We start from the raw sequence: 127492 nt of genomic DNA, 5'->3' as shown, positions 1-127492 counted from the left end.
TTGTCACCTAAATCTATGTCGGACCTAAAAATGCATGTGACCCGGTTTTAACCTTTTGATAGTTTAATTCTTTTAAAGATGCTTAATAATCATTTTTAGCCTATAAATCTGTAATTATTTTTAAATATTTATGTATATTGCTATTTGACGATGCCAGTCACCTAAGTTGGCATTTAGAAGTGTTCCCAAGCAAAATATTTATTCTTCCTCCATATAGATATAATTTGACAGAAGAGAATCTAGTAAATATTTTAATTATATACGGTTCAATATTATTTTTTAGAGCTATAAAATTTAAAAAAATATTCTTTTCTTTATATAATTTTAATATGCTTGTATGTGAAAAAGTTTGAACCGGGGTTTAAAGACTCAAATCTAACCGATATTAATTTTTTTGAACCCTACCTTTATTTTTAGCTGACTAAACCTGATCCGTTATTCGTTATATGTTAGGAGAAAGTAAATACTTATTTTATAATGAAAACAAAGTATAATCAATTGAATTAGGATTATTATGTTCATGATTCATGAATATTTTATTTGAATATATAAAATCAATTCAAAAATCTTTATTTGAATATTATCCTTATAAAAATATAATTAAGAATAAACGAAAAATTTATTTTGGGTGTGCCAGTGATGAAATATAGTTTATTAGGTGATTATTTTATTATTGGAAAATCGGATCAGATAGGTTTTCAAATTATATAGGACCGATCGGATTTTTCTAGAAAATAACAATATTAGTGTCAATCGAATTTATTCCGATGCACATCCCTGGTATTTATAATATAATACATGAACTATAGATTATACCTCGTGTAGAAACTAAATAGCTAATTAAATTGATTGAAATATTAATATGTGATCGGCTTGGTATTACACCGGTGAATTATTTTTTCCATTTAGAATGATAATAGTTGAAGAATTTTTTAAATGAAAAATAGTAATTTTGCAATCTTTCAATTGTTATTATTATAATGTCTCCAAATTATTTCAAATTTTGAATTTGATAATAAACACCATAAACATATTTTGATTTTTGATTCTTTATTGATAATAATATATAATTAAATATATGCTAAAACAAATAAATAATAACTTGCTTTAGGGTAGCAATTTGATATAAATAATTTAAACCTAATCAATAAGTATTTTAAAATTTTTGAAAAATAAATATTCTGTAATATTTTCAAATTATTTAAAAAAATTTATTTTTAAATATAATTATTATTTATTTGTAAATTATTCATATTTAAGTAAAAAGGAACAATAATATAATTTTTTATATTATTTAAGTTGAATATAGACCAATGAATATGAGTTAAATTCGGGCCCGTAACCACGAAGAGAAAAAGGTTGAAATTCCCCCTTACGAAAATTTGCCTTTTCTCTTGAATATCATTTCAAGCTAATAAAAATTTACCCCGTAACACACCCCTCGCAACACTCTCCCCCATTTGAAAGAAAAATTAGTAAAAGTAAATAACTTTTCAAAATAACGACTATAATTCAAATTGTTCAGAAAAAACATTTTAATAAAAAATAAAATTGGAAACTTAAAATTATTTTTATAAAAATCTAATACAATCAATAGCATACAATAAGTAGACCTATAGATATTCAGTAAAATTATTGGGGAAAAACTCACCTACTAATGCTTCCTCCTCTCTTAAAAAATCGTGAATAGAGCAATCAACTAGATTCACAATAGATCACTGCAAGTAGTTTCCAAAGCTCGAAAGCCTAAACTTATTAAAAATAATCAGGCAAAACCGGCCTTTGGGTTAAAATAAAATAAAAAAATTAGCCGGGCTCAGGTCTAGCAGAAAGAATTTACAGGGCTCTACCTCACACAATCAATTATTTAAAATATTCATTCCGTTTTAACCTCCTAAACTGCACGATTTTATTTGTCTGGAAATTTTTTCAGGGATTTTTTTAGAGCAAAAAAATTCTGAAATTATTAATACAATAATATACTTTTAATAATAAAATTGGGGATTATCTATTCAACTTCCTCGAATTTGAATTGATTATGAAGTGTCATATTTATCTTTTCCTATTTATTGTTTCTAAATTAGATTTTTTTTTATATTAGAAATTTATTAGGGTCAATTTGAAATAATAAGATTTTATCAAGATCATCTCATTTGATCATAACTTGTTTTACAAGCGGGCCATATAATTTATTGATAGCTGCTTGTGCTAACTTATAAATAATTCTTGCATTTTTAAAAACATTCCATTCCAGAATTTTAGGATTGAAATTTTTTACCACATTATTCAAGATTATTCATATTATTAAATGAATTTAGATAGATTTAGGTCAAATCGTTTTCAAAAAAATACTTTAATATGAAATTGGATTCTTTTTTAAATAAAAATAGGATTTAACAGCAATTTTTATAAAATCCTCAAAAAGCAGATAATGATGGATGTCTGGTTGAAACACTTCGTTGAAGGTCTGACCATTCAATTTCCTGAGAATGCATAATTTTCTTTAAAACGTATACCCAGTTTGTGAAATCTGCCAGACAATTATTCCTATGATAGATGATGGAATTATACATAAACCAGAACAAGAATTATATATTTTAAAAAAGTTTATAAGAAAATCGGGTAGTTTATACCAAAATCGAATTGGCAACCCTGTATGTAAATAGTTTACATTTTTTTTAAATATAAAAATGTTAAATTGGTAAGAAATGAGATCAAACACTTTTATTGGAAAGTAAACAGGGGTAAATAATATTTCTAGCATTTCATGTATTACACCAGTACAGATGAAATTTTAATTTTTTTTACCATATTATCAACAACTCATGACAATGTCATAGTTAATTAATGCAGATATAGGCTCAAGGATTAACACAAAATATGTTAACACGGGTTCTTTTATCATAAAAAATATGTTTGGCTTAGGTACTGTGTGACATTATTACAGATCGTCTATAATATAGAACCTTCCATATCATTAAATATTTTGGAGAGATAAATAAAAAAAAGTGCATGAAAACTTTGATTACAAAATAAAAAAAAATTATAGCCCATTGCCTATAATACTTTAGGAGCTATCAATTATGTTAAGTGTGCCATTTTTATCATTTTATCTTATGCCCGGGGCAAAGTGGCTAAGCACCAGTGGTAAATAGGTTGAAATAAAATTGAGCACAACCTTATTATTTTACTGACAGAATATTAGCAATTTTGACATTATATTTATTGCGTTTTATTATGATCTAATTAATAGAATGAGGGAATGTAAAGAGATTATTAAAATTCGAAAATGAGTGTGCCCCATTTTAGGTATATCGTACTTAAAAGATTCTTGCGACTATTTTAAAATTTTAATTCCATATAACACAAACTATTTATTGATTGTTCAAAATTTTCTTTTTATATCGTATACGGAAATATTTGATTTTTACAACTTTAATTAGATGAACCATTTTATAACTTGCTATTGCTTAACTTATAGCTTAAACTAAAAACTCCCCTTAATTTTTATATTTTATAATATGTACAAAATTTTAAATCGGTAGGATATATATAATCGAAGATGATTTTAATCATTTATGTGTTAAAAACAAGTTCTTAATATTCAAATCAGGAACGTTTCCCAAAAATAAGCAAAAGGGGAGAAAGGGGGTTAATGATGCTTACTACCAAGGCAATACAAAATCGTGATTTTACAATTTTTATTTATTACATACTGCCAAATATCAAAATTTATCAAAATGTAATAAGTCCCTTATTATTTAACATATATTATTATGGAATCACGTGGTCGAGTTCGGCCTCCTATATATCGTGCCCCAAGGACGGAACCACCAAGTAAAATTAAGAAGAAGAAAACATGATCATTGCTGGGATTCGAACCCATAAGCATAGGATTGGTTAAGCAACTCTCATGCCGACAAGGCCACAGACGCTTTACAAAAATCACGCTTTTTCAAAAATATGTTATATATATATTTTTGGTAGTGCCTATCCAAATGAAAATTAAACAAAATAATTTGATAGGTATTATCTTAAGGTAGTAAGCAAGTATCATTAACCGAGAAAGGGGATATAATGAACTCGGAGTTAAAGCGAGACGTGGCTTTAGTTTCTAGAGTATTAAACTCTAAGGGATAATTTTTACACCAAAACTATGTAATTATATAATGCATATGCGGCTATAATTTTTATTTCTATCGGACAGCTTGAAGAATTTTTATAATGCATTATATGATTCATTCCTGCAAAAGTAACTTTTTAAACCTTTGCTATTTTTCAAAAATAAAGTTTAATATATATTTTTACCACCCAAAAATCATCTTATATAAAAGAAAAAATACAATTTTATAGAATATCAATTTACCCGAGCAGAACACAATTGATATTATAAATATTTCAAAATATGATCTTAGTCAAAGTTGCGGCATTGGAGCTATTTTTATGAGATTAGAACGTGCCTTTTTCCCCATTTTTTTTAAATTTTAACATGGAAAAAAAGGCCATGGAGAGAGCAAATAAAAGAAAAAAATCAAAAAATGTTATTAATAAGAAAAACAGTTGTTTAGTGTGCAAAAAAATTTATTACAAGCATCCTGGTTTCGATGTCATAAATGTAGTTATTGGACACATGGAAGATGTTGCAATTTTAATCTTTTTTTATTTGCAAAGATTGTGAATAATATTCTCATTTTTTTGTTTATAAATGTATGTATAAATCATTTAATATATTCTAATAAAAAAATATAAAACTTTTATGTGGAAAATTAAGCAGAGCTTATAATAGTCCCCAGCAAAGGCTCGCTCGTCCCTGGGTAGAGTTCACTCGTTCCCAAAAAAAAATTCCAGAAAAAATAAAATATTGAAAAAAGTATTAGATATGTACTTTTGAAATTTAAACCTACCATAAAACTAATAGAGCTGAACAAAATGAGATATTTTTTGTTAAAAATGATAAAGTACTTCTAATTTTATTAAGGTTCCTTTTAGGGTTCGCCATTCCCCTACACACCAAATTTAAGTTCTTTAGGGCTCAAGGATTAAAAGGTTTCGGGTTAACATTGTTACCCAACCCAATCCCATTAGTCCTGTCTCTCTCTCCTAATAGAAAAATTTTCAAAAAGATTGTATTTAAGGGTTTAAACGAATAAATAAATTTGATTGGTTATGAAATTGATATTTTAATGACTCTTTGAAAAAATGAGAACCCGTCTAATGACTGTAGATATTTGCTTTTATTTTCAAAAAAAATAGTTTTAAAATATGTGTAAATTATTTTGAACATAATTGCAAAAAAATTCTTTGATTTCTAGTGAAGAATTTAAATGGAGCGTTTTCGAGGTCGAAACCCTACACTTAGAAAATAAAAAAAAATTTAAACTTCTATATTTTAAAAAAACTTTGAATAAATATGCACACTTTTTTCAAATTTAAAACAAGATTTGTGAATTTATTAGATAACTTATAGTAACATTTATATATTTTCTTAATTGAAAAACAAATAACTTCTCCATATTTTATGATTATAAATCTGTGTGTTGAAACGAATTTTAAGATTTATATTTTTAATTATTCTTTTTCCCTATCAAATATATTGTCGGTCTAGAATTATAGTTATCCACTTGACATTTTCAAGATTTTTCGGTTAGGAGCTGATTTTAAGTTATATATAACAAAATATATATAAAAATAAAAACTAGATTCAAAAATATTAATTTTTCTCTGTCAATTGCACTATGTACATATGGTGTTATAAATTTTGTTTCATACGAACCCCTTATCCTATTATCATATTAATAATCACGTGTTATGAGCCTTTTTTAAAAAAGACTAAAAACCCATAAAGCAGCCGGAATCGATGGGATTTTTGCGGAACTTTGGAAGATAGATGCTGATTTAAGTGCTAGTCTACTGCTTCCCCTCTTTAATGAGATATGGAATACTGGCAATTTCCCAGAGGAATTGCACTGATCCCAGTTACCCTAAAAATGTTCACGTATATTATAGCCGTCAGGATTAAACCAATCATCGATAGAAACCTCTCAAACGCCATCACATCATATAGGAAGGGCAGGAACACGACGGAACTAACCATGGCGCTTAAGGTTATTCTGGAGAAAGCTAGAATGCATAAGTCCCCAATATTTGCCCTAATGATTGATCTAAGTCAAGCCTTTGACTCCATCATACAGCATAAGATCTGGCCCTTACTGGAGGACATAGGAATAGATAAACATCTGATTTCGCTTATAAAAATAATATACGATAATCATAACGTGATACCACAACATCTGAACTTAAAATCACAACCATTTAAGGCCAACAGAGGACTGAAACAAGGATGCATTTTATCACCTATGCTATTTAATGTAATAATGAACGATATTCTGAATAAATCCTTCAAACAAGAACATGCTCTACCCTCGATATCTGAATCAACAATATGATAATAACATACACAACTCTCTAAATTTTCTATGCTATGCAGATGATGTATGCATATTAGCTAACTCTGAGTACAAATTAAGAAACTTGCTGTCATTGTTTGTCAAAAATTGCTTTGGATGCGGACTGAAAGTCAACTACTCAAAGACAAAGTTAATTGTATCCAATATCCCTCTATATAACAGCGACCCCTTTAACTTTGAGGATAATGTGGTAGATACGGTCTTGGATTTTAAGTACCTAGGAACCAGAATAATGTCATTAGGCACCACCATTTTGGATACTAAGTCGAGGACCAACAAGTCCAGATCCCGATATCATCAGCTAACTAAATTATGGTCGTCCAACCAGATATCTACGAACCTAAAAATAAGACTCTTTAAATCCCTAATTCTACCCATCTTAACATACGGGTTGGAAACATGGCAGGACACTAAAAGCAACATCAACACATCCCAGACCTTCATAAACAAGTGCTTAAGAAGAATCACTAAAACTTACTATCCATACAACACCCCAAACACAACTCTCTGGAACAGGTGCGACATCCTACCTATCAAAAGACTCATTCCTTTGAGGAGATTAGAATTACTCGGCCACTGCTTAAGACATTCACGAGATAATATAATATTTTCGTCCATGGAGTGGACCCCGGATTACGAAAGGCGAAGAATCCCCAAATACTATTGGCTGGCAAAATGTCTGAAGGACATGGACTTGATCAATCTTACGTTTATAGATTTTCTTGCACTCAGCAAAAACAAGAAACATTTAAAGGAACATCTGCAATACATGCTTAAATATGGTTTAAACTAGAACAGGAATCGTGGACGTATCAGACTATTTCTCGCACTGCCTTATTTCCAATCTCTTATCCCCAGTCTAATGACAACTTATGTTTTGGCGCAATAGGAATTATGATTTTTGACGAAGTCAATGATAATCTTAAAACCATGAATATTAATAATGATAACGATCTCCAGGCTCAATATAATAATGATAATAGTGAATAACATGGATTCTATAGACATTGCGTTATCTTCCAAGGATATACTTACCAAACATTAAGAAACTTTTTTTTTCCCATCTCTTAAATCTAACCAGGTGTCAGGTACATTATTATTATTAATATTAGCTACAATTCTTAACACTATTTTGCCGGTAACGGAACTAATAGATCCCCTCTTTCTTACTCCTCTCTTCTTTACTATGCTAGCTGACTACATAGTGGTACCGTCCACTATAATAAAACGGGTATACATCATGTATAGGATCTATATACTAGTGAATATACATGGTGCACGCTACAACTCCTGGTGGGTGATGAAATTGCACTTCGTGCAATTTCTGGCGTGGTAATGAATGAATGAATATAACCCTAAACAAAATATTTTTATTATATTGAAAATTTTGCGGACGTTTTTTATTTTTCGTTTGAAATTGGAAATTTTTTTTGTCAGACCTTCCTTAAAAAATTATTGGATCCGTGCCAGATTTCTTAATATCTTTAGAAATTGTATTTATTTTGTGGTTTGAAATGGGCTCCGAACCAGAAGTGACGTGCTCTCTAAAATGTTTCCTAAAAACTCTTATTATAATTAATAAAATTAAAATAAACAAAAAGACCCAATTAATGGGGCTTTTTAAATACTATCTAATTCTTTCCCCGGGTCACCAAACGGGCTTAGAACGGCCATGATTAAATTCAATTTTAACACTATTTGACTAAAAAATTAATATAATCTTAAACACAATCCAATGCAAATGGGGGGGGGGGCAGGATGGTGCAACACCTCCAGGTCAATTTCTAATTCTTTTATGGCAAGAAGAAATTAATAATGATTTTAATAATGGCATATTTTATGTTTACTTAGAACAAAAAATTATGATATGGGCAATCCCCCCCCCCTCCACCCCACTCAAATACACCATGAAATTATAGATATTTATTGGCGATAATTGAAATTAATTTCAAAAAATAAAAATTATTGATACTTCAATTGAATGGTTCTGAAATTCATCCAGATAGTAGCAATATTATTAATTGCAAATATTGAACAATAATAAGATTATTGTAAAAAATATTTTATCTACTGGTTAAATTTAAAATTTATTACATCTATATATATCGGAATATAAAAGTATATAATTATTTAAGGTAGGAGTAAATTGTGTTTAACATTTGAACAAAGATTTATTAATGTAATTCACTTCCAATATCAAAATATAAATAAACTTTCAAGATATTTGATAAAAGCAATTACAACAAATTTTAATATATTAATATATACCATAGGCGCCGACTTCATGGAGGCAGCAGGGCTCGCGAGCCCAATAAAATATTCTACATAATAGATAATATTGTTCCATTATTAATATTTAAAACATAAAATTTTCTAAAAAATTTACAGCCCCCCATAAAAATTTTTATGTGTCGGGTGCCTCTTATATATTATGTTATTAATGTTTTTAAATGTAAGGCGTCGTATTCATTAACATCCAATTATATTAAATCTTTATTTGCAAAGGCCAATTCTATAATAATTCTGTTGAATAAACTTAGGTCACTTTATCTGATTTGGAAACCGGTTTGTCGACTTGCACTCCCGCCTTTGCAACAATCGACTTATTTGGTATGTCTTTCTTTCTTGTAGGTTCCTCCAAGTCGGAGCTAACAGGTAATCCCCTTACTAAATGCGAACTCATGGCTGACGCAAAACTCTCTTCAGATTCCGCTCCTTCAACGTTTAATAAGCTTTTAGTACCAGTCTGTGACAAAAATGAATATGGTAGTGCACTTTTCTTATCGAATTTAGGGGTCAAGGATGTCGCCTATAGAGGGTTAAGATAATCAAGCAATTTTTATTTATTTGCCATTTAATTATGCTTTAATAACAAAAAAAATTTTTGTTTTAAATTTAAAATTGACCAATTATACTTTATAAATATTTTATTTCAACCAACATTAAAATTATAACTTTCATCGGTTGTAATAGTGGTGATGCATTTATTAAGGATAAGGTCCGGTGGCGTGTGTCTGTATCTATATCATTTTCTATCAATCGCCCCTTCTCTTGATTCGTTCCAACTTCAATAACACGTGATCCAAATCCATTAGTTAACTTTTTACCTAGAAGGGTCATTTAAAATAATTTTAATACGTTCATGTTACTATAGTCATTTAAAAAAAATGAAAGCAGTATAACTATTAAGAAATACTTATAAAAAAAGTAAAAATTAAAATAAAATAAATTTTAATCTATTTCAAAGTAAAACAACAAAAGTCAAATAAAAAGTAGAAAACTAGTAATAAGTCGAGGGATATATTTTTCGATCTCCTTGATGGGTAATAATGTAGAGTTAACGTGCTGATTTCTATTCAATAGAGATCCAGGCAATGTCTCGGTTAAAGCGTTAAAACGGAATATATCGGATGAGGTAGTAGGACTATCAACGGGAAAGTCATTGTCATAATTTTTTTTAGCTCTTTTACCATTTCTTTTATTGATGGCTACCAAATCCTGGGAAGGAGAGCTGGTCATACCAAAAAAACGACTAAGTACTTCAGGTATGCCATAATATTTTGAAAATTCCTTACTTTTTACGTGTTCTATAAAAAAAATAGATAGGAAAAAGAAAATTTTAAATATAAATACCGTTGGACTTCTCAAAGAGTTTTCCTCTTTTATGTGGACTGATAAACAATGGCGAAGTTTTTAGCTTAAGAATATGTTGATTCGAAGGGGTAGCTTGAATGCTACTTAGAGATGGATTGTGGAAGAGCATGCGTCGGCTGTATTTTTTGCCCTTATATGGTGAACATAAGCAATATAACATTTATCATTTTCTAGAATAAATATGATATTAATGTTCAGGTAATGAATACCAACAGTAAAAATATACTGAACGCTGGTGCATTATTATTATCCGAAATATTTTTTGCCCATAAAATATATCTATCTATGTTTTTTGCAATCAAATAATAACGATATTAGTGTTTAAATTAACCGACAATACGCGTTTAATAATTTCGCATTGGCGAAAAATTAACCTGATCCTTGTCTTCCGCCAAAACATAAATATGAGCGAGTTTAGGTTTAAATTTAAATAACATTGGCTTTTATTTTGAATAAAAAAATTAAATTCAAATTAAGCAAATCCAAATTTTATCCTTTTTTTATTATAAAGCTGTATTTTTAGTTATCGCTATTTCCTGAGCGGTCCTGAAATACTAACTTGATTATAACTTCAAAAACAAGTATAGGTAATTATGGTAGTAAGAGTAACCAAAAAGATCATAATAAATGTAATTTTTATTTTACTTGCCAAAATAGACATTTTAAAAAAATCCCTTGAAAGGTATACATTTTCATGCCTGGGTTAAATTTTTTTAAGCCTAGACCCTGTCTTTAGAAATTATTCCAGGCCTAGCTTGATCTGGAGGGGGAATAATCTATTATCGAAATAATTTTAACTGTATTTTATGAAATTAAAGGAAATTCGAAAATAGAAAATATGAGAAGTAAATAAAGATTTAAATAATCCATTTTGTGATTTTCAACTAGTTAATTGCTTTTATTTTTAAAACTTCGGCATAACCAGGTTTTTACAATATGACCATTTTTGTATTATATTTTCATGGGAGAGTATATCTTATTTTAGATTTGTATTATATTTTATATTTAGGATATATATTATATTCAATATTCAATAAAATATAAAACCATAAGTCTTCTAAGAGGATTTTATTTTTACTTTCACAAACAAAATCCCACATAACAAATTAAGGTAAAATAGAGTATTAATAATTGGCGTATGCAAAAGCAAACAGTAAATCCAACTTACGATTAAATATATTAACCAAACCATAAAAAATAAAAGTAATTTTTTTAAGAATTTTAATTAAAAATGAGTTTATAAGTAATCATTTTCCTTCATCAATTATAATATATAATGGTTGATTTAAAAAATAAATGTTTCAAAACTTGATGACCTCGCGGGTGCAGTACATCTTCAACCAAGGAATACCATTTATTGGCTTCTTCTTTACTTGTGTAAACTGGATATTTTGATATGTTAACAACTGGCATATTTTTGTCTTGACTCTCATCAACCATACTTAATTGTTATTTTAAAGTTATATACATGAAATTAAAAATCAAAGTAAAAGTTCAAAGAACAGCATACTTTTTATTTTCATAAAATTAAAGTTACAATTAACCTTTTATATTATTACTAGCTGATAACCCGTCAAGAATGACGGGGTTGAGGGGTAATTAGTTAGTTTGTGTATATGGTGCTAATATGCTTTATATTAAAATTTAGGAAAAAAAGAGATAAAATTCTTGCAATTTAACCAGTGAGCATTAAGGGTATTAGAAATATCAAAATTTAAATATTTGATAGGAATTATATTGGGTAAAATTAAAAATAGAGATGCTTCAAAATTTTTGAATTTTAAATATGGGGTAGACATTGGTCTCAAAATTTTGTTTGCAGACAAAGCTAGGCCTGATCAAAAAACCAAGTCCCATGCAACTTTCGTAAAATTTTGCCATTTATTTCCATTGTAATTTAATAATAATGTCTTAAATTTAATTTTATATTTAGAATAAAATTTAAATTAATGATAGAAATTATATTGAATAAAATTTAAAATAGAGATGCTTGGAAATTTTTTAATTATAAATATGGAGTGGACATTGGCCTGAAATTTTTTTTTGCAACCATAGCCAAGTCTGATCAAAAAACCAAGTCCCATGTAACTTTCATAAAATTTTGCCATTTATTTTAATAACAATGTCTTAAATTTAATTTTATATTCCATTTATTTCTATTGTAATTTAATAACAATATCTTAAATTTAATTTTATATTTAGAATAAAATTTAATTGTGATAAAAATCATATTGGGTAAAATTTAAATTATGCTTGAAAATTTTTTAATTTTAAATATGGGGTAGACATTGGCCTGAAATTTTTTTTTGCAAACATAGCCAAGTCTGATCAAAAACCAAGTCCCATGTAACTTTCATAAAATTTTGCCATTTATTTCTTGTAATTTAATAACAATGTCTTAAATTTAATTTTATATTCCATTTATTTCTATTGTAATTTAATAACAATATCTTAAATTTAATTTTATATTTAAAATAAAATTTAAATTTGTGATAGAAATCATATTGGGTAAAATTTAAAATTATGCTTGAAAATTTTTTAATTTTAAATATGGACCAGACATCGGCCTGAATTTTATTTCCTAAAACCTGGCCAACCCATAATAATTTTGTAATTTTTTCCCAAGCCTGGAGATAGGTAAATCTCTGAAAACCATATTATTGGGAAAATTTTCTCAAGCCCGCCAAAGACCATAATAATTTGTTAGTTGAGAACTGAAATAAAATATATAAAAGTCATAATTCATTTAAAAATAAAATCAGAATATGAAAGTTGCATGTGGTTTTTTAATCAGGCCTAGCGATTTCTGCAAATAAAAATTTTCGGGCCAATGTCATGCCCATATTTAAAATTAAAAAATTTTCAAGCATTTCTATTTTACATTTTACCCAATATGATTTCTATACAAATCTAAATTTTATTCTAAATATAAAATTAAATTAAAGACATTTTTATTAAATTACAATAAAAATAAATGGCAAAATTTTATGAAAGTTGCATGGGACTTAGTTTTTTGATCAGGCCTGGCTATGTCTGCAAAAAAAATTTTCAGGCCAATGTATAACCCATTTAAAATTCAAAAATCTTAAAGCATCTCTATTTTAAATTTTATCCAATATGATTTCCATCACAAATTTAAATTTTAATATTTCTAATAGCTCACGGTATACATTGCAACAATTTTACCTCTTTTTCTCTTTAATTTTTATATTTATATAAAATTTATTAATAAAGTATATTTAGTATCATACACACAAACTAAATAATTACCCTTCAACCCCCTCAGCTAGTATGGTAATAAATGACAAAATTTTAAAAAACACTATATAGTCTCCTTAAATTTTAAATACATTTAGGAGGATACGAAATCGATCATGTTTTGATTATGGAGATTATATATATTAGATTATTTTAAAGAATTTTCAAAAAAGTATTCAATAATCGCTTAGGGATGATATTAAAGATCTGTAAATTACGGTATCATATTAATTCAGCTAAACTTTTATCGCGAAACACTTTTTCGCTGAACTTTTATTGTGAATGTTTATTATAGTGATTGGATTTTATAGCGAAACCTTTATTAGGAATCCACATTTGCAAATACTACACGAATCAAATATCATGAAATTTTTTCGTAGAGAAACACTTTACGGCTAACTTTATGAAGAGAATACATGAAAGCGAAATTTTTATTGCGAATCCGAAAATTTTATAGCGAAGTCATTATCGCGAAACCCAAATTGTGAAAATAATATAGCGCAAGCTATTTGGCAAATTTATTACTGCGAAGTTAATATCGCAAAAACAATAGCTTGATCTTCACTGCAACAGTGATGTCTGGAGCCAATAATTGTCTGATTAGTATTTGTTATTTATAATTCATCAATCTTTGCGTTACTAAACAAAACCGACTTATAATAAGCTATAAAAACTATAATGACACGCCTTAGACTGCATTTTAATCTGTGAATCGTGATTCAAAAATACATCTATGATATTTTATGTTTTCATATTCATTTATGCTAAATAATTTAATCATTTATGTTTCCATATTGGAATACCGGGAATCGAACTAGTATCAAATCAATTATTTTTGAAAATTTCTTCCAATATTGCCTAATTATTTAATTTTCGAAAGTGCAAATCTTATAAATATTTATAAAATGTAAATCTTATAATTATTTATATGATACATTTATTCAAACAAAAGAATAGCAAAAGGAATCAATTTTTGTGTCATCTAGCGATGAGATTCAAAGCAAGTAGGATAGTAGAGATAAAGATGAAGGTTGAATAATAGATAAACTTAGTGATAGTCAGTTATGATTTCAGGCAACCACTGAGCTTGAATTACATGGAGAAAAGGTTTATATTTATGAAATAGATAAAATCATCCATAACAAAAAACTTTATAATTGAAACACAAATGATTTATCCATAATATCCCTAATTCTCTCTTTTTCAGAAACAGAATATTTTGTAATTTTTTGATCATAACTTTGCAGTTATTTTTACGAGGTGGCCATGATCTTCAAATGTTTTGTCCAGAATTGGAGTGCTCAACTTGACATTTTAATATTTTTGAATCAGTTAAATATTGGCATAATTATTTATTCAGCTAAATTATTATTTCTATGAATAAAATAGGAATAAATAAAGAATGTGTTTATATGATATAATTTAGATTTACAGCAGTCTGTTTATTTTGCCTTTATTTAATAAATATAATCAAAATGTTGCATTTTGAACAAAAATAATTCATAAAGTTTTTAATTTGCTTCACCTGATTTTTACTTTGTCAGATATATATATATTCCTCTCAAAAAAATTTCCAGGCTATCATTTGATGGTAGTGTTATGAATTGCCCCTCAATAATTTTTTACTTATATGAATCTATAAGTTTTTATGATATTTGAATCTAAACTATAAAATAGTTCCTACAATTTTGCAAGTGGGGCACTCCAATTCTAGACCGACAATATATAATTTACATTTTAGGTTTATATAATTGAAATAAATATTTTGAAAAAAATTGCCCAAAGGGAACAATGATTTATTTGAGAAATAAAAAATTCAAATAAATGAGATTCACATTTATATATATAATAATTAAGAAACATTTATAAAAATTAACTCGGATAATTCAATGAAAAAATTCTGAGACAATATAAATTTTTTAACAAAATCATCTATGATTTTTTTTAAAACTTACAAAATCGGTAAAAATTCTGAGATAATATAAATTTTTTAACAAAATCATCTATGATTTTTTTTAAAACTTACAAAATCGGTAAAAATTCTTAAATTTCGATGTTTTAATCACAAGTAAAAAAAAAATTCTAAGCATTTTATAATGTTATTTCATAATCTTTGATAAAATTTATTTTTAAGAGTACAAAGCGTATTTTTAAATTTTATCAAAATTTATGTTAAAAGAAGGGGGGTGGGAGGTATTATTGGGGAGGTCACATTAAGCCAACTCTTGAATACTTAATAGACAATAAATGATGAAATGCCCTCGAATTAAGTACTTATATGGGTAAATTATTATTTAATTTCGCGATAATGACTTCACTTAAATATATTTGTAAAAGTTTCGCTATAATGAGTTCGCATTAAAAGTTTCGCTTAAATGTATTCGCCAAAGTGTTTGCGGTTTTAGGCTTCGCGATATATATGCGATGATGAGTTTGCGTTATTTTCGCTGTAAATGTTTATCGGAATTGTTATGCGATATGACCTTCGCCCTAAAATTCCTTCTCAATAAATGATATTCGCGATTATTAATTAACCTGATACTGTTACGTTTTAATTTTTATTTCAAAGTTCCATCGAAATTAATATTTATATATAAGTCGATGAACTTGAACATCCACTATTAATTATATCAATCGGGTATACTTTTTTATATTTATAATGGTAATTTAATTATGACAAAAATAGCTATTTCTTGGTTTTGTTTTGAGAGGATTAGTTCAATCTTGTAATGTTTCTAGATTTAATTTATATTGTTTTTGAGGGTAAAAAATGTTATTTTTATTTTGTTCTTATGTGGATTTAGTCTTAGAAATTTTCATTTTAATTTAAGTTCGATGCATGAGGCAAAATAATTGATTTTAGATCATGATCTTTTTTAAAGAAATTTACGTAGGATCCGATATTTGATTTCCTTTATGACCGATGAAATCTTCGATTTCTGCCAAGAGATATTCAAAACCCTATTTAAATAGATAAAAATATAGAATTATATATTCGTCATCGGAGTAACAAAATAAATTTTCAAAGCTTCATTATTATCATAAAAAAATAAAATTTATCCAAAAATAAATAAAATAGCAATTGTAAAAGATAATTTGATGAAATAATATGGATATAAGTTCATAACTTAATTAAATGGTGACTATCATTGAAATTTAACATTTTTTTAAAATATATGTAAAATCAAAGTATTTTTAAAAAGATGTGACACCAATGCCCACAAAAAGAGGACTAAAAGCCCTTCAATAAGATTTATGGGAAAATGACACTAAAAGTCCCCCTTAAGGAAAATCAACAAAAAGATTTACTCTTTCTAGCAATGTGTTTTTCATATTTTTGTCCTTGGTAGATTCCTTTTTGGCACGCAAAAAATCCACTAGATGACATATGGTGAGACCCTAAATATAAGAATAAAAAATTATCGTTTTAAATTATAACATATATCTATAAAGTATTTATTATTATTATTGTATAATAATTGGAAATTGCTTGTTTGAGTGCATTTATATCTCCATGGTATTGTTTTAACAATTCATTAGTTTCGTCTTTGTTCAGTTTTTTACAAATGTGTACAAGATTGTCCTCCCTCGAAGACGCTTTTTTCACTAAGTATGGTTGCAGATATTTGTATTGGAATAGCTCTATCCTGTAATTAAAACAAATAAAACATAGAATCATGATAATTTATATAAGCGGTTATATAAAAAAATTTTAATTTTATGCCAAAAAAATTTATATGAGTGATTGTTTGAAATTAAAATAAATATATTTTTTATGCTTATTAAATATTAAATAAAGAGAGCTCAAATTAGCCCCAGCAGAGTAGTCCTTTTGACTTGGGATATGGCTACTAGAATTATTGCCCCACGACGTTTCTCATTATGAAACTCTTTCCAAAAAAGTATAAAATATATTTTCTTAAAATTTGAAACTGTTGACCGTAAGTTAGAAGAATAAAATAAGCATGATTTAATTAAGTATACCTTATCTAATATTGAAGTTAGAAGTCGTCATGGGCTGGCCCAGTTCGAACAGACACTTAAAAATTTTTATCAATTTTTTTGACCCAGCCTTGCCTTAAATTATTTTTACCCGGCCCATATAATGTATTTTGTACAAGTTGTCCGGCTCAGTCCATAATAATTTTTTATAAAGTAAACCACTTATATTTGCCATGGCCCGGCCCATATTTGCTTTAACGCATGAATTACATAGTATAAGATATACACCCGGTGATTTTAGACAATCCTCTTTGTTTAAGATATGATGAGGGGGGGGGGAATGCTGAATTTTGATTAGGGTTAAATACTGTTATTATACTGTTTCTAAATAATTGGCCACATGATAATTAAAATAAATTTTATCAACATCTAAATTCTATTCATTCAAATATATAATGTTGAATTAGAAATCAATAAAATTTATGTTTAAATGCTAACTCTCACCATCATCCAAGTCCGATATGTCATTGCATTATTCGCAATAATAGATATACTAACAAATATTTTATTATTTCTTGCTTTTTAAATTAATTTTCGAGTTATTTCTATAATTTTATACATGTATTTTTACTTCAATTATTTTTCGATATACACCTTAGAAATCTGAATAGCCCGGTCCGGATATTTTTAAAAAAAAAATCGGATCGGGCTGTAGGGGCAGGCTTAAATTTTTAAATATAATATCATTCATTTTTGTGAAATAAATAAATATATTTTAAAATTTTGAAGGAAACAAGTGCCAATATTTTAACTAAATTAGTCGCTCCTCACTCATGCACTAGTTGCAACATCTTGGTTGACAGTAAATTTTCTAAGGGCAAGCACTCTTGCTTTCGAGCAATTAACTACCTAATTCACAAGACACTATTATCAGCTAACATTTCATCCACTTTAGAAAGAGTTGGACTAAATATTTCTGAGAATAAAGGACCATACGATGTCACTCTCATGCCTTGGTTGAAAGGGCAATCTTTGATACCATAAAGCTGCATAATTATCCAAACGCAACAAATATTGGCAATTAGAAAGCGTATATTTTTATTCTTAAAAATTAATAATAATCACAATAGATCCCAAAGAAAATTTATACCTTAGACCAAAAACTCGAGAGATGTAGATCTAATTTTATTTCCATCCTTGGATCTAGGCCAGACGATATTTAACTTATCATTTTTAAATTTCTCCCTTTTTTTATATTATAATTTATATTGTTTTTAAATATGTTCTTACATTCTTTTAGATATATTATTTTTTAAATATTTTATATTAGTATTCATAATAAAATAAAATTTTAACCGTAAAAAAAATAATTTAAAAAAAATTAAATTTTTCTATTATTTAATAAATTCGGGAGGGGGGGGGGGCAAATATATTTTTACCTACGGGCGGACTTTTTGGATAAATAAAAACAATTTATTTGGGATCAGGCCGGGCTGAACTAATATTTAAAAAATAATTGGGCAGGGCTGGGTTTGAAAAATTAGACCTGATGCAGATCACTAATAAACCTATCAAATATTTAAGACATAAATAATTTTCTGCATAGCAACCATAGCTTTCAATTTAACGATAAAGCTGAATAGCTAGTCTAAACTATATTAATGTCATTGGTTTTGATTTAAATTAATCATAATATATATTTTTTTTAAATATTTTTAAAATATTCAAACAAATAAAAAAGTAGAAAATAAGTTGAATTTCTTTATTATATTATAAAATATGAATAAGAAATTACAAATTATAAGTAATGTAATAAAAAATAAATCTTTACTATTTATTTTTTGAATATTCCAATCATTTATTAAAATAAGTTAATATTTTTAAAAACCGTTATTAACCGAGTTAAAAGGGTTTCAAAGAATCTAACTGTTTCATTCTTTCTTTGGAAAATTTTATTACAACTGTTTGGTTATGACAATATAACCGCTCAATACGGTTTTTTGTTCGGTTTATTGGATATGATGGTTAACATATTAAAATGTAAAATATATATAATAATGAAGAAATATATTTTATGAAAACTTTTCCCTTAAGCGATTCTTGCCTTGATTACCTAGGATATCTTCAACCCCGGCTAATAGGTGATCTATGCACTAAAATAATGTTTTTAAAAAATAATAAAATATACAATATGGAATTTTAATTATAAATTTTTGGGAAGAATAAATTGAATTTCAGTAATATTACTTACTCTGGCAAACAGTATTGTGCCCATGTTTTTATCTTTATCCTGGGCCTTTTTCACGCTTAAAAATTCTAACAATGGTCTTATTGTTAATCCCTTGTATAAATAAAATAAATAAAAAATTAATCATGTTATCACTTCACTAATATAGAGTTGGCGAAATCGGAATTAGTAAAAAGCATTTAGTATTAATAATAATGCGCAATTAGAAATCAATCCGGCCCATCCCGTATTAATTTTGTGTGCCAAATTACCATAAACTTGCACTATTCTATTATTCTATAAGTTTTATAAAAATTTATCGAGCAATATCCTGTAAAAATATTTCACAAAATCTTTTCGGCACCAAAAATATTATGCAGTTATTTGTCCCCTACCCAAAAATTTTAAGTACATATCAAGGACCTCTGACACAATTGCGTTATAGACATTTAGGGGGGTAAATTAAGGGGTATACCTTCATTTAACAACATACATAGTCAGTATCCATTTTTACAATAGATATAATTTTATATTTTAGTCATCAAGGGAATTCGTATCATTACTTTAGGGAAAATAGGGGGAGGGAGGGGGGATCAGAGGTCTGGATCTTTAATAACAATGTTTGAAAAGTTATATGAATAAATGTAATATAAATAAAATATAACCTTTATATTTAAAGATAGAAGTGTTTGAATTAAAAACGCCATCAAAAATGATAAAAGTTATATTTAAATAAACATTAATATAATAAATATTTAAAGATACTTTGCCAAATGGAATACTTGAAAGAATGAAGTGAAAATGACCACTGTCATTGTTGTGGTTACAAACATTCTTTTGTTATACTGCCCTACAACACTTTCACTTAAGAGAAGGGCTAAAGAAAATGAAATAGCGCCTCGTAATCCTCCATAGGTCAGTATAAAAATGTCGACTTTGTTCAATTTAACTAATCTGTATCTATTAATCAGGGGTATAAGAAGTAGTATACCTAGTCAATTCATTTTAAAATAAAATAACCCATTAATGAGACATATTAACAATTATTTGCATAATATTTTAACTAAATAAGTTTTATGGGATGTGAAATCTGCTGAATATATATATATACCTGACGTTTTATTTTATAAATGTAGTTATATTCTATATTCTTTTTATTACTATTTATGATGAACAATCTTATCTAATACTTAAATATTACTACATTGATAATAAAAATTGCCATGCTGTATAGGGATTTAAAATAAATTATTCCTATTGTGTCAACTCATATATTTATTATGTGGCATTACCAATATTTTCGATATACTCTAATGCCAATATATTGATATTTATATTTGAAAATAAAATAAAATAATAAATTCTTAACTAATCAGTCAATTAAAATGAGATACGAGGCAATAGTAGAGTTAGAATTTCTTAAATCAGTACAAGACAACAAAAAGAGTGTAATAAATTTGATTTAAAATTTTAGAAATCTGGATAAAATGTGTGATTTTGGCAAAAAAATAAATTTTACTACACAAAGGGCAATTTACTAATGTTGGTAATTAAGCTTTTGAGTTGTTAAAACGCCGCAAGTCGCGACCCCGACCCAAAGCTCGGGTCGTTTTATTCGACTCCGACTCAATGTTTGGGTCGTTTTTTTCGACTTCGACCCGAGTTCAAGCCGAAAAAAACGACTTCGACCCAAAATATGGGTCGTTTTTTTCGACTTCGACCCAAGTCCAAGCCGAAAAAAACGACCTCGACCCAAAATATGGGTCGTTTCTTACGACTCCGACTCAAAATTTGGGTGGTATTTTTCGACTCAAACTTGAAATTTGGGTCGTATTTTTCGACTCAAACTTGAAGTTTGGGTCATATTTTTCGACTCAAACTTGAAGTTTGGGTCGTATTTTTCGACTCAAACTTGAAGTTTAGATCGTATTTTTCGACTCCAACTCAAAGTTTGGGTCGTTTTTCTGACTCAGACTCAAACATCGGGTCGTTTTATTCAATCCGACCCAAAATATGGATCTTTTTTTTAAAGACGACTTAAAGTTAGGGTTGCTTTTTTTCACCCCTACCAATATCTAGATCATTTTTTTCGACCAAAAGTCAAATAACATTTAGTATATATTAATATTATAGGCGGGAAAGTTACTTAAAGCTTCTTTAAATTATAATGCGCTGATTAACTATTCATCATAGTTATATTTTAAAATTTTTAAGTGAAGGTGTAACATAGAAAAGTGCCATTTGTCATGATGGTTATTTTTGAACTTTTTTAAATGAAATAGATAAAAATATATATTGTAGACATGTTAAATCAAAATTTCAGTGATGATGTACCATAGATAAGTGGTAAATGTCATAATCGCTATTTTTGAACTTTTTTGAGTTTTATTAAAGCAAATTGCTAAAATTATATATTCTAAACATGTTAAATTAAAAATTCAGTGAGGATGTATCATAGATAGGTGACAATTGTCATAATCGCTATTTTTGAACTTTTTCAAATTTTTTTAAAGGAAATATCTAAAAATATATATTCTTAACATGTTAGATTAAAAATTCAGTGAGGATGTATCATAGATAGGTGACAATTGTCATAATCGCTATTTTTGAACTTTTTCAATTTTTTTTAAAGGAAATAGCTAAAAATATATATTCTAAACATGTTAAATTAAAAATTCAGAGAGGATGTTTCATAGATAGGTGACAATTGTCATAATCGCTATTTTTGAACTTTTTCAAATTTTTTTAAAGGAAATAGCTAAAAATATATATTCTAAACATGTTAAATTAAAAATTCAGTGAGGATGTATCATAGATAGGTGACAATTGTCATAATCGCTATTTTTAAACTTTTTCAAATTTTTTTAAAGGAAATATCTAAAAATATATATTCTAAACATGTTAAATTAAAAATTCAGTGAGGATGTATCATAGATAGGTGACAATTGTCATAATCGCTATTTTTGAACTTTTTCAAATTTTTTTAAAGGAAATAGCTAAAAATATATATTCTAAACATGTTAAATTAAAAATTCAGTGAGGATGTATCATAGATAGGTGACAATTGTCATAATCGCTATTTTTGAACTTTTTCAAATTTTTTAAAGGAAATAGCTAAAAATATGTATTCTAAACATGTTAAATTAAAAATTCAGTGAGGATGTATCATAGATAGATGACAATTGTCATAATCGCTATTTTTGAACTTTTTCAAATTTTTTTAAAGGAAATAGCTAAAAATATGTATTCTAAACATGTTAAATTAAAAATTCAGTGAGGATGTATCATAGATAGGTGGCAATTGTCATAATCGCTATTTTTGATTTTTCAAATTTTTTTAAAGGAAATATCTAAAAATATATATTCTAAACATGTTAAATTAAAAATTCAGTGAGGATGTAACTTAGATAGGTGACAATTGTCATAATCGCTATTTTTGAATTTTTTCAAATTTTTTTAAAGGAAATATCTAAAAATAAAAATAGCGATTATGACAATTGTCACCTAAATATGATACATCCTCACTGAATTTTTAATTTAACATGTTTAGAATATATATTTTTAGCTATTTGTATTAAAAAAATTAAAAAAAGTTCAAAAATAACGATTATGACAATTGTCACCTATCTATGATATATCCTCACTGAATTTTTAATTTAACATGTTTAGAATATATATTTTTAGATATTTCCTTTAAAAAAATTTGAAAAAGTTTAAAAATAGCGATTATGACAATTGTCACCTATCTATGATACATCCTCACTGAATTTTTAATTTAACATGTTTAGAATATATATTTTTAGCTATTTCCTTTAAAAAAATTTGAAAAAGTTCAAAAATAGCGATTATGACAATTGTCACCTATCTATGATACATCCTCACTGAATTTTTAATTTAACATGTTTAGAATATATATTTTTAGATATTTCCTTTATAAAAATTTGAAAAAGTTCAAAGATAGCGATTATGACAATTGTCACCTATCTATGATACATCCTCACTGAATTTTTAATTTAACATGTTTAGAATATATATTTTTAGCAATTTGCTTTAAAAAAACTCAAAAAAGTTCAAAAATAGCGATTATGACAATTACCACTTATCTATGGTACATCATCACTGAAATTTTGATTTAACATGTCTACAATATATATTTTTATCTATTTCATTTAAAAAAGTTCAAAAATAACCATCATGACAAATGGCACTTTTCTATGGTACATCTTCACTTAAAAATTTTAAAATATAACTATGATGAATATTATAATTTAAAGAAGCTTTAAGTAACTTTCCCGCCGATAATATTAATATATACTAAATGTTATTTGACTTTTGGTCGAAAAAAATGATCTAGATATTGGGTTAGGGGTGAAAAAAGCAACCCTAACTTTAAGTCGTCTTTAAAAAAAAAGATCCATATTTTGGGTCGGATTGAATAAAACGACCCGATGTTTGAGTCTGAGTCAGAAAAACGACCCAAACTTTGAGTTGGAGTCGAAAAATACGATCTAAACTTCAAGTTTGAGTCGAAAAATACGACCCAAATTTCAAGTTTGAGTTGAAAAATATGACCCAAACTTCAAGTTTGAGTCGAAAAATACGACCCAAATTTCAAGTTTAAGTCGAAAAATACAACCCAAATTTTGAGTCGGAGTCGTAAAAAACGACCCATATTTTGGGTCGAGGTCGTTTTTTTCGGCTTGGACTTGGGTCGGAGTCGAAAAAAACGACCCATATTTTGGGTCGAAGTCGTTTTTTTCGGCTTGAACTCGGGTCCAAGTCGTAAAAAACGACCAAAACTTTGAGTTAGAGTCGAAAAAAACGACCCAAAATTTGGGTGAGCTCTGTTCGCGCCGACTCGGCTAAGCCGATTAACAACACTACTTTTGATAAATAGTTATGTTATGGCAAAATATTTCTGATCAAAAACAGAATGCAGAATGAAAAAACTATAGTTGGACACCGATATAGGGACAGACAATCTAAGGAGGTGATGACGCTCCTGCAGGTTTTGGGAGAAAAGTAATTTATCATGCCAGTAGAAATATGTATCCTATTTCCGCTTTGAGCATATCTCACACGGAAGAATTATTTAAAGAGCAAAGGGATATATAATCTACGAGATCAAAAGGTTCAACGAAAGGAACTGCCAAGATTTTGCTAAAGGGGGTGCGTGATTTTTCAAGGTTAAAACTCGAACCCAAACCAGTATCCTTCGAGCCCTCTAGATTTTACTGAATTCGAACACAAACCCGAACCCTTTTTAAAAATTTAGGAATGTTATTCTCTCAATGATTATATTAAGAAATATAAAAATTCGTTTAATAAAATTTTAAAACACTAATGCAATATATAAAATTATTTTTTTAAATGTGTTGTATTATTCTAATTATAATTTTGATGATAAATTAATCTTACGGTGAATGCTAAATATAATTTAAAAAAAAGAAAAACTGATAAATTTATTATTTTAATTCTTGGAATCCTGAACTCGAATTTGGTTTGGGGATTTTTAATTGAACTCAAACTCAAACCCGAACCCTTTTTTTTAGAACGAGGAGGCATAATCTTGGGTTTTCCCATATATTTTATTGATGGTTTAGGCCCACATATTGTAGACCCTTGGCTATGTTAGATTTGTCATTTTTTAATATAAAAATGTTTATCTTCTAAAAAAATTTTATAGTCAATATTTTAAAAAATTATTAATTTTTACTTATTTTTCTTTCAAATTATAGTTTATAGTTATATTGTATAGTTTTGAGTATGAGGGGTTGGAGTTTATGTAGGGGTTAGGGTTAATTAAAATAATACTTAAGACATGCTAATTTCTGAAGGTAGGGAAATACCTCCTTGCCCTCTTCACTAACTAAGGGTTAACATAAGCAATATTAAGAATAAGACGGTTAGGCACGAGATGAACCATAATTTAACATTATCATAAAGTTACCACTAGCAACTCATTCTCTCTTTCTTTAAAAGAAGGATATGGAAAAGGCCGTTTTGTTAAATGATATCAAATTGCTTCTTTCGAGGGATATGTTATATATTTTTTTAGAAAATAGCAGTTACATGCAAATATATCATTTGCACAGCCAGGTTAGGATTTATTTTAAAAAATTATTTTCCCCCCTCCTCCCACCCCCGACCTGGATTTTAAAAAAAATTCCCCCGATTTATTTAAAAATCATGGGATTTGTAATCGACACTCTTGCCGACTAGGCCAAAGACGCTTTCCGAAAACCGCGATTTTTCAAATATATATTAAAAATAAATTTGGCAGGACCTATCCAAAAGAAAAATAAACATAATACAAATTTGTTAGGCACTACCTTAAGGTAATACCTATCATTAACCAATTCTGCCAGGGTATATCGATTTTTTATACGGTCAAGTTATTTAAAAATGTTTTTATATTCCGGAATTTTATAGATCGTTTTACAGCGAATATGAAATCCATATATATAACTTTTCAAATTATTTTATTTCCTCATTTGTCGTAAAATAAATGAGTTTGAATTACCACACTTTCGATTCGACTAGTCAATGGTAATTTCCCTCATTTCTTGTTCCTCTTGTAATTTAAAATATTTATATAAGTGTCAGTCATTTTGTGCTATCCCCCCGTCAAAATATGTAATTGCCTAAATTTGGGACAGAGAAAAGGAAGATATAACTATAAATTTTTCTAAGAATCGAAAAAATGGAAATGTGAAATATGATAAGTGAATAAATAGGGTATTTTAAAATAAAATTTTTAGGTCCAGCCGCCCGGGTACAATCAAAAAAATATTGTCGGCTTAGGGTTGAACTTCCAGGTCTCTGAAAAATAGTATTTATATATTAGAGATTTTGCTCAAGTTGCCCAACCAGTTAGCGATTCGGTTCATAATAATTTTTAAAAAATTTGCCCGGCATGTTAAAAATTTTCTACAGTTCCGGCTTGTTAAAATTTTACAAAAATTTCACCTGGAATGAATGAATGAATTTCTAATAAATGGTATAATTTAAGTTGTGTCCAAAATCATTTTAAAAAAATTCGAGAAGTTTTAAAACTTTCTTAAATTATAAAATTTTAAAGATATGGTATGTTAAATTTTTGAAATTTATAAAATTTTCTAGAATTATGTTTTAGACATCTTTTTATTTTCAGACGCATTTATTTATTTTGTGAATTTATTTTTAAAATTTAAAAAAATAATAAAAATAAATAAATTATATCCCTCGAAAGAAGCAATAACAAGGTGGGTTCATACATATATGTATGGACCTTAGCATAGGCAACTATAAACACTGAATTATTAATAGAATAATACAAACCGACACTTCTATTCACAAATAGAGAATATAATGCAGTGTCTACATGAAAAAATGAAGTAGGTAAAAGTCATGTGCATCCAAATATCTTTTGGAAAATGATTTCAAAAATGAAGAACAGGAAGTAAATTAAAATTTTCAAATTATAGAAATTATTTCGAGGGCCGTTCGCCAGTGTAATAATGCTTATTTAACTCCCATTTTTATTCTCTTTATTGAATTTAACAAAATCAGTATAGTTATATTAAATTTTTACAGAATTGGTAATTTTTTATTCTGAGTTTTAATCTATAATTCTATGTAGTAGATTTGTTTTATTTATTATAACAGTAAATCCATTGTGATTTTTGTTATCCATGGAAATTATTTAGTGAGATTAAATTCATAAAATACTATCTTTATTTATAAATCTATAAAACATATTGATATTATCCAAAACAGAGCATCCTGAATAAACGGAGAACCTAAGAGATTTATTTAAGCTTAAAATTTTTTTAAAATGTTGCTATTAATAACTCGATAGAAAATGTTAAATTAAACATTTATGCCTAAACACTCCCATCAGAGTTATTAAAAATTTTATCTTCATCGTACAGCCGGGCTTCAGCAATTAAACCATTAAAACTCAAGTCGTAATGGCAGAAAAATAATAAATAAAGTATAGATTGGGACAGAAATTTCTAAATATTTTTTATGCAGATTTTAATCAATGATAAAATAAAGGTAAAACCCATTTTATATTTAATTAAGAATAGATATTGAGAGATCCGACGATATAAAGCTATGGACATTGATAAATTTATTAAATAAATTCAACCCTAGTAGCCAGCAGTTTTTTTCTAATAAACCAACCTTACTATATAAAAAACCCATTCAACAATAGCTAATACAATAATTACCATAACTTTATTGACTAAATCAGAGACCTATCGATTGTTTTGAAAATTAGAAAGCACAAAGTTAATTTTTGTTTGATAGACTTTTTTATATTTTATTTCTTATGATATATACCATATAAATTTATTAAAATAATTATACTTTATAATAGATATAAATAATTTCATTTTGTTTATTATAAAATATTAAATTATAATGAGAATATTATTTAATTATAAACATTTACCTATAGCCCGGAATATCAAGCAGAAGAACAGCGTAAAAGAAGTAAAGGCAATGTTCCAAACGTGAACATCAACGACAGCAGACAAACCTAAGAACAAGAATATTATGCTCTCGCAAATACTGCTCAGAGTCTTCATAGTGTATTTCACCGTTATATTAGACTTTAAGCTTATGTTCGCTTCAACAAAGGGTCGCATTATTAAGCCACAAAATACAATTCTTTGAAAATAGAGAAATTATAATAATTTTTTTTACTAATTATTTAAAGTCGGGTTCATATTTAAGTTAATATAGCGTCCTAATTTTTCTAAGTATGAAAGAATGCTGTTAATGTGGATCTTGGAAGTAACCCTATAGTAGCAGCGCTAAATTTGTTGAATAGCAGGCAACAATGCTACTTTTTATAAAAAGTAGCTGTCAACATTTTTTTTTCGAGTAGACATGCAAAAATATTCTACTTATTTTAGCTTTTTAAAAATATTAATTAATATTTTAAATGATGAATAAATTTTTAATTTATTATTTATTTCATTAAATAAAATGCACATATTTTAAAAATTCAATTTATTCATACCTTTTATGCATTTATTTAATTAAAAATCTATATGATCATATCATATTCATAATAATCTTAAATACAGGGTTTCCGATTAAAAAAAGGAAAAGTTTCAATCATAAAAGGAAAAATTCGATCAATAAAGGAAAAGGGTCAATCATAAAAAGAATAGGTTCAATCAAAAAAGGAAAAGGTCCGATCAAAAAGGAAAAGTGTCAATCAAAAATGGAAAAGGTTCAATATAAGGGGGAGCTGATAAGTCCAAAAGACTTAGAGAAAAGTCCGATCAAAAAGGAAAAATGTCAAATAAAAAAGGAAATGGTTCAATCAAAAAAGATAAAGTGTCAAACAAAAAAAGAAAAGGTCCAATCAAAGAAATAAAAGTGTCAATCAATAAAGGAAAATTCCCAAAAGGAAAAGAAAAGTGTCAAACAAAAAAGGAAAATTCCTATTTAAAAAGGAAAATCGTTATTTTTTAAAAAATTTATAAATTCTTTTTCTTGTCAATTTTCTTAAATTTTTATTTTTCCTTCTTATTTTATTTCTAACTTTTTCCGATTTCTTTACTTTATTTTTCTTCTCATTTTTGATAATTCTTTTGTCTTTTTAAAAATAATTTATAAATTTTCCCTGTTATTTTTTTTTACTTCTCTACACCATTTTTTAACAATTCTTGTATTTTTTTCCATCATAGATAACAATATTTTGTCTTTTTATGATTTTTTCTCCTTATATTTTTATCTTTTACTATATTTCTAACCTTTTCAATCGCTAAGTCATTTTTAATCTTTATTTTTTTGATATTTTCACAATTTTTTTCTTCTCATTTTTGAAAATTCTTTTTAATTTTCAACCTAATTTTTATTACTCATTGGCAGACAATTTTTTTATTGGAAATTTTTACATACCAAAATATTTAATTAGAATTGCTGGAAAATTAAAAATAATTACAAAAAAGAATTATCAAAACTGAAAAGAAAAAAAAATTGAGAAAAGATAAAATAAAAATTAAAAATGACTTAAAGAGATTGAAAAAGTTAAAAATATATGTAAAAGATAAAAATATAAGGAGATCATAAAAAGTCAAAATATTATTATGTATGATGAAAAAAGGCTCCTAAGATCGGAGAGAAGGAAGTATGTATATTTGATAAGGCCAATGAGATTGAAGCCGATATGAAATGCAATAAACTATATGACGCATATAAGAAATTAAAGATCTTCTGCAATCTTCGAATTTTAAATGTCTCCCAAAACTTAAAGTAAATAATATTATAAATGCGACCCAAAGGAACAGATAATGTGGCTGGACTACTATTCTACTATGTTCAACTCCGAACCTCTGGTACCATCTATGAGGTGCGACCAAACTCTCTCCAATTCAAATTTTACAACATTGGAGATTAAGAAAGATATTCTAAAGTTAAGTTAAGAAATAACAAAGCTGCTGGATTAGAATCAGAGCCTAACATCTAAAAATCTATCCGAACTATATGTCAATCTTCCTACTAATAGTTTTTAATAAAATCTGGGTTTCTGGTATTACCCCAAAAGATTGGAATTAATCCTATATCTGTAATTTCCCGAAGATTCCATATCCATTTACTTTCGACGATTATAGAGCTATCGCACTGACTTCCATTGCATCAAAAGTCTTCATGGTACTTTTAAAAAACGAATACTAATATCTACAAGTCACCTACTATCCAACAATATGTGATGCGCTTCTAGACCTGGCAGGGATATCTTGTAGCCTATTTTAGATATAACCCTACAGAAAAATTTCAGATATAAACTACCTCTATTGTTCATCTTCGTAGATTTTAGGAAGGCATTTGATTGTATTAAACATGAAGTTCTCTGGAAAATCTTAACGGACAGTGGTGTGGACCTGAATATAGTAAAAATCCATAGTAACCATTAGGGCTTTCTATTGTCTACTTTTAAAGTGGAGAACGTTCAATCTCCTTCCTTTATGGTACGAAAAGGAGTTAAACAAAGGTGTGTCCTATCACCGATTTTATTCAATATAATCATGAATAAAATAATTGCAGATACGCTGGAACGTTTTTATTAAGTTTATTCTGTCATGATAACCTCAACTTGAAACACCGCATAATTTCCTAGGCTGACGATATAGAAATTATCCCTAAGAGATGGAAGAAGCCTCTTATATCCTAGATATACTCAAAGCATATAGTGGAGAAATGAGCTCATGATCAACTAGAATAAAACAGTCATTATGCCCTCTCCATGGGCAGAGATAAGTCCAATTCACACCATTGAAATGTTGGGGATTAGATTGATCAAGAAATTCAAAAACCTTGGGGTAAATTTGGATAATAAAGGTCATATAAAGAACGAGGTAGAAATGAGATTAAAGCATGCAAAATCAGTATCTTAAATTATGGATGACTAGTAAAATATCGGTTAAAAGTAGACTCATCCTTTTATATGGAAGTGATACGTGGGATGTTAACAAAACACAGATTAAAAAACTTCAGGTTTTTGTTAACAGATGTCTGAGACTTATTAATGGCTATACACATCCCAGAGTTATTTCAAATGTTAGTTTATGGAATTTATCCAAACATACTTCAGTAGCAGTGTAACTGAAAAAAAAGAGTACAGTTGTTCGCACATATTCTGTGCAGAAATCAACTTAGCCTATGAAGCCCTCAGCTGGCTCCCAATTTATAAAAACAAAAGTTACTGCAAATATAAAACGTACTGGTTTAACAAAACTCTAATGGATATTTTAAATATGAATATTAGCCTAACACAATTCTCCCTTCTAAACAATACCAAAGGCTCTAAAAATGAATTACTTGAATAAAAATTTAATTACCTTATAAACCATTAATCTCCCTTATAATAATAGCCCGTTCTTTTAATGTTTCCTTTGTATATCTAAACCTAACATTTTACACTCATCTAGATGATTATTCTATTTTATTTTGCTCAACGTAAGTCTTTGAAACCTTATTTAAAATATTATCATAATATTATGCTATTGTATTCATTTAAGCCGAGTCTATATTATCTATTTACACTTACTTCAGGTTTCTCTCAATACTAATTAAATAAAATTAATATAGCCAATATTACCCTTCCATAATCAAATCTTATTTAATCGGGCATGGGCTTTTTACCTCTCCTTTTATTTTTCATGGGCGTTTAAGTAGGGGCTTTGCCTCTTGCGTGCACAGATAACTGCGGCCTGCCCAAAAAACGTGGATGGTCCTCTTAATTATTGAATTATTTCCCATCTTTATCACAGTTAGATGGGCTTTTAATGAGAGAACCAAGCGTTGCTCTATTTTATTTATATATTATATCTCTGATATATATGACGTTTTAGGGCTAGTGCGCTTAATATCACGTATCACGTAATAAAAAGGAAAGAATTGTTTTTAAAAAAATGGTGTAGAGAAGTAAAGAAAATTAACAGGGAAAATTTATAAATTATTTTTTTAAAATAAAATTATCAAAAATGAGAAGTAAAATAAATTGAGAAAAGATAGTAAGAAAAATAAAGTAAATAAATCGCAAAAAGTTAAAAATAAAATAAGAAGGAATAATAGAAATAAATAAAAATATAAGAAAAATTTAAAAAATAGCGATTTTCCTTTTTTGAATGGGAATTTTCCTTTTTTGATCGAACCTTTTCCTTTCTTGATTGAACCTTTTCCTCTTTTGATCGGACATTTTCTTTTATGATTGAAAGTTTTCCTTTTTTGAATGGGAAACCCTGTAAGTTGTAAAATTTATATATTATGTTTAAAGCAAACTAAGAGGGGGATTTTATTTTAGAAATTAAATTCGTTTCATCATCATCAGATTCCACATTTAAAAAAGATAACCTGACAAAATGAGAATAACTCACATTATAAATTTTTAGTTGATGTTTCCGATGGTGATGATCATAAATAATAAATATATTTATTATATAACTAATTTTTTAAGATTATCAATATCAAACACCAATATTTAAGGAGCTCCTTCTTTACGCCTTTTTATAAAATATAATTTTATCCCATCCAGTTCCCCTACTGAGAGTCTAGTACAAATGTTTTTTTTGGAAAAAAGATGTTCTTTGTTAGATAAAAACTTTGACAATAAGCTAATACATAATTGACTAAGTAAAATTATATATAATTAGTTTTATATTATATTATGAAAATATTTTATTTTGTATAGAATGGATATTTATTTTAAATTTTAAAAGATTTTTTATGATTATTAAAAAAATATATAATTGGACAATATTTTATTTGTCAGCTCCTAAAAAAATATTTCATGATAATATTTTTTTTTGTTGAATGGGGGTAGTTAGCCACAGCGCGCTACATTTTTAAAGTAGAGTTAAAACAGCATTGATCATCTGAGGACAAGCGATATTTATTATTTGATAAATTTATTCACATCTTAATTGTTTTTTTAAATAATGTAAACGAAGGAAAGCCTACGCTAATATTCCTGAAAGAGTAAACATATCGGCTACGATATACGACAAGTAGGCTAACAAGAAAACGAAGAGGGGTTCTATAATTCGGATTTTGTGGGTGTATCTTTATGTTTTTTAGAGAATAAAATATTTAATATTACATTTAACTGAGACCTCTAACAGAGGCACTTCTACTACGGGGGGAGGGGGGGGGAATAGAAGGAAAAGTATGACGCAAGTTCGTCATTGAAATATAATAGGGATGAAAGAGGGTTGGAAGCATGTATTAATTTTGATTTCCTGTTTTTGCTAATTGTAATTTAGATTTTTCTTATTGCTAATTTTTATAATAGGAATTTTCTTTCTATTGCTAAAATAAATTTAGGGGGGGGGGGCAGGAGGAGATACAAAGTTATTATGAATATAAGGGAAGGGGGCAGTCATAACCTGGGGGAGGGGTGTAGAGGTATCAGACTTGAGATTTCAGAATTAAGGGGGACTAGGGCACATCAAATCTACAGTCTGAAATTTAATAATATAGCAGAAAATAATAATATATAATTTTTTTTGTCACATAGTTTCCTTTTTTAAACACATGGTGACTTTTTCCAAAATAAAGTGTTCTATCAGGCTAATTAATAATTAAAAAAACTATAAAATTGTTAAAACCCATAAATGTTTAAAAAGAACACACTAAATGACTAAAAACACTAAATATACTCATATTAGAGATCTGCAAATGTAGGCCCGGCCCGTACCCGGCTCAAACCAGGCCAGCCCAAACGGGCTTTGGGCCGGGTCGGGCCTAATATTTTTTAAGAAAATTCGGGCCGGGTCGGGTCTTAGAAATTTTTTAAAATATATCTAAATTTATCAATTTTATGTTGAATTTTTTATGTAAAATAAAAATATGTAATTTTATTTATAGAAAGTAGACGCCAAATAACATATATCGTTTATTTTGAATAATTATAAAAATTAATTTCTATATTTAAATCAATTCAGGCCGGGCCGGCAAAATTTTTTAAAAAATATTTCGGGTTCAGGCCGGGCCAGACAAAACTTTATAAAAAAATTTCAGGCCGGTTCGAGCTTGAAAAATTAGGCCCGATGCAGATCACTAACTCATATCGCAACGAAATACTTTTAAGTCAGTTTATTAAAATACTATATTAGAAAATTAACATTTTTTTATCAAGTTATATAAATATTCTTAGATACCATAGATAATCTATTAAATCAAAGCTTAGCTCCATTTCATCAGATGTGTGAGTTTTATATCACAAAGATTAACTATTAAATAGGGTTTCATGTCAATTCAGCTATACTTTTATCGCGAAACACATTTTCGCAAAAATTTTATCGCGAATTTCGTTTAACGTGAATGGATTCTATAGCGAAACTTTTATGGCGAATCCAAATTTGCGAATATTATTAAGACAATATTGTGAAACAAACATCGTTAATTTTTTATAGCGAAACCCTTATCGCGAATACATTGCGAAACTTTTATCACGATTCAATAATCGCGAAAATTTTATGCCGAAGTCATTATCTTGAAACCCAAATCGCGAATACAATATAGCGAAAACAATTTTGTGAAACATATATCGTGAAGATATTATGGCGAGGTCAAAAACATTTATTTTTATGATCATATTTAATTGAATAATATTTTTTTTAAATTTGTACAAGATTGATGACAGGGTTTTTAATTTTCTTTTATCCTTAATAAATTTATAGAATGATTAATGAACTTAGATTTGGTTTATAAAATTTTTTATTGGTGTAAACTTTTCTTGTCATCCTGTCCTATGTTTTTCCTTAATGTCTTATTAAGAAACGCGAGAACACAGGCTTTATTAATATATTGATCATTGAGTTCTTTAGTTAAGCCTTGATCCTTACACGCAAAATCGATATTCTAGGTTTGGCCAATATTTATTGTCTTATGAGTAGTTAATATTTATATATTTATCAATCAGTTTTGCCAGTCACTATCCAAAAACACAGTTATAAAGCTAAATAAAAAATATAACATTAATCATTAGTTTTTATCAATTTTTGAATGGCGGAAAATAAATTACATATGAGTGATAAGGGGTTTTTCCAATTTCAAAATATTTTTGATTTTATGATTTACGATTTTTATCTTTTCTGTTTACTGAGATATGAAATATTAATTTTAAAAAAATTGATAGGAATCTGAATCTAATATTAAGACGTAGCCAGCGAAAAGTTTGCTAAACTTCGGCAAGCATTAATTCTGAAGCTTAAGACAATATGTAAGTTACAATACAAATTTGGTTCAACATATTATTTTTTTCCTTTTAATTACTCAGAATTAAAACTAATTTAAATAATTTTCACTGAATTCCCAAAAGATGATTTTGCTAAGTAGGAATTTTTATTTTCTCAAAATTGAATTTCTTAGAAAATATAATATATCGCTCAGAAATTTTCACTATTTTTTTTATTTTTAAGTGCATAAGGATGAATTAGAATTTTAAAATTAATATTACTCTATATCTGCTGGTTTATGTCATTATTCATGAAGGGGTGGGTAAACATTTCCAAAAAATATCTAGGGGCATCAAGTGGAAGCCAATAAAATGATTTTGAGTAATTAAAATTCCATCACTCTATTTAGGCTCTCCTATCAAGGTTTGGAGAGATTTAAATTTATTTTACAAGAAATATCCGACAAGGACAGCAAATAAAACAGAATAACAATATTTTTTGAGTGCTATTATCCACCTAGGTTCTTTGATCTACCTCATTGATAAATGAAACAGAATAAAAATATTTTTTGAGTGCTATTATCCATCTAAGTTCTTTGATCTAGCTCATTGATAAGGGGGGGGGGGGGGGGTAGGGGCTGGAGCATGTAAAAACCTACTTTGAAATAAATTTATATAAGAGTGTTAAATGAAACGAATTTTAAAAAAATATTTAATTTTACAGTCAATTTGTTTCAAGACTAAGCCTTATTGGGGGGGGGGGGGTAAAATATTTATAACATATATTTCCACATGGGTATTAAATGAAGCTAATAAAAGGATAGGTTTACTAGTGATCTGCATTCGGGCTTATTTTAAGCCAGGCCCGGCCCGATTTTTTTAAAAATGTTTTGCCGGCCCAGCCCGAACCCGAAATTTTTTAAAGAAAATTTACCGGCCCGGCCCAAACTTATATTTAAATATAGAAATTAATTTTAGTAATTACTCAAAATAAAAGACTTAGGTTATATTGTGTCTAGTTCTATAAATAAAATAAAATATTTTTATTTTACATAAAAAATTCTATAAAACTGATAAATTTAAGTATATTTAAAAAAATTTCCAAGGCCCGGCCCGACCCGACCCGCACTGAAGCCCGTTCGGGCCGGGCCTACTTTTGCAGATCTCTAATGTTTACATTGTTATTCATATCTATGTTTTTAGGGTAAATCTGGGAAAGGAGGGAGGATGTTATGACATGTGTTTATGACTTAAGGAACTTTTGAGGGTATTAATATTCATTTCCTTTAAATAAATGCATCTCAATATATTCATTGTTTCGCGGTAATTTGCTCGCCATAATGACTTCGCGCAAATACACTCGCAGTAGAAAATTGGCAATAAAGTGTTCACGATAAAAATTTTGCTATATCGGGTTCGCCATAAAAGTTTCCCTTAATGTATTATTTCTAAAGTATTCGCAGAATTGGTTTCGCGATATTACTTTCGCTATAAAATTCCGTCACGATAATTGCCATGATATGATTAATTAGTATTTTTTTAATATTAATTGTCGTGAAGGATAAATTTGAGCCTGTCAGACTATGTAGGACAATTTAAGTAAATCAAATTTCACTTTTTATAGAATAATATTTATTTATCTATAATTTTATTGGATTAAAGTTTCATTTTAGTGTTTATAACTCTTAATCCTTATTGTTAAAAAAGGTAATAATATTAATCTTTTTGTATAGTTCGGTGTAGGGGCCTACTTACCTTACTGTCATATCCAATAATCTCCCCTACTGCGTTCAACCTATCCCGTTTCTTTGCCTTAGTATATGCAAGGCAGATTTGCTCATAGATGGCAGAAATATTTGGACATCTATTTGCTAAATCTCGAGGTTTACATAGTATTATTTTGGCTAAAATCTTAATCAAGCCGATTTTTAAAATTGACCAAAATCGGGCCGTTTAACAACACTACGTATGCTTGAAAAAAATACAAATGGATCAAAAAACATTAAACCTTTTTAGATAACAGGCAATATTTTTTTTAAATAAAATATGGCTTGATGTGCTCAGGTCTAGTGATAGTTAAACGTCCATCCCTTCTTTAATTTTTTAGGACGGGTCGCTTTCCAACCTTATCATTGAACCGGATACATCCATGTTTGTCTCAGTTCTAACTTTTCCCCCGTAAAATTTAATTAATAAAAAATATAATTTTTAAATTCATTACCTTATTTTTATTTATATATTCATATTAATTCTTAATGAAATATAAAAAATTACTTTTATTATAAAATTCGAAAAATAATACTGTACTTAGTAAGCCAACCTGTGAATATTCCGAACAGAATTCCAATCAATGTTCCACCTAAGGATACTACTCCAAACGATATCATGCCAAATATAATGTCCTTCGTGATTATGTTTTCCAAGCCAATTTCACTAAAAGACCCAAACAGATTATATAACACCTAATAATTGTAAATATATTTTATAAAAGTTATGTGATTTTGGATTAGCTGCAAAGCTTTTGATAAAGCCTATGTCTTTCGATCCAGGTATGATCGAATTGTTCATTAATATATAAGAATATTTTTAATATAAGTGCAATTTAGATTTTCATATATTGGCATTTAAACTAGTAAAAATAAGGAAAGAAAAATTAATATAATTTTATATAAGAATAAAATGATATATGGATCTTAAAGAAAGTCTGACAGGAGATTACAGATTGTATAATAATAAAATAGAGAGTGATTTTGGCATTGTAAAAATAGTTCAAAGGTTCAAATTATCAAAAAATTTTCAGTAACACCATAATGATAATTAGAAAGTGGGAATGTAGAATGACAAAATTTAGAAGAGTTATTGATGATTAATCTGATATGAGTAGGCGGCGTGTACGTAGCGGAGAGGGGGGGGATCCAGATGTCCTAAAATATTTTTCAAAAATATTACTAATTCCTACATCTTATCGCATAATATTCCAATTTACATTTATTTACAGCAGAAATATACGCTATTAATTTATTTTATGAATTAATATCTTTCAAATTTTCCTTGGCGTTATATTTATATACCATTTAAAATTTCCCACCAAATCATTTGAAACCTTTTCATTACAAAACTAAAGTAAAATATTTCAAAAAAATGACATCAATTGATTGAGACTATGTAAATAGCTGAAAGCATTATACTGAAACTTGACAAATTTCATAAATTATATGTCATTGTTGAGTCAAAAGCAGAACTCTATGAATTTAATATTTGTCTACCTCATATGGTGAGTTGGAGAATATAAAATAAATCTATTTATATCCCTCTTAGATACTTTTATAAGTCAAATGAATGAAAGATTCTAGATTAATCAGACATCACTTACAAATCTGCTAATATTATTACCGCAGAATCCTCCCGAATCTATTTCAAATCTTGATAGAGAAAAAATTAAATATTTGGCAGATTTATATTGTAAAGATTTAAAGTATCTCATGATGTCTTCTTTGCAAAATGCAAACTATGATATAAATGGTTAAACATGGGTGATAATTTCTAAAAAATTCTATAGATGCTTCGCAAAATTTACCAATGAAAGAACATTTTCTTCTTTAAAATCAAATATAACAAAGTAATATTGTTAAATGGCTCAATTTGAACTGATTTTGAAAAAAAGGTTAACTTAATATTTATGGTAGAATTTTGCCTAATTCTCCAGATTTGGCTAACAAATAGTCAAACCTTAGGTTTGCGTAATATTTTTCTGAATAAAATATTGAGTTAGCAGTTTATAAAAATCTGTTCAAATCGATTGTTTAACAACATTACTGAGAAGTACTACCTCTGAAAATCGATTGAATGGGTTTTAGTCCTTCTTAATATAGGGAGTTGACACCAAGCCTGAATGAAATCAAAATTAGCTTAGCCCCAAAGAAGATTGAATTTTACAATTTAAATTTATAATATCTTCTTAATATCTTTTTTCATTTTAAAATAAAAACACTATATTTTTATTCATGAATACTTTGCAAGTTAATACATTCAATAATTTCTTAAGAATATTTTGTGCATTATATTTCCAACATTTTTTTAAAATATAATTTAAATTTATCAAATTTTAAATGCTTAAAAAATTTATATCTTTTTTATACAGTTCGAGACGTTTAATATTATAATGATTCAAAGCCGCGATTATACATATTTAACATTTTATAATAATTTATATTTGAATTTGTGTGTATTAGAAATGTCAATATTTTATTGTCATCTTAATAAATTTATGAAACTTAAGATATTCTTAAATAATTTTTATAAAAAATTAATTACCCCCTCCCCCTCATATTGGATTCTTGCGTACGAGCCTGGTAATGAGATAAGTCATAGCTGCTGATTCGAATGAACATATAAATAAGAAGTGAGAATGATCCATGAGATGCCATATATGAAATAGATATGGTGATATAAATGGCAGAAGCAGAGATATAGAAGATTATTGCTAACTTAGCAATTAAAAATATTTTATAATAAAATAGATGCACACCTCGTGGATAGATTAGATATTGCAAAACAATACTAAATAATAATAATTATAGAAATTTTTTAATTATATCTTTTATTTTTGTCATTGTATTAAATATTCATCGATTTTTAATATTTTTTTCTTCTTTAGCTTTCACCTTTTTCCTTCAATACCTCTCTCCACTTTATGTTATTTATACTAGCACTTTTATCTCACTTATACTTCTTCATATTGGCTCTAACTTTATGGCCCCATTGAAGTTTTGGCCTTCCTCTTTTACGTTTGCCCATCACTTCCAACAACCTTATTTCCTATGTAGTTCATAGGTCTTCTCATTGTGTGTCCATACCACCTAAGTCTGTTTACCATTATCTTAGTCATAATGAGCACGACCTTGAAACTTCCTAGTATTCTTGTACTGCGCACTTTATCCTTTCTTGTTACCCCAGCAATCATTCTCAGCATTCTCATCTCCATAGTTTGTAGACTTCTCTCGTCTGATTCTTTGGTAGGCCATGTTTCCGAACTATATAGAATAGTTGATTGTACTATGGAACTGTAAATTTTTCCCTTCAATTTGTGTGGGATTCTTTTCTCAAAGAGCACTCCAGATAAAGATCTCCGGTTTAACCACCCTTGATTCATTTTACTCTTTATCTCTTTCTCTATTGTGCCGTTTGTTTGTATAGTGGAGCACAAATATTTGCAGCTTTCAATTGCCGCTATCTGCCATGCTTTTCTAGGATATTTATCCAACTCGCTAATCTTTCTTTCATTTCATCCTTGGATTCGGCAAGTATCACAATATCATCTGTAAATATCATATTCCACGGGACTGTTTGAGGTATAGACTGTGATAATACATCTATTACTGTATTTTTAATTTTTTTCCGGGTTAAATTTTATTTAATTATGAATAAAAATATAAAAAAAATTATTTACAAAATAATACATCCAAAAATGCATAGAGCATATTTAATAGCTTAAAAAATGTCAACTTTTCAAGATTCCCAAATTGAAGTGGCTAAAAGAAATTTTAAAAAGAAACATATCACTGATGAATAACTTATGCTACAATATATTATCAATAATTATTCAAATGCAAACCAATATAACATTTACTTTCACACAATGATTAGAATTTTATTAATAATTTTTTCTAAATATTAAATATTTATTTAAGCATATAACACCTACTATTCTATCTAGGAGGACACTAGTAGAATCTGTATTCAGCGATGCAATAAATATTCATACGTGATAGAAGAAATATTACTTTGTTAAAACTTTGAAAATGTATAAATTAAATATTTTTTTAGTATTAATGTTATTCCATAAATATTTTAATGGATAATATATTTTTGTAATATTTTATTAAATGCATTTACTTTAAGGTTTAATAAAATAAATTCAATACCAAAAAAATTTGCATCTAAAATGTATCAATTTTCTAAATAGGTATCAATTTGTGCCACGATGTACAGACCTTTTATTATTTGTATCGGTCGAGTTCGATTTTTAAATAGTTAATAAGTCTGCAAAAAATAGGCTTACTATGGCCACACCATCGTTTAACAATGATTCTCCAAAAACTATAATATGAAGAATTTCATTAACGTTGGCCTCCTCGAAGACGGATAAAATGGCTACTGGATCAACTGCGGATATCAAACTACTAAAAAGTAAACAGTGCATCAGTGGCACATCGACGCCAATCATACCTAAATATAAAAAAGATTAAGTAATTAATTTATGTATTAATTGAATATTCATGATTTCGTCAATATTTTGGTGAGCAATTTTTATAATAAATCTATTTCCCCTTGATTAATATTTAGAATGTTTATTTCAACAAAATTAGAATTTTTATAAAAAAACTATTAGTCTTGATAGTAGTATAGAGAACTCAGATATAAAAGATTTATAATTTACGAAACAACGTAGCCTAAAATCTTTTTTACCCCCTAATCTAGAACCTCATGGTCTTTTCCGATCTGATCAAAAACTTTCTGACGTGATTCCTAATTTCATGGAAGAGTGGTCAATTCCTGGTCTGGGACAATTCTTGTATCGACCCATTGTCAACCCTTCAATTATACCCTGAACATACTTGATAAAAGGGTACAACTGATAGTTCTGAAATATTCTGAAATTTCGTATTACCACATATCATTCTTGTAATTTTTTCCATGAAGACCATTTTTAGGAATGTGGCTTTATTATTTTTAAGCTAGGTTCTAAGATTGCCAATCTAACTGATCCACTTCGTGTAGGTGTAGGCTTCTTTTTAAGGTGAAGGCTAGTATCACTATTCACAAAGCTAATTACATCACTTCATGGGTAACTTCACCCCAAAAGATGATTATTTTTAATTAGGGATGTAAACCCGGATCCGAATACTGAATTCTCATATCTTTGCAGAACCTAAACCCGGACCCTTTTAAAAAGTGGATGGTTTAAGAGTTCAAGGTATCAAAAAAAATATAAAAAATTTTTCAAAATAATATTTAAAATTTTATTTTATTTTATCATAAAAAATAAATTAAAATTTTTTTTTTGTGAATTATTATTTTTTCTTCGAAATTTTCAAAATTTTTAGTTTTTATAATAATGATAACACCTTTGATGACTTTAAAAATTTACTTTAGATAGAAAAAAATAATAAAATTCTTATCAGATGAAACGGAGGAACCACGAATTCCTATATCATTTTTAATCGAAAAGTTTTCACAGGTTGAGAGAATAAATAAAGATGCAAATCTATATATATAGAATGGTGTACTAGCGGTACAAGTACTATAGTTTATAATGTATCATATAGATAGTATTTATTTTAGGTCAGCGTATAGAACGTGCATTTTCTTTTTTGAATTACATATTGTTAAATTTGCGTGGAAATTGCAAAGATGATATTTTAGAAGATGCTATGCTATAATTGTGCGGTTAAATAAAACATTAAAATATAAATTATAAATTATTATTTAAATTTTTTATCCCATTCAAAATGTGCTTCAGTTAATTTCAATGATGATGAAAAGTCTGCTCTCTCTATTATGTAGAGGTACTGTTTTAGTCTAAAAAAAATTTCTAAAACTATAATTGCTGAGTTGCAAAGAGAGTTCTAGGCTTACGATTTGGTTTATGTTTATTAAGGTACATTTTTGTGGGTCAAAACCTTTAGTTTTTTAATCTAAGGATTTTAAAAAAAAATTATATTTATTATATAAATTATAATTTGTATTGGAATATGAGATCCACAAGGATTCGGAATTTTTCTTTTCTGAATCATTTACTGAGTGCGATTTTTAAAATTAAGATATCTGATCGAACTTGTATTCCGCATATATAGAAAATACCATTTTTGTAAAATTTTCACAATTTTGTAAATATTGATTTATATCAATTTTTATTTAGCTTTTTTTCTACAAACTTAAAGATAAATAGAAGTGCATTCCAAAATATGTCTAAGTGTATGTACTCTACATTCGAATCGAATAGTAATGAATACAAATAGTAAATTACTTGTTTAGTTCGAATCAAATTAAAAATTAATAGATTCGAATGATACAAATAATACGAAATATTTGATAAAGCTTTATTTGATAAATCGAATAATTCAAATATTCGGCGAATTATTTATGATTTATTTATTCGCTAATTAGTTGTATTCAATCGAATTATTCGAATAATTTGATCAAATATTAATAATTTGAGCGAATATTCTATTATTTTATAGAATTAATCACTTAAATAATAAATATGTTTTTAATAAAATTTAATCATTTGTCATTTCACTTCTATTGATAGCCTATAAAACTAATGGTTGATATGATTAGCAAGGTATACGTAAAGTGCAGGCCATTTTTTGGAACTAATTTGCTATCATAAATTTCATATCTTATAAAGTTGAAACAATAAGAAAAACTTTTCTTTATAAAAATTGGTTTCGCATTTTAAACTAAATGAATATGCATTATAATTTCGTAAAATTAGAGATGCATATAAAAAATATTAAAAATTTTGTCTATATATTCTTTATGATATATTTTATAATATTTAAAAAAAACAAATAATTTGAATCAAATACACATAGTAAATTTTATTATTCGTACTAAACGAATAGTAAATTATTCAATTCGTTTAAATGAATCGAATATTAATAATGCATTATTCGTTTCATATTTGAATAGGCTAATATAGATAATAAAAAATAAATAAATGAAAAAAATGGTGTTATATTGACTCAATATTTCTTTATATTCTCCAACCCCTGAACCCAGAACTATAACCCGAACCCTAGACCTGAACACTTCTTAAAAATTTAATTCTGAACCATGACCCTCTTTTTTTGTGAAATGGTTTACATTTACATCCTTGTTTTTTAATACATTAATTTTGATCTATTAATTAGTTATTATATATATTATTTTTTTAAATAATATTTTAAAGGAATTTTTTGTTATAATTATATTTTTTTTAATTATAATTATATTTTTTTGATATTAAGATTTTTCTTATTATATTTTTTATTGATTTTTTATATTTTCGTCCCGATTGCCATGCATATAGATAGTAAATAATATTAATATAAATAGAAAATAATTAGATAGTAAAAACATATGAGGGCTAAACTTACTTAAATATTCTTATGACATTTAATATATTACTTAATTACCTGTTTTCGCGATACCCCACAGTGATAATCCTGTAGCAAATGTGTTCCAAATAGTTCCAACTATTGCCAAGAGTAATATAGTGCCTATATTTTCAAAAAAAGGTCGGAGGGACATAAAGTACCCAGCGTCTAATACAATAGGCGGAAGCAAAAAAAGGAAAAAGAGGCTTGTTGAAATTGTGTAATTGATGCCTTGGATTCTGGAAAAAAATAACACCAACCCCGAGAGAACGCCTAATAGCAAAAGCATACATGACTCAGGAAAGTAGTTAGAGGGCGTTGGTGATATATAGAAGCCTAAAAGAATTTTAAAATTTAAATTAATATATTTACTAGAAAGATTATGTAAAAAAGAGGGAAAATTTTATTTACAACAGTAAGTATTCATTATCCAAGGGTTCTGTTGGTTAATGATAAACGGCGTCAAGTCATATCGATTTGCTAAACGACCAAATTATTAAAATAAAATAAAATAAGACCCATTTAAATATATATTAACAAATGCAATCATGCTCTTGCCAGATCTGATATATAACATACCCCGTAATAGTGATGCAAAATCGCCATTTAAAACGGTTTTTTAAGGCTAACTTAATATTTTAGAGAGAAAAATATTTCTTACTCAAAATTTCGCTGATAGATGTCCAAACCTTTGTGCCATCTATAAGCAAAATCTTCAGACTTGCATAATATTTCTTTGGATAAAATGCTAAGTTAGTCGTTTTTAAAATTCAACTTTGAGCGATTTTGTATCACTACCCCGTAACACGCAACGATCTAGGTTAGCTTCAGCAAAGGAATGGGCCAGTTCAGCCTGGGAACAAACCCAGAAAGAAGCCAATATTTGAATCCTCATTTAACAACTAAGCAACACATGCAACTACTCGAATATTAAAAACATATGTGGCAGTGGCGATCCAAACAAAAAATGTAAGACACAAATTTGTTAAACTATACCTTTGGCACCGTCTAGCATAAAACCAGTTCAGTTTCGATTCATATATAACGTTTGAGTTTAAATTTTTGAATCAGTCCTACTGACGAAATCTAATTCAAACTGACCTCCTATTAATTGAATATTAAAATTCATTTTTTACTATAATATTATGATCATAAAGATGTTATTTTTTTAAAAAATCTCTTCATATAATGTTTAGAATTATGTCTTACTATAATAGAAGAAGTATTATTTAAAGGTATTTTTTAATGCAAAATAAAACATTTACCAATTTGTACATGACATTACAAAAACATTTGAAATAAAACGCAAAGCGAAAACTCTTCAATTGTTTAGACACTATAAAGTAGGGGAGAGACCAGGGCAAGTCGGCGCAATTTTTGACAAAATCATCATAGGTCCGAAAGTAATTGTATTTGAATTTACAAAATACCATGAGATAACTTGAACACCTCCTTTATACTTTTTTCTCATGATTGATTCTAGCAAAAATAAATCTTTGCGACAACCAATTATTTTATTTTCCATAGGATAATTAATATTATTATTCTATTATTTTCATGTACAATGTTTTATTGATCATATAAATATACCATTTAAAGTAATTTATATAAAAATGACAAAATACGAATTATTTGGATTATAAAAAATGTGTAAAATTTTTAATAATTTTTTTATTTAATTCTATTGCACTAACTAGAATTGATTTAAATAAATAATAGTAACCATAAATATTTATTTTATATTATTGTATAAATATATTTTAATATATCATATTTATAAGCATGATTTGATTGATCCGATAAGCCCTGATTCGACCAGCCCCTAGTTACTAATATAATTATTATGATCCAAAAATATATTTAAACATGATATATGATTATAAACTTTCTGAAATGCAAAAAGAGGGTTTTAAATTTAAAATAATGTCAATTTAATTATTTTCTTTCCATTTTAATACTACCTAATATTGTAGTGTAAAAACATTTTGATTTTTACCTAAAAAACACATTTTATCATAAAATAATTTAAATAGCTAAAAAATATAAAGTATTTTTCGCCCCAAATATATGTACATATTTTACATATTATACAATGCTATTACATAATTAAATTTGAATTTCTAAACATGTCTGCTAGATAAAAATCCGCTGAACTGGTAAGCCCCTTGCGCCAACTAGCTCTAGTCCCCCCAATGTTTAATGTATTATATATATATTGAAATAAAAAAATGATGATTGCCTCGATATAAATTTTTTATAAATTGTGCAAAATATGTATATAAAACAACTAAAGCTATTATTTGTTTCGTAATATTACCTAATCGGGCTAAACTGGCTAGGAGCATCCAAATAGATATCATAAATGCCTTTTCCACGTGCTTAAAATCAACTGTGGCTATTTGATATCTCAGTATTTTAGGGTTATAATGTTCAGTTTCGGTCTCACCACCATGATCAGCTGCTAATGTCTTAACGACGCTTTCGATCAGGATTATCAATAAAAAAGATACTGGTATATATTTAATGTGAGATGTGCTAAGCATTTTTTTTCAAATTTGTAGTAGTTATGTTTCCCCATATTGTGATATATCTAAAAATACAATTTTTAAGATATTATGTTTTTTGAAGTTTGTGAAGGATTTTGATATTATAAATATAAAGTCGAAGGTATGAAATTACAAATTTTAATTTTAGATAAATGACTTTTTCTTCAAAGTATAAAATTTTTAATTTATTATTAAGATTATAATACTTAAACATAATATAATAAATAAAAAAAATCTTGAATGTTTTATTTTGACAGATCTTACATTTGAAATCTAAAAACAAACTCGGACTAATTTGATAAATATTGCCAACCCTGCAATAACAACTCTTATAAAACGATTTATTGATTTTGCAATTTATTGCCAAACATGGTTCTGAACCACACCTAGATTTCCTAATCTGTGTTCTGGTCTATTTTTCTGAATCGGACCCAAAAAATTTAGCGGTATAACCCTGGAAGAGACCGAATTTTTCCCCTGAACCTGGGTCATTTTCATCAATTTATTGATTTTTAACAAAAAAAATATTAGGTTACATCCAAACTAGATTTATTTGTTTTTACTCCTAATGCATTAAGATACAGCTGTCTTAACATGATTCCCGTTTTTCAAATTTTTTTTACCATTAATGGAATAAAAGTTTTTTAACCTTATATTTACAAAATAATCTTTACATACCTCATTCTATTTGATCTTTGTAATTTCTATTTTTACAAGACCTGGGCCGAACCCAGCTAAACCCTCGACCTAAGATTGGCCTGTCTGGACTAGCCTAAATAGAAAATTGAGCTTGAACCCGTCAAAATATTAGTTGTCCACAACCAAACCCTTATAAATCCTTTATGAGATCCTAGGGTATTTTTAAATAATATTTTAAACTTCGTAAAAGCCAATATCTTAATGGCTAATTAAAAAATGTTAAATTAAATCGGTGAATTTCATACGTGATTAGAATTTCATAGATAACTCACTTTTCCATTTGGAATACATATCTCTTTTTAAAAAGTTAAGTTATAGTTTTATATGAATTTTTTTAAGCAATCATTATTTATTTTTATTGACAATTATTTCGAAAATAATGTTAATAGACCTTAGAAGAAGAAAAAAATATCTTGATTTTAAATTTACATAATTTTATAAAATATTTATAATTTGCTTGAGGCTAATACCAAATCATATTTTAAATTTGACATAAATCATTTAAACTTAGTATCAGATATTAAAAAATTTTTTGCCATAAAATAATTCAGTTCTCCTAATCTCATATGCTAATTTAATGGTTCCTAAAATATTTCGCTTAAATTTTTTTGTATAAATAAAATGTTTCTTAAAGATTTAATACTTAATAATTTAACAAAATATACTTAAAATTTGCCTCTAATAAGAATTTATGGGTAAAATTATTTTCTAAATAAGGAGTCATATTATGTACATGACTTCTATAATGGAACCAAGATTTTATACTCGAACAATTAATATTATAAATATTGATTGAGATGAGGAATAAATACTTGATAAAAAAATTATATTACACTTATAATGAAGGGTCAAAAAGATAAAAATTTATGCTAATAATGATAAATTTGGGGGAGGGAGAAAGATGTAATATTAAATCTAGTGTTTATTATTCACCAATAGAGGGAGCGATGTATAATTTTAATATTATTATAAAAAAGAGATGATCTTATTTGTGTTATGTAAGTTTACATACAATACTTCAAAGGATGAGATGGATGATGATATTTAAAAAATATCACTTGCTACTTCGCATTCGCTTAAAATCTAAGCTTTTTGAAAAAAAATTTTATACTAGACTTGATTTAGACTTTTAATATATTTTTTTTTTAAAATAAGATTTTAATTTCATAAATAAGTTTAAATAATTTATTTTAATTGGGTCAATGTCACTTTACACTAAATTTCAAACTTAATTAATTCAAAATAAGAATTTAGCGTTTAAAACTAACTATAGAGGAACAAGTATAAGTTATAAAATTTAAATAAATTATAGTGGGAAAAATTTTATATAACAACCACATAAGAAAAATTTTGCATTGTGGACAAATTCATTAAAATATCGGTTATGACATGATTAGAGCTATTTTATATCATTAAAAGGAACGTCAAAGGATTACTTATAAATATATTTGTTTTGTCGAATAATTGTAAATAATGATTTTAAAAATAATATAACCGAATATAATGTTTTAAATTTTGATTTAAAATTCGCAAAAAATATTTTTAAAGCTTAATTTTAATTCTAATAAACAGTGGCATATTTAAGGGACCTTTTAAAGATTAAATAGGATCCATTGAGAAAAAGTTTTCAAATGAGGCTCAGTTTTAAGTATCAAAAAAATCCTCTCACTCACATTAATTCTTATAAGTTCTACTTATTATAATTCATTCTCAACTCTTTAATAACCTTTTAACCTAAACCCTTGGATGATTCCCCTTTACAAAGCGTTTTCGCGAGAGAAATAAATTTCAAGGCAACCGCCTCCTTCCAATATTTATCATTCTCTGCCACCTAAAATGCTTACCACCTATATGGAAGGGAATCCACCCCCCCCCCCCGTTTATGGGACATTGTGTGTGTAATATAATTTCACAATTATTAGATAATATAATATGAAAGCGCAAAAAATGAAAAGATGCAATTGCTTATTAGAATATAATCTTTAATATTTTTTGTAAAAATTTCATTTGAAAATCCTCTATACGCTACTTTCAGATTAGATTTTCGTTTAGTAACAAGGTAAATACAATTTTAAAATATTAAAATTTTCATATATAACTTTTTTAGTCACATAGTAACCTTTTTCAAATAAATAGTAACTTAGTTCACAAACATATTGAAAAATGACACTATGAAATCGTCCCTATGTAAAATGTGACTAAGAAAGCAATATTAATTTTTTAAAAAAAATATAACAGTATTTAATACCAGTAGGAGTAAATTTATTAATATATTTTTTTGAACAGAAATTATATAAAAATTTATTAATAATAATTCTAATATCAAATTCAAAATATAAATAAACTGTCGATACAATTAAATAAATAATTTAGGAATTTTATCTATAAACTATACCACCATTTTTAATACACCAAATACCAAAATGTTTTTAAAATTTATAAAAGGTTCATATTTGATAAAATTTTCAGAAATATCAAATCGTTTATTTATAAAGTATCCTTCTGTAATCCTTCCGGGCTAGGTGCTCCCTTATTTGACTTGGGAGCCGGTTTAAAGTTAACTTGCGCAGCCGGTTCCACAATAATCGACTTATCTTGAATCCCTTTTTTCTTTACTGAAGTCTTCATCTCCTCGCCAAGACTAATTACTGAACCGCCTACTAAAGATCGAGGACTTAGGGCAGAGACAAATGAATCTTCTGATCCTTCTCCTGCGATGTTTAATAAGTTTTTAGCACCTTTGGCTAAGTGAATTTGTCTGTTACTTATGGGAGGAGAAGGGTCGTTATCCATTAAAGAAGTTAGGTGAGCAGGGGAGTGAGCGTATGAGTCGCTCATTTTTCTAGGAGGGTTTGGCATTTTCTGAGGGTTAGGGGATGGCGTTTTCCAAGGCAGAGCCTTTTCAGCTATAGTTAAGGACTCTTTGCGTTGCTCATCCTGGACAGGTCGATCATCAACTTCTTCGTTATCTTTCTTTATATCAAACAATTTATCTTCCGCTTCTTTGGGTGTCTCTTCCCTTATTTCAGCGAGTTGCGAAAGAATTGGAGAAGGTAGACCATCTTTCATGTCCATTTTAGGAGCTAAGGGCGCTGGCTATAAAGGATTTAAATTTTATGCCAAAAGGGGAATATAAAAAGAGTATAATTTTAATTTTAAATTGACTAATTAGAAGTTTTTATTTAATATTTCAATCAAAATTTATCTAATATATAACCTTAATCGGTTGCAAAACTTGTAGTGTTTTTACTGAGGGCGGAGTCTCGTGAGATGAGTCGGTATCTATATCATTTTTTATCAATCTTTCTTCCTCTTGATCTACCCCGTCATCCATATATGATCCAAATTTATTAGTAACCTTTTTATCTAAAGAAAGTTTAAGTTCGAAATGTAATAATTTATATTCATGTCATAAGGTTGTTTTTAAGTGAAACTCAAACTTTTTTAAGACCCACATTCATATTAAAATTTATTTTTATTATGTCTATTATAAAATAATTTTAAAAAATTTAAATATAAAATGTGTTTATATATATACTAGAAGCGGGCTTAGGAGTAGATTTCTCGACGCCATTCGCAGGTAATACAAAGTTTACGTGTTTATTGCTACCCGTAGGGGATGTAACGGGGGTAAATGCTTTGGTTGAAACATTATCAAAGGATATATCAGAGGATGTTGTAGGACTGTTGACAGATTGAACTTTGTTCCCACCATTTTCATCTCCGACGTTGTGCATAGGAGTATCCGAAAAAAATCGCAAGCCTTCCTCAGAATCTTTGCTGCCTCTTTTGTCATTCTTTTTATTAATGGATCCCAAATCACGGGAAGGAGAGCCCGTTATACTAAGGGAGAATCGTCTCAAAGCTCCACTTATACCAGATAATTTTGAATGTTCTTTGTATTTGATGCTTTCTATAAAATAGATATATTTTCATTAAATTTATTTTTAAAGAATTTAATTTATGTAAATAACCATCTTTCGATTTTTCAGTGATTTGTCTTCTTTTATGAATCTTATTGGATTCCAGCAAAGGCCGAGTGGTTTTAAGCTTAGAAGTATGTCGATACGAAGGGGTGATTTGCAGGTTAATGTGAGATGGATTGTCGAAGAGCATATGCCTGCTGTATTTTTTCACCTTATATTATAAACAATAGAGTAATGTATTTTCTCAAATAATATATTATATATTAGGGTTTTGCAGGGCCGGCCATCAGTTTGGTCCGCGGTAACATTATCAACAGAATATATATCCAACTCTTGATCCGAAAAAAATTATAATATTATATTTCCTTTCTATTTTTGTCAAAGTTATTGTTATTATTTAAATTTAATGCAAAAAATAAAATAGAGAATAAAAGTAATATTTTGATTAAGATTTCTCTGTAAGCTTTTAAAAAAATTCTAAACGCGGACCATAGCGAGCTATGGGCTTGGCCTAAATCTTAAAAAAAATTTGCCATCCGGCCGCAGGCGGACACGGGCCAAAAAATTTTTTGCATCTCTCTATTATATATTATTATATTTATAATATATCATGTTTTTGCTTCAAGTATTAAAATGAAAGCTAACAGTGAGCATTTTATTAAGCGGTGTGCATTATTAAATAATTGGTATAAAAAAGCAAAGTAAATAAAATGTTATTAATAACTTTTGGCATAATATGGATCCAAAGCAAATGATTAGAAGCAGCTCATAATAAAATATTAAACATAAGAAGACTTACGGAATTTTTCTAGAAGTGTTAATAAGTTGTTTTGAAAAAGAGAATAAGGCATTATCATTTTTTTTTCCATGAAATAAAAAATATATTATAATAATGATAAAATCGTGCTTAAGAAATTTTAAAATAATAATAAAATGGGTCAAAACTCTCTGTCTTGGCTGGTACATTATATCTTCCATCATATAATGCCATTTATCAGCTTCTTCTCTATTGGAGTAAACCGGATCTAAATGTGACGTATCAACAACTGGCATTTCACCAACGAGTTGACTATCAACAAGCATACTTTTAATTTTAAATTGTTATATTAATGTATACTTTGAAATATAATGTAAAAGTTCAAAGTTATGCTATATGTATCCTTATTTCCGTTAAAACAATTTGTAAACTCCGCATGCCTCTAAATTGAGTGATATAATCAAAATGTAAATAATGAATGCATTTAAAATAATATAATTTAAATTGGTGTATGACACCTCAACAAACAACTAAATTTTGCGAAGTTTATATACTTCAATATTATAATTTTATATATTGCAACAATTCTCATGGAATAGAAATAATTGAAGTAAATATGTTAATTGCTAAAACTAAAGTTTTATGACTTTTTAAGTTTTTAAAACTTAGGAAATAATATTTAAAATTTAGCCAATAATTTTGTGATATGTAAAATAGATTTCAAAAATGCCTCCAATAGTTGGCATCGATGCTCCTTTTTAAAATTTTCTACGAAAAATTCCCTAATCATGCCAAATTTCAATTGTCTTATGGGTTTCAAACATCGTTTTCAGTAGGGTAACGTAGTGGGGAAGGAAATTAATATTTTAATGTATTTATTAAGAGCAATCCCGATCATTTATGCTTAATGTAAAAATAAATTATAAAATAATTTACGATAAATCTTTTTTGAAAGCATGTATATCACCGCCAAATTTGTGTATGTATTCATTAGCATCTTTAAGATTTAGTTTGGTGCATACCTGAACCAGTTTATTTTCTCTGGAAGTTGGCATTTGTTTCATCAAGAATGGCTTGAGATATTTTGTTTCAAAGACTTCAAATCTAAGATATGCATATTTATTTTATTGTAGGTTCGATCTACCAAAAACGCCAATTTATATATAATATACAATACATTGTTTAAAAGATTATTTGATTCAGTTTAAAGGATTTATTTATTTTTTAATAAAAAATAAATTTTTTGATTGCTATAATAGAGTTTAGAACTGAACTATGGAAACCACGTCAAATTTAAGAATCAGAACCCAACCGGAACCAGAACTCTTTTTTTGTCCAGGTTTAAACCCAGATATAAATACTAAGGGATAAAACTTTTAAAAGGAGGAAATAATTTAATTTTATAAGATAATTAGTTAAATTTGAATCACTGTTTTAACTGTTTTGTTGGTAATTTCAGTTTTATTTTTTTTATTTGAGATAAAATATTATGATTTATAAAAATATTTATTTGAAATATGTATTAACTGGTCCCGAACTCGATTTCTGCCTTTATTGCCGATTAAGTCTTCGATTCCAACCAAGAGATGATCAAAGCACTATAAAAATAGATTTAAAAATAATAATAATTGCGCTATGATTATTCTATATTAAATAATGTATATATTAAAATTGAGAGATATGATCAAATATTTTAAACAAAAAAAGCATACTCTTTCTAGTAATATGTCTCCCATATTTTTATCTTTGGCAGATGCCTTTTTAACACGTAAGAACTCCACAAGAGGACGTATGGTGAGACCCTAAATAATAAAAAATATTTATGCACAAGCTTATAGATTTTAAAGTTTGGACACTGTAAAAATAAAATTTAAGCTGATATTAAATATAACTTAAATAATTTGATCCATAGGCTTTTTGAACTTAAAATATTTTAGCATATTACTATTTAATTTCATTTTTTACATTGGAAAATACCTGAAAAAAGGATGTAAAAATAACTATGGTGACCGTGGTCGTGACGAACATGCGCTTAGTGCTGAGTCCAATGGCTTCCTCTTCCAAAAGCATAGCTAAGGAAAATGAAATAGCCCCTCTCAGACCACCATAAATCAAAATAAAAATGTCAACTGTGTTCATTTTGACTAGTCGGCGCCTATTCAGCAAAGATATCATGATTAGTACTCCTTTATATATATTTTGTAACATTTGTTTATAATCGAATATTTTTTATGAATCATAATAAAAATATATAAAATTCAATTAAAAGAAAAGTTAAGTAAAAAGTCAAAAATGATTATAAAATTACAAAATAAGTTAAATTATGATTCGAGATTTTTACAAAACATTTTTTTTAACGATATTTTCGGAATATAAAAAATATATATAGGGAAAATATTATGTGGGTTCATAAATTTGCTTTAGATAGTTAGTTTTTAAAATATTCTAAAATGGATATCTAGAATTTCGTATATTTATTAGGATCTTGGCAATTTCTAATAGATAAATAATTGGTATAATAATCATCAAATATAAATGTATGCAGAAAAATGCCTTAAAATATTAAATGTATACGACCGGCATATCTCCGAGTTTTAGGCTAAAAACTCGCTGCCTTTTTTTGAATCGGGTGAAATGGCTAAAAATGGAGCTGCTACCTGTCTATTATGAATCACTATAAAAAAAATGTGTGCCGAAAATTTTTTTATTCAAAAATATAAATTATTGAAATTAATAATAATTTAAATATTGAATATAATAAACAAAAATAGTTTAAGAAATATTACATATAAAGCAGCAAGATATTTATTTATGAAAAATATATGCAATCTCTTCTGTGAGCTAATTTTCCAATGATTTCATCAGTATTTGGTGTCAAATCTTTATGTATATGTAGAAGGAATAATCCTTTTAATTTATTTTCTAAGGTATAACTTCCTATTTTATATTATTTTTAAAGAAGAAAGCCATTTATTTGTTCAAGTACTAATGGATATATAATAGTATAATAATTTTAATACATTAGGAATTAGTAAATTACTAAGATTTGCAAGGGTTGTTTGATAAATCAAGAACCTCTCACTCAGTGAATCAAAAAATTCAAATGGGTAGTGTTGTTAAAAACCTAGAGCCGATTTTAAATAAACCGATAATTAATATTAGTTAAATAAATTGCCTAAAAGATTTTGTCAAAAGTTGGAAGAAAGGCTTGGCCATTTTTTGACTAAATTGCCTGACTAATTTCTTTAACCCTAAATACTTTCTGCAATTTTTATGGTGTTAACTAAATCAATAACATTTTTTGAAAGAAACGAATGCAAAAAAATATCGAGTTAAATACAGCACTTTTTTTGAATAGAGTTTTAGCCATTCTCCCATTTCACTAAGAGAAATATTAGTAGGCTCCTCTAACCCCATAAAATCAGTGATTACTTAATTTCGAAGGCTTTTTTCAAGTATATATTTTAATCTGATTTTATAGCTATGTGGGGGAGGGGTTTGATTTACTTCGCTGACTATGTACCTGATTGAAATAGATTTTGTGCGAAAAATTTAATAAAAACAAATTTTTATTTATTCCTCTTCGTTTAGTAATGTTTGTCTTAATAAAGATAAGTATAACTCACAATCAATCAATACCATTAATATATTCTTATATATGTCCCCTGTTGAAGTGATTAAAATGCCACATAATGTCTCTTTGAATTATAAAAATATAAGTTAAAAAAATTTAAGGCCTAATATGCCTTGGGCTAGTGTTAGTATCATATTTTTAATTATACTTTAAAGAAAAACATCTTATTCTCCTGACATTTTCTCCTAGAATATTGACTATTTTATAAATGAGAAATTAAATGCGTGGTTCATTCTAAAATATATTATCATTTAAATTTAAACCTATAGCCCGGAACAAGAGGCAAAACAAGATGGAGAAAAGGGTAAACGCCGTATTCCACACATGGGTATCAACAACGGTTGACAGACCCAGGAAGAGAAATATTATGCTTTCGCACATACTGCTCAACATCTTCATCGTGTATTTAACAGTTGTCGTTGACTTCGGTGATATGTTGGCTTCCACATATTTCCTCATTATAAGCCCACAAAACACGATACTTTTTAAAAATGGATAATTAATTTTAAAAAATAAGTTTTTTATGATATAACCATTAATGATTAAAGAGACTAAAAATATAACGATTTAAATTCCTAGAGGTTTGTTTTATAGGCAGGTATATATAGAAAAATGCATACTCACGATTATATAACTAATTTAATTATATCATACGCCAAAATTCCGGATAATTTGAACATATCGGCGACCAAATAGGAAACATAAGCTAGCAAAAATATGAATAACGGTTCTATGACTGTTACCTTTTCAGTGTATCTAAAATTTGTAATTATCAAATATTTTATAGTAATTGTATATAATTATTAAGCTTTTATTGCTGTAATTATATAAAACATTAATAATGTCATTAAAGAACAATAGTGTAATCATAATTATATTAATTTTATCAAAAGGGATGGTTATGAATTTTGATTGAATATAGAATATTATGCTAAAAAATCTATTATTTCCATTTAATAAATTATACAATAAGTTTATATTACAGCTATGTACTGACCTGTCTTAGTTCAATACAATCAAGTTGAACGAATATTTTTTCTAAATTCTAACGGATCGAACATTAATTTAAAATTTTTGCAAAAGTTCGGTCAAGTCTGACTAACACAAAGATATATTATGTCGGTGTATATTTTGGTCTTAATAAAAAAAAGGGTTTTATATTTTTTTTAAAAATTAACCACTCTTATTTCCAATGTATATTATAATGCATACTTAGTAAGCCATGCGGTAAAAAATGCGAATATGCTTCCTATGATGGTTCCACCTAATGCCACCACAAAAAATGATAATATGCCTGCTACGATATCGCTGGAAATTATATTTTCGGCTTTGATTTTACTATAAGTCCCAAACATATTGTACAGAACCTGAACCATCAGTATGTAAATAGTTAACATTGCGTTATTATAGAAATAAAGGTTAAATGCTTAGCCTCATATATTTTAAGAATAATGTAGTCAATCCTACACTTAAAAAAATATATGAATTGAATCTCCTTAATATTAATTGGCTTTAAGGAGACATCAAAATAAATTTCAAAAGTGTATATTACAAATATCAATTACAAAAATTTATGTTAAAAAGTATTTGCCTCTTTATTAATCTTCTTATTATAGGTTATTTATTTCGAAAAATAATTAACGTTATTTTTACCACAGCCACTCCATCATTCAAAAGAGATTCTCCGAAGACTACAATGTGCAAAATTTCATTGACTTGAGCCTCTTCGAACACAGCTAAAATGGCTACGGGATCTACTGCCGATATCAAACTGCTAAATAGTAGGCAATGCAATAATGGCACATCGATCCCAAATAATCCTATTTTTTTAAAATTTGGTCATATAATATTAGCTAAATTCCTAAATTTGACTAGTGCATCTTGTATCTTAGTATTTTTACGGGTAAAAAAACTACCTATGATATTATCAAAGTTATGCAGTTCGATTTATCACATGGTAAATGAAATATAATAATAGAAAGTCTAAATCATTCTTCAAAAGCTTCATTTGAAAAGAAATTAATAAAATAATTTAATATCTGAAAATTTAAACGCATTTACCTGAACGTGAAATACCCCACAAAGCGAAACCCATCGAAAGAGTATTCCATAATGTTCCAACAACTGCCAACAATAGAATTGTGCCTATATTCTCAAAAAACGGTCTTCTAGGCATAAAATAGCCGGCTTCCAGAACTATAGGAGGTAGCAGGAACAAGAAGAACACTGAGGTTGATAACGTATATTCGATGTGTCCAACCTCGCTGAAAAACAGTATTATGCCGGTCAAAACCCCCAGGAAAATCAACATACACGATTCTGGAACATAGGAAGACGGTTTGGGTGAAAGATGAAACCCTTTTATATTGAGAAAAAATGTAAAAGTTAGATTTTTAAAAAGAAATCAATAAACTAATTCAAAGATTGTTCATCGTTTATTTACCTATTATATTATGTTATATTAATTTTTAATTAGTATTTAATGAATTGGTAAAAGTTATTTTCGAAGACAATATATAGTAGAAGTATGCAAAACCAGACCCGTTTAAAATTTTTGCACAAGTTGCCCGGCCCATTAAACATCTCCCCTCTCCACTGGCTAGGCCTATGAAAACGTGTCAAAAATTATTTCTTTTATTTAAAAAGTACGTGAAAAAATCTATGAATAAATATACAATTTATCAAAAGATGTTAGGCACATTTAATAAAATGAAAAACGGAATATTATATTTCCCTAATTTTATATATTGATGATAGTAATGTATAAATGCTCGTATAAATATATATTTTAGTTCAAAAAATAATATTTTTTCAATAAGTGCACCTGAAAATTTTAAATTTCTTTTAAAAATACCTTTAAAAATAACTATCATTTTGATAGCTAAAATAAAAATGAAAAGTCATTTTCAAATTGTTAGCTATAAAAAAAATTTTTGAGCCCCCTGAGATTGTAAAGGCTAATGACGCCACTGCAATTAAGCATTACATATTGGATTGACTTGCTTTCAAATGCGCATCGAAAGTTTGGAACACTTTATGCGTAAGACTTCTTATCAAATTTTTGAAAATATAACTCGATTCAAAATATAATGAGATTTAAACTATTTTATGCTAAATCTATGAAATAAAAAAGAACAAATAATAACCTGATCGTAAAATAATAAAATTTAAAAATATTATGAATCGGGGAAAAAGACACCTGTAATTAATTTTTTAATGGTGATTAAAATTCCGATATTATGATGCAGCATAAGGCGTGACGTTATAGTTTCCAATTTTCTTATAACTCCATTTCAGCTTAGTGGTTGGCAAAATTGATTGATGAATTATAATAAACAGGAAATGTTGGTAAGATACAGATATTCAGTGATTTTATCATTTTTTGTTCTGGCATGATGCCAATCACGGCAATTTTTTCTTATTTTGAAAAATGTTTTTTTCTTTAAACTATCTATGAAACTTGTTGAAGCACTAAAATGTAATCGTAATAATTATTGATATAGATATAAGAACTAATGCTTCCAGAAGCTGACTATTCATGGCTAAGGCGAGATATCGTTGTTTTTATTTCGCTCGATTTATTTTTTATAGTTGGTAAAATTGATTAAGGAATTAATAAGGATCAGACACTTAATAATAGCAAAAATCAGATATGTAGTGCTTCAAATTTTCTATTCTGACATAATGCCAATTAATCCTAATTCCACTGATAACTCTATCTTCTTTATACATATCAAACAGAATAAAATAATAGACTAAGTACTTAACATTGATAAAAGTTTCAGACGAAATAGTTTCAGTCGATTTCTAATAGTAAGGTAGGCCAATATTTTTTGCTAATGTATATTTCTTTTACAATGGTGACTATATTTAGAGCACTCATAAGGACTAACAGCAAATATTGGAATAAAATTAATGTTTTTAATTGATCGGCTAAATCAATGAAAAGAAGATATAATATTTTCAAATAAAAAATACCACGGAAAAATAAGATAAACAAATATACTCAAATCGAATTGTCAAAAAGAAAGAAAGGAAAGAAATGAGGTCACCCAAAAAAATCGGTGACCGATCTCTTGAATAAATTCTGGCTACGTTACCATCTCCTTGTATATATTTATACGCATTTTTCAAATTAATCAAAAGTTAATGCAAAGATTTACATAGATAGAACACGAGGTAAGATTACAATTGATATGTTAATAAGTTTGCCCGAAGATATCGATTTTTTTATTAACCTAAATTTTTTTAAAGGATTCAGACTTAGTCCTATCCGTGCAAGGTTCTAAAGGATAGATGCAATTTCTTAATGAATTCTAATTATATAGAATATATATTATATTAGGTACCCTTTAAAGCCTTCTCATGTGATCTACTTTGCAGGGCGTGTATGCTAATTTTTTAAAAAAAATTTTGTTCACCTTATATAGGTTAATTTTTTTTGAAGGTCTATTCGATCGAAGTAACTTTTTTTCTTTTTCTAGATAATAAAATGGCTTGACCAGAATAAAAAAATTTTTTAAATCAATGTCCAGCCTGATTTGATCTGAAGAAAGTGTCAATCTGATCTGTCGGTTGTAACAATTTCGTGACAAGGCTTTAGTTTTTCTTATAATAAATAGCTAGTTAAATCATAAATAAAATTAATAATAGGCATAAATTTTAATTTAAAAAAATCGCAAAATTTTTTCACCTGTAAAGTGATAGATATAATAGAAAAAAAATTTGCACACGGAAACAGTTTAATTTTAAATGTTTTACAGATAGATAGATGTAAGGGAAGAGGAGATGCAAAATTCTATATATGAAAAATTGCTCTTGTAATCTTGGATTAATAGGCATTCGGCACAAATAAAATGGAAATAATTGGCAATATTTATTGAAAATTTATGAGTTAAATTAATCAATATAATAATTTGTTAAATATTCATTCATTCTCACTTTAAAAAAAATATTAATCATAATCATCAATTAGCTTTTGCTTAATTTAAAAATCAGATCAAAATTTATACAAAGGATTTTAAATATTTTTTTATAATTATAATTCAATCGATAAAAAATATTGGTATTTTAATTTAAAACATTTATTAATCATGAGGGTGGACAATTAAATGGAATAATTTTATAAAGGAATAATTGATAATCAATTTTTTAAAAAATGTTATTAAGCTTAAAAATAAGAGGATTACCATATAAAATTCATATAGTAAATGGGTTATTATAATGAAATTTAGCATTCATTAAAATTATTGACAAAAGTGGATTTCCATCAAGCCAACGATAATATATTTTGGATTTGAATTATCCTGCATTAATTAATTTTTTATATAAAAACCACATAAGTTCGCATATAACTATGTAGTCGTATATTAACATTTCAATTTAAGTTTAAGCTGCGTCCAAAACAATAATATTATATGTCGTATTGGGATATAGAATTTATAGTGATTCTGAATTTCACAACTTAAAATGATTTACTGAAGGTTGAGTAAACATTTCCAGCACCCAAAAAGTATGCCCATGTGAATTTCAGACAATTTTAGTAATGAACTTTTGTGTTTTCTAATAGGGAAGACTGAGTCATTCAATCTGCAGAATATTTAAGTTAGAGGCGTTTACCTCCAATGATGTCGGAGTTATAATTGCAAATGTATTTAATTTTTAAAAAAAAACAGAATTAAAAATGAAAAATCTAAATTTTCGATATACTAAGTTTTTAACCTTCAGTACTTATGGATCCTAACTTTTATAAATTAAATAATAACCATCATAAAACAATTTACAAATGTATATTTAACATCATAAAAAAACAAAAGTTAACAATTTCTCAAGCACATTATACAAAATATCAATAAAATATATTTAAAAAATGTAAAAACCAAAAAAAAGAGCAAACAACTATAACAAAATAATATAGTATAAATATTATCATTTGCATTGATAAAATAATTATCAATATAAACCGATTTTATTGCCTTAATTAAAATTTAACCTATTTTTGTTGATTTAACATTGCATGATCCTTTTACAAACTAATGCAATTGCAATTTCGTCCCTTGCGGGATTTCCCCAGGATACTGAGACACTTTAAATGAATTTTCCTACTTTTATGGCTAAGCTAAAAATATAAAAACAAAAATATACCAAAAGAGAAGAGAAAATAAAGTTTTTTGTCTTCATTTTTTGTCTTCATGTACTATAACGGGCTTCTCATCCTATAAAAAATCTATGATAGTCACGTAAAAAAATACTAATTTTTACCAAATTTCAATCATCCATAAGTAAAATGATTCATTTATTTCAGGAATACCTCAGTTTTTCCTACATGAAAAATCGATAATAAAAATTAATATACATTAAGATTAGTTCAAACTTGCATGGCAAAATTATATGAAATTCACAGTTTGGTATATTCTATAGTCTGGACATCCTTTTTAGATCAAATTTTTCAAATTTAAAAATCGCCTAAATAATTTATTTTTATAATTTTCTAGTCAATTTTTCAAAAAATTGAGATCAATAATGCTAAAATTTTACAAAAAAATTAACTCAAGACCCTCAAACTTTTTTTTAAAAAAAAGGAGCTAGTTAAGTTCCAATGGTGTTAAACTTTATCAGGATGCTCGCCAAAATCCTATGATAATTTTGTAAAGTGAAAATGGTTTTGCATTACAATTTATGATTTGGAAAAAGGGCAAATGTAAATGGCTATATTCCAACACAATGGAAACCCATTTAGCCAATTCGTAATGAGAAAAAAAATCTTTAGAGGTTTTGAGCAATTTTTTGTCAAATTTTAACATTTTATATATTAATTTTCTAAAATCTGACTCAATCAAATTTTAAAAAATTGGAGGATATTAAGTTCCATGTACCCTTTTAATAAAATTTCATAAAAAAAACAAGTGATGTGTTCTAGAGTTGTAAAGAAACACAATGCTTTTTCAAGTCACCAGGTACATATTTTAGAACTATCAGTCAGAGTTTTCTATTTACAGTTATCATTGGCGTACGCAGCGGGGGGGGGGCAGGGGGACAAATGCCCCCCCCCCCAAAGCCAAAAAATGCAGATGCCGGATATATTTTTCAAAAATATTATTTGTTTATATTAATTTATATTTGTTAATATATTCGTATCTCATATTAAATATATATTTAATTATATTTATTAACACATTTATCTACTAAGTTATTTTATCAATTAAATTCGATTTTAAGTTTTCCGGCGTAATATTTACTTATTATTTTCAAATTTTTAGTGGCGTAATATTTGTCTACCATTTTCAAATTTCTAGTCAAATAATAATTATTTCTGAAACTTCTTGTCCAACAGGGAAAAATTAATTACAAGTTCAACGAGATAGAGTATCTGCCATCAAGCAGTAACAGCTTTTAAGGATACAATGCTTATTACAAATTTTATTTCTCATTAGAATGTATTATTTAATTATACAACTATTTTAAGTATTACTTTTCAAAACATGACATTCTTGATTAAGAAAATGAGAATAGCGGAGAGCATTTTATCATAACTCAAGGAAATTAGGGCTAATGTTGATGAAGAATTTCACATTTAATTGTTGAGTCAAAAGCAGAGCTATGCGTGTTTAATATTTGCCTCCCTCGACTTGTAGCAAGGCAAGCTCATCGTTAAAACATTAATATAGGATCAGTAGAAGAGTATATCTTAAATCAGATACATTAATAACCCAAATAAATGAATTTTTAATTCATCATGCAGCACTTACTAATCTGCAAATAACTTCCACAAAAGCCTTCCCAACCTTTTTCAGATGGTGATAGAAAAAAAAATATTTTTTTTATTATGTAAATGTTAAAGTAGCTTATGATGCCTTACTAGCTGAATAACTATGTTTATAAGATTAACTATGGTTAATATAGTCCCAAAAAATGTTATGGATGCTCTGCATTATTTTAAACACATTTTAGATTAAATTCCCAATGTATTAAAAGGGTTTATAAACTCTTCCCATTAGTAAACTACTGAGAGAACATTCTCTTTTTTAAGAAGAATAACAGAGGCCTGGAGAAGTACCATTTGCAGGGCACGGCCCGGATTTTTTTTAAAGATTTTTTACGGCCCGGCCTAGGTTTTTTTTAAAAAAATATCAGGCCCGGCCGGCTTTTTTAAAAAAAATATTTAGGCCCGACTCAGCTTTTTTTAAAAAAAATTTAAGCCCGGCCTGGATTTTTTTAAAATAAATTTAATTTATTTTTAATTTTTATAGCTGATAATAACGATTTCAAATATAGGCTGTTTTAAAAAATACAGTCCGGATTGGGGTTTTTTAAAAATAATTTAGGCCCGACTTGGGTGTCTTTTTTAAAAAATTTTAAGCCCGGCCCGGGTATATTTAAAAAATTTAAAATACTGTCCTGCCCGGGGGCCGGGCCTGGAAGTCTCTGAAAAACATACAAAGAAGTACAACATCTGAAAGTAGATTGAAAGGTTTGGATCTTTTGAATATTCATAGGCATTTGACGACAAGCAAGGATGAGATAATTGAAAAATTAGCTCAATCACAACGAAGATTGGATTTTACATTGTAAATTTATAACATACAAAATGCGATTATTCCTAAGAAACTTTTTGTGTAAAGGCTCAAAAAATTCAAATTTCTATTTTGGGTCATTTAAGTGATCTTTACATATAATTTTTTATAATTCACATTAATTTAAATTGTGTATTAGAAATAGTTATTAGTCCTAATAAATTTATGTGATATTTTTAAAAAACAATAATATTTCTTAAAAAAATTTATTATCCCCCCCCCCCAAACCAAATTCCTGCGTACGCGCCTGACAGTTATACCTAAAACGAATTATTCATTATTCGATTGGATATTATTCGATTCGATTCTATTTTACAAATACGAATAACAAATTTATTGTTAGAATATGGAAAATATATTATTCGTCGTTTATCCATTATTTCATCGAATTATTCGAAATTATTTGTTTAATTTGACTTTTTCATATTAACCAAAATTTATAGTATATATTCGACATTATTTGTAAATATTCAAAAATATTCGTAAATATTAAAACTTATTCATAAATATTTATAATTATTTGTGAGTATTTAACATGTTCCTTACAGAACATTTTATTTTTTTGCTTTATTTCTATATCTATAAATCACTTTTTAAATACTAATAATCTAATTTTTCCAGAGTTTAAAAAAATCTTTTGAACAAAAATTTTTGAAGATTTTTAAAAGAAGAAAGATTTTTGATTAAATTTACCTAAAATTCCAGATAGAAAACCTTTTATAAATAATCATGAACAATAAATTTTTCAAGATGAAATCACAAATTAAAAAAAATATATATTCAAAGATTCTTTAAGAAAAAATGATTTTTAAAGAATTTGATTTTTGAATCTAGACGAATCGAATCGATAATATTTTTATTATTCGTTAAGAAATAAATAAGAAATTGTTACTATTATTCGAATCGAAAATATGAATCGAATACGAATAGTTATTCAATTCGATTCATTTGTATTTTTGTAGGTATTCACAATATTAATAATTCTCATCCAAATCCTGCCTGTGTACAAGTATTTTTAATTTATATTTTTTTCAAAAATCGATTTAAATCAAAAAAATCAAATGATAAATAAAAAAAATATTTAATTTTATAAAAACTAATTATAATTGGGATTTATTGATAATGTTAGACATTCATGAATTCATTTTTTAAGTCAGTAGTTATTTTAGTAAATTCAATCGTATTATATGCTATTATCGATTAAGCTAGCTAGTTTTAAGTTATAAATTAGGGAAAACTTGATACTCTCTTTTTATTCCATCATTTCATCTTATAAAATAATGAGCACTCATAATTAGTGCAATCATTTTTTAGCCTATAAGTTGACTTTTTTTAGTAGTGATATCCCATTTTCTTTTCCTTTTTCATCTGAAATTCGCTTTTATATTAAAAAAAAAAATATCTTTTTCGAAAATTTAAAAAAAAAAATTCATTAAGTGGAAAAGCAGAAATCATTCTACTTATAATTTTAAAATTAATATAGATTATTAGGATTGAGGGTTATAAATTAAAAAAAAATAATTTGTAAGCCTTCTTATAACAATTCATTTTAACAAAACGGAAAAAAATGAATAGCTTATATTCTTTAAAACTCGGTTTATTGAGCTGTAATATTTTTACTGTTATGATGTCTTGCTTGAAAATGATAAATCAATATATGAAGCCATGGCACAAAATGTTCTGGCATAGGAGATTGTAAAATTGATGCTAAAATAAATAAATTATAACAGTCTGTCTATATTGCAAATCCCAAAGACGTAGCCAGGATTCTCTTAATAATTAGTGACTTCTCACCCATTGATTAAGGGTTTAAAGCTCAATTTTTGAAGGACTATGGGCGGATTAAATTTTTTAAAAATAAATTTGTGTTTTACAACTTTTTTAAAAATTTCAGTTATAGCAATTTTATAAAATCTTAAAATATTGTTTAAAATGACATAATATATTTATTTTGGGGGAATGGTGGAGGGGGGGGGGGGTAGTATTTTTCATTAGCTTAAAATGATATTTATGGATACTTGCAAGCTTACCTTTTACTAATCACCTTACTTGACAAAAAATAAAAAAATGAGATTTTTCTAGTCGTAATAAAATATTTCAAAAAAGGAAACTGTATACATCAGATATTTGGTTTTATGACGATAATAACGAAACAGCGGAAATTGAAGTGATTCTATATAAAAAAAAATTGTTTACTGGATAAAAAAAATTGTTGCATTATAATGTAAGAACTGCTGGCATCCGTGAATTTTAAAAATTTGGCATCCTTACAAAATTCAATAAAAACTAAATTATATAATTGCACTATAAAATTATAACATTATTCGTATTAGAAATCAAATCCTGGCCTAACGGATCCATAATGATTGTAATGACGTTTCAGGCCCGTATTAATTATTGTCCAGCCCATAAAAAATTTTGTTAGAGTTGTCCACCCTGACAGTACGAAAAATATTTGACAGCAATTAAGCGATCAGGCTTTAAAAATGGCTTATATTTCTAATTCTTATAGCTAAAACAGGAAAAAAAGCATTAAAGTGCTATGTTTAAATTTATAATTTTTTTAATTGTCATTTTATGATTTATATATAGAATGTGAAAGAAAGACCAATTTTGGCCAAAGAACATGTCTTTCTCAAGGAATTCAAGTTGGCAACATAAGTAATCGATTATACTTATCGTTTAATGGTAAGTGCTGGATAATCGCAAATAACTTATAAATATATTAATAAGCATAGATGTAATTAAATAACTTTGATAATAAACAAAAACAAACAAAGCAATTTATAAATTTCAAAGTTAAAAAAAGTCATTAAGGTCGTTTTTTTTAAATATTCAATTCGATTATATAATGTAGGCATAATAAAAAATTTAACAAATAACAAAATCTTTTTTGGTGCACTTAGAGGGCTGTTGTGAGCGGGGTTTTAGCCCGTTCACCCTTATTTGGGTGGGCAGTTTAAAACAATATAACTTTGGCTGGCAAGTGGGGGGGGGGGGGAGGGGGGAGTGAAAATTATTTTTATAACAATGAGCAATCGGGTGTGTGAATGAATTTAAAATATTTTAGGGTGAAATGAACAGAACGAGCTTTATTTTTAAAAATTATTTTTTTTATTAATATTGCATATTTTATAAGTTTATGTAAAAATATATTAAATTAAAAAAGAGGCAAACCAATCAGTCAAATAATTTTAAAATATTTGGCGGATGAGCGGGTTAAACAGACGTTTTAAATAAATGGCGGGCTGGTAATTTTTTTAAACTATAAACGGGAGACGAGCTGGTTAAAAAAATTTTAAATAGTGATCAGGTAGGCTTTTAGGTTAAAATACGCTCACTGCAGACCTCTAGGTGGACTCTCAAATTAATTTTAAACGACTTTTTCTTAACAATCAAAACAATTTTCCAGCTCTTATTATTTCAGACTTGCAAGAAAAATGTCATTTTTTTAAAAATCTTTGGGCGTGATAAAAGAAACGTTTCGCTCAAGGATTGCTAATAATGAATCCAGGCGTTCTGAGTATAATTTGTCTCTCCCCATGATAAAGTCAAAAGGTTAAATTATGATATAACTATTCAAAAAATTATGCCCTTTGGTATTTTTAATTTTCAGAGATTACATTTTTTTGGCCATTTGAGTTTATCGTTTGGGTAATATTTTTTAATTTTGTTTTTCAAATAAATTTTATGAAAAAAAATATTTTCTACGATAATTATTTTTTATAAAATGTTGAATTAACAAATTAAGGAATCAAATTAGGAATATATTTTACTGGTGCACTGCTATCCAATTTCGCCATTATTACATATCGTCGGCCAGTGTCTTAACCATGGGAGGTTTGGGGGGCTAGTGTTATAGTGTTCTATATCCATTTTTTTTAAATGGTTCAGGAATAACATTTAAAAAGTATATTTCTTGCATTTTAATTAAGAGATCACAATGTAAATACAAATAAAAGATTATCCTCAATTATATTTCCATTTTTATCGTGGATATATTTATATGGATGCTTAGTTAATCTGAGGTTAACTAAGCATTCTCTATTTTTTATTTAGATCGGATTTTACACGAAAATTAAGGCCAAGTTTTTAATACTTTTATAGCTAGATGTTATTAAGAGTACCTTTTTAGCCATGCCGCATGGGCGTCTATGAACACATTTTAAATTTTTTTAGCATTATAATATAAAATTATAATTTAAAAACAAACATTTTTTCTATTAATAAATTTAGTTTCGAACATCCAGCATCATCTTATTCAACCCATTTTCTTCGAAAAATCAGACGGTGGGAGCCTATTTCTAAAAAATATAACTTTTCCAAAGAAATTTATCCTACATTTATAATTTTACAACAAATTCTGACTTATTGCAACTCTTATTTATAACCATAAATTGAGAATAATTTACAAATATATATAGGTCCCTCCAACTATTCATGACACGTCAAACGCTTTTGTTTTCAATTTAAAGAGTTCGATATAATATGATGTCAAAAAGTTTGTTAAATATAAAAAATAATTAATATATTGCTGAGAAATGATAACTTGATATTTATTTTGTTGGGAAATTATTAAAAATCAAAATTGTTGAAATATTTGAAGCTGCATAACTCTCCTTTAGCTTTAATATTTCAAGGCAGTTTCCAAGTCGAGAGACTCAACTTCTTCATATTTATTTGATTTTGGCCTTCATTTCAAGTCTCTTTCATTATTTTCAGTTAGTCCGAATGATTAAATTGTAATTATTACAATCTATATGGAATTGTGGAAAACTTGACTACCTTTTAAGATGGAAAAAATTTCGACTCAAAATTTCAATAACATCTAACAAAATGATTAAAAGATTAATTGCAGGAAAAATAAAACAGAAATTTCTTGAGTTTGACATTAAAAGATAGGTAATGTGTATGTGTAGTATTGTAATTATATTTTACATAATTTCGAATTTAATTTATATTTACAGAACTAGGAAGGGATTTTTGGACCCCAAGCTTATTATTCTCTATCTGAAAAACAGGCTTCCTGGCAAGAAAACTCGGAGATTATGCGACGCATAATTGACGTAAGTTTCTATGAGGCGAGGGGACCAAAGGGCAGAATGAAATTTGATATTTTTTGTAAAATTAAACAAGCAGATAATTTTACAAAAGTAAAAATTCTTGAATTAAATTAACGGATAATTGGTAAATTTGATTTTTGTCCTCATTTAATCAAATCCGTTGAGCATCCTAGAATTTTACTTGAAAATTTTATACAAGAAGCAAACATGCCTTGAGTTCAGAGCAAGGGCTGATCAAAGAAAAAATATGGACCAGTAAATTCAAAAAATATTTAAATGTGAAATCTAACCGTAGTAGAAAATAGTTTATCTATCCCCGCTGGTAATATTATTTTAAGCAATGGCACGTAATTCTTATCATTCGAGCTATATATGCTTAATTTTTTTTATAGCTTGATAGAAAATTTAGGTACGCTCGATAATAAGGTACTTTGAAGTCCTTATCGTTACTATGACAATTTTTACAATTTTATTTTTATTAAAATTTTAGCAACATGCCAAATTTCTGATATTCTTTTATTATCGATTCTTTTTAAAGTGATCAAAAATTCTTTTGTTATTGATTCCTTTCAAAATGATCAAAAATTATTTTTCATAAATATTATTCTTGTTTAATAGGTCATGGGAAAGACAGAAGAATTCATTTTATAATGATAAATAAATTTTAGGCACAATAATTTTTAAAATAATTCTTTTGGCAGATTCAAAAAGTTTTCGAATCGATAGTGACAAAGTGTTGAAAGATGATATCTATTATAACAATAAATTTTTGTTAATTTTAGTCCGGAAAAAGCTATATAATTTAAGAAGTAAATAATGAAATAAACGTTAAGTTATATCTATACTTAATTTTTGACATTTCTAAATAGCTTCTTAATATGACAAGCTCCCAGTGACTGTGGATATGATAATTTTTATAGGATGTTTGGGTATAGTTTAAGACTAAATGATATATTAATTAGTGCAAGAGCATGAAAACTTTTATAACCGTTTAACTATATAAAGGAACCTGTCAATATTTTTATACCCTATGTTTTTATAGATTAGGTATATATTACACTTAGTTTTAAAGATTTAAAAAGTTAATTTAATAATAGAATTTGTATCATATAATTATAGATCGATCTTGGCAATTTGTAGTATAAAATTTATCAGTTAAACCATATAATACATATGAATATAAGCTCAACGCCTTTCATCAACCTACCAAAATTTAATACTTAATCTCCTTTTTTTTTACTTAAAAACGAATATATGAAGTAAAAATTTGATATAAATGTTTTAAAATTGTTTTTATTAACCTATTTTGGCGAAGCTGGCAAGAAGAACCCAAACGGAGAGCATAAATGGTTTTTCAACATGCCCGTACTCAACAGCCGCAACCCGATAGCGAACTTCTTCCTTTGCTGATGCCGGGTCATGATGAGAGGAATCAATGGTGACTATCGAATTATGAGAATTTACTAAACTCGAAGACTTTTGCCTTTTTTCAAAAAAGCCCGAAGTAGGTTTACTGGTTAAAGCGAGTATTAAAAGTATCAATATTATCGATATTTGGTTATTTATCACCATTTTTAAAAAAATATTTGCAAGAAAAAAGAATACGGAAAGTATAAAAAAGAAATTTGTTAGCTTTGAAGAAGGTAGAAATTTTAATCAAATCTGCATATTATATCAAAATATTAGTTCGTTGTTCATGGTTTAGAAGATTTCTTTATAATTTCCATTATTTGCATCCATATATTTTTCTCTTCGCGTTCTTTAAATATTATAATTTCAAACAAAGATAAACCATTAGAGTTTTTTGGGACAAAGAGCAATTTTGTTTTCATATGTAATTATATATAGTGAAAGAGGGGAGGGCGGATGTTAGTATTTTTTATCGATAATGCCCTTAGAATACATTTTATATACGATGCTGGAGAAGTTCTATTGATTTCATGATATTGGGCGGAAACGGATAAACCCTTGACAATGATAGTCTATTATGTTCTTTTTAAAATAATGATATGATATAAATCAATTATATACAAAAAAATAATATATAAATAAAATAATTTTCAAATTTATTTTAACAAATTCAAAGTATCAAATTTTTTAAAAATATTATTGATCAGTTTTTGGTTCTATTTTCTGCCATATAAAAAATATTTATTATATAATATAATATAGATATGAATTAGTTTATACCAAATCGATTAATATACTTTTTTTTTAAATGGCATCAATTTATATTTAGTATATATTACTCTTTTTAAACTGAGAGACAATTATGAGGTTTTTTTTAAAATGAAGACGAAATTTTACGATTGAAAGTAAATTGAAAAGAAAATTTTACGATTGAAAGTAAATTGCTTTATTTTTGTTAACAGTTAATAAAAAGTAATTTTATTGCCCTTTAATATTCTTCATTTTTAAGCTTAAAATCTTGTTTGGCTAACTTTCATGTACTTAATGTCAAATAATAATAATATTTCCAATCATTTCAGTCTTTCTCTTAATAAGTAAGCAGCATAAATAATAAAAAGTTTTGAATGGAAAAATATGCACAGCCTCGGGGTTATAAGCCTTTTTATACATATTAATAATTATGTTATAACACAATTTTTGTAAATAAAATTTTATTTAGAAGTTTTATGAGATTGTTAATATTGGTAATTGTCAATTTTTTAGTCACTAGTCTAATAAATTTACGAAATTATAATGTTCAATAATAAAAATCCCCTCTCCCCCCCCCCTAAAGTAAATTTCTGACTATTTAATAACAAAAATAACTCCTTCTATACTATATAACATTAGGTGTTAAATAGTTTATTAATATTACAACTTTTACAATACCATAAAAATAGGGAATATGAGGGTTCAATATGGGAAAAAATGGTTTAAAATAAGCTAGAAATTAATGGATTAAAAAGATTGAGATTATGCATCTAAAAACAGCACAAATTTAGGCAATGACTAGTTTTTGGTTTCTGCCTACGAGTTAATAATGATTGGTTTCAAAATGACCGTAGTTATATTAAATATTCAAGACCTACCAATTTTTTGGGGAGTTGCAGGAGGGGGGGGGGTTATTATTCTCAAAATTTTTTCTATCGGGTTTTTTCCCACCTTTATGTTTTTCGGTGTTAATTTTCCTAAGCTTTTTCTCCCTGGATTTCTGGAAGCTTTTTTCTCCGGGAAGGTTTTATTACAGGAGCTATTTTTCCAGGATTTTCTCTATTAAATCTTTTCCAGATTTCAATTTTTATGGGTCTTTTCCCCTGGGTTTCTTTCTGGCCTTTTCTCCAGGGCGTTTTTTTATTAGTAGGGCTATTTTCCTGGTTATATTTCCAATATTTTTATTCCAATTACCGTTTTTTGCGTTTAAATCTTCATTCAAGAATAATATTAATTTTTTTTAATGATATTTGTAATTAGAAATTTGGGCGGGCCGTGAAATTACGCGTGACCCATCGTGTCACGGCGAGTCACGGCGTGAGTGTGAATATATTTTAAATTATTAGGCGTGACTGGGCGTGACGGGCCTTCCCAAAATTTTTCCCGAACGTGATCGGGCGTGAACATAAATTTCCCGTGAATCACGGAAATTTTAATTTTTATTTTTTTTATAAACATAAATTTGTTATTTCTAATTTAATTTAGTTCTTTTTTAAAAAAGAAAAATTTTTGAAAACAAAAAATATTCCGGCATTTTATAAACAACATCTGGTGTCACGCTCCTAGTTCTATTTTCTTTTTATGTTTAGGTGTTTTGTCGCGAGATTTTTTACTTAAACTTTAAAATTTATTCTCAAGCACATAAGGTAGGCTTAATACTAGATCCTAATTTCAAAAGCCCTAAGTTTTTAATAGACGAAGAAAAGGAAGATATTTACAAAACAATCTTAAAAATGTGAAATGATATAAAATTGATGATATATATGCATAGGTCAATGCCAACTGTTTTTAACTACTAATTCATCCTAAATTCATAAAAAACCATATATTCTAAATGAAACATATTTTTAGATGATTCTGATGAAGCATCAACATCTACCGATGAAAGCTGTATGAATTTAAAAAATTCATCCCATAAAACAAATAACAATGGCAATATTTTTAAGTTTTGGAAGCAGAAAATTTATTTATTAATTTGAGAAAATTAGAGAATAAAATTTTGTCAGCCCTGGCAAATTCGGCTTCTAATGGAAGGTTATTTTTTGTAGCCAATCACCTATTAGAGGAAAGGTGTACACAATTGAAATAAAAAAAAATAGACATTCATCTTTTTCTAAGTAAAAATTTGGATTTATAATAAGTATTTATTTTTTGTTATTATGGATTATGGAATTAAAGAAATAAATAGAATAAATTCAAAAAAGTGTAAAAAATTATAGCATTAAAGTTTTGAAAAATTTAAAAACACCGTGAATTTTCGGGCGTGAAGGGCGTGAATCAAAATATTGCCTTTCGTGAGCAGGCGGGTCCGGTCAAAAATGTTTTAGTGGTAAGCGTGAATGGGCGTGAATATTTATTGCCACCGTGGGCCGTGAATAAAAAATTAGGCCCGAGCCCACCTCTATTTTATATAATTTGTCAATTGTGGCTAATGGAAGAAAGGAGGTATTTATTTCAATGTTTTATGGGTTATTGTTTAAATTTTTGTATAACTTAACAGATTACTATTATTATTATGAGATATAATTCAAAAATATATGGTTAAACTATAATTTCTAAAAATTAATAGTATCAGATAAAAAAATATACATATGTATATTATTAATTAAATAAGATAATAAATACATTGGCAGAGAGGGGGCTTCTCTCCCAAACTCCTATTCGCTCCCACCTACGGCAGGTTTAGTATAAAAAAAGATTATTAACAACAAAATTTTGGCCCACCTTACGATTTAATCTAAAAATTTTATCAACGTTTATGGTATATTATATTAATCCATTTGATAGACAGTACAGTATAAAGAAAAAAAGTTATTACCCAAAAATTTCCAAAAATGACATCATGGCAGAATGGATTATATAGAGAAATAAATATCTGGTTTGAATCAGTTTTGTGAACCACAAAAAGAAACTGAATTATAAACAAAATGAAAACTATTAGACATAAACTGGGTCAAGCTTTTGGAAATACTAATTCGAAACTTATACCAAACCATTAAGTAGTGCTTAATTAGTACATTTTATTGCTTTAATTTGTTTGATAAATGGTAAAAGAAAAGGGAGGACAAGGAATTTAAAAATATTAAAACGGGCCCAGTCCGGGCTATTACATAAAAAAATGCGGGCCAGACGGGGTTGGCAATTTATATATAAAAATCAGGCAGAGTATCGCAAATCTGTGATTTTACATAAAATTTTAATACAGCAAGATATTAAAATTTTAAATTATTTTTTTGAATTTCAAACTAATATTTTGATTTTCGAAAATAAATTAAAATATGCTTATTTCTTTGTTGAGAGCTGTCTTACTAAAATACTAAATAATATAGTAAATTAACAAGAAACAAGTTATTTATGATAAGATTCAATAACAAATACACAATATAGATATCAAACACGATGATTTATAAATGGTTGTTGTAGAACTAGATAGGCATAGAGATAGAGGAGAGATATAAAAACTTATTTGACATTGGAAAACAAAATTAATGAGAATGAGTACATTTTTTTAAATAATAGGCAGAGGGAGGGGGTATTAAAACTATTGGCGGGGGTCGTATGTCTGATATAGAGACCCTTATTACAAAGTTTAACCAACAAAATCGTAAATTTTAATTATTTCTTAAACGTTGGTGACTTGTGGACCTATTTTTTTTTAGATTCGACTCGATCCCAAAATAACAAAATTTTGTCCTACCAATCCAATTTGAATTTTCTTATTTGGATTCAGACTCGGATCGGTCCATGCAAGCTCTAACTAACCCTTTTATATTAGGAAATAAATGAAACCAAAGTATTAAACGGAAAAGAAATAATAAATTCAAAATGTATAATTTTTTTATAGCTTTTCAAAACTGTGAAATGTTTTATATAAAATAAATTATAACATCAATATATCATGATATTTTATGGCTATTTCGTTTAATATAAAATGGTTTTCAGTTTATATATCATTTATTATATTTTGATGTCATATTGGACTCGATTTTTTTTAAATATTATGAAAATAATAATGATATATGGTATTTATATAACTAAATGTGGGGAAAATTGCTGAAATTTTTAAATATTTGCATTAAATAATTAATTCGATCCAATATTACATTGTAAGAATTCTCTTTGATAATAATAAAAAAAATTAAGCAAGATTTGTTGATTAACCTCCCAAGTACACAATCACTATGCTCATCGTTTTAAAAAAAATATCTAGGCATCTTTAAAATTGATGACAAAAGCTCTAATATAATGTTTTCATTTTACTCTAGGGATCTACTCCTTACCTAGGACTTCACTTACATTGATCTAATTGTTCGATCTAATCATAATCTAATGCACTTGCGTTTGCAGAGAATTTTGCAAAATAGTCAAATACAGTTCCATTTATCTTTCTTATGCAATCACACTTATGGTAGCAAAGAACCTTTTTCAAAAACCAATGATATATTAACGGCAAAAACTTACCTTAGCTTTGGTTCGATCCAATACATCCACATTTCTAATAATTGATATTATCTTCTCTTCCCTCTACCCCTACTCTTTACCTTTTGAGCAGTGACCCAGAATAAACTGAAAATCCGATAAACCATTATAATTTCCCGGATCGTTATATCAAAATTGTAAATGGGTAAACTTATGAACCGAATAGATATAAAATCTTTGAGTCAATTCAAATTGGGTTTGAAAAAGATAGCTTTATTTTTTTTGATTTAATTATTGAAAAAAACATCTTTTCTATTTTTCTTTAGCCGATAAAATTAAAAATTATCTAGCTTATAAATTTTATACCTTTTAATTAATTTCATTTCAACTATCATTATTATCATAATATAATATTAATTATAATTTAATGCTATCGCTAATTTATAATTCAATTAGCTTTCCCGAAATATTTTATGATTAAATGAAATGAACCTAATTAGAACACCGTTAAAATTAGCACTATAAAAATAACATGACAATAACCGTTATTAAAACAACTGGGCGAAACTGAATCATATGCATTATATACATAATGGTTCGGATCCCAGCTTTTGAAACTTTATTATCTTAATTATATTTTTTTTATGCAACGAGTTTATTTTTATAAATTTTCTTATTTTTTAAAAAAAATTTCACTATTTTTGTCTCTATTCATATCACACCTATCTGCCAATTATTTTCCCACTTAAATGATAATTATTTAATCATCAATATTATAGATTTTTCGATTATAAATTATTACAGCTTTGAAGAATTGATAACTGGTTTCAGTTTTATGGTAGAAATTACAATTTACATTTGCTCTCCCCAAAGATCTTGAAAATGAATAGAAAACAATAAATAATGCTCAATCCAAATACCATTTCCATTTAGAGTTCAGCCCAGCCCTGCCGTAACATGATCAACAAAACATAGATCAGCCCAATGGCTTAAAATAATATATTTCCTTCCAATTCTATTTTTTTGCCTAATTAATTATTAGAATTAAAAAATTTATTAAAAAACACCAAAAATTCTTTAAAAAAAATAGGTGTGAAATATTTCATCCTTTTTCTATCAAGTTAGCAATAAAAACAACTCTTATTTTCTGAAAGAGTTTCTATGTCAATTAAAATTATTATGTGTCTAAAAAAGCGATATATAAATATTTTATATTATAACATTTTATCTAATGTAAAAACCAGAGACCAGCGCTGCATAGGTCTATATTTTAAGCCCAGGCAGGATTTAAAAAAAATTTAATTTTCAAGCTAAGCCCTGTTTTTTTTGTGTTAAATAACCATTTTTTGACTGAGCTGGTCTTTTCAAGCGGATTTTTAAAGTTACCTTATTAAAAATAATTTTGACTGTATTTTGTAAATAATTTTAAAGGGAAATTGTAGCAGTAAATGATTGCCTAAAGATCTACTATATGTTCCAACTGATTAATTGATAAATTTTAAAAAAAATTAAGAAATTGGGCCACACCTAATTCAGTGCCTTTTTACAATTTTATTATTTTACGTTCTTCCCGGGCTAGGTCATTTAGAAAATTAGGTAATTTGGGAATCCCATCTCTAAATTCCACCAGTGGAATAATAAGGGATGTTATTTCGAGTCACTACACTTTCTCTAAAAATATTTATACGTTGCATATTTAATTCATCATTTTTTTAAAAAATATTTAGGATTAAATAAGTCAAGATATATTTGTTATACATTGTATTTTCCTCATGAATAATTTTCTATTTTTGGAAAATTCCTATTTAACAATAATTTGTTCATTTATTTGGAATTTTTCGTGTAACATTATCTTCAAGCGATAAATCTGAAAATAATTCAAGCTTTACATGAAAAATACTTTAAAAATTTTGAGTTATGTTAAAGTTGATGCAAAGCAAATATTTCACTTTTTTTCAGAAAATCTGGAATAAATTGAAAATTACTATTTAAAAATCTAGGACTATTTCAAATATACCTTCTATTAGTGATATGTCGGGCCTAATTTTTCAAGCCCGGCTCGGCCCGAAATTTTTTTTATAATGTTATGCCCGGCCCGAACCCGAAATTTTTTAAAAAAAATTTGCAGGCCTGGCCCAGCCCGAATTTATTTAAATATCGAAATTAATTCTTATAGTTACTCAAAATAAACGGTATATGTTGGCAAAAAATTCAACATAAAATTGATAAATTTAGATATATTTTAAAAAAAATAAAACCCAACCCGGCCCGGCCCGAATTTTCTAAAAAAATATTAGACCCGGCCCGAAGCCCGTTAGGGCCGGGTCTACTTTTGCAGATCTCTACCTTCTATAGACACATTTAACACAAAATTTGCAGGCCATAATAAAATAATTAAACATTTTTATTTTTTACAACAAGGTTTATAGAGCAACATTTAATTATAGTTTTAATTGGGGAATTCCTCTATTTTTAACCGTTTTTACAGATTTTTTAGCCGTTTAATTTTTAGTCGAAAACTTAAAAATAAAGCAAAATTTTTATGAAAAATTAGTTATAACTAGCTACATAAGATTTCCGATATTGTGAATAGTTAGGAATTATGTACTAGAATCCCAATTTAGTAAAATAATTATAATTTTTAGCCTTCAAATAGTACTCAAATTCCTATTGGTTGAAAAATTTTTAGGTTTCACTTTTTTTATAAAAATGCTTTTATTCTAAAGATTTTGAATTATAGCCGGTAATTAAAAAATTAACTAGTTTATTCTATTATAATTCAATATTTAAAAAATTTTAAATAAGTTAAATTTTAAATGTATAAAATATAAATTATTTATGTTTAAAAAAATAAACAATTGTTTATAAACAAAAATAACAAATCCAAAATTAAAAATTAAAAAAGATAAAGATGAAATATAGCGTAAAATGAGAAGAATAAGTAAGGAAGATTAAGTCAGTTCTATGCATAACCATTGAAATTTCTTGATACAACGATTTAAAATTTGCCCAAATACCTACAATACTTGAACTACCAGGAATTTTTAGATCCGATGGAAAGTTGCCTGACAGAATCACCCTGATCCCATGGAAATAGGGCCAATTTCTCGTTTGGGACTAGTCTTGTATAGATCAATTAGCCCCTATCCAACCAAACTTCAAAGGTACTCGAGTAAAAAGAACAATTTAAAATTTCTAAATATTCAGAAATTTCAGCTCATATAGTCCAATAATCTTCACAACCTTAACTTCCATTGGCAAGCTTACATTTTCCTCCTTCAAGGATTGATATCTCACATCTGCAATCTTACTGGCGATATATCTTTAAAGCGAAATAATAATCTTCAATGCCAGTATTCCCTTTATTTTAAAAAGTTATTAACTTTTACTAATTTTTTTCTTTCAAATTCTTCACTATAGTGATATATTGTATACATTTTTGGGGGAGAACGAGTGGGGGGGGGGCATGTAGGGGGGAAAGTTTTATTAGCTTAAAATGATTTTTACGGGAATAGGCAAATTTCCGAAGAGGATATTTATTCCCCAACCCCCTGGTTATGCCTATGGATTGAAAAGTTCCTTAAGAGCAACATTTATAACATAAATACCACTAAAATATATTAGAAGAAATTAATTCTTAGATTTGATATAATTTTTAATACCGTTCATGTGATTCCTTTGTGTAATTTATATTGCGATATCTAAACATTAATTTTCTTAATTACAATTTTACTTCTTAGCAATAAAGTCACATTTTTTATTATTTAGTTAAATAGATATTGGATATAATTATTACAATAAATTTATAATATACAAAGAAAGTCATTTAATATCTTTATTTAAAGTTCGTAAAATAATTTTTATTTTTAAGCAATGACACTTTCTATTTAAAAAAACCTGGTTACTCTAATATTTCTCACAGATTTTTTTCAGATATTTTGTGTTTTATTATATCTTACTGGTTCCTTTCCTTCATTCAATTCATTAGTATATACATACACCCCATTCTTCCAATTTAGTTCGAACAACCGATTTAGCATCTTATCTTTCAACTGAACCTTCAGACAGAGGGATGTTTGAATCCACCAAGATTGGAAAACCGATTGTCCCAACCATCATACTGACTATTTGTCTTATCTTCGATATGGTATTTTTATACACATTTCATGTTTCAGATGGATATCTTGACTGAATATGGATTGAGATATATAATTATTCTTTTAATAAGAGGCATAATTTTTATCATAAGCCAAAATATCGTTCTCAAGTTTTGACTACAGCCATCGAGGATAGAATTTCTGGTGCGCAATATTTTTAATCACCTTAAAATCTATAAATCTTGCAAATTGTAAATGATTAGGAACTAATAGATGATGAATAGATTTAAAAATTCAAATTTAATTGATTATGTTGATAGCATTAGGCCCTCTCAAAATTTTAAATTTTTTTATACTATTCGCGAAAAAACCGATCAGCCCAAGGAATCCCTCTTCTTACGCCAAAGACTTGCTACCGCCATTATTCGCTCTAACTATCTACGTTTTCACTTCCATTGAATAACCCTCCATATTCCTAGCTTCCTTTTTTTATCCCCCCCCCACCCCCGTAAATTCTATTCCTACATTTTTCACCTTTATTTATTTATTTTTTTTAAAAAAATTAATTATTTGCTACTACATTTTGACAACATATCATATCAGCAAATATTCAAATAAAGTAACCCATGACCGGAAAAAAAATATATAATTTTGATAATGTTAGCTAAAAATAAGTAATTTTGGATAATGTTAGCATAAAAAAGAATTTTGAAAATAATTTAAAAAAATTTTTTAAGCCCCTGAGATTGTTATGGCTAGTGACGCCCCTGCTTTAAATTATCCGTTATTGATAAATATTTAAATGTAATGCATAATATTTATTTGAAAATATAAATTAGAGAATAAACAAAATGAGTTTAAGATATATTTCCTAATTATATTTATAAAAAGATGTGGCGCGAGCCATGTCGAACCTAGAAAATTTTCTACGGGGCTTCGCGCAAGCTTGGGCCGAAAAAGAATAGATTATACAGGTCTATATATATAAATTATAGCAATCATAAAAAATAAATACAATAAACAAAACTAACAAAAATAAATTTTACCCAAAATGGCACAATTTAAAATATCTAGCAGCAATGTCGTTACTAGATGGGAGGGCAGATGGGCTCAATTTCTCTAAAATCTTTGGTGAATGCATTAAAAAATTCTTTTCTTTGAGAATTTTAGATAGAAACTTATTTTCGATGTTTTTAAAGATAAGACCCCTCGGATAGAAAAGCTCGCGACATTGATATTTAGATGTAACTGTTAGTTAAGATTACCACCCACCTAATAAGATTAAAATTTACAATTTATAGAAATTCGACCTTTAAAATCTGAGACCTTAATTGTTACTTGGTTACGTTCCAAGTGCTAATTGAAATTTTAATTAATTATTCATTTACCTTAATTCCTGTATAATATTTTTATAAGCGTGGGATAAATTTTATATTAAAGATCAGTCGATAATATTATTATTTCACAAAACTTTGTAAAATCAAATATAATACTAATTAATATATATTACCTATTTAAATATTAACCGTAACCAATATCAATTCATTAATAAACCCGTTATCATATTATATTTGAAATGGCCAGCTTTATTTCATTAACAATGCGAACAAATAAATATAAAATACTGAAAATAGGCGAAATAATAATGTAGCGTTTAAGATTTTCGGTGACCCGGGGGTAAGGGGGGAGGGGAATAAATCTCCAAACCCTTAAAAAATTGCAAGTTACTTAAGCCTTAGAGGAAAGGATATCCGAATCATTGGCATAAAGGGGATGTCGAAATTGCAGAAAATGGAAATTTATATAGTAAAAAAAAAAGAAAATCAAACTATTACACAAGAAGTAGAATTTAGTGGCCCCTAAAACTATTTTAGAATTGCATCCAATTTAAGTTCTGACTCTTTGTCCTGAAGCATAAGATTTATTTGGACCTTTTGATATTTCGGACAAGGACAATAACATTAAATAATTACGAACCGGTTTCCAAAAATTTGTACCGTGCACTGCACGCCAATAAAGAGTTGACCATCGTTATAATTTTTATTAATTGTCCTGCCCGTAAATTAAAATATTTGCCTGGTAATTTCCCAGTCAATTATATTTGCACTAAGATTTTAAGAAAAAATAGAAACGTTTGTGACACAAGGCTTGTTATAATTTTTCCAAGGATAATTGCGGCTAGGGGATGGGGGTCTTTGTCACACAGATGTAATATGTTTAACAATAAATTTCTGTAAGTTAGCTAATAACTTAATGCGAAGTTGTAAACAAAACAAACTTATTTTATCAGAATATTTTAATAATGTTATTGTTATAAAAGTCAATAACTTTACTACTTGCAAGAACAGCATATTATTTTTTTAATTGTATTTTTTTAACTTTCATAAAATTTTACAAAATATTTCCATTTTAGGTAATGAATTGAATAGACCTTGTTAAATTAGAATTGAATACGGAATACCCGATATGTTCCAAACGATTACTAATATACTATGTTGTTTTATTCGGCTCGATCTATGAATAAAAGGAATATATGATGACTTGATTTATTTTTTAATTTATATTTCAATTTTATAAATTACCCTTATTTCCAATATACATTACATTATTATCTAAATTTGATCGCAATATAATACCGATTGATTATATGAAATATATGCTTCAGCAATCCTAAAAAAATAATTTTATAAATGAATAAAAAACTAATTAGACTTGCTCAAACTTGAAAAAATCAGAGCAATTTTTTCACCTTGTAAAGGACCTGTGCGTTATGGGGAGATATCCTAATGACATATAATAAAAATGATAGCGTCGAGTACCAACGTTCATTGCCGAAATCTGAAAGTGCAACACAAATGAAAATTTTGTCTTCAGTGATTATAATTTTTTTTTAAAGACGTTATACATTACTTAGGAACCTGCAAAAAAGCTTTAGTCAGGTTTGGATCGTAGTTATTACAATAATACGGTATTCCATAGAAAAAACCTCATATTTAAAGTACTGACAAATAATTCTTGACAACTTGACATTTTAAAAATTTTTACTGTCCTCTGTTAATAGTGTAAATATAATATTTCTTCATTCTTCATTGTCTTACAAAAAAGTATTTAAAGGAATTTAACCCATCCAATAAAAAATAATAATTTGGGAGAGAGAAAATCGGGGCTGGGCTATCGAATCATTTTTTTATAAAATCATTAATGAAACTATATTATGACAGTAAAAGAACACCGATTGATGATAATAGGATATAAAATAGTAAGCTCATTGTTTCTTAAATAAAGGAATAACCCTTAATTCATAGTTATCACGAATTTACTGTGAAGAATACAAAAATACAGCATATTTTGTATATTCTTGATCTGAATATTTTTTATTTTAAAAAATATCTCTAGTTCCTAAAATTTCAACAATTAAGTTCCGATTCTTAAATTTGAAGGAAGCAGTTCTGAGGGTTTCATATTCTAGTTTCAAAAGAGGTCTGCAATGAGCTGAATTTTAACCAGCCCGCTCATGGTTTTAAAAATGCCTACTTGCCTATTAAAATTTGTTTAACCTGCCCACTCAACGTTTACACATCATTCCGCTCCCTCCCCACAAACCCACGAATGGAATTAATCTAGCTCGTTATTGACTTCTATTCATTTTTTTGAAATGTTGAAAGAAAATTTTACGAATTTAATAGGATATTTATTAAGCCTAATCATTCGAAAGGTGAAAACCCCACGCATCCCCCTATCCCCATGTAATGTACTAGGTTAGTAATTTTTAAATAGAATTCATGAACAGCAGCATAGAATTTGAAATAGGTAGCCATATATAAAATAAATGACTGAATTAGGTAATTATGAGCAGAATTGTTAAATTAAAATTCACCTAAAACGCAAAAAAAAATTTGCCAGAAAATTTTATGTTAAAAAATTTATGGAATAAAAATGCAGTGTCGAATAATAAAAACATATAATAATATAATAAATATAAATTAGACAATATCTCGGTAACATTAACTAGCGGTATGGCTGACGAAGATCTAATTTGTTCAGCAAACCTATATTTAATTTACGAACGCCTAAAACGTTCCATATTTAAATTAAAAAAAAAAATTTTCATAGCGTCGGGTGAAAATTATAGTGTTCTATATCCATTTATTTAAATTGTTTAGGAAAGCATTTAAATAAAAATAGATATTTCTTGCGTTTTAAATAGGAGGCCACATGTAATAGTGCAATAAAGGATTATTTTCAATTATATTTTAACATTTTCAATGTGGACATTTAAGAATGTAGTATTGAAGAATTCATTTATACAAAAAAAGCATTTTGGCAAAAAAAGTGGATATAGAAGACCATAACACTCAGTCGACGATATCTAAATACTAAAAAAATGACTAATTTGCATTCGAGATTTTTGATAAGAATATTAAATGAATATAAATTAAATGATAGAATAGATTAAAAAAATTTCACTTATTCTTAATTCATAATTAAATTAAAATTTGAGCAAAATATATCCATGCATAAAATGATTTTTAAATAAATAAAAAATTTACCTGTTTTAAAAACGAATTTTTTGTATTTTATGATTATAGGAAATTCATCATTCATTTCACCAGTAATTGAATTGATACATTTTAAATAATTATTTTATAACTAATCTTAATTGTTTTTTTTCCCATTATCGATATCTGATTCTGATTTTATTTTTCAAATAAAGGAGAATTTATCCATTAACATTTTTTTTAATTAATTTTTTTATAAAATATAAAAATATTATACACTTTTCATTATACATTTTTTTTCTTATAATTGAGTAAAATGATTTGATATTTATTCAAATTCTTTTATTTTTGTCTTTGTTAAAAAATATTTAATTATTTTATTTTTTTTCCAATAAATAATTTATATTATTCTCTTTTCTCTCTTGTATTGGCTTGACTTATAATAAATTCTTGTTAAATATTAACTATAAAATATAAATGTAAACACATAAACTACGCAAATATAAAAACGTAAATTATTTAAAAAATTGTGTAAAGTTAATAATTGAAATACTAACTACAATAAAATTAAAGTTATGGTAAATTAATTAAGTTTTTTTTTATATCACATAAAATTGTGAAAAATTTAAATTTCAAATATTTTAAGATTCCAATTATAATTTTACTATGTTTTTTAAGAAATTTTTATTATTTACCATATTCTTCTAAAAGCCTTGTGCCTTTTTATATAACAAAAAAAAATTCTAATATCTTTCCCTATCAAACAAACATATTTTTAAAAAATAAATTTTCAAATAAGAAAAAATCGATATATATTTTTTTTGTTTTATATTTTGTTATTTTATAAATAAAATCAGAATTTTATCTTCAAAATAATTGTCAATGTAAAAATCGCCCGCTGTAATGTAAGGTGGAAAATTATACGTGTATTTAATTTGTTGAATGGGGGAAAGGAGTGGGGGGGGGGAATTATTTTTTGCAGGAAACATTTTTCAAAAATCTTAAATTTCTTAAAGATTTTGCATGATCAAACATTGTTGTTAAACGGCTCAATTTGTTGAGTCGAATTTTTAAAACGGTTAACTCAATATTTTGTTTTGGAAAATTATACGCAAGCCTAAAGATTTTGGACATAGATGAAGCAAAGGTTTGGATATCTATTAGCGGAATCTCGCAGTTTAGGCAATATTTTTCTGATTAAAATATGATTTAACCGTTTTTTTAATCGGCTCAAATTGACCCCACTAATCAAATGGAATTCAGCACGGATCCGTGGATACTTTATAACTTTCTTCCGATATCAAATCATTCAATCATCTAAAGTTTTATATATTTTAGTTTCCAAATTTTGAACTTAAAAAAAATCAATTTTCATAAAATATATTTTAAAAAAAAGGATCCTTTTGTTATTTTATAAAAATCTGAAGAAAATTTATGTTCGATGCAAAATTAATAATATAAAAATAAATTAAATATAGCGTAAATTTAATAAAACAATAATAATAAATATATTTATAATCAAAATTAGCCTTTAATAATTAAAAAATTTCCAAATTTTTATCAATCATTCAAACATCACAGCTTTCATTACCAACATGTTTACCTTTACTAAATAAGCGCTTGATGGCAAAGGTGTGTTATATTCAATAAATATATATTTTTTATAATTTATATATGTATTAAAAATATTAATTGAATCATCATTTGAAATAAAAATAATTATTAAGGGAAAACGCGTTTTGAAGAAATTTTCCCAGACAGAGAAAGTAAAATTTCATCAATACAATCATTTGAATAGGCTTCTACATGTAGTGGTTGATTTTGCCGGTTTTTTCAAATAAGAAATTGACCGTTCTTTTATGGGGCAAATCTTGCAGCTAATATGCTACTATCCTCATATCATAGAGTGAAGGAAATCTATATTAATACGGAGCTGAGGAAAAGGTCAAAGGTTCTCATTTATATCTGTCACTTCAATATCTATATGACATTAGTAAATGCTTAAAAAAATTCGTTTTGTTTATAATTCAGTAAATAATACTCATAGACTGTAAATCAAATTCGTAAATGTGGTTTTGATAAAATTTATGAGAAATATAAAATATGGCGGATGATACTAAATTATGATGGTGCTAGATTTTTTAAAAAAATTTTTAATTTATATTTAAAAATATTTTATTTATTTACTTATTTGAGTAAAAAAATAAATTTTTAAAAGGATCGAATATTATACAAAATGATCACTATCCTCAATTTAAGAAAAAATGATCAGGTATATTTCTAAAATAAAGATCGAATCCAGGATCGTCGATCTTTTGATATCGATCCTTTGACAACTCGGAAATAACTTTATAATATATTATTTTTTAAAAATATCAAAAATTGACCAGTATAGATAAAATTTGGTAAAATTATTACAACTCATCTGTTTTTTTGTATATCGCCTTTATAAAGTGGTATATATTATTTATTTTTTTCACATGCATTTTTATTTAGGATTATTAAACGGTTCGATTTTTAAAAACGGCTAACACACTATTTTAGCAAAAAATATACGCAAGCCTCGAGATTTTGCTCATAGATGGCAGAACGGTTCGAATTTGAACATCAATTTAACGAAATCTTGAGGCATGTTTATTATTATTTTGACATAAATCTTAATTTATAATTGGGTAAATCGGGCCGTTTAACAACACTATCTTTATTTATTTCCTTAAAATCGATAAGTGTTAGTTAATAAAATAAGTAAATAAATATTATAAGACGTGTGTTTTTAGTGATTTTTTTATAAAGGGTATTGGTCAGAAAAAAATCCTGGATAATAAAGTTTTCTTTTTAAAATTAACATGTCAATATTTGTGAGGAATTGAATAATTGAAATAAAGATGTATTGAAATCTGAAGGAAATTTAAAGAAATAAAACTATATATACCTACCAAAATTTAATTTTCTTGATGACCTGTAATATAGTATTAATGAATTTTAATTTTAAAACAAATATATTTCGAATTTTATAATTTATGAATAATGAGAGTTGAAATTTTTTTATATTTATTATCAGAATATTTTGAAAATTCTTAACAATTAACTAGATATTGGCTAGTTCCAAGCGTATATCATATCATATACATTAATTTATTATTATGATCAGAGACATTCATGCTTTTTCTGTTACCCTTTTCTGGTGCGCTAATAATGTTTGATTCAACATTTTTTTAATGTGAATATATATCTTAGACAATTAATTTGGTATCATGTGTGCAATTAAATTATAATAAATGAATAGGATTTATTCTTTTTTTAACTACAGTTCACTTAAAACTTACAAAAAAAATGTGCAAAATTTTGATTTGGGTAAATATAAATATTTAAAAAGATTTGGCCTCTAAACTCACCTCCTATCCCCTTAGTTTCAATCCGATTACTATAATAATATTTCCAATTTGGCAAAGGTTTTTAGGCGCCCTTGAGGCATAATAAATACGAGACCGTGGCATATGAAATGGATTTTATAAAATAGAATTGAGAAACATTGACCAAAATAGGAACATCATTTAAAAAGGCAGTCCGTTAATCGTTAATTCTTAAAGGATGGTATTTAAGTTTAAATGGCCATGAGATTACATCTAAAGAGATAGCAGCTCTTTCCAATTGAATAAGGATTGGAGGAGCAATTATAATAAAATTGTAATCAATGTTGCATACAAATAAATGAAAAAGGATCTCAAAAATTATAATACTCTCTTTAAATTCATACTTCTTGATAAAATCTCCTCGTGTAGCAAAATTGGAATACGATTAAGACAGGGGTTGTTTATTTTATGCAAATATTAATTAAAATATCAGATATAAAAAATTTGTGAATCTTGACATCATATTGTCCTGATGTTGCACACTTTTCAGAAACCTGTGAAATATCGTACAATTACTCTTTTAAAGAAATTTGAAGTAGATCGAAGAATTAGGTCTAAATTGTCCCTAAAATTATTATTCTGACGCCAACCTAACAAAATTATCAGTATTCTCATACTGATGGAAAAAATATTATAAATATAATCTGCCATAAAAATTAAAGTAAAAAATAACGAACCACTATTAACGTCTTATACCATTTTTTTTAATTTTAGAACACGATTTATAAATAAAAATCGTTGCATTTGACACTTTCTTAAAGCCATATCTTCATTATTAAATAATTTTATGGAATAAAATTTGATAATATGTTGACATAATTTTTCAATTGATAAATAATTTCTTACCCATATGTGGAAAATCAACGTGATTTTTAGCTAGCATTAATGTATAAATTTAATCTCTAAACAATGACATATTATATGTCAATGTTATGGTTAAAATAAAAAATAATCCCATGATATGTCCAAAAATTTGAATTTAACTCATATAAATATAATTAAATGAATCGAGTAAAAATGATACATATTATAGGTAAATTAAATTAAGTGTTGGCGGGTTTAATTTTTAAAAAATTAAAAAATTGTCGGGACTTTTAAGACAAGGCCAAGACCATTATTTTGATCTTACAGATCCCGAAAAGTTTTGGACATGAGAATGATCAAATGAAGATTGGTTGTAAATGAATATAAATTATATTATTAGATGTTTAATAAAATTAGAAATTTTTCTTAATCAAAAACAAAAATTATTTATATAGCTTAGCGAAAAATTCTTATAGATAAAAGATGGACATATTTTATTGCAAAATTTTATACAATAAAATTAATATTGAATGAAAACATAAATAAATCTTAAACTAAATTTGTATTTTAAGTAATAAAACAATGAATTATGAATTATGAATAATTATAAATATAAATATAAATAGTATATAAAACTTTTAAATTGGATTTCGGATTTATCGCATAAAGTAAATTTATCATCTCAATATGGATAAATAGAAGTGTAGAATAAACATCGCCATATATTATTGGCTTATGAATTAATTGAAATACTAAGAAAAATATTTTTATAAATAATTTTAAATTAACAAAATGAAAAAAATTGTTTACAAGCATAAAAACAGGTATATAAATGTTATACGAAGGCAAAGCTTAATAAATGATTAAACCACTTCATGTGAAGTCTCATTTATTTCCAAATCTTAAAAGGGTGCTATCTAGGAGATTCGATGGTAGATAAACGAAAACACAATTTGGCATATGAGACATCAGAGAAAAATTACAGGAGGCCTTAAATTCGATTATTTTATAAGTTTAAAGATAAAACTCATAATTAGATTTATTTTAATTGCAAATTCAGATTTATATATGTGTCGTATTGTGATATGGGAGGAAATCCCTTATTTTTAAATCATTTACCAAGTGCGATTTTAAACATTTTCAAATCCAACTTGATACTCACCCTATAAATTTCAGATAATTTTCATCTTTAAACATTTGTGTATCTTAATTTCTATGAAAAATTTATACAAAAATTATGTTAGGAGTGGCCGTAAAGAAACAGCATCATTGTTTAAAATTCACAGTGTAGGTACTCTACACATACTGAATTACATTTCTAGTAAAATCAGATTTTTAAAAATAAAAAATCGCGTTCAGTAAATGATTTAAAACCCAATTCAAATGGATTCTATTCTATATCCAAATAAGAAACATATACATTTCTATAAAATAAAGTTTCTAAATTGTGTAATCTATATTAAATCTACCAAAAAATCCCGATTCCCAACCCGAACCTCTTCCATCATGTAAAAATGTGTATGTTGGTAGCATATATACCTTAACAGAATTTTACCTTTAAAATCGGCTTATTTTTATATATATGCCCATCTTTAAAATCGCCAAAATTTTAAAATACACTACGTTTAATTTTAAATATCTCAAAATAAAATTTATCCAAAATCATAATTTAATTTATATAGCTCAATAGCCCTTTAATATGATATAAAATTGTACAATTAGAATCAGCTTATTATCAAAAACCCGAAATAGAAACCCGGAAGTCTCCATAAAAAACCCGATATTATTTTTTCTTTTAAATTTTTTTAACAGATGGACATTATACTTCCCTAATATTTGTACAGAATCGTAGATCGGAACGAGTATTAGCCCAATAGTTATTGTAATTTATAAGTTGTATGGCTTAAATCATATAGTATAGTGTTGTGATGATTTAATTGACGATTAAATTAAAACCCGTCCATATAATAATATTTTGTTTGCAAAAATAATTAAAATATAGACAAAGCATTATTGAAATCTTTTATTCCTCCTTGTGTTATTTTAATTTTTTTGCAAAGAAAATATTTTTATATTGATGGGTTTTAATTTAATCGTCAACATATTTCATTAAATCATCATAACACTGTATACCAAATATGTAGTAATTAATTTTTTATAAAGGGTCAATATGCTAAAAAAATAACATTAAAACTAAAATCCTATTAAAACCCGACTATTTTGAGTTTTTGAAAAAAGAAGTTCATCATATAGTAATGTATTCATTTATAAACTCAAAACTCTATAATTTGTGAAAAGGAATAATTAATAAGGTTTTGTAAAGGGTAATACAGTAACAACTGTGATAAAAAAAGCTTACCCTAAGGATGGGCCTTCACCCTCAAAAAAATAAAATTCAATCTAAAATTTTTTACCTGACAACGTATACGTTATAATATTAGATGAGTTATTCCATGGATGATACAAGTTAATTCTAGCATATCGAAAGAATACTAAAAAAAATAGCTACACATGTTCAGATTTTATTATTAGCCTAGCTGTTAAATAATATACTCTTGTAGGATTTAATCCTTGAATTATATCTATATTCAACCGTATGGCGATTTTTTTAAGTATTTAAACATTTTAGATTATGGAAATAGATGTCATCATTATAGAATATATGATACTTTAATTTCGGGTGTTGTTTCAGCTATCTGACACAAAATTTACACTAAGTTATATCTATTATATTGGCAAATCTAACCCCCCCCCCTCCCCATATTTCTAGAAGCCTGACCAACTGTTTTCATTGGGTAACTTTCTCAAACCATGCTTTGTCAAAATTATTTATAAATATCAAATTACTCATTGTTCATATCATAATATAAGCAACAAATAAATGGATCATATTCGGAGAAAACATAGAAATTAGCTATATTGGCATAAAAACATATTTTTATTGAACCACTGACATTTATGAATGCACACTAGTGAAGGTCAACGGTCCGGTCCCGGTCTATTTTTTATTTTTTACGGTCCAGACCGGTCTTTTATTAATATTTAAGTTTACTTTACTATTCAATTAATATAATTTTTTTGTATATTTTATTTTATGATATTTTTCTAGAGGAGTTGTTTTAGATTTTGTTAATTTTTTTTTTACAATATGAAAACCATAAGTTTGTCCAAGAAACATTTTACTTATAGTCCTAATAAAAAACATAGAATATGTGTTTACTGTAATACCAAATTTAACATATCGTCAGCAACAAGTGACAAAATAATTGTTTATAATTTTTTAAGCAATAAACTAATCAAAATAAGCAGTATTATTATTAAAATATTTTGGTTTGTCTGAATAATTCATTGTCAAAATAATTTAACCTTATTCTTAATAAAATAATTAGGAACCTTAAGCAGACATTTGATAAAACATAAAATTTATACTTCTAATAATGAAAATGAAAATATCTCAAAAACACAATCTACTCTTAATTTAAATATGCCCTCCACAAGTACAAAATCACTTTCTTCAATACCATTGGATAAATTCCAAACAGATCATATGAACCAATTCATTATAAAATGGGTAATAATGGACTCTCTGCCAATAAAGGCGCGCGCCGAAAAAAATCCGCTATCTGCCAATGAAGACTTTTGAAAGTTCAGGTCTTCATAATTTAATCAAATATTTAAGCTCAACTGCTACAATTTGGTCAAAACACAAAGTTAAAAATTTTTATACAGCTAATTTTGAGAAACTAAGAAATTCTCTAAAAGATTTTTTAAATAAAAATAATTCTTTAATAAGCTTTACCACAGATATGTGGAGCAATATAAATAAAATTTCATTTATAGCCATTACTGCACACTATTGATTCTTCTTTTACATTAAAAAATATTTTACTTGATATAAATCATATCCCATTTCCTCATACTTCTGAAGAAATATCCTTAGCTATAAAAGAAGTAATTGATGTATATCAATTGGAGGAGAATATACTGGCCTGTACTACAGATAATGCCAATAACATCCTAAAAAGCATGGATATTTTGAAGAATATTTATAAGGAACAAAATTTAAAGGCTTTAGATGCTGTGCCCATATTCTAAACCTAATATCTCAGGAAGGTTTATCATATATTACCACTATCCTAGAAAAGTGTAGAGACATACCCTTTTCTATAAATAAATCACCAAAAATAAATCAAGCATATGTACAAATATGTGAAAATAAGGGTATTACAAAATTTAAAATCCCTTCTGATATCCCTATTAGATGGAATAGCTCCTATTTAATGATGAATACAATTTATGAGGTATTTACATTTTTATCAATTATTTTTAAAAAATATTTAATTTTTAGAACATGGATGCTATAGAAGAAGTACTTTTTTTGAATTACAAAAAATTTAAAGGGGTTTTTCTTTACTGAGTGTGAAAAAGAAGACCTTAAAGAGGCTTTAGATTTTCTAAGGTCCTTTTATAAAACCACACTTGATTTATAAGGATCCAAATATCCTACAGTTGAGATATCCATGTTATATATGGAGAATATAAATAATGAAATTTTAAATAATATAAAAAAGGATAATAACAATACAAGAAAAGAAATTCTTAATAACATGCTGGTTAAAATGCAGAAATATCTCAAAGAATTATTTTGCTATGAATCATATGTCTCAACATTATTGGATCCAAGATTAAAACAAGTTTACATGCCTAATACTCTTAATAGAATTGAGTATATGACCAAATTTTCAAAATATTTAAGGAAAATAGAAAATAAAAAAATACAGGAATAACGGATTCTCAGGTATATTTTTAATATTTATTTATTAAATCCTAATTTTCAAACATTTGTGCCAGGAGGAAATCAATGATTTTTGTTTTTTAGAAAGAATTTATCCCAAAAAAGAAATTCAGAAGGGGATTATATATCGGCAGAAATCATTGAAGAAAATATATCAGAACTTCACACCTATTTGAATGAACCTCTTGTTTCATTAAAGGATGACATATTAATATGGTGAAAAGCCAATAGTGAAAGGTCTTTTATATTTTTTAAATACTCAATATAGTTTATTATATAGATTCCCAGTCCTCTCATTAGCAGCTAGAAATTTTTTAGCAATTCAAGCAACATCTGTCCCCTGTGAACAAATATTTTCAAAAGCAGGAGATCTTGTCACTAAAAAAAGGAATAGGCTTTCAAACAAAACAATACAAGCTTTGATGTATATGGGCTCTTGGTTAAAGGATGGAATAGATCTACCGCCTCCATTAAGTCCCTCTTCTAATTCCTTCCAAGAAAGTTCTACAAACAAAGACATTAGCATTTATTTAAATTAAATATTTGTATTAATTATTATATTATTCATAATTAATTTTATATTGTTTATATAATACTCTTATATTTAATAAAATGATAAAACAAATTAAATTAGGTTAAAAAAAATATGTTTTTTAAACAAATAAAAAGACCGGTCCTGGACCGGTCTTTTTATTTAGGATCACGGTCTGGATCGATCTTTTTTAAAGGACCGTGGTCCGGTCCGGTCCGGTCCGAGGGTATCGGTCCAGTCAGGACCAAAGACCGGACCGTGACCTTCACTAATGCACACAGATTTTTAAAAAAAATATCAAAATTTGTTAAATATTATAATCAATAGATTATAAAACTGAAGCTAACTATATTTTCAAGGGAATAATGGAAAAGAATTTAAATAAAGAACACACTGTGATATCTACATCTTTTTTAATCTGAATGTTAATCAGTAATCAAATTGTTAATGAAGTATGTAACTTTCATTTATAATATATTCATATATTTTGGAAACCTAATAAGTTAAACAACAATTTTTATTTAAATCATTATATTATTTACATATATTTCAAAATAAAATAAAAATATTTTCATTTATTAATAAAAATTTTATTATATTAAATATTATAGTTATTCAGTGGCTTAGCTAGGAATTTTCCTTAAAGGGGGCCCATACATATATGTACCTTTAAAGGGACTTCGGCCCTCCCCGGCCTTAGACCGGGTTTATCTTAAAAATCATATTTGTTTTTCTTATAATATAAAAGTTCTAGAATTAATGATCATTTTAATTAGTGATAATATAAAGCAACAATAATATGTAATTATAATTTAATAAATTATTCTCAATGACTTTATAATAATACTATCCAGAATGATTTCAATAGTAATATAATATCCTTCCACAAACATCAACCAGAAAAATATAAATATTCAAAATATTTATTTTTAAAGTAACTTTTGAGTCTTTTGAACGTATAATCTAAAAAAAAATTTCTCTGTGGGAGGGGGGTCTCAACCCGATAACTACCACCCGTAGCTACGCCTATTAATAAATTGTTTTTTGTTTTGTTATTTTCAAAAATTATGTTTTATTTAAATACATTGATCGGGATTAAAATAAATGAAGGATGGGAGTCTAACATATTTTTGGGAAAATCCAACACCTATGATGAGAAGAATGTTAAATACGGAAATACTTAACTTTTTTTTATGTAAAATTCCTGAAAGGCCAGGAATTCCAAATGATAAAACTTTTAAGATGGAAACGTTAATTATAATAATAGTATTTAGAGTTATAATATGAAGAAATATATGGTATTATATAATTAATAAAAAAATGTGTATTATAATCTCTTTATGGTTGTCGTGTAGTACAAGCTTTTAAAAAGCGTAGATAGTTACACTGATGCAGCTCTAGCATATTTCAATGAATAAAAATTCGGGAATTTAGAGAATTATGAGATACAATGAAAATCTGCCTTTAGATTCAAAGAAAACTTCTTATAAATTTCCTAAAAATTTACTTTATATAATTTTTGGCATACTCACATTTAGTGGAATAGTCACAGTAGCATTAATTTCGAATATTTTATTAGGAAAACATCAAGTAATTTGGATAGTTATTTTATTTATATATCAATTAATAACTTATTTTAATTAGCAATATTTTTTTTAAACTTAATTGTTTTTCCTATTTTTTACTTGCATAATTTTGTTAACAAAAAGAATAATTAATAAAATATTGTAGGTTCAATCTCATGGAGCAGTCTCTAGTGATGTTAAAGTATGTTCTGAAATAGGTGTAGAACAGATGAAAAAGAAAGGAACTGCTGTTGATGCTGCAATTGCAACTATGTTTTGTTTAGGTGTGGTTAATAGTGGGCATTCTGGAATTGGAGGGTTTATAAATAGAAATAATTTTATAATTATGCTTATGATTATATTTTAAATTACTTCACTTTAATTTTCTTGTTTCTTAAACAAAAAGTCTTCATCTTGTACATTAAAAATTGCTTGGTATATGATTTAAAAGATAATTATAGTAAGATTTATAAATGTATGCTAATTTTGATATTTTTTTAAAAAAAAATAACTTTGGATAAATTTAATTTTAGAGAAATATTATATAGCATATATTTTTTAAATTTTTATAAAATTACATATTCTAATTAATCTAGTATATAAATATGATGTGACAAATAAGTTAAATAAAAGTATTAATTGATACACTATACTAATAAATAAAAATACTTTATTTTTTTTAAAATAAATAAAATAAACCTCTGTGCCAAAGTCTAATCAGTGGCTGCAGTTTTTAACACTTTTCATCAGTGCATTGAATTAGCCATCACCTAATAAATGGCATTGGTGGTGTTATATAATTTAAAAATAAATTTAATTTATAATTTAATATTCCATATTTTTATCATTTATTTGGGCACTTTTATCTGTAATTTTCATTTATTTTGATTAAATCAATGTATAAACTTGGAATATAAACATATAAAGTAAGAAAATTGTCGGTCAAGAATTGGAGTGCTCCACTTGCGTAAATGTTTAAAATGAGAAAATCAACATTAAAATTTAAAATAAAGTATAGGAAAAAGTTATTGATTAATTTTGACAATAACTTTGGCAAAAATTAATATTTTTTAACCTAGTTTTTATTTATATATATATTGGAAATAAATAAGTTATTATCCACTTTTAACTCAATAATTTTGAATGTTTAAAATGAGAAAATCAACATTAAAGTTTAAAATAAAATACAGGAAAAAGTTATTGATCAATTTAACTTTGGCAAAAATTAATATTTTTTAATCTAGTTTTTATTTTTACATTTATTGAGCATAAATAAGTTATTATCCACTTCTAACTCAAAAATTTTGAAAATGTCTAGTGGAGCCAATTCCAGACAGATGAAATATAAATAAATTAGAAGTTGAATTTAGTGAAATTATAAATATAGTGAATAAATATTAATAGAGATTGATGGGCCATTGAGATGTTCTTTTGACATTGGAGATGGAAAGGATTCATTAACTAAGTGTACTAGTTGCAGGCATACAAAATACATTCCAAGATAAATTAGCAAGTCTAGAAAGTTTTATTAGCCTTTCCCAAAAGGTTAGTACATCATATTTTGTTATAGTATTATAACAAGTAAAATGTGGCATTCTTGTTCTAGATTACTAACTTGATTCTCAATCTCTGCAAATGCTCTATAAGTTTTAAATGTCTAATTATACATTGTGGAATTAAATATTCTGAAAGAATTTTAAGATTTTGAAATCTTGTATTAAGTAGTGTTGTAAATATCGAATGTTCAAAATATTTTAAATATAAAATTATTATATAAAATAAATTATTTGCAGTTCAATAATTTTAAACCCTATGATCAAGCTTTTTGCATATTTTATTTTACACAAATGATATATTATCTATCAGATTCTATGATGATGGCTGATCTATCAGATACATTAATGATGTCTGTTTATTGTTGTTATATAGAATTTTAAAATGGCAACATAATATTTTAGTCAAAAAATATTACATACTAAAGAGTTTGTTCATATATAATAACATTTTGATATCTATTAATGTAATCTTCAGGCATTGTATATTATTTTGGCTAAATCAAGCTGTTTAATAACAGTATGTCTGCTCTATCAGATCATTGTTGATATCTGAACTATCAGATTCATTGATTTGCATATTTGTTTCTGTTTCTCTTAACCTAAATTAATTGTTGATACCTTTTTGGAGGAAATAAATTTTGTAAACTCTCTAAATGCATTTAGTAATGTGAATAGTTTGTCCTTAATCCCATTCTTTGTTGAAAGTTTTAAAGTTTATTAGAGAGAGTTCTTATTTCAAAATTGTATAAAGGGTGGTTTAAAACCTATAGGTCCATTAAAATAAATATGAAAGTAATAAAAGTATTATGTTTATGTAATTAAAATATAAAATAGAATGTATAAAATAGCATTGGGTAGGGCCAGACCTATTTTTAAAAAAATTGGGTTGGGCCTTATATTTTAAGAATAATGGGCTACCAGATGTCAGAGAAAACTATTGTTGCAATAAAATTATAAAAAAAATGTCATTCTAATCAACAAAAATTACGAAGATAATCTAAATGAATATTTAATAAGTTGTGGTAATCATCATTTTTGAACATGCTCCCAGTGGACTTTTAGCATTTTTTACATTTAGTTTTTGAATATATTGTGGACACATTAATAATATAACAGCTCAGGAATATAAACTTGAAATTTTAATAAGTGATTGAATATAGCAAATAGATCCCCTGGCCCCAGTTGATAAGCTAAGAATAAAATATATTTATAAGTTAAAAACATTCTTATATAATCAAAGTGATAATTTAAAAAAAAATTAAAATAATTGAAATAAAAATGTGCTAAAAAAAATAATAAAATACATAATTTATTTTTATAAGGATATGAATTTGAAATTAAAAATAAATTTAAAAAAGAATCTAACAATTTTATTGGTCATGTATTGACTAGATGTGATCCTACTTTCTACATGATAAAAAGATTTTTGGGACAAAAAAAATATCACTTATTTTATAAATAAATTGATATATCAATATCTGGAATTAACTTCAAACACATTAATTTTGTCAAATATATCCTTTAGTTTAATTATTATAAAATTATAGGAGATTTTATGATCCAAAATGCGTCAAGCTTATATGGCACAAAATTTTTTTTGAACTATAATGCCAAATATATTGGTCGGTGATGACATTCTTTCTGGAGTTAACACCTTGTATTAGAACATTCATTTATGTAACCTCATTTGTGGAAACAAATATAGGAATTAGAAAAAAGGCTAAAAATAAAAGAATTAATTTTTGTTATAATGTTCCTAATACAGCATATGGCTAAAAGTCTGAAATATTACCCTTTAAAATGACTATTGAGACTAAAATTGAAAGTTTTATTAATATATTTTAGTTAAATATAGTCTGACGGGGATAGATAGCTAAGCTAAAATAGCTTTTTCTCACTCATCGCATATACAAGGTTCTATTTCCACTTTTTTAAAATCACTTTTTTGCACTTTTCTATATATATTAATATTATTAAATAATTTTTTTTATAGTTTTCGTAAACGGAACTCGTGATTAATGAAATAATAATAACAAATGTTTAAAGAAATAGCCAAAAAAAATTAACAACAATGCTTATAGATAACATAAAAAATGATGAATTTCTCATTATGAAAAGAGAATGAAAATAATAAATGAAATATAAAAAAACAGATTAAACAAGGAAATGGTCATTTAACACCACCCGGACTAATTTAATCTGGAGAATTACATTTAAATTTGCTGGTATGCTTAAAGCCAGGGAGCAGAACCGTTTCCAGTTCTTAGTTTTTAAAATGGGTTAGTTTCCGGGTTGGACATTCATATCGATTTATTCGGTTCGTTCATTGTGGATTATTTGTATATTTTTTAACCTATAATAATAATCTTTTTAAAAATATTTTATGCGTCACAAACCGATTAGAAAGTATTTATAACGGTTTGTTGTTGGGTTCAATACCCTGATTAAAACTATCCCTGAAAGCATTATATTGACTTATTTTTTTAAAAAAATGTTTAACAAAATATAAGGTTTTATCCCCTTGTACGATCTCTAATTAAAATTAGATTCGATTTGTTAAAGGTTTTGGGTTATCGAAAAATAAATATATATTTTTTTGGTGAAGATAGTTTATTCTTTTTAAGGCCATTAGAAGTCTGGTTATTAACATGATATTATAAAGTATCGTCTATATATTTGGAAACCCTAATTATATTTATCTAAACCGTAGCCTATCTTGGGTGGTCAGTAACGTTATTTAAACATCTATTGCTTTTTTTTGGTATATTAACATATATGTTTTTTTTCTCTATTGATCACAAGGTTTACCTTTGTGTTTTTCTTAAAAAAAATTTATAAATATGTAAAAAACATAAAATAATAAAAATAATCTATTTTGCCTTTATATCGTTATAAAAAACGATTACCAATTTGGACGTTCGTTATTTGATAATTACAGCAAAACGCTTAAATTTGTAAGCACTGTAAATATCTTCCTTTTTTTTAATGAAGAACCAATCATTTAATTTTTTTTAAATTCTAGCGGAGGCTTTATGTTGATATATTCTCATGTAACAAATGAATCTCACGCTATAGATTTTCGAGAGACTTTACCCTTTAGCGTTAGTGATCCTTCTATTAATGAAGTTAATATTTTATTATTATTATATAAAAATGTAGTTTAAAAAAAGAAGTAATATTTTGAATGAAACTACGATCCGGTCTTTGGACCCGATCGGAATAACATTTAAAAACTAATTGATCGCGGTTCTTATCCGGCTTGATTCAATTTTTATAGAACCGGCTTATTGGCAATAAGTAATAGACAAAAATGAAAGAACTAATTTTGTTTTAAAAATATATACCAAGTTTATTATTTCAATCATTAACGCAGGGCACCTCTATAGGCGTTCCAGGTGAAGTTAAAGGAATGTATTTGGCGCATAAATTATATGGAAAGTAATTATTATTTTTGTTTACTTTTTTATAAATATATATTATTATACATTTCATCATGAATTAGGAATAATTTGTTCTATTAGGGATCCCAACTATAACTAATATATCGGTTTAGATATAGGGGTCAGGTTCTGTTCACAAAAAATTATAATATCGTGTCTGTTTTTTGCATTACAAATGTTTCTATATAAAAAAAAATAAACTACTTATTAAAGATTGAAAAGGGCAATTATATTTACGCCTGAAATGCCGTCGATTGAGATGAGCGACGTGGACAGGCTCGCAGCCGATTGTTTTTATGGCGGCTGCATGGCGTGCATAATTTGTAGAATGCAATTATTATTTAAATTTTAATATTAACATTAATAAAATTAAAATATGAATTGTATTCTATTGGCATATAGTAAAATAGTGTATACCATTTACATTCATATTCATACATCATATTTCAAAATTACACAAACATTATTACATATCAAAATTTTTTATACACGTTTTAAACCACCCTAGTTTGTTTATTGCCAACTATAATTGATTAAGTATCTTTTTAATGTATAAACTTAATATATAACTGATTTATTATATAAAACTTTATTTTGAAAGTTCAAAAATTTGTTTCTTTTGCTCTAATTATTTTGATTAAATATCTTTTCAATGTTTATAAAATTATAAAATCTAAAGGGTGAAATTATGTTTTGATGTGATGCTTAGATTTAATGCCATTTTATTCTATAAACAATAAAGAAATAACTGATTTTCTAAAAGTTTGAAATTTAAATAAAATGATTATTAAATAAAAAATAAATTGTCTAAAAAAATAGAAATATGATAGTTGATTCCTCGTCAGAATTGCCTGATTTGATAACCATTATCGGGGTGCACTAGATTATGTTTATTTATCTATAAAGGCGCATGTTTTAAATATGATTGATTCTGGATCAAAATTCTGTTCTATCAATTTTATGGACAGATCATTTCAAGCATCGAAATTATATCATATTTAGTCTTCATCATTTAAATGGCAACAACATGACGCAAAAGCATACTGTGAAACCATATTATCTAAGATCAATATAAATGAGGAATTTCATTTAAAAAACCAAATAATACAGATGGTAACCGATGCGAATGCCAAAAGAAGCTTCAGATTGGGAGATTATGAGCATAATTTATGCTTAGAGCATAGACTTCATAATTTAGTTACAGTTGATGGAATAAAAAAAGTTGCTAGAATTAATATTCTGATTAAAAAAATTAGAGAAGTCATTTCAGTTTTCAGATATCGAGTAGATGATTGGAATGTGAAATTGAATTTTAAATGCCTGCAATCAATTTATGAGACAGGCCATATTTTGGATATCGATGATTCTGAATCGATATCTTGATGAACATTTTCATATCTCTGGTGAGGCTGATAATATAAATTGCATTGCACGCCTTACTTAATGGCACAACATTTGCTAGAAAGTGTCCATAGTGTTCAATATTCCTATAAATAATGTTCTAATTAAAATACGAAAACAATATTCAAAACCTTTTAATAATGAATGGATATAATTAGCGAACTTTACACATTATTAAATCCACAGAGAGTCTGTGGAATTTCTTCCCTTCTAAAATGGATTAACAATAAATTTAAGATTATTATTTCTCAGTGAAATAGAAACACATATACAAATCAATAAATCTGATCGCTCAGATATCATTTGCCTAAAAAAAATATTCAAAAAAAAGCTAACCATTAGTTTCCAATTACCAAACTTATTTATTTTATATAATATTTTTATTAATAAAATTATATTTTAAACATTAGATATTAGCGACATTACTTGATCCGAGATTTCAAGATCTTAAAATTGTTTCAGAGTATATAAATTCGAATTCTAGAACATCATTGCAATTTTTAATTAAACATTTAAAACTTTTAGAACATGATAGAAATGAACAGACTGAGATTCAAGTTGTAGATAATGGGCAAATATCCAGTTTATATATCGCGAAAATAGCTTGTAAACATTCCGTTTTATGCAACGATTATAACAGCATTAGCAATATAGAGCAAGAATGTCATATTTTGCTCAGCCAACATAGTATACCAGAAGAGGATGCACTAACATTTTGGAAAAAACAGACTGGTATTTCCTAAGATTGCTAATTTAGCTAGGAAGGTTTTTTGTATTCCTGCAACGTTAAAATAATGTAATACATTGAAATTATAAATTAAATTTATTCAAAATTTTTAAAAATAGTATGCTGCGGCCGCCGCCAATTGAGGCTTCGGCGAACAGGTCTAGATTCTTTTCACTCATATTTATGAGGAGAAATTATAAATATCTAAAAATAACCTGATATTTATCAAAATCTTTAAACAACTCTGATATCAAAATGTTTACACCATTTAATTTTTAAGGTTTTTATTTTGAAATTTTTTTAAATTGTTTTGAAAATATGAGTAGTAGATGAATATTAAAAGCTTCATTATATATTTCCCAATTATTGATATAATTTATATTTATTATAAAATAAAACGTAATAATGTTAACTAGATGGCATGCATGTTTATTTTTATAATCGCATTCCTGTAAATTAAATTGAAGTTAGAACCATATAATTAATAAATCGACAATATTTCATATAATAAAACATTGTTTAATTTTATAACGCTAATTTTTAGACTTCAATGGAGAGTATTGATTGAGCCTGCTATCAATTTAGCCGAAAACGGGTATATTATGACTCTAGCAACTGGTTATTTTTTAAAAAAAATATTTTCTATACATTTGTAATTATTTTTATATCTAATTTTTATTGTTAAAATAATCCTATTTCTAATTAGCAGCACAATTTATACATATGATAGTCAAGGCTTCTATCACGGTGGAAGGTGGGAGGGCGCGAGATCTTCATTGAAAAGGGGGGTGGGTCAAATCGTCATTATATTAGGGGGTAGGTAGAAGTCCCTGATTATTGTTAATTCATGTAATTTATAACCAGTTTTTTACTGATCATTCTACTAGGTCAGAAGAAGAATGGGCCAAAAATTTTTTGGGCTCCAAAAATTTTGCATACCGTTTCTGATTCCTTATATTTTTATGAGGTTTGAATATTTTTAAATGGAAAAAAATATATCGTTATCCCTTCCACTTCGTATAAACTATATTACCCCTTGGACCATATCAATTGGCTGCTAATCCTTAAAAACGAACTTTTGAGTTTTTATTTTGTCAAATTTTTTTACTATGATATCTTAAAAAATTTTTTTAGTTAAATCGCTACATAAAAAATTCGAATCCCCTCTAAAAATGATGACTCATTATCCTCTCCTCGCCGAAATTTACGTCAAGAAAATTAGTTTAAACTACACCTCGCCGAAACAATATAGGTTCGTAAAGGTTGGTGAAACGACTACCAATCTGAGATTGGCAAATTCTCTTAGACTTATAGCCAATCACGGTCCTGAGGCCCTATATCAAGGTCCTTTAGCCGCCGAAATAGTTAAAGTGGTAAATTAAATATATTTATTATTTGATAAGTGTTTGGGTTCGATGATACTTTCACGATTTAAAAATAATATTTTGTCAGCCTTTATATATGTCGCTACCCATTGGTAAACCCATCCATTCTCCATATTAATAATGTTTGTAAATATTATTATTAATCTCATCTCAACTTTTTATAAAAATAAGAAATCCAGTTCAAAATAAATTAATGAAAATATTTTTTTTATCGTTCGCCATTGCAAATTTTAAAAAATGGCAAAATTATTGGTTGAAACCAAGATAATATGGAGACACTATTGTAAATTCAAGTTCAATTATAGAATTTTATTTAAATCTGATAGACAGACATAATGTTGATCTCGCGAAATTCAACGCGACGATGGTTACAACCCTTTTGCTGGGTTTGCTAGTTGTAGGAAATAAAAATTTTGACAAGCTAACATTGTAAGATGAAATTCCATCCTATATACTTTCCAAAAATCTAGAAGATCTTTATCTTGCGGGTTACGTTTACAAAGAATGAAGAATTCTTGTTCCTTTTTGCTATTATTTTTATTTACTCTTAGCTTTCATTTTACTAATATTTAAAGATTTTACCGTATACATTTTTTCTACTGAGGCATTCAGTTTTTGAATCCAGGTTTGATAATGACTTAACAAGGTTTCCATTTTATAAAAAAGAAAAAGTCCTAAGTTCCGATTAAAAATGTAAAGTGTTCAATTATATTTTTAAAAATTAAAATTGTATATATAACTTATTTTTGTGATTTTAAATCATTCTGAAATGTCATTTATTTGACTTTTTCCAATTTTGTTTATTATTATTTTTCCTACTTTTTTCTAGCCTTTTTTTATCTTTTTTATTTTATTTATTCATCTTTTCTTTAATTTTTATTTTTATATAATTCTTTTTCCCAAAAATTTGAATTTTATAGAAAATGTATTTATAAAAACTTTAAAAATTAAAATAAGGAGAAAAAAAGACCGAAAATTGTTTATAGATAAAAAAGGCATAAAGAATGAAAATGGGGTAAAAAAAGAGAATTGAAGAAACATGGTTAGGGAAATAATGAAATATTTTAAAGAAGAATAATAATTCAAAGGGAAAAAAATTGAGAAAAGGTGGCAAGAATATTTTAATAAGAACATGAAATTAAAGTAACACAAAATGTTAGAAAAAAATAAGCACGATAATTTAAAATAACCAAAAATAAAATACCAAAATATCAGGATGATATAAAATGATAAATTTAAAAAAATATATTAAATAAATAAACGATTTTCCTTTTTTGATTGATACGTTTCCTTTTTTAATCTGAACTGTTTTTTAGAGTTTGGTTCTTTCCCTCTTTTGATCGGATCTCTTCCCATTTGATCATACCTTTCCTTCTTTAGATTAAAGTTCTTCCCATTTGATCTGACCTTTCCTTCTTTAGATCTTTTCCTTTTTTTATGAATGTTTCCATTTTATGAATTGAAAATTCTGTAATACTTAAATAATTTTTGAAATAATAGATAACTATTAAAATAAAATGTACTTTTATATTATCACCTTGCCGATCGCTAAAAAAATCAATAGGGTCAGTTATTTAAACATATTTTCCTAAAATTTCGGGATAATTTTTATCATTTATTATCAACTGTGTTTCTAATATTACCCCAAAAAGAATTTCGAAATTCTTTTAAAATACACCTATTGATAATTTTCACCCTTTTTTAAAATATTTCAGAGAATTTTTATTGACCTCGATTAAACTTTTTGATCATTAAGTAGAAAGGGAAATTTAACTTTTGCGAAATTCTGTGTCCCACTCCCAGTCACCTAGCACACCTAGCGAAAGGTACCATTCTTATGAGTTATATGCATCAAATTTATATAAAATAATTTTTATACACGATTTATAACACTATCATTGATAATTAATGCTGTAAATGAACGCGTTTGTGAACTTCGTTTTTTTAAAAAATGTCGTTCCTTTTATTTTTGACGAAACTTGAAAATGAACTCCCTTTTTTAACGAACGCGTTTGTTTTTACACTCGTTCAATTTTAGAAAATTTTATTTATTCATTTGAAAATAAAAAATATTAATCCAAATTATGGAAAAAGAATTATAGCCAGCCACTATTTTTGTCTTATAGTATAGTATATTTATTTGAATATTATTATTTATATTTATTAGATTAGCGTAAGATGCTGTTATTTCATCATTTTATCTAATGCGGAATAATTAATATTACCATGGCCCAAAAGTGATAAATACTTTACTATATCATATCTTCAATAAACTAATTCTATCCTTATCAAATGTAAAATGTGTCCAAAAAATATAATATCAGTTTTAAAATCTTCAAGTTCTAATTTAAAGAGATACTTGATTGTAATATTTATTTTATATAATATAATTATATGTATCCTGTTAATAATTTATTTTGTTGTATTCCATTATTAAATCATTATAAATATTATAATAATAAAGTAAAAATCATTAAATATTATATACATAGATATATAGAATACTTTTAGAATTTATTTATTTTTAGTGTAAATTATTAAATTACTTTATTATATCTTAGTTTTTATCAAGGTTTTCATATTTTAATAGTTGAACACTTTTTAAGTATTATGAATTTATATATTTTATAAATAATTAAATTTAATATGGTATATAAAAGTTTTCATATCTTAAAAATTAATAAGAAATTTTTTTAAAAAAATAAAAATAATTAGTTATTCACTTAAAACTAATTATTTTAAACATGGCTAATATATATTTTGTTACAAATATATCGTATTTATTAGTGCTCTAAAGTAATGTCGTCACAAACTGCGTTACCTTTTTTGAAGAAAAAGAAAGCCATTCGTTGCCCTCTTCTAGAGGCAACACGTTTTATGAGTAACGGTAACACAAAACGTTACTCGTTACTTCAAATCCTTAAAAAATATGGGAAAAGATATTTTATTGTATTATAAAATTACTTTAATATATTTTTTAAATTTTATAAATAATTAAGTCGAGTTATTAATTCACATCAACCACCAAATTCCTTCATTTTTATTTTAAATTTTTGTTATTAAATTTTCAGTCAAGATTGTTAATCTAATTTATATGAATCAATAAATGTATATAAATTTATATTCTTATTAATATTTAATTTATTTTATAAAGAATATTATGTCAATTGTACATTTTCTTTAGATGAAGATGATTAAAGCCTGCTTTGGCTTTAATAAGAAACACTTTTTATAACAATGAAAAAAATTAAGGGTACTAAGTTTACAATTTGTAAGTGGAAATTGAGTCCAAACTCTATTTTAACCTTAATTGTGGAATAAACATGGGCATCCTCTAAACTGTGCAACCATTTTTAAGGAAAAAATGGGATATCTGAAACTGGTTTTAACATGGAATTCTTTCTATGGAGAACGGCCATAAATTTGACGAATCTTGTGATAAATCTAAATTAGAGATTTCAGATAATGACAAGTCGTTCATAGATGAATATTCTATGCCTATATATATGATTTTATAGGTTTTGGAATCTGTTCCTACGACTCTTTCGATTTTAGAGAGATAAGAAAAAATGCATTTGGGAAATCTCACTCCCACGATAACTATTATAATATTTAAATATGGCTTTAAATAATTTCATTTTGTAAGTCACTTATTAATTCAATTCTGCAAAACAATGACAAAAGGTATACAGTTACAGTATTGTTCACAATTTGTATTTTGATAATATTTTGTTCCAATTGAATATATATTATCATCAATAATTAACCCACTATTTAAATGAGATTGGCTCTCGTCAACTAGATGCCAGTGACAGAAGGAAACTTTTTGTTTGAGAAAAAATCTTGACAAAGAAAAGCCAGACTTGATTCCTTAAAAAAACACATGTTCAGATTATTTTCAAAAAAATTTTTAAGAAATCGGATAATGATCTACTGAAGATCCATTTGACGATCAACTAAGTTTTTTTCAAAATAAAGATTATTTTTAATATTTAATAAATTCCCCCAGTTTAAATTTAATTTATCCAATACCTTTGCACCATTTGAACGTGTCTTTAGCACTAAGCACTCTTGTTTATCGATCAAAATTTAAAATCGATTGTTGCTAAATTAAATAAAAATTATTACAAAAATATCTTATCTTATAACATATTTTTGTATTATTTTATTTCCAAATTATATATAAAATAAATTATTATAATAAGATATCTTAATATATATTCTTTTTTGCATAATTTTATTTATATAGATATAGGGAAAAAATTTTTTTTATAAATAATATATAATTTTTTAAGTAACGAGTAACTCTTTACTTTTTTGAATAGTCAGTAACGCGCATTCCTTTTTCCACAAGGTAACGAGTAACAGTAATGCGTTACTTTTTTCAGACGTAACGAGTAACGCGTTTATTTTTTTAAGTAACATTTACAGCACTAGTATTTATAAATTAAATTAAATTTTTTTAAAAAAATTTATTCATTTCGTTTTTTTTAGAAATGTTTACAGCATTGATAATATAATATTCAAAAATTTATAATTTATGCTTTCAATAAAAAATTTTATTTTAATATACTGGTATTTTCATATTATTATTTTATTTTTATAATAAAAATGAACACACCACCTTTAGGATCAATCTCTTCAGTGATTTTTCTAAGCTACAAGTGTATCAAAAATACTTATCTGAATAGGAATTATTTAAAAAAATATATAAGTTTTATTATTTTTTATATCAGAGACCCGGGGATACCATCTGCACGGCCAGCCCAGCTCGCCCCGGATTTTTCAAAAAGTTTTTGGCCTAGTCCGGATTTTTTAAAAATATATACTAATTATTTTTAATTTTCTTTGGTAATAATGGCGATTTGAAATATAAAGCACCACCCGGGCATTTTTTAAAATTTTTTTTAATGCGACTCGTCTTGTATAACGAGCTTGCAGGTCTCTGATTTGTATTGATTAATTAAACGTATTCAAAAAAATTATTGATATGACACCTTACATTAATATTGATTTTGGCGCAGTGGCGTGCAAAATTAACTATATACTTGCTTGATAAATTACAAAAAAAATAAATAGAACTGTACCGAATCGAGGTCTGCAAATGGTGGGTTTTCAGCCCCTCCGCTCACGGGCTAAAATGTTTTAAACATCAGGCGGGTAGGTTAAAAATATTTTTAAAACAATGTGAGTTAATTTTAAATTTCCGAAATGTAAAAATCATTTTTTTTATTTAATATTGCATATTTTATGAGTTTAATTAAGAATACATCAACTAAATAAAGAGCCAGGCAAGCCATTAAAATATTTTTTAAACACTGGGCTGGTGTGTTGTTTAAACCAAAATTTTTAAGTGGACTAACGAGAATGTAAATTTTATAAATAACTATGGGTGGTAGGGCAAAAAAATTTTAAAAAACTATGGGCAGGCGGGCAGGTTAAAAAATTAAAAACAATTGGACGGGCTTATTGGCAATAATACGCCCAATTGCAGACCTCTAGTGCCGATCTCATTTGGCGACATTTTTTTAACCAAACCGTTTTGTCATTTTATAAGCATAACCTTTAATATATTTTTTTATACATCGAATTCAGGATTTCCAATTCTTACACAATTTACAATTATATTTTATGTGTCAATATGAAATTGGTAAAATTATTATAAAATCCTTTTTTTATCAGGCTCTAGGTGGGTTAGGAATTCCATAAAAAATCGGTCTTATTTATATTAAGATGGTATTTTTCACTATTATTTCCTTTTTTAAAATTAATGATCCCTTTTACGAATAATGAATTTTTATTATCTTTTAATTATTTAAATCCATTTCAAGTATAAATTTAAATGAAAGCAATTTTCATTGGTAATGAGTAAAATTAAGGGACACGTGACTATCATTATTTGCATTATGAAATTGACATATTATTGATTTAATCCTAGCCATATTGTTATTAACAATCTAATGTTAAATCACGTGTTGTTTTATTTACCCAATTAGTAATAATATATTTCTTATACAATAAATATTAATAACGAAAGGTTCAAGCCAAAGGAGGCTTACTCACTTTGGAAGACCTGTATACGTTTCAACCTGTGCTTAGACGCCCTTATAGTTTCAATCTCATGAAAGGGAGATATAGAGCCTTAACATTTCCTTTACCAGCTTCCGGCCCAGTTTTGGCTCTTATTCTTCAGATCATAGAAAAACTGGGTTTATCTCGATTGACTTCTTATTCCGATATAGATGGCTTTCATAACGAAGAAATTAGTGAAGAAAAAATTAAAAAGTACATTTACTTTATACTTCCTTGAATATTATTTTTCATGATATTTGGCAAAATAATTTATATTTTTCAGTGCTGTAAAGTTAGGACTTAATTATTGGCATTTCTTTTTTGCGAATAAAAAAAGTTCCTTTTGATTAGGTTTTGATAAATCCATTTGTTTTCTCACCTTCCGTTTTTCCTATTCCTTTATTATAGAGTTAGTAACGGCATTTCCGATCTAGATGTACAATTCTTTGATAGCCTTACCCAGAAATATCCTTCCCTTAAAAAAGTTATCATAAATATGCAAGAAAAAGATGGGAGTTCACCCGAAGATTTGGTGTCTTATTTTGATTCATTTGCAGATTCCGGGGAAAAGAAAAAAGTTGGAAAATCTAGGCGATTCATAAGCGAAAAAATTATCGAAACACCTGGTTATGAAAGAGTGAAAAATAAATATTTCAAGAACCTTCCTGCAACTTATACGGCGCTCTATTACCATTGGCTGGTAGAAGCGCTTAAGTTTAGTCAAGCTCACGCACACTTGCTCGGTGATCCTACTTCCGATGTAGTGAGTTCATTGATAATTTTATTGAATTGCTACATGATGATATAAAATAAAATGTATGTGTTTCTTCTTTACTATAAAACTGGCTTTTAAATCAATAATACTTTATAAATGGCTATGTTTCAATTTCAATTTTCCAAAAAATGTCCTTTTTATATTTTAGTTTTCTTTTAAAAAAATGCATTACGGTATGCTCCCCTATTTAAACAAAATAAAAATATTAATAAACATACCAATAATAATTTTAACCGCACTCATAGCAGACTTTTTAAAATCCATGCATAAATAATGGATTAGGGAATTCTCTTTCCTAAGAAAATTATTTCGAATACTTTATCACACGTGTTTTGCATTTTTTTGGAGCACACAATAAACAGCTGTGATAAAAATAGCGTTTATAGATACTCGAATGGCATATAATTGAACAAATAATTTTGACATGGAATAATTTCCATTCATATACCAGGCTGTGGTATTTGAGTTCGTTCGTTACAAACATGATTATCCTTTTGTCCAATCTCCTATAATATGTAATTTAAAAATACTATTATATCCAAACTAAAAGTTATTAGATCGAACTGTCCATTGGTAGACGTTGCTATTAGTGAGAATATAACATTGCTGAGGCTTTTGTATTTGTTTATTTTTTTAGTCTTTGCTTGAATAAGCAGGTTACTATTAATATTGATAGGGAAGAATAAGACACATGTATATTTCCAAATAAGGGATCTGCTCATTGGCCAGGGGATAGTGTAAGACCGCCGGATCTTAGGTCTCATCTGTTGAGAGGTTGCAGGGTTCTAGAATATTAGGTATATGAGCCTTTTTTAATAAGAGTCTTGATAATTTGTTTATTGAAGAGTGACATTGATGTCGACATTGGCTTTTGATGCAATTGAGGTCATGCATTCCCTTGGCATTTACTAGGAGGTTACAGTTCATGCAATGATGAGGGTGAACTAGGTCGCTTCCGAGAATGCCAAGACAGTGTCTCGTCGCTTTCGAGAATATGCCAAGACAGTGTCTCTCCTGATACACCTTTCCCACAATAGCGATCCAAGGAAACATTTTTTCACCCCAATATCAAAATCTTCTACAAATTCATCTTCATCTTTTGAGGACATTCAACTCTTTCAAAACCAACATAAAATCGGAGGCCACAAATGGCTGGAAACTCTGCTCATCAAAAATCTATGGAATTTCTTAACTATTGAACAACTAAAAGTGACTTTAGGACCTCAATTGCATCAAAAGAAGGTTGACATTAACGTCACTCTTCAATAAACAAATTATTAAGCCCCCTATCAATAAAAAGGCTCGCATATCTATTATTCTAGGACCCTGAAACCTCTCAACAGATAATGGCCTGATGGTCTGACCACTATCCCCCGATGGGCAAATCCTTTATTGGGGATTATACATATGCCTCATTTTTCCCCACTAATAATAATAGCAACCTGCTTACTCAAGCAGAGACTAAAAAAATAAACAAATTTAAAAGTATATTCTTACCAATAGCAACGTCTACCAAATGTACAGTTAAATAATTTAGATCACAAAAATTAAATCGCAAATATTTGTAGGGAATTCCTATTCCTTAGGCAGAACATGCATATCATATTTTTAAATTTAACTATTGTTCTTTTTTAGGAACTTGTTTTTTTAGGTTTATATAATTTTTTTTAAAACATTTATAAGATATTATATGTAATAGTTTTAATAATAATTTCAAACCATCAAATTTAATGAGGTCTTGCAAATTCTCACGTTTTGAATTGGTATGCTTTACCTTTGACTTTTCCGATAACATGCGTGACTGAACGCTTTGGTCTAGTTTTACAACTTCCTCATAAATTTGAAGAGGTTTTGAGTCTGCACATCGCTTCATGTTAGAAACTTTCTGCTAGTTCATCAATATTTGATGGATGAGTATGAGCTTTTTCAGGTACCAAATTTTTATTATTAGTGTTATGGCTTACAAATTGAATTATCCTTAGCGCTGATAATAATATTGCTCGACAGGCCTGATTCTAGACCTATTTCCCAAAAAATTTTAACTGCCCCCCCCCCATTCCCTCAAAAAAAGAAGGTTTTTTTTTATTTTATTTTCCTTAACATTTTTTGTTAAATTTTTTAAAAATAAGTATGTAATCAGAGAGAAATAACTGTTGTTCAAACCACTATCGGTTTAAAATACTATTCATTCCGAAATACCTAATATCGTCAACGCACCTCATATTGTAATGAGGAATAAGAAAATGTAAATGTAGTTAATTTGGTGGAAGAGCGAAAATGATCAAGATGCCAAGATTCAGAATAAGGAAAATGAGCTTAAGCTTGCAATAACAAAATGAATAGGTTAGATTTTTAAGTAATTCTTATTGAAAATATTTTACAACTAATTTAAATTAGGCATCACCAAATAGGCCAACATATAGTGGTGTTAAAAAGTCCATTTTGGGTCGATTTAAAAAACGGCTAGATCAAAGTTATAACCAAAATAATATTATGTAAGTCTGGAGATTTTGCTCATAGATAGCAGAAAGGTTTGAACATCTATTTGCCAAATAACGAAGCTTACATAATATTATTTTGGCTAAAATCCTAATCGAGTCGTTTTAAAAAATCGACCCAATTCGGGCTTTTTAACAACAATAATGGTAAAAGACTGTTAGTAATAATGAAAGAAGAGTTTTTTAGGCACTATAGGTTGAATAAATAATTGAAACTGATGCAGTTCTTTGCCTTTTAAGTAAAATCTATAACTTAAAGAGTGGTGAATCAAATCTATACCAAAACGGGTTTTACCAACTGGAAGAAAGTTCTTGTATACAGGGACCTTGAGAATCATTATAATTGCTGAGTACATAGAAGAAGGAAATCATAAGACCAAAAGATTTTTCCAATTTTTTTGTATAAACTAATTAGCAAATTAAATAAAATTTTAATCAAGATAGCCATTTTAATTTTCTAGACTTAAAAAAATTATTTGTTAAAAGTTTACATCCAATAACATATAATAATACCTAGACCGACGATTCATTCATAAAAGTATGTATCAATGCAAATCAGCTGGAGACGCTATTGACACCATATTGATATCTGTCTAGTAAAATTTGTAAAACTAAGGCAATGACTTTAAATAAAATATCCTATCGATTCCTAGACTATAGTAACTAGTTACATTTTGGCTAAAAAATAATTGTAACTAGTTTTATTTTTAAAATTGTAACTAGTTATATTTTTAAAATTGTAACTAGTTATAATTTTTGAAATGTAACTGCCAAAAGTAACTAGTTACTTTTAAAGTTATATTCAAATAATTAATTTTATTTTCAATATGTTGTGATAAATTAATTTTAAATTAAATTTATTTTTTAAATTAAATTTATTAATTTAAAATTTTGTGAAAATGTCTGATTGTTATAATTTCCCGTTCAAATTGATTTTCTTTTCTTAAATTGTTACATTGCTACTGGGCTTCATAATTTTGTAAGCAAATTCAAGTAATTTAATAAATTTTAATATTATATTTATTTACAAATGTAGCACAATATATTTTTTTCCGTCAAGTAACAAGCATTGGAACTTCATATCATACGTAATAAAAAAAAATTTAATTTAGTATAAGGAAAAACAAAGACAGATTATTTTAGAATTTAATATTAAATTATTAATCATTACTTACAAGAACCAAGTCTAACAAAAATATCATGTTATAGGTTTAATAATCTTTATGATAATGACAACATCATTGCTGCAATTCTTCACCCCTTATTTAAAACTGACTGGCCTTGGATTAGGCAAGAAAGGAATAAAGCAAAAAAGGAGGAAATTTTAAATTTAATAAATACTTTAATACCTCAAAGTGAATCCCAGACGAATGAATCAGGCTCAAAACCAACATCACTTGATGTAGTTGGATTTTTTGACCTAAAGCGCCAAAATATTCTACTTTATCAAATCTAATAACAACACTTTTTCTTTATATAACGATTTTCCAAAGTTAAAATTACTCTTTATTAAATATAATGTTGTTCTAACATCAAGTGCTCCCGTAGAGCGCTTGTTCAGTCTAGGTAAGCTCATTTTTGGAGATAAACGAGCACGTCTACTAGATAATAACTTTGAAATTAATTTGTTGTTAAAAGCAAATAAACATTTATTAGATTCTAATTTTTATGAAAAATAAATGTTTTTTTTTCAATGCAAATATATATTTTTATATTCGATGTAAATATTCAATTTTGCGATATTTTTTTATATAAATAAATTGTATATTATTTTAAATAACTGATTATACTTTGTTTATCCTAATTTTTTTTATATTAAATAAATGCATTCAATAAATAAATAATGCGCATATGAATGATGTATAAAGTAAGTAACTAGCTACTTTTGAAAATAATTGTAACTAATAACTAGTTACTTTTGTAAAAATGTAACAAGTAACTGTAACTAGTTATGTTTTTGCCAATGTAACTAGTAACTGTAACTAGTTATGTTTCAAAAGTAACTTTTAACATATTCTTATGTATTTAGCAGAAATTTAAAATATTCTTGATAAATTATTATTAGTATTTAGATATTTATAAGAATATTAATAAATCTAAAGTATTTTGATAAAAATTATATATTTTTTATAGCCAAATACTTTAATTAATAAATTTGACAGGATTCGGAAATAGTTGCTAATCAGCTAAAAAATTTAATTCCTGTGGGGATTTGCAATTTTTGACTATGAACGTTGAACGCATTCGATTTTTTTAGAAATGTTTACAGAACCATTTATAATTAATTCATGATCCGAACTGGTTTGGTTTCCTTGTATATACCACCATCTGATTGAGATATAGATCCATAAAAACACCTTTCAAATTTTGTTTCATATTTGTCAAATGATTTGTAATGAACTAAAAGATGAAAAATGATTCATTTTGTAATTACCCATAATAATTATTTAAAAAATATTCTTATAGTCATACAACTATACTTATGAATCAATGGGAACTAATGACGATTCCTTATCAAATAACCTACACTATCAGTTCTCTTCCGATAAACCTTACTCATACCCCGATCTAAGAGCCATCGTTCATTCTATATCTAATGATACGACTTTCGATTTTTCCAGCGGACATTATAATATACCCCCTATCAATTCCATAAATAAAGTGGGGACGGCTCACGTAAGTGTAATAGATGATGACGAACTTATGGTATCCGTTACTAGGTTATATACATAATTTTCCTTTTGGCTTAGATAATTATTAATTGATAAATGAGACCCAAAACTTTAGGAAAAACTCTGGAAAGATATATATGAATTCCTATTAGCGTTATTTTTCTCGATATAATCACCCTAAAATTAGGCCTTTAAAAAATTTGTCATATTGATATACTGAGGAGTAATGTTGTAAACGAACGCATTCGTGAACTAAGTTCGTTTTTATGAAAAAAAATATAAACGACGTTCTATTTATTTTTGACAAACTTTGAACGCGAACGCGTTCCTTGATGAACACGTTTGATTTTTATGTTTTTTCAATTTTAGAAAATGTTTTTATTTTTATTCTTTTGAAAAAAAATATATACTAATTTTCTTTATCACAAGATTATATCTGTCTTTTATTATAGTTTATTATCTTGAATATTATTTATAGATTAATGTTAACATGGCTTTTGTTATTTCATTATCATCATCTAATTCTGGATTAACATTACCATCATGTCCAATAAAAACAGTAACATCATATATCTAATAAATTAATTCTATCCTTACCAAATGTAAAATATGTTTAAAAAATATAATATTCATAAAGTTCTAATTTAAAGAGATACTTTTTCTCGGTCATTGGTTGTTTAATTTGAATAGTAGCTGATACTTGATTGTTATATTTATTATTTTATGGAATATAGCCATAAGTATCCTGTTAAAAATTTATTTTAGATTGTTGTATTTCATAGACTTATTAAATTATTATCATTTTATAATAGATTTTATAAAGTAAAAATCATTAAATATATATACATGAATATAAAATAGTTAATATCTTTCATAATTTTTTTTTTTAGTGTGATTATTTAAAATTTGTTTTTATCAAAGGTTTTATTTATTAGTTAAACACAATTTAAAGTATTATAAATTTATATATTTTATAAATAATTACATTTTATGATATATAAAAGTTTTATTAATTTAAAAATTAATAAGAAATTTTTTTTAATAAATAATATTCTTAAAACTATTAATTTTAAACATGGCTAATATATTGTGTTAAAAAATAAATGGCATTTATTTATATTAAATGAAATTTAAAATAAAAATTAATTCATAGTTTGAACGAACGGTTCCATTTTTGAAGGTGAAGGTTGAACGTGATCGCGTTCGATTTTCATCGGTGAACGTTGAACGCCTACGATTTTTTTAGAAATGTTTACAGCATTACTGAGGAGTATTGATTTGTCACTGCGTTTTTTTAAATATCAAACTGATTTAACAAATAATTTGATAGAATAATTTATATTTTTCATTTAAAAATAAATAAAAAGTACTTTGAATAATATTTTTGGGTCAAAAATAATAACCAAACACGGCATCCTGTTGAATGACGAAATGAACGATTTTACTTCTCCACCCGAGAAGAATGGCAAACTAGTTAGATTTTAAAATCTCATAATCCTCATATTTATTTTATAATAGCTCGAATGGGCAATTAGGTGTTATTTATTATGTGGTTTCGGTTAATATTATTAGACAATTTATATTTCAGAAATCGATTTTTTCAAATATTTGATTCGAAGGGTAGTTTAGCAATAATTTAAATTTTTTTATCGATTGTTAGATTTTTTGTTCACTTTAATATTTTATTTTAAATCTTTAGTTGATGAAGCCTTTAACTATTACAAAATTAATCATTTAGTTCAAACTTATTAATAAAATAAAAAATGTATATCGCTTGTTTTCAGATTACTAAATAAAAAAGTGAAAACCTATAATTTTTGGTATTAAAAAAAAAGACAGCATTAAATTTTAAATACTTTAGTTACCGAATGCACCCCGTGCGGGCAAGAGACCTTTATCAAACATGGTTCCCACAATAATCTATGAAATAGATAAGCCTTGTGGTCTTCGGCTTGTTATAGGGGGTTCTAACGGTTCTCGTATAATTAGTGGGGTAGCTCAAGTCTTGCTCAACTTGCTAGCGTTAGGGGATACTTTACCTCAGGCTATTGCTAGACCTAGAATCTACATGAATCTTGACACTAATAGGGTTGATGTTGAAGGTAATATATGACAATTATTGCGTTTTTTAAAAATATCAATTTTTTTAGCAAATAATTGTGAAGTTTTTAGAACATTTACATATGCAGAATAAATTTGTGGTAGACTTGATGGGCTTTTTAGTCTATTTAATTTTTTTGAAATGAATAATTTACCATTTACTAATATTTCACAAACTATTTAAATAAGACTAATTTATTTTTTTTATAAATAGAACATTTCCCAGATAAAATGATTCAAGAATTAAGCGCCAAGAATCACAATATATTTAAAGTTCCCGAAGGGCTCAACTCTGTCATTCCTATCATGAAAATAAAGGATACATTGTGGGCAACCTCAGATCCAAGAAAATCTGAAGTGCAATCTGCTGCAATATATTAATATCTTTTAGAATTATAGAACTAAAAATATCATTCTTATGACCAAAAATTTTATATTTTATTTAATGTGTTTTGTATATAATTTTTTGACCCAGTATTTAATATTTTAAATATAGTTACTTGTTTTATCATATTTATATAAATAATTGTGGAACATTCCTCCAGATTTTAAGAAATTATAGACCTAATAAAGTATTGCTTTTAATTTTAACCCGAAAAATAGAAAATTATGTATCTATTAAAGTCTGCAGAGGTCTAATTTAAATTTTCCCGCATCTCCAGACCCCCTATTAAATTTTTTGGCTCAGTCTAGATTTTTTAATTTCATTTTATGACTTAAACTGGATATATAAAAGTTCACCATTTTAAATAATCTTGGTTCTATTATATAAAATAATTTATTATAAGATTTTCTAGCTGGTTAATTAACATAATTTTAATTTAATTTAAAAAATTTATCCTGACTAAGGTTTTTTTAAGCATGCCTTGTCTTTGGTTTATAATTTTTAAGCTTGGCCCAGATTTCTTAAATAGATATACAAACTAGGCATGTAGGTCTGATTTATTCATTTTTAGTTTGATAATCTCTCCATAATTATTAGTTATGAATTGTGAATATCTTATTAAATATACAAATCAATAACAAAATGCTTTAAAATTTTTCAGAGTATAATATCTATATGATTATGAAATAGAATATTGTGTTTTCAATAATTTAATTTATAAAATGTGTAAATAATCGCTACAAAAAAATAGGTGCATTAAATAAAATCAGTATAAAATATCAATGGAAAGCCTTGCTAATGATATATCCATTAAAATTTTTTCTTAGGCTTTTTGGGATTTCTTGATCTACTCTTAGCTTTACACAACGGACAAATAGGTGCATTTCTGTGTATCTGTTGGTGGCATGATAAGCAGGTCTTTAGATTTTTATAAGAAAAAAAATGTTTTAAATTTTTTAATGATACTTATAGATTTTAAATTAAATGTATTACTGGCCTGGGTATGGGTAGTTATCTATCATATCAATATTATTATTAAAAATCTCGAATAACAAATATAAAGATAAAAGTTATATAGTGGAAGGTTTAATGAAACAAATTATCAACAAATTTTAAATTTTTTGCAAATATAAAGAGAATCAAAATCGTTTTTTATGTTATAAAAAAATTGCTTAATATCTATTATTAATTTATTCAAAAAAAAAATTGTTCCCAAGCCAGTAATATTTAAATTAAAAAAAACAATATATTTGTATAATACTTAATTTAATACTAAGCATAAATGTAAATTAAGGTTTTAAAAGGTCAACACAAAAAATTATGTTACATATATTAAGGGTAAATAGCATTGAAAAATAAACTACCTTCATAGGAGGTGGTTGCTGGTTCCTAAAAAAGGCAACTGAAGAAGAAGGTCTCATATAACTTCCTGATCCCACCAGGCTATTCATAGAACTACCTGTTCCACTCATATTAGATGAGCCTAAACCATTCAAAGAATTGAAGGTATAAGATGCATTGAACATGGATGTTGATGACTTGCTATCTACATTTAAAGGGTTTAAGCTTAACTTATCTAACAAAAAATTTCGAGTGTTCTCTATCTTCAAACCTGATTTTGTATAGGTACCTTCAAAGGTGTTAGTTGATGAAGGTGTAGGATGGGGGGAAATGTCTTTTGCAAAATTTGAAATAGCATTATTATAAGCCTCTTCACATTGAGAGATGGTTGATTTTTTAATTGATTTATATTCATTGTTAGTCTGATTTTGACTATCTACAAAGGATAAAGCATTTTGTTGAGATTTTTTAGATAGTGAATGATGTAAATTTTGAAATGTCTGATTACAATTTAGGTTGTTGGCTAAAGCATCGTGGATAGGTAAAGTGTGCTTTTGAAACAGGCTTCTTTAAAAAAATAAATTGTTAAAATGGTATATATATTTATATCTAGGAATATTTTGAGCTTAATATCTTCAAATTTAAAATCTAATTGGCTTTTAATTCTGTAAAAATTATAACCAACAAATCAAATAACCTTGAAAAATGTAGACAATATAAATGAGTGGATAAAAAATTAAACTATGACTGGGTATATATTCTCCCTAAAAGTCTGCAATGGGTAGGGAAGAGGTGGGTTTAGGGGAAAATTTTCATGAAAGATATTTTAAAATACAGGCAAATTTACCCCTCTAGGATATGCCTATAGTAATACCTAAGTTAAATATCATTTTATATGATTTCTAAATAATTTTTAAAGCTATATTTAGTTATAATACATCAATAAAAAAAATTGTTAAATTTTAATATACATACTGAAGCATCTCAGCCTCTTTGGGATTTAAGGAAATGTTATCTTGAATTTCTTTTATTAGGTCACTTTCAATACCTAATGACAACTTTATATCATCCAATATTTTTTGTGAGTATAATAAATCATCATACAACTTTTTCGTTTCATAAACACAAAATGTTTTATGTTCATTTGATTGTTTTAAAACTAATTCCATCTATATGAAAATAATTATTTAAAAAGGTTAAAAACATTACCAAATTAATATCGGTGTGTATTAATCTTAGCTCTTCAACATGAAACATTTTTTCCCTGTATAATTCTTCCATTTCTTTATTATATTCGTCAATATTCTCTCCCTCTTGTTGATAATATTCATAAAACTTAAATATCTTTTTTTTTAAAAACTCCATATGCTTAATTTTATCTCTTTAATAATAAAATTAAGTATTGCATTGGAGTATATACCTGGCATTCTTAATGCACTCAAGTTTGGTGTAGATTTCCATTTTATCACTCATTCTGAATCACATGTTATCGATATGACCGAGACAATTATATCCTCAAATTAAATTGAAGTCCATCTGACCAAGTCACCAACATTTTAGATTAATCAGATACAGTGGCGTAGTGTACAATTAAACACTAAATATTGATAAAATTTTTAGAATATTGCTTTCAGTCATCTAGTAATCATAAATTTGGCCAAAATTTTTTTATTAATATTCATTTATGCTGGCTACCTAAGTGGTAAGACACTACAGCACAAAATTATGATAAATTTTAGAATTGTGAAATATTTGTATAGAATCCTCTATTATATATTTTTACCATGATGTATTTAGACAGAATATTTTTATATATATTGTTGGGATAAATCATAATTTTCTTTTATATTATTTTTTATAAATTACATTTTATCATCCTTTTAAACCAAAAAAATCCTTTTATTTCTTTTTATGACAATGAAAAAATAACCAATTATGTACAAATTGATATAAAAAAATGTAACGTTAATGATATTAAAAAAAAATGTTAATATAAAATTTTCACCGAAAAGTATAATCTCTATTATTTAACAAATTGATTTCCAATTGTTCAGCCAACTTAAGATGATATAATAAATATTGAAAAGTTAATATTATATAATATTTTTTAGGGGCCCTGCCGAAGGCCCTAAAAAAATTTTAAAACCCCCTATGGGCAGAGCCGTATCCACGTGGTGGCCTTGAGGGAAGGGCCAGGTCCCATCTCCTAAAATATTTTTGGCCCCCAACCTGGCCCCTAGAAAAATCTTTGGCCCCCAAAAATGCCCCCCATATATAATTCCGGCCCCCCAAATTTTAAAAAAATTTTGTAATATATTGTTTTTATATTTTTAAAACATGTCTAGTTTAGAAATTTCTTTCTATCCTGCTTTATTTTTATTTAATAATAAATCATCATTCATTCATATTTTATCTTTTTCATGTGTGTTTGTGTATGACATTATATAGGCGCTAAATCACATTTAAATTGTACTCATTTCAATGAGAATTATTTTATTTATCATGGTTCAATCACAATATTATTATTATTATATAAGCAGTTATTTAAAACAGTGGTGAATATTTTATATTTATGAAAAAAATACTGAAATAACAACAATTATGGTAAGCCAACAAATTAACCGTAATACGGTACTGTTTAATCACAGGTGATCCAAAGGCTTTTACCTTAGATAAAGAATATCAATAGAAATTTGTCGATCCAACTGCATATCCATACATGGGTCATTAGGTCCCGCTGCCCATACCTAAATATATTATTTTAAATTATTTTTTTAATTTCTCTTCTTTTAATTATATATTTTTTTATAGAATATAGATATAGTATTGTAACATTTTGAGGAATTTAGAAGAATTGGGTGATTAGAACCGTTGTCAAATAAAGAAAGGTTAGAACTAAAATGATACTAAATCAGACTAATATCCTCGATTATATATACTTTTCTATAATATTCGTCAAATAAGAAAAGTTAGAACTAAAATGATACTAAATCTTTATCAAATAATAAGATAAAAACATAATCAAAATAAATTAATATAAATTAAAATTAAAAATTAAAGATTAAAAAAAATTAAGTTCGTAAAATCATGATTTAATCATCATTTTTCGCATTATAATTTCTCCTTATATATCCTTTTTCTTTAATCAACATTTGCATAGTCTCAATTTGTACCGAGATATAATTCTTGTAGATTTGAATATCTTTGGGCTTCGTAATTTTGTTTAAAAGTAATTTGCCTGTCTGGCGTTTTTCTTAATCTAGTAAATTTGCATGTTGCCACAATTACAACAAGTATGTCAATTATAATTTTAATATTCTTTTAAATAGTATTTTTATCATTGTTTTGTTTTATTTTTATAACTGTGCATTGCTGTTTTTTAAAATCTAAGTTGTAGTAGTGGAGAAAATCTAAAATTAAAGGAAGAAACAAATTAATATAATTAAAAACAACATTAAAAAAAAAATTACTGTTTTATTATTATTAATTTATTTATAATAATCATTCTTACCTTTTGCGCATATATATTCCAATTTTTTTTTCAGATTCACACAAGAAATAAATACTCTACTAATATATTCTTTAAATTAATATCGATTTCAAATTTTCCTTAGCGTTATATTAATCTACTATTTTAAAATTTTCCACCAAATCATTTGAAAAACTAATGTAAAATACGAATGAAAGCATTATACTGGAACTTAAGGAAATTAGGGCAAGGTAGATGACCAATTTTATAAATTATATTTAATTATTGAGTCAATGCAAAACTCTATGAATTGAATATTTTTCTACCTCGACTTGCAGTAAGGCTGGCCTATCGTTTTAAAATTAATATAAAATCATAAGTCAGTCTTTGAATACTATCCAATAAATCTCTTTATACCTATCTTGGTTACTTTTATAATACAAATGCAAGAAAAGTTCTAGATTAATTATGTAGCACTTACAAATCTACAAATGTTACTTCCTCCATATTGAAGATGTTAAAGCATCACATGGTGTATTATTAACCAGAGGAGTCACTCGCCTTTACAATCTCAGCAGGCGCAAAAAAAAATTTTTAAAACTATTTTATAAATTACCTTTTTTTAGCTAACATTATCTAAAGATGCTACTGTTACTAATTGAATGCAAACTGTTGATATAATCAGTTTGTTATATCTTCGATTTGCTTTTAAATTATTTGATATTTTAAATATATCCTTATGATATGTTTTAATTTATTTTATTTTAAATTTATTATTTTTTTTATCATTTTAGAATCTATAAATATAACTTTTTTGTGATTTATTAACTTAGGGCTAAATGATCTTAATTATTATTATTTCTTTTATGTACATATCCACTAGAGTCTATATATACTAGAAAGGTGTATACTGTAAGACATCCCATTATATAGATCATTCAGTGGCGTAGCTACGGAAGGGGGGGGGTGAGGGGTGTTCGGGTTTAGACCTCCCCCCCAGAGCAAATTTTTTTTGATTTCTTTATATTAAATAAATACCATGAATAATATTTTTCCGGTTTTAATGTTTGTGGTTCTGGATAGTATTATTATAAAGTCATTGAGAATAATCTAATAAATTTATAATTAAGGCAATATAATATTTATAATTAAAGCAATATAATATTTATATTTTAAATAATCGCTATTTTTTTGGAAATTGATTTCTATAAAGGTATAATAAATTGAAACACATATATAATTATGCAAGCCTGAAAATTTTGCTCATGGATGATACAAAGGTTTAGCATTATTCGTGAAATCTCTAGGCTTGAGCAATATTTTTTTGGCTAAAATATTGAGTTAGCTGTTTATAAAAATATATTATAAGAAAAACAAATATGATTTTAAAGATAAACCCGGTCGAAGGCCAGGCAAATGGGCGTTAAAGGGGGATCTGGGGGCGAAGCCCCCAGGCTTTTATATGTATGGATCCTTTATAATTTGTTCTAAAATTCAATGGTTAATGTTGACCAAAGAGAAAACCTATACGATATCAGCATGATATCTAAGATTTATTTTCAAACTTTGGTATAAAAGATTAAATATGGTTGATAATATTCCAAAGAATTTTATAGATGTTTCGCATAATTTCAAACACATTTTAAACTATCCCAAATATATTAAAACTATTAAATATTTTGACAACTCTGCCTAGCACTCCTACTAATGGAAAACATTTTCTCCCTAAACAAGAATAAAAACATAACTGGAAGTAGTATTTTAAAATGACTTGATTTGAGTCGATTTTTAAAATTGGTTTACTCAATATTGTAGCCAGAGAAATATCGTGTCCAACTTTTGTGCCATATTGGAACAAAATCTTCTGGCTTGCGTAATATATTTCTGAATAATATATTGAGTTAACCGTTTTTAAAAATTGGCCCAAATCAAATCGTTTAACAACACTACTGAGAGGTTCTACATCAGATTGAAAGGATTAGCCAGCTTAGTTCCAAGAAGATTTATTCTACAATATGAATATATAATATCTTTTTAATAATATTTTTTCTCATTTTTAATACTCCATATTTTTTTTCATGAATACTTTATAAATTTATATACATGCAATAATTATTAGGAACATTTTTGAGCATATCTATATTTCCAACATTTTTTAAAAAATATAATTTAAATCTATACATCAAATTTTATATGCTTAAAAAAAGTTCTTTTTAGAGACACAAGATTCATATGCCGATTATATATATATATTTAATTGACATATTGTAAAAAATTTTCTATTTTTAACTGTCTTAATATATTTTTTACTTCAGTTTATATATCTTTTACAAATTAATCTAAAGAAATAAATAATCATCACACACAATTAACAATATATTTGTATACAATTAATCATATTATTAATTGCCTTTGAGGTTAATTGATTCTATTAAATCTATTTTCTCCTTTCTCGATAGGGTATAAATTGTTTTCTTATCCGTTTTGAATAACGGCTACTTGTGCTTTCGTTCTCTCCCACGGGTTGATCTGAACTCGATTTCAATCTTATCCTTTATGATGGTATCTTTGGTTATTGAGTCTTGTATCGGATATATGTCTACGGTCATCGAGTCGTGTATAGGATCAATGTCTTTGTAGTGATAATAATAATGATAGCAACATTGATGATCTTAAAATTTTACTTTTAGATAGAGGGAAAAAAATCAAATTATCATCAGATAGAAAGGAGTATCAAAAAATGCCTATTGCATCTTTAATAGTAAAGTTCTCAGAAGTTAAGAGAATAAATAAGGATATAAATATTTTAAAATTATGGGAAGAAAATTCTTCAATATATCCAGAATTATATATCTTATCTAGAATCTTCATGGCTGTACCGGCGACACAAATACAATAATTTTATAAAGATAACTATCTATTTTAGGTAAGGGTAGAACGTGAATTTTCATTTTTGAAATATATATTGTCTACTTTACGTGGAAATCTCAAGGATGATATTTTAGAAGATATTATGATTGTGCGATAATAAAACATTTAAAATATAAATTATTTCATTTTTAAATTTTTCATTTGTAAATTATGAATATTTATAGAAGTATAATAATAAATGAATAAAAAAAAATCTTATTTTGAATCATTATTTTTATGTTCCCTGAACCAGACCCGAACCCTGGACCCGGGTCCTTTCAAATTTTATTCCTGTACCCGAACCCCGACCTGGACCCCTTTTTTTGTCGAAGGGTTCACATCCCTGATTTCAACATTATCTTTAGCCAATTCACTATCAATAATGAAAAAATCCCAATAATTATTACGAGGTACGATTTTGTAATCCAATCCCACCCCATAATAGTTTCTACAAATTTTTCTACTACCCATAAATTCAACCTTATAGTAGTGTCATTGAAAACAGCATCCCAAGTTACCCTCAAATTGTTTTACACATATCTTTCCATTTTCAATAACGCCATTAGGCCAATATTTATAAAAACTTTCACTAAATTTTGTGTCCCTTAAAAAATTAATTTTTTCATTTGGACCATTTTTGCCAACTATCTGGCTTTTATCACAATATTAATCAATTCATATATATCATGATATATACAATTTATCACTTCTTTTATTTCTTTTAAATCTTGGAGGATCACCACTGATCTCTCCATACCTTCTGAAATATCGCACAGATTATCCGACACCACAGTGTTCTTCATTAAATTATTATTTTGTACCTTGGCCATTATTTCGATACGTTTCTTTATCATAATTTTATATATAATGAATACTACATATATTATTACATCGTAAATAAATAAT

General features: G+C 26.7%; 4 protein-coding genes across 10 annotated transcripts; 1 reads left to right on the top strand and 3 right to left on the bottom strand.

Annotated features, from left to right (window-relative positions):
- Window positions 1–8582: 8582 nt before the first annotated feature.
- LOC135925554 (probable Na(+)/H(+) antiporter nhx-9) lies at window positions 8583–47977 on the bottom strand. 4 transcript variants are annotated; one of them, XM_065460940.1, is made up of 18 exons: window positions 47891–47977; window positions 46691–46963; window positions 44413–44709; window positions 41292–41458; window positions 37538–37692; window positions 33013–33114; window positions 27989–28206; window positions 20331–20539; window positions 19573–19662; window positions 19404–19474; window positions 16870–17026; window positions 16689–16778; window positions 16270–16340; window positions 11430–11562; window positions 10101–10251; window positions 9749–10054; window positions 9423–9574; window positions 8583–9276 (listed from the first exon to the last, which is right to left on the bottom strand). In XM_065460940.1, exons 2-18 carry the CDS (start codon window positions 46914–46916, stop codon window positions 9004–9006), a joined length of 2868 nt encoding a protein of 955 aa, XP_065317012.1. In that variant the 5' UTR covers window positions 46917–46963; window positions 47891–47977; the 3' UTR covers window positions 8583–9003. The 4 variants fall into 4 exon arrangements, with proteins under 4 accessions (XP_065317012.1, XP_065317016.1, XP_065317013.1 ...); XM_065460944.1 differs by having other exon boundaries at window positions 41355–41458; XM_065460941.1 differs by having other exon boundaries at window positions 47864–47936.
- Window positions 47978–49957: 1980 nt separating this feature from the next.
- LOC135925528 (Na(+)/H(+) exchanger beta-like) lies at window positions 49958–84997 on the bottom strand. Of its 2 annotated transcripts, XM_065460909.1 has the most exons (17): window positions 70873–71003; window positions 62197–62256; window positions 61928–62150; window positions 57997–58293; window positions 57589–57755; window positions 57148–57302; window positions 56590–56691; window positions 56199–56416; window positions 54279–54487; window positions 54014–54103; window positions 53829–53899; window positions 53238–53405; window positions 52490–52628; window positions 51593–51755; window positions 51157–51531; window positions 50836–50984; window positions 49959–50714 (listed from the first exon to the last, which is right to left on the bottom strand). In XM_065460909.1, exons 4-17 carry the CDS (start codon window positions 58244–58246, stop codon window positions 50106–50108), a joined length of 2865 nt encoding a protein of 954 aa, XP_065316981.1. In that variant the 5' UTR covers window positions 58247–58293; window positions 61928–62150; window positions 62197–62256; window positions 70873–71003; the 3' UTR covers window positions 49959–50105. The 2 variants fall into 2 exon arrangements, with proteins under 2 accessions (XP_065316980.1, XP_065316981.1); XM_065460908.1 differs by lacking the exons at window positions 61928–62150; window positions 62197–62256 and adding an exon at window positions 84798–84997 and having other exon boundaries at window positions 49958–50714; window positions 70873–71563.
- A 10705-nt stretch (window positions 84998–95702) lies between these two features.
- On the top strand, window positions 95703–119060 carry LOC135925509 (glutathione hydrolase 1 proenzyme-like). 2 transcript variants are annotated; one of them, XM_065460876.1, is made up of 12 exons: window positions 95703–95880; window positions 96022–96173; window positions 100434–100536; window positions 100785–100849; window positions 103524–103597; window positions 104114–104352; window positions 110402–110649; window positions 110845–111196; window positions 116176–116429; window positions 117749–117854; window positions 118243–118483; window positions 118696–119060. In XM_065460876.1, exons 1-12 carry the CDS (start codon window positions 95731–95733, stop codon window positions 118860–118862), a joined length of 2151 nt encoding a protein of 716 aa, XP_065316948.1. In that variant the 5' UTR covers window positions 95703–95730; the 3' UTR covers window positions 118863–119060. The 2 variants fall into 2 exon arrangements, with proteins under 2 accessions (XP_065316948.1, XP_065316947.1); XM_065460875.1 differs by having other exon boundaries at window positions 95707–95880; window positions 110845–111199; window positions 118696–119059.
- A 373-nt stretch (window positions 119061–119433) lies between these two features.
- LOC135925510 (zinc finger C4H2 domain-containing protein-like) lies at window positions 119434–121712 on the bottom strand. Of its 2 annotated transcripts, XM_065460878.1 has the most exons (6): window positions 121628–121712; window positions 121417–121588; window positions 121183–121376; window positions 120479–120774; window positions 120231–120349; window positions 119434–119784 (listed from the first exon to the last, which is right to left on the bottom strand). In XM_065460878.1, exons 1-6 carry the CDS (start codon window positions 121678–121680, stop codon window positions 119677–119679), a joined length of 942 nt encoding a protein of 313 aa, XP_065316950.1. In that variant the 5' UTR covers window positions 121681–121712; the 3' UTR covers window positions 119434–119676. The 2 variants fall into 2 exon arrangements, with proteins under 2 accessions (XP_065316950.1, XP_065316949.1); XM_065460877.1 differs by having other exon boundaries at window positions 119438–119784; window positions 120231–120774.
- Between the last annotated feature and the right edge of the window lie 5780 nt (window positions 121713–127492).

The sequence above is a fragment of the Gordionus sp. m RMFG-2023 genome, chromosome 2 (assembly GCF_954871325.1).
Source record: "Gordionus sp. m RMFG-2023 chromosome 2, tfGorSpeb1-WG-v2, whole genome shotgun sequence".
Lineage (NCBI taxonomy): Eukaryota > Metazoa > Nematomorpha > Gordioida > Chordodea > Parachordodidae > Gordionus > Gordionus sp. m RMFG-2023.
This window is presented reverse-complemented; position numbering and strand designations above follow the sequence as displayed.

Coding starts and splice junctions, on each gene's coding strand:
- LOC135925528 (XM_065460908.1), bottom strand. CDS start 71,143: ATGGTGATAAATAACCAAATATCGATAATATTGATACTTTTAATACTC. Junction 54,104..54,278: donor TTTTTACATCCTTTTTTCAG/GTATTTTCCAAT, acceptor TTTATTATTTAG/GGTCTCACCATACGTCCTCT. Junction 50,985..51,156: donor TACTCCTAAGCCCGCTTCTA/GTATATATATAA, acceptor AACTTTCTTTAG/ATAAAAAGGTTACTAATAAA.
- LOC135925509 (XM_065460875.1), top strand. CDS start 95,731: ATGAGATACAATGAAAATCTGCCTTTAGATTCAAAGAAAACTTCTTAT. Junction 100,537..100,784: donor GTGATCCTTCTATTAATGAA/GTTAATATTTTA, acceptor TCATTAACGCAG/GGCACCTCTATAGGCGTTCC. Junction 103,598..104,113: donor TATTATGACTCTAGCAACTG/GTTATTTTTTAA, acceptor AAATTTTTTTAG/TTAAATCGCTACATAAAAAA.
- LOC135925510 (XM_065460877.1), bottom strand. CDS start 121,680: ATGAGTGATAAAATGGAAATCTACACCAAACTTGAGTGCATTAAGAAT. Junction 120,775..121,182: donor AAAGAGGCTGAGATGCTTCA/GTATGTATATTA, acceptor ATTTTTTTAAAG/AAGCCTGTTTCAAAAGCACA. Junction 119,785..120,230: donor AGCAACCACCTCCTATGAAG/GTAGTTTATTTT, acceptor AAAAATCTAAAG/ACCTGCTTATCATGCCACCA.
- LOC135925554 (XM_065460940.1), bottom strand. CDS start 46,916: ATGCTTAGCACATCTCACATTAAATATATACCAGTATCTTTTTTATTG. Junction 16,779..16,869: donor ATATAAATGCACTCAAACAA/GCAATTTCCAAT, acceptor TCTTATATTTAG/GGTCTCACCATATGTCATCT. Junction 16,341..16,688: donor AAAACACATTGCTAGAAAGA/GTAAATCTTTTT, acceptor CTATTTAAATAG/GGTTTTGAATATCTCTTGGC.